Raw genomic sequence first — 118887 nt, 5'->3', positions numbered from 1 at the left:
ACTTTATATCAGTGCTAGCGATGGGCGAACGAGATAGCCGATGGATAGTAGGTTAGCTCCAGCTTCCGAGCTGTTTTTACTCTGCTAATCTTTTATAATAAAAAAAACCTGTAAGTCAACCGATTTTATTTTTTAAACAGTCAAAAAACACCCCTCCCTGGTTCAAATTACAGCAGCAGCGCTGGATGGCAGGGGGAGTGCAGTATATTTTGCTCAGCTTGGCAAACAGCAGCTTTGGGAGGGGATTTTTATAAGGAAAAAAGATGGGGGGGGGGCTCTAAAGCCTTTCTCACCTTGCACAGTGACACCAGTCCAAACTGGGACCCTTGTAGCCGCTGCAATGAAAACCTATGGGAAATCCAGTCACAGACCTCCAATTGTCTCGTCCCATTTGGGCCTGTAAACATTGATGGGAGCATATTAGTTGTAAACTAGTCGCATAGCAAGCTGCCGTATATTGAGTCAGATCATGTATTCTCATCTCAGTATCGTGGGACTCATCTAACTTACAGCTTCTCTGCAGAGTTTCAGCCAGGAATCCTTCCCACCTCTACCTGGAGATGTTGGGGAATGAACCTGGGAACCTTTTCCGTAGGACTGCCATACATCTGGAATTTCCTGGACATAGCCAAGATTCATCCGTCAAGAATGGCTTCTGGGTGGAATTTTCGAAAAGTGGCTAAAATGTCCAGGAAAACCTGGTCGTATGGCAGCCCATATCAGAGGTGTTGATTTTTGGGCAATAGGCAATATGGCAACCCGCTTTTGTGTGTGCAAAGCAGATTCTCTGTTGCCAATATATTTATTTCTAGTGCAGGAGGTGAGGGACCTGTGGCCCTGCAGATATCGTTGGACTACAACCCCTAGCACCCTTGAACATTGGTCACGCTGGCTGGGGTTGGTGGGAGTTGGTGTGTAACTTCCATTTGGTTTCCCCTCCTTTAGTGCTTCATAGAGAGGCCCTGAGCTTTCTCTAAAGACATAATCACTCAGAACCATCGCTTGACATTTAAGGGCTGGTGCCTTGCCATGAAAACTGCAATGCACACAGTAATAATTTCAGAAGAGAGGCCCGCTGGCTTTTGTAATATGTTGCATGGCAATAAGAAGCACCGTACTGTATACAGATCATAAATAAACTGTTGTCCAGCAACCTCATTTAAGGCTCTTTTCATAACTCTGTTGCTTTAGTTTTCAAGATTAATGATAACTCCAGCCTATCAATTTATTAACATCTGCTGCACATTTTCAAAGCTGTCCTTTCAACAAATTAGAAGCTTGAGATAAAGTTATTCCATGTTCTAAGCATTTAATTAAATCTTTAGTGCACATGCCCTGAGGTTTGGGTTCTGAGGCGTATGACATTTCCACCTTCCCCTTTTCGGTTCTAAAATTATAAAGTGGTTCCTCCCAAAGCCCAGAATACCTCCCTATTTTTCTAAAGTTTAAGCCACGCAGCATGGAGTGGAAACTTTTACAGCATTTACTGTAACTTCCTGCTCATCTCATCCCTATAAAGGTGCTGTGGATTATCTCAACAATGTCACAAAATGTACATCTATTATGGGTTACGAAAACAGACAAAGAAAAAATAGTGGCGAGAATACAGGGTGAAAAAGAAAATTACCTTCTATGTCACATTTCAGAAAACAAAAGAACTTTTACTGCTGTAATAAAAATGATTTAAAGCAAACACAAAGCTGTCCAATTATGGTTATGTAATTACAGTCTAATGGAATAAGTGCGCCAGGTTACAAGGGGAATCTTTCCAGCCATTCTTAATAGTGAATTTGAAGACTTGTTGCCTCTTCCTCTTCCTAAAATCAGTTGGGTAATAGTGTACTATGTCCCGATGCTAAGCTTAAGTCCCCACTGATTTCATTTGTGCCTTTGAGAAACACACATTCAGAGAGTGCTTCCAGGTGGGAGTTTCCTGTGGAATCGGTGCAGATTGTGCATGCAAGTTTGGGGCTTCTCATCAAAATGCCAGCCGATACTTTTTCAACATTTAATCTGAATTTCTCCTTCCTGTAGAAAATCTGATTAGTTAAAACAACCTATCTACACCATTACTGGTGTGGAAGCTTGTTAATGCATTTTCCTGGTACAGTGGTACCTTGGTTGTTGAACTTAATCCATTCTGGGAGTCGGTTCGACTGCCGGAACCGTTCGAAAACCAAGGCGCCGCTTCCGATGGCTGCAGGAACTTCCTGCACTCAATTGGAAGCTGTGGAAGTCATGTCGGACGTTTGGCTTCCAAAGAATGTTTGAAAACCACAGCACTTACTTCTGGGTTTTCAAAGTTTGGAAGCCAAAACGTACGAGTACCAAGGCTTTCGAGAACCAAGGTAAGACTATACACCATTTGTCATGTGGAACTCTCCCCACAGAGTCCGGCACCTTCATTATACAGCTTCTGGTGAATGCTGAAGGTGCACCTCTTTACAATGGTACCTCAGGTTACATATGCTTCAGGTTACATACGCTTCAGGTTACAGACTCCGCTAACCCAGAAATAGTACCTCAGGTTAAGAACTTTGCTTCAGGATGAGAACAGAAATCGTGCTCCAGCGCGCGGCAGCAGCAAGAGCTAAAGTGGTGCTTCAGGTTAAGAACAGTTTCAGGTTAAGAATGGAATTCTGGAACGAATTAAGTACTTAATCTGAGGTACCCACTGTACTTGGCTTTTGAGATGAGCCGTATATTTTTAGGACCCACTTTATTTCTGTGATTTAAACTGTTTTTAATACTGTGTTTTAATGTTGTAACCCACCCTGGGTTGGCATCCATCTGTCTTGTGAGACAATGAAGGAGTGTGCCTTTGGGGGAAGAAAGAATAAGAATAAAAGGAAGAAAAGAACAAGCAGAAGGAGGTCCGTCAGATGAACAAGTCTGTCACTCAGATGGTGGCCCTCAATTTCACAGCTCTCTCGATGTACCTCGCGACCTTCTCTGTTATCTGACTATCCGTATCAGATAAGAGAAAATACAGTGTAGTGTCTTGTGAACGGCCGGGGTTGGAGAGAATGAGTGGAGTAATAATCTCATTCCTTAGGTCTTTGTAAAGGGGGCAGGATAGGAGGACGTGGGACACTGTTTCCGTGTTACCATCTCCACATGGGCAGAGTCGTTTTTCAAATGGAGTCTTTTGGTAACGACCTTCGAGTACAGCAGAAGGAAGAACATCCCATCTAGCCAATGTAAAGGCACGTCTATATTTTGGGATGGTTAATTTAAACAAATATGAAGCTGGAGAGTCAAAATGGGAAGGGGGAAAGTAGGTATACCATGGGCACAGTTTCTTTAAGATAGTCAGGTTGTTTTGCCGTTCAATGTCTTTCAGGCGCTGGCCTATTAGACTCTTTGCTTTAATGAGGCCCATTGATAGTAGGGACTGCGAATGCAGACCGCATGTAAGGAGTTTTTGATGCACAGTTTTGAACCACTTGCTTTTGTGAGGGTCTTGCATTACTAGAGGCAGTAGACCGGGTGGATTTAGGTTAAGACGAAGCCAATAGTTGAGTGTTCTTTGCCAGGTCTGAGTTTCTACAGATGGAAGGCAGGCCTCGAGTCGTAATGCTGCGTTTGGAACACAGGAGGGGACGCCGAATATCTGCCTTAGGAATTTAGACTGAACAGTTTCAAGACTGGAGCAGTGGTTCCCCGTCCAGATTTGTGCCCCATACAGTAACTGCACCAGAGGTTTTGCTTGAAAAACTTCAAAGGCTGCTGGGATGTATCTGCCCCCCTTCGTGTAAAAGAAGCGGGACAGCATCTTAATACTTTGAGCTGCTTTTTCTTTGGCACATTTTTGATGGACATCCCAGGACCCGGTCGACTGGAAAACGATACCCAGATATTTGAAGGCTTTAACCTGTTCAATTGTCTGGTTATCCATCCTCCAGCTGTACTGTCTGTATTTCCTTGCAAAAACCATGATTTTGGTTTTCTGATAGTTTATTGCAAGGTCAAGCTGTTGGACAGTTGTAGCACCTACTGTGGCTGTAGAAACTGATGCAGGAGAGACATGTTTTGTTGCAGCTGGGGCAGAGGAAGGCGTCCAGTTGTGCGGCTCCAGATACACCCTGGCGTTTCTTCCCTCTGCTCTCCTTGCAGCAATCATTCCTCCTCTGGTCACTGCTGTGGATACACAACTTGAATGTGTGCTTCAGGCATTGTGATCATCTGCAAGGGATTCCCACACAGCAGGGTTAAGGTTGCCAGGCTTCATGTCTTGGTTGCAGACGTCTTTGTAACACAGACTTGATCTGCCAATTGGCCTGGTGCCAGCAGGCAACCCACTGTAGAGCACTTCCTTGGGGATGCTGCCGGATTCCATTATGTGGGCATGAGCAAGCCAGTGTAGATGTCACTGAGACAGGAGTGAGAACATGCTGGAACTTAGAATAAAGCATAGGTACTGTAAATATTGGGACGCTGGTGGCGCTGTGTGTTAAACCACAGAGCCTAGGACTTGCCGATCAGAAGGTTGGCGGTTCAAATCCCCGCGACAGGGTGAGCTCCCGTTGCTCGTTCCCTGCTCCTGCCCACCTAGCAGTTCGAAAGCATGTCAAAGTGCAAGTAGATAAATAGGTACCACTCTGGCGGGAAGGTAAACGGCGTTTCCGTGTGCTGCTCTGGTTCGCCAGAAGCGGCTTAGTCATGCTGGCCACATGACCCGAAAGCTGTACACGGCTCCCTTGGCCAATAAGCGAGATGAGCGTCGCAACCCCAGAGTCAGTCATGACTGGACCTAGTGGTCAGGGGTCCTTACTGTAAATATTATGTTTAAGATTATGATTATTGCATGTGGAGATGTTTTGGTGGGTGATTTCTATTGCCACGCCCCTACTTCTGTTTGCTCCCCACCTGAGCAGAAACTTGCCCATTTGGTTCCAGTAGCCCCACATTAAATTAAAGACTATTCCCACCAATTGTCACATGCTGATGGCACATCAAAATTTCAGTAACCCTTGGACAAGAATCGACCAAATATGGATTACTAGATGTCTGGCACCTAAGGTCAGAAAAGTGGAAATCTGCCCAAAGACCTGCTCCGACCATAACGCTTTGAAAATGGATTTGACATTACTACCAACTGGCTCCTTTCGATGGAAGATGAATGACAATTTATTCAGAGATCAGGAGATTGTTAAAAAGGCCCAAAAAGTTTTGAAAGACTATTTTGAAATAAATTTGAACACAACGGTGGAAAAAAGAACAATTTGGGACGCAAGCAAAGCTGTGATGAGAGGGTTCCTAATACAACAGAATGCTATCAAGAAAAGGAAACAAAATGAAAAGAAAGATAAGATTTTGGAAAAAATAAAAGAATTAGAAAAGAAGCTAAGAGGAAATCCGAAGTCGCAGCCGATTCTGAGAGAAATTAAACTCCATCAGGCGCAATATTCTAAACTGATAAATCAGGAAATAGAATGGAAGATTAAGTCAATGAAACAAAAAACGTTTGAATCGGCAAATAAATGTGGGAAACTGCTGGCCTGGCAGTTGAAGAAGAGACAAAAGTTGAATACAGTAACAAATTTAGAAATTGAAGGAAGAAATATTCAGAACCCTGTGGAAATTAGGAAATCTTTCCAGAAATATTTTAAGAAACTATATACTCAAGGGCCGCAAAATGAGGTTGAGATTGAACAATTTTTGAAGAAAAACAGTCTTAAAAAACTCACACAAGAAAATAGATCACTCCTGAACAGTCAAATAACACGACAGGAAATTGAACTTGCCATTCAGAACATGAAGCTGGGCAAATCTCCAGGACCAGATGGTCTGACCTCCAAGTATTATAAGACAATGAGTGACTATTTGATTCAACCTTTGATGGAGGTCAGCAATGAAATTCTGGAGGGAAAGAAGGCGCCGGAATCGTGGAAGGAAGCTTTTATCACGTTGATACCAAAATCAGAAACTGAAAAAACACAACTTAAGAACTACCGCCCCATCTCCCTTCTAAATGTGGATTATAAAATATTTGCTGATGTTTTAGCAGGCAGACTTAAAAGAGTTTTAAATGAAGTAATCCATAAAGACCAGGCCGGCTTTCTCCCAGGTAGACACATGTTTGCAAACACAAGGAACATTATTGACATCTTGGAACTTTTGCAAACAGATATAAACACCAAAGCAGTACTGATATTTATAGACGCGGAGAAGGCCTTTGACAACATTTCTTGGAAATTTATGAAGGGAAATCTAAAAGAAATGGGAGTGGGGCGGGGTTTTGAAAATGGGATTGATGCAATATATTCAGAACAAAAAGCTAAATTGATAGTTAACAATGTGGTAACAGAAGAATTTAAAATTGAAAAAGGAACACGACAAGGCTGCCCGATTTCCCCTCTGTTCTTTATCTCAGTTCTGGAGGTGCTCTTGAATTTGATTAGAGGGGACCGGCTGGTGCAGGGGATCCAGGTCGGAGCGAAACAATATAAACTAAAAGCTTTTGCAGATGACCTAGTATTGACATTGCAGGAGCCAGAATCTAGTACGAAAAGAGTATTACAACTGATACATGATTTTGGTCAGGTGGCAGGATTTAAGTTAAATAAACAAAAAACGAAGGTGCTAGGGAAAAACATGACAGATACAGAGTCAGAACGGTTTCAGAGAGAAACAGAATTATCGCTAGTGAAAAGGGTAAAATACCTAGGGGTTAACATAACAGCCAAAAATCTGAGTCTATTTAAAGATAATTATGAAAAATGTTGGTCGGAAATTAAGAGAGACTTGGAAAGTTGGGCAAAGCTGAAGCTTTCTTTGTTAGGCCGAATTGCTGCAATTAAGATGAATGTGCTGCCAAAGATGTTGTTTTTGTTTCAAACATTGCAAATTGTGGACAAAACAGAGTGTTTCCGGAGGTGGCAGAGAGATATTTCTAAATTTGTCTGGCAGGGCAAAAAGCCCAGAATTAAGTTTAAGATATTAACAGATGCGAAGGAAAGAGGGGGCTTTGCCCTGCCAGACTTAAGGTTGTATTATGAAGCCGCAGCTTTCTGCTGGCTAAAGGATTGGCTACTTCTTGAGGACACTGATGTGCTAGATCTCGAAGGTTACAACAATGCTTTTGGTTGGCATGCATATTTGTGGTATGATAAAGTTAAGATCAATAAGGCCTTTAAGAACCATATTGTCAGAAAAGCAGTGTTTAATGTCTGGACTAAATATAAAGACTTACTGGAAAATAAAACACCAAGGTGGCTTTCACCTTTGGAAGCTAAGGCCCGAAAAGGAACCAATATGGAAGCCTACTGGCCAAAATATTGGGAACTGTTAGAAAAAGACGGAGACAATTGGAAATTGCAGAGTATGGAGAAAATGAAGGACAAAGTGCGAGACTGGTTACACTACGCTCAGATTAAGGAAACTTTTAAAAGTGACAAAAAGTTAGGATTCCAGGTGGAGAAATCGAAGTTGGAAACAGAACTGTTAGAACCTAAGACCAAGGTACTTTCAAGAATGTATAACTTGCTGTTGAAATGGAATACACAAGACGAAATGGTTAAGTCGGCTATGATAAAATGGGCACAGGATATTGGGCATAATATTATGTTTGAGGATTGGGAAAGGTTGTGGACCACTGGGCTAAACTTTACTGCATGTAATGCCTTGAAAGAAAATGTAATGAAAATGATATACAGATGGTACATGACCCCAGTTAAACTTGCTAAAATATACCATTCGTCAGATAACAAATGTTGGAAATGTAAGGAAAATGAAGGAATATTCTACCACCTCTGGTGGACTTGCCCTAAGGTGAAGGCCTTCTGGGAAATGATATATAATGAGTTGAAAAAGGTATTTAAGTATACCTTCACCAAGAAACCAGAGGCCTTTCTTCTGGGCATTGTCGACCAGAAGGTGTTAAAGAAAGATAGAACATTCTTTATGTATGCGACAACAGCAGCAAGGATACTACTCGCTAAGAATTGGAAAACTCAAGATCTACCCACACTGGAAGAATGGCAGATGCAACTGATGGACTATATGCAACTGGCGGAGATGACTGGCAGAATCCGAGACCTGGGAGAAGAAAGGATGGAAGAAGATTGGAAGAAATTTAAGATTTATTTACAAAAATATTATGATTTATTGGAATGTTAAAAAAGATGCTTAGTTATAAATAATTGGCCATCACTAAAATAGATTAGGAACTGATGACAAGAGAGATTAAGAAAAACAAATTTGCAGGAGAACAATTTTACAGTAATTAAACAAGCGGTTTTAGAATTTGGAAATAAGATGATAATTTGCTGGACAAAATTTATTAATGATGCAAATGGGAGTGGGAGGCGTGAGGAAGTTCAAAGAGGATATGAAAATTTGTTAAACAAAGTAATATTGTTTATTGTTATTGGATGTTTTTTTCTTTTCTGTAAAAACCTTAATAAATATTTATAAAAAAACAACAACAAAATTTCAGTAACCAAGTATGAGGCAGCTATTCTCTCAAAATCTCCACACACTAAATGTGGGGGATAATATCAAGAGATTGTAATCACAATACATACATCAAACTTTAAAAAAATAATAATGCAGAGGTATTGCACAATACCTCTATCATAATTTTGGAATTTTGTTGCTGCTGCGTTTCGGGTGGAGGTTGTGGTCAGGTTGTTAATGGCTATGGGGACCTATTGGACATTAGTAATTTGCTGGAATATTGCCACCCACTACCACCAAATAAAAGAGCCGATTGATATGGCTAAATATGATGCTTGTGCAAAAGCTCATAATTCATTTCTTTAAAAACCCAATAGAAACTGATATTGTTCCCTCCCACATCAAATGTACATACCTTCATTTTGCCCATTGTGATGCATAGGAACTAAGATGGGGTTACATTTGCTCTGGTGACATTTTTCTTAAAAGATGCATGCACACACAGGTACAGAAATATCTGTACACACTTGCCAATCATGCGCACAGAATTACTCCTTTGTGATATGAAGATCCCATATGGAAGCTTCCTTACTGTTATTTCATTCTCTCTGTTCCTTGTAAGGAAGGGAAGCCAGGGAATAGCTCTGCACTAGTCATATTCATAAATGCACAATCCAGTCAAAGTCAAGCACTTTTTAAGTCCTGCTGATTTCAGTGCAACTTAACAGTCCTATTTAAATCACAACTTAAAAAGCAGGTACAGTGGTACCTTGGGTTACAGATGCTTCAGGTTACAGACGCTTCAGGTTACAGACTCCGCTAACCCAGAAATAGTACCTCGGGTTAAGAACTTTGCTTCAGGATGAGAACAGAAATCGTGCTTTGGCGGCGCAGCGGCAGCGGGAGGCCCCATTAGCTAAAGTGGTGTTTCAGGTTAAGAACAGTTTCAGGTTAAGAATGGTCCTCCAGAACGAATTAAGTTTTTAACCTAAGGTACCACTGAACCATTGAGAGCAACTGGACATATTAATGAGTGTGTCATTAGTAATGATGAATGAAAAATACTGATTCATTACATGCAATCCACATTCTGAAATAGGCTTCCATACCTAGGTCTTCTGGATCAGGTGTGCAAAAGTCTCTTGCATGAGGGTGGAGGGTTACATCCAGGAACTGACCTGTGCTGTGCCTGTCTTCCTGCCGTCATGGGGATTCTCACATGGCAGCCTCTGCACTTGTTTGCAAACCAGGCAAGTCGGAACTGTGGGCGTGGCAACATGTGTACAGTTTTTCACTTTGTTTGCTACTACTCCCTTCTTTTATCGATTGGCACAGATAGGCTTTCTCACCATCTGATTAAACTGCTGCCAAACGACAGAAAGTTCAAGCTAAGGGACAGATTAGATGCCCTGGCAGCAAACCTGCATGTTCAAACGTGGAACAATTCCAGTCATGTAGAAAGAAGTGCTGGAGTGTCAGTTTATGCAGCAGAGGGATGTGCAAGCAGTGACAGGTTCTCTTAGACACATGTAGAAAACCACAGATGAAACAGCAACATGATAAATTAAGGTGTATTGTTATTCAGCCCTGGATTCTGTCATAACATCTTTTGCTGCAATCCTACGTATACTTTTGTGGGAGCAGGCCCCATAGAAAACAGTGAGGCATCTGAGTGATTGTGCTTAGAACTGTCCTGTTAAACCAGTGAATGTGTGCTTTTATGTAATATTAGGACTACTTGAAGCTGAAAGTTAGTCCTGGGACACATAAGAATAACACCCTGCTGAAACTATGTATGTCTGGGTTTGAGAAGTCAGTGCTTGGATTGCATGTGAGCCAGATGTACTCTGCCTTCAGTTCCGTGATGAAGGAAAGGTGGGATTTAAATGCAGGAAAACAATTTGTTTTATTTACAATCATTGGTAGCTCACCCTCCCTATATAGTTCAGGCAGGGTAGGTAACAGCTATAATACAAGAATGTGATACATTCTTGTATTATACAAGAAACGTCTGCTTGGCAGTTTTCTGTGCTCCTGCTTGGTTGCTCTGACAGACTGCGCTAAAGGTGCACAACATCTTTACAAAGGAATGGCAGGTTGGGATGGAGGATGAATCTCTTTTTGTCTGCATTTTAACGAGAAACACCCTAATTTGCACTTCTGAACCAGAACATGAAGTGGAACACAACTATCTTTTGAAATTTACTCCTTTCTGAATTTTGCAAAACAGTTCTTCAGCTAGACAATATGCATGGATAAGGAATTTATTAGTGTGAAATTTGCACAAAACACACACACATCTTAGTGAAAACAACACAAAAAAGCTTCCTTGGAATTTGTTTTTAAAAATGCCAATTGCTGCAGAAATTGGAGAACTGAATGTAAGATTGGAAGAATGAGACTCTAAGAGAAACCGAAATTGACACATTCTTCCATCCCTAATGGCAGTGACCATTTCTTTCGCTGTGGCCTCATATCACTAGGAAAATGTCAGCCATGTCAAGGAGCAATACATTACTGTGTGTTTGAACTTCGCAATGCAGAGATCAGATGTGCTGCGTTAATGTGACTGGTCCCTTAAGTGCTGACATTTAGGTAAAACATACCACATTCTCCAAGACCTTAGTAATTTAGGCAAGTACCCTTGCCAGCCAGCCAATAACCTTTAAAATAGACAAAGCAGTAATTAAAGTAGAAAAATGCTACGTACTTGACCCCAGCCAAGCCTAAGCAAGAAGCTCTCACAGTTATTCTTCCAAATGCTTGAGCGCAGACTTTGTTCCATGGGTGTGGGACAACAGCTTTGGATGTTACAAAAAAGCAGTGACAGAGCAAGTGTGAGTGATTTGCACTTCCTGTTTTCATGTTTCCAGTATAATGTGCTGTCTTTAGGTTATGTACTGTTAAGGGCTCTGCCGATCAAAGGGCACACGAAAAAGGAGAGGAACCAAAAATGGGAACAAAGCAACAGGATGCAATTAAGAAACCTATATGTTTATTTATATATTTTTTAACACAGCCTTCCTCCAATGAGTTTAAAGTACACAAGGTTCTCCCCTGCCACTGCTATCTTCACAGCTGTTTTGTGAGGTAAATTATAGATTAAGGGATGGGGACTGGAATGAGGACAACTCTATGGCTGAATTGAGGACCTGAACCAGGTTCTACCATGTCTTAACTGGACACTGTAACTAATCACACTAGTTCTTCTAGTATAAAAATAAAATGAGTAAGAAACCTCACCCCCCACTTTATTCATTCCTTGTCCTAATGCTTATTCTCCTTGTACCCTCCTTCTTACCCAGTCTCCTACATTACTTTCCCCCCTCTATGCAGTACCTACACCTGCCCAACGGAAGCAAAAGAAACCTAATTTGCTATAATTTCAGCCATCCATCATGGAGTCCGCACTGAAGACAAGATTAAGAGGAATTGGGAAGATGTTGATTACTTTGAGCTTTGTGTTTCTGTACAACATATTTATTTTTTCATGCTGTCATTTCTAAATTCTGATTTTTTAAAAAAGAGTGTTGTGATCGTGACTGCTGTGATTCTTGAGCGCTGTCTTTTACTGCTGCAAGCTGTTTTACAGCATTTTATGGCCTATTGTAAATGTAAATTACGTTGGAAACTTTGAGTTGAAGGGCATTATTTAAGTGTTTCCGTTAAATTATATTATAAACCACCCTGTGATCCTCAGATAAAGGGTGGTATAAAAATTCAATAAATAAAAATAAAACCACAATGTGCTATGGGCTCAGAGCAATTCTGAAATTACTGGTCCCCAAACAGTGGCTTGGTATCAGTAGTGCATCATATTTCAGAAGAAAAGTCATGTTAGATAGACATAGCAACAACAATGAGTGATGCGGCCATTCATATTTTGGGGCATTAGCTTTCATAGGCTGCAGCCCTCTTTATCAAATGCAGGACCCTGAGACCTCAGACTGCTTATAGTCTTCCAGATTAGGGACAACAAATGAGTTGTTCCTGAATGGAGACAAAATTTCAGCAGAAATTTTACCAAACAACAGCAGAATCTTATGCATATCCAGTGGGACTTGCTTCTGGGTAAGGGAGTTTAGGATTGCAGACTAAGTAGAGCAATCTCAAGATATTTTGGTATCCAGTGCCAGTGGCGTAGCGTGGGGGGTGCAGGGGGGGCCGGCCGCACCGGGTGCAACATCTGGGGGTTAGGGTTAGGGGGTGCAAATCCACGGGTTAGGGGGCGCAAATTACTTGCCTTGCCCCGGGTGCTGACAACCCACGCTACGCCACTGTCCAGTGCAGACAATAGAAATGGAGTCCCCATAATAAATTGTATACATCTAGTTGCCAATCATGGGTGTAGCCAGGATTATTATTTTTGGGTGGGGGGAGGACTTTTTTTGTGAGCAGACTTTTGTTAGGGGGGGCAGAACTGATGTAATTGGTCGGTTAGTTAAGTATTTCTATTGTTTTACTGGGCTGCGGGGAGGGGCAGCTGCCCCCATGCCCCCCTTGGCTACGCCCATGTTGTCAATAGCATAATTTGATATGCTTCCTATTTGCATCCTTTTAAAAAAGGATAACATTAAAATGAATAGACAGGAATAATGCAGAAGAGTCAAATGTCTGTAGGGCTGCGAGATACAACCGAATAAGTTTGTATTAATAACTAAAGCATGTTATTTGGCATCCTTCAGCGGTGCTCAAAAGCTGTTGCAAGACAACTTCCATACTCTTATTTATTTATGAAGAGACGGTCATTTTTGTACAAAAAATTAAAAATTAGACAGACCTAAGACTTACAATCTAAAAGACACAATACAAAAGGGAAAAGGTATGAGGAGGGAAGAGGAAAACAAGCAAACACAGAACTTAGACGACACGGTTCCAGGAAAAGAGGAGCCAAAAGGTAGCTGGTCTGATTCATATTTCTCCTGTAGTAGCAAAGTACTCTAGAGGCGTTACTCAAAGGCAGTTGTAGCACCAGAAAAAGCAATGTAGGGAGACCAGGGCAACATATCTTACATGTTAGATTTCTGAATGAGAACAGTTACAGATAGGTAGCCGTGTTGGTCTGCCATAGTCAAAACAAAAAAAAATCCTTCCAGTAGCACCTTAAAGACCAACTAAATTAGTTCTTGGTATGAGCTTTCGTGTGCATGCACACTTCTTCAGATACCACTGAATCTGAAGAAGTGTGCATGCACACGAAAGCTCATACCAAGAACTAACTTAGTTGGTCTTTAAGGTGCTACTGGAAGGAATTTTTTTTAGTTTTGAATGAGAACATACATTGATGTTCCCATCCTAAAAATATTTCCTTAGAAGTACTGTACATCCTATTGGTTGTGTCCAGTGCTATTATTTCTAGAAAAGGAGATGCTGGAACTCACCATGAACGCCTCCCTCATTCTCTTAGAATGGCAATGGCGCCTACCTAAGAGGTGCCGAAACCCACCTGAGTGGTGCTGGAACTGAGTTCCGGCAAGTTCCGGCTGAGAAAAGAGTCTTGGTTGTGACAGAGTTGATTTTTAGGTGGGCTTATGATTGCAGCCTTATTTCAATCTCCCGTTATTAATTCAATGATCATGTGTAGGTGAAAACCTTATTTTCTTCATGTCACTGTGGGAGTCCAGCAATGGGCGGCTGGGGTGGGGTGGGGGTTTAAGAAGCAACTAGACTTGATGGGACATTTGCATCCCTGGCTCTCCCTTTGGCAACACCTGTGCACATGGCTGCTTCTCACAGTGCATAGTTAAACTACAGAGTTTGATGCCACAAGAAGTCAAGATGGCCACTAACTTGAATGACTCTAAAGGACAAATTAATGGAGGATAAGACTATCGGTGGCAACTACTCAATGTGACTATGCTGTACCTACACTTTCGGAGGCAGTATGCTTTTGAATACCAGTGTCTCAGGAAATCACAGGTGCGGGGAGTGCTGTTGTGCTCAGTTTTGGGCTGACCATAGGCATCTGGCTGACCATGGTGAGAATAATAATAATAATAATAATAATAATAATAATAATAATAATAATAATTTATACCCTGCCCATCTGGCTGGGTTTCCCCAGCCACTCTGGGCAGCTCCCAACAGAATATTAAAAACACGATAAAACATCAAACATTAAAAAATTCCCTAAACAGGGCAGGTTTCAGATGTCTTCTAAAAGTCAGATACAGTGGTGGACTTCCGGAGGCGGCGCGAAACAGCAATGGCGGTCCTCTTCGCGCTGTGAAGAGGGGCTCCGCGGAAAAGGGTCGTCCGCTACGGCAAAGCGGAGACCCGTTAAGAAAAACCACAGGTAGAGTGAGCCTGTGGTCGTGGGACTCGGCGGGCACCAAGAGCGACCTCGGAAACGAAGAAGGGACCCCGTAAGGGGCTCCGGAACGTGGAGGGGGTAGCGGTGCTGTGAGTTCATCGCTCTTTCCGCGGGAGTGAAGCCGCGCGGCTGCTGCTGATGAGCGCTGACCTTTCTTCCTTGAACATTCGATTGGAATCAACTTACTCGTGAGTAAGGTTTTTGAGATTTGGGACTCTAAATTTTTGAAATTTGGCTGAAAGCGGGAGACGTTAAAAAGGAAGTCCGTCTTCCGGCTCTGTTTAAACACCAAGCAAAGAGCTATAAATCTGAAGCGCTGAGAGGGACTTTTAAGAAGTTGGAGTACACCTTGCAAATTCGAATTAAAGTGCATGGAAAGTTAAGAAAAGTTGAGAATTTCTTTTTTACAAGAGGATATAGGCAGCAACCTCTTCCTTTCTCTTTTGTGTGGATTACAAAGTTTCAAAACAGCTCTCGGGCTGTCTGGATACAAAAATCATCAGACTGCGGTAACTGTATATAAGACTTTAAAGTTACTTTGGGGCTACCTTTGTGGTTACAAATAAGGAACTGTGCATGCACCACTGTAAAGAACACGTACTCTCTGCTAGTTTAAATGAACTTTTGAAGGTTCTACCCCTTGGTTTTCGGTTTTTCTCTAACTTTTGGAACTTTTTGGAACTTTTAAAGAGGGGAATTTAATGGTGGAAACTTTTCACCTTTTTTTTTCTCTTAACTTTTGGGGAGCTCCCCCTACTGGATTGTGGAATATATAGTCTCTGGGAACTGCAGGGTTTTTTGTAAAGCTTCTGCCTGGATGTTTACCTTTCGGTTTGTCTTTCCCATGGGATTTACAATTTGACCTTGCTACATGGACAGCTGTGGAATGAGTGGAGCCGCAAAAACAAGAGCTGCCAAAAAAGCAAAACAATCTGAGCTAATACAAACAACCTTGCCGGTGCAGCCTCGCAGATCATCAGTTCCAATAGTTACAGGTCTGCAAGAAGGAGAAATTAAACAGCCAGCTTTTCGGGACATGGCTGCAGGAGGACTAGATCCTGTATCTAAGGAAATTTTGGAACAGCTGGCAGCGTTAAATAAAAAGGCAGATGAGCAGGCCTCTAAGTTTGATCAGGTGACAGCCACAATCAACAAATTGACTGACCAAGTTTCTAAAAATTTAGAGGCCATTGGAAATTTGCAGGCAACAACAGCAGAAAATCGTAAATTAGCCGAAGAAGCAAATTTAAAGGCAGACCAAAATAAAAAGAGGATAGAGGAAGTAAGAGGAGAAGTAAGACCACTGAGCAGACAGCTTAATGAACAGCAAGCCTACCTGTCCATGGCAGAATTGAAAAACCGGGAAAGCAACCTTAGGATTAGGAATATACCAGAACTTGAGAAAGAAGATTTGATCAGCTACCTGACGGCAGAAATATCAAAGTTCTGGGGTATCGCAGAAGACAAGGACTTTAAAATTGTCACCGCCTTCAGGCTGGGAAGAGTAGCAAAGAAGGACAAACCAAGAGATTGCTTGGTCATTTTGAGATCTAAGCAAGAAAAAGATAACATACTCGGCCTTCATTTTAAAAATACATTGGTGATTCAGGGAAGAACTGCAGAAATCTTCAGAGACATTCCGAAACAGCTGTTGGATTTAAGAATTGCATATAAAGACCTCGCAAGCCTACTGAGAAACAACACAATCCCTTATAGGTGGGAATTCCCTCAAGGACTATCCTTTAGCATTAAAGGGAAAAAAGTGAGAATTAGATCAGCAGAAGACCAAGAAAAATTTTTGAACGACTACGGGGAGGACCTTCGGAAAGGAGTAGCAGGTGCCTGGCCACCACCTCCGCCTGGTGCAATACCTCCAGATCTTGACAGCAAGAAAGACACTCCTACTGGCTAACAATTTGATTCAAGATGTCTCTGCAGCTATTTAGTTGGAACATTCATGGTGCAAATTCCCCTGAGAAAAGGAAAAAGATTTTTCACATATTGAGAAAGGAACAATTGGACATCATATGCCTACAAGAAACACATGTGACTAGGCTCCATAGGAGAGTTTTAATTAACAAAAAATTAGGCCAAGAATTTGTTTTCTCAGACAAAGTTAAGAAAAGAGGAGTAGTGATTTATGCAAAAGAGAACCTAGCACCAAAGTTGATATTTAAAGATGAACAAGGAAGAATTTTGGCGATTGAAATCCAAACACAAGGAGAAAAATTTTTGATAGTAGGAGTATATGCACCAAATGAGGGGAAAGCGGAATTTTACAAAAAGCTACATGAGATAATGTTGGATCATATAGACTACACTAACATCATTTTGATGGGAGATATGAATGGAGTCGTCTCTACACATATGGATAAGTCACAAAACCAAAATTTGACTAAAGATGGCAGACTACCTAAATCTTTTTTTGAACTGACAGACAATATGGACTTGATCGACATTTGGAGGACCAAAAACCCACTAGGTAAAGAAGGGACTTTCTTTTCTGAGGCTCACCTATCATGGACAAGAATTGACCAAATTTGGATAACTAGAGGGCTGGCCCCTAAGACAAAAAAAATAGAGATCTGCCCTAAAACCTGCTCCGACCATAACGCATTGAAAATGGATCTGAGACTTGTGCCAGCTGGATCCTTCAGATGGAGAATGAATGACACTTTGTTCAGAGACCAGGAGATTGTGAAGAAGGCCCAAAAAACGTTGAAGGATTATTTTGAAATCAATATGAATACCCCGGTGGACAAGAGAACAATCTGGGACGCAAGCAAAGCTGTAATGAGGGGGTTTCTGATTCAACAAAATTCTATTAGGAAAAAACTCTGGAATGGGAAAAGAGACAAGATTTTAGAGAAGATACGAGAGGGTGAAAAAAGACTTAGACTTAACCCAAAGTCAAAAGAAGTGTTAAGAGAAATTAAGTTCCATCAAGCACAATATGCCAAATTGATAAACCAAGAAGTAGAATGGAAAATTAAACAAATGAAACAAAGATCTTTTGAATCAGCAAACAAATGTGGAAAATTATTAGCATGGCAGCTGAAAAAGAGACACAAATTGAATTCTATTACCAACTTGGAGGTTGATGGAGAAAGTATTCAGAAACCAGAAGAAATTAGAAAGTGTTTCCAGAGATACTTCAAAAAACTGTTTACTCAAGGTCCACAGGCGGAGGAGGAGATTATTCAATTTTTAAAAAGTAACGGATTGAAAAAATTATCCCAAGATAAACAAACAACCCTGAATTACAGAATAACACAGCAGGAAATAGAAAGTGCCATTCAGAACATGCAATTGGGGAAATCCCCAGGCCCAGATGGACTCACCTCCAAATATTACAAGGCTTTAAAAGATTATTTGATTCAACCATTAGTGGAGGTGTGTAACCAAATTATGGAGGGGAAGGGGGCTCCGGAATCGTGGAAAGAAGCATTCATCACTTTGATACCAAAATTGGAATCTGAAAAGACTCAACTCAAGAATTATCGTCCTATCTCACTCCTGAATGTGGATTACAAAATTTTTGCTGACATTCTGGCAAGTAGATTTAAAAAAGTTCTGAATGAAGTAATTCATAAAGACCAAGCAGGCTTTCTCCCTGGTAGACATCTGTCTGACAACACTAGGAACATTATAGATGTTCTGGAGCTATTACAGACAAATTTGAACACAAGAGCTGTATTAATTTTTATAGATGCAGAGAAGGCCTTTGACAATATATCTTGGAAATTTATGAAGAGAAATTTGGAAGGGATGGGAGTGGGAGGGGCGTTTCAAAATGGTATAGAAGCAATCTATTCAGAGCAAAAAGCTAAATTGATAGTGAATAATGTGGTGACAGAAGAGTTCAGAATTGAAAAAGGAACACGACAGGGGTGCCCCCTATCACCCCTGCTATTTATTTCGGTCCTGGAGGTACTGCTGAACTTGATTAGGAAGGATCGGGAGGTACAAGGAATACAGGTCGGAGGTAAACAATATAAGTTGAAGGCCTTTGCAGATGATTTGGTTTTAACACTACAGGAGCCAGAGTCTAGTACTAAAAGAGCTTTAGAATTAATTTATGAGTTTGGTCAGGTGGCAGGATTCAAGTTGAACAAACAAAAAACAAAGGTTTTGGCGAAAAATCTGACTTCTTTAGAAATAGATGAGTTTCAGAAAGAAACGGAGTTAAATGTGGCTAAAAAAGTGAAATACCTGGGGGTGAATTTGACCGGGAAAAATTTGAACTTATTCAAAGATAATTATGAAAAATGCTGGATTGAAATTAAAAAGGATTTAGAAATCTGGTCAAGACTAAAACTTACCTTGTCGGGAAGAATTGCAGCTGTAAAGATGAATGTATTGCCAAAGATGTTATTCTTGTTTCAAACCCTGCAGATCGTGGATAGAGTGGAGTGTTTTGGAAAGTGGCAGAAGGACATTACGAAATTTGTCTGGCAGGGCAAAAGGCCCCGGATAAAACTTAAAATACTAACAGATGCTAAAGAAAGAGGGGGGTTTGCCCTGCCGGACTTAAGGTTATACTATGAGGCAGCATCCTTCTGCTGGCTGAAGGATTGGTTTCTACTAGAAAACACTGATGTCCTAGATCTGGAAGGGTTTAACAATGCTTTTGGATGGCATGCATATTTGTGGTACGACAAGGTAAAGGTACATAAATTGTTCAAGAGCCATATTGTCAGGAAAGCTTTGTTTAATGTCTGGACTAGATACAAGGACTTATTTGAAAATAAGACACCGAGGTGGTTGTCACCAACGGAGGCGAAGACCACCAAAGTACTTAACATGGAGAGTGGTTGGGCTAAATATTGTGAGATAATAGAAAAAGTTGGAGATAATTGGAAGCTGCAGAGTTTAGAAAAAATAAAGGACAAGGTGCGAGACTGGTTTCTCTATGCCCAAATTCAAGAGATGTTTAAAAAAGATAAAAAGATTGGTTTCCAGGTGGAAAAATCAAAATTAGAGACAGAACTACTTGAACCTAAGACGAAAGTGCTCTCAAGAATGTATAACTTGCTGCTTAAATGGAATACACAAGATGAGTTAGTTAAATCAGCTATGATTAAATGGGCTCAAGACATTGGTTACAACATCATGTTTGAAGACTGGGAAAGGTTATGGAACACCGATATGAAATTCACGGCATGTAGTGCCTTGAAAGAAAACATTATGAAAATGATATATAGGTGGTACATGACCCCAGTCAAACTTGCAAAGATTTACCATTTGTCTGATAAAAGGTGTTGGAAGTGTAAGGAAGCTGAAGGAACGTTCTTTCACCTCTGGTGGACATGCCCGAAGGTGAAGGCATTCTGGGAAATGGTTTATAATGAGTTGAAAAAGGTATTTAAGTATACCTTTACTAAGAAACCAGAGGCCTTTCTCCTGGGCATTGTGGGCCAGAGAGTGACAAAGAAGGATAGAACTTTCTTTTTATATGCAACTACAGCAGCAAGAATTCTATTGGCTAAATATTGGAAGGTACAGGAGCTACCCACGCTGGAAGAGTGGCATACGCAGCTGATGGACTATATGGAACTGGCCGAAATGACTGGCAGAATCCGAGACCTGGGAGAAGAGGCAGTGGAAGAGGACTGGAAAAAATTTAAGGACTATTTACAAAAACATTATAAGTTATGTGAATGTTGAGAATTTGTTAAGTTTTTAGACAACAAGCTTCAGATCTCAAATTTTTGATATTGCTGAATTTAAGTTCTGATGATGAAATGACTAAAGTCTAGGGTAAAGTTTCTATATTGAGGACTGTTGGAATTGTGAACTAACAATATTTCCCCTAAACCTAATATACAATTGAGGAAAGTACAAAACACAGGAAACAAGGTATTAATTTGCTGTAACTTTATTTTATTGAAAAAGATGCAGGGGATGGAAGATGTGGGGAAGTCCAGTAGATCATGAAAAATTGTTTTGTAAAGTAAGATTTCTTTTTTGCTTATAACCTTTTTCCTTTTCTTTCTGTAAAACTGCCTTTGTTGAATAACTGACGATGTATCTGACCTTGGAAAAAAGCAAATAAAAACATTATTATAAAAAAAAAATAAAAGTCAGATACAGTGGTACCTCAGGTTACATATGCTTCAGGTTACATACGCTTCAGGTTACAGACTCCGCTAACCCAGAAATAGTGCTTCAGGTTAAGAACTTTGCTTCAGGATGAGAACAGAAATCATGCTCCGGCGGCGCAGCCGCAGCAGGAGGCCCCATTAGCTAAAGTGTGCTTCAGGTTAAGAACAGTTTCAGGTTAAGAACGGACCTTCGGAACGAATTAAGTACTTAACCCGAGGTACCACTGTAGTTGTTTATTTCCTTGACAACTGATGGGAGGGTGTTCCACAGGGCAGGTGCCACTACCAAGAAGGCCCTCTGCCTGGTTCCCTGTAACCTCACTTTTCGAAGTGAGGGAACCGGTAGAAGGCCCTCGGAGCTGGACTTTAGTGTCTGGGCTGAACGATGGGGGTGGACACGCTCCTTTAGGTATACTGGGCCAAGGCCATTTAGGGCTTTAAAGGTCAGCACCAACACTTTGAATTGTGCTTGGAAACCTACTGGGAGCCAATGTAGGTCTTTCAGGACTGGTTTTATATGGTCTCGGCAGCCACTCCCAGTCAGGATGCTGGACTAGATGGGCCCTTGGCCAGATGCAGCAGGACTCTTCTTATGCTTGGTCTGGGTCCTGTGTATAAAAATACACTTCAGGCCTCAAGACTTGGGTTAATCTTGCCAGAGCACATTCCCAAAGGACCGTTTCCCCTTTTCAGTGAGCAAAGTCAAGGCCGCACCTCCCTGCACGAAATTAAGACTGAAAAAGGAAACGGGCTCCAGGGAGCGTTTGGTGGGGGGAAGCAATGCATGCACGCTCCTACGTGGGCACATTGCATTATTATTGCCTGGCGGGTGGCTTTGAATGGAGACCCCGGCTGCAAAGCTGCAGCAGCCCCAGCTTGGGATCTCGTTCTGCCAAAAGGAGCTGAAAAGGTTTTTAAATAGCTGCAGCAAGTTATACATAGTAAGAGCGAGCGAGGGGTGGAAAAACGGATGCTGTATCTTTAACCCACAACGGCTGGAGCAGATTTTGTTCTGAGCTAGTTAACAATGGAAACTTTTTTTTTAAAGTGTTTCCCTCCATCGGTCCTGCCAAGCACCAGAGAGAGAGAAAAAAAATGAAAAGAAACTTGTTCCGCTGAGTTCAACCCCAGACAGGCTCACAACTTCCTTCCTGCTTTCCGACCCCCTCCCCTCCCTACTCTCTCTCTCTCTCTCTCTCTCTCTCCCTCCCTCCCTCCCTCTCTCTCCCGCACATTCAACAAACGTTGAAGAAGCAGCCAATGACAAGGGCGGTGTTGCAAAAGTCGAGCGCTGAGCACGGCGGCAGATCGGCCAACAAAACAAAAGTTCTCGATTCTGCCGACCGAACCATTCACTCGCTCTTTTTGCAGCTCGGCTGCGGGAAGAGAGAGGAGGGGCAGTGAACGGACGCCGAAAAAAGCTGCGATCTGACTGTTGGAAATAATTTCTGGGGGGTTTGGAAGCCTGCGCGCCTTGATGCTAGGAGATGTGAACTAAAGGTGCAACAGTCTCTCTGCGGAACAGGTAAGGCCAACCTCTCCTATTTCGCTCTGTGCATACCGACACCCCCCCAGCTCGGCCGAGGGGATCGCTCCTTTCGCAGACCCTGTAGGAGCAGAAGAGATTTTTAGGCTGAGTGCGCGGGCGGGCAACGGCGCACACATTTCACAATGGCTATTTCTCAAGAGGTTGCCGAACTGCGCTCTGCTCAACTGGCAATGGGGCTCCGAGTCCTTGCAGGTTCTTTTGCCCGGGGGAGCCTCCGACAAGCTGCCTTTTCCGGGCAAGATCCGCTTGGAGTACAAAACCCCCAAAAGTTATGCGGAGACTTCCAGAGAAGCGAATTGTATCCGTTACGATGAGAGGCGGTTCAGCCAACGGAGTTAAATCTGCGATGGGGGTGGAGGGCGTTGAGATGCTGATCTGCAATTACTCACCTTTGTTTGTTTGTTTGGGTAGACATCGCCAACATTTGTTTGCCCTGTGTAGCGTGACGGTAAGGCATCCATCACGGGGTTTAGACTGCGCATAAACACACATGGCCACGTCCAGCATGTTTACCCAATATCTAATGCACATCGCCTCCTTTCCTCTCCTTCGGCATTTGGACGCACTCAGAGTTTCCATAAAGGGAGCTGTAATTTTAATGAGCCGTTCAGGTAGCACAGAGAGCCAGCTAGTACGCCACGGTTGACTCCTGCCCCCCCCCCCCATAGATGCAACACTGGAGAAAAGTGTGCCTTGTACTTAATCGAGTCACCAGAGGTATTTGCAGAAACAGTGTATGCAAGAATTCTGCAAAGTAAGGTATATGTAAACACAGAGATGCACAGGGAGTCCCCACAGGAGTGCATTCAGGTCCACAGCTGTGGGTTTTGTTTTGCTATACAAGCGTCGTTTTACATGGAGTTGCTTGGAAATGTGGAATTGCAAGAAAAGTGCTTAAAAGCAGAATTGCAAATATGCATACATTATGTATAAAAGCAGAGCCACAAGGCATGTCATTTGCAGTGTTCTGAGAAGCCATAGGCAACAAGGGGAGGGGGAGAGGTAGCATATGTGCATAGCAATGTCAAGAAAAAAGCAGGGAACATAAGCATAGCCTTGGTCCAGAGGGTTACACAATCCTAAGAACAAACTCATGCTAATATGTGTAGCTATGCACAGCGGGTTTAGTAAAGCAATTAATTGTGCTCACAAAAGCAGTACTGCTAATACTAAACATGGCGCTCAGCTTTAGGAGTCCATATCTAGTTTAGTTGTGATATTTGGGGGACTTGAACAAGCCACTTTTAACCTTAGAAATCTTGTAGCAACAACATGGGCTTTGCCTTCCTTGCGAGGGTGGAGTTAGAATGCAAGGAATCACAAGTGGGGGGAGTGCTCTGGCAGAAAGGTCCAGCTTGTGAGATTTCCTTTGGCATCTGGCTGGCCATGATGAGAACAGAATGCTGGACTAAGTGGGCGTTTGACTGATCCTTCAGGGCCCTTCTTACGTCATTATGATTTGCAGCTACGGAGTGTTAAAAAATAGTGCGAAAACTTAAAATTCACCAGCCAGGTTGCTCACTGGGACAAGATGGTTTAAGCTAGCGGTTTTCAACCAGGGTGCTGTGGAATCCAGCAGTGCCTTGAATGATGTTCAGGGATGCCGCAGGCAACACTTGCCTCTGTCCTTCCTTCCTTCCTTCCTTCCTTCCTTCCTTGATGCCTTCTTGCATCTCTGCCTCCCAAAGACTTGTACAGCTGTTGGTTGCAGCAGCCCTGGCTACAAGCTCCACAGGCAAATTGGTGCCTCTGGGGCTCATCAGGGAGTGCTGGTTGCTGGGAGCTGAGACGGCCTCAGAGTAAGCAAGCAAGCAGCCCAGCCAGCCAGTCCTCCAGCCCTTGCTGTTGGGAATGGACAGACAAGTCCTAGGCCCCTGTGTGGCAGTGTGAGGAGGCATCTCTCTTTGGGGTGGGGCAGCTCAGAGACCAGGGGCAGCAGCAGCGACTGCCCGAAGGACTCTCAAGGAAAGGAGGCTAAGTGAGCACTCCACAAGGGAGGGTATTCAATAAAGGGTGAGAGGCCGCCAGCTCTGCAAACAAGGGGTGACATAATCTGGCTCCTGAGCTCCACAAGGGTGCCGCAGAAAGAACATAGTTGGTCAAGGGAGCCGTGGACTCAAAAAAGTTGAAAATCTCTGGTTTAAGCATATAACACCAAAAGTGGTCCAGTTGCACTGGCTGACCATTAGTTTCCAGGTCGAATTCAAAGTGCTGGCTTTGACCTACAAATCCTTAAATAGCTCAGGACTTCGATATGTTTAGAGCCACCTCTTCACATATGAACTGATCCGGACCCTGCTATCATCATATGAGGCCCTTCTTTGTGTGCTTCCTCTGTGACAGGTCTGGAGGGTGGCCACACAAGAATAGGCCTTTTCTGTGGTGGCTTACCACTTGTGGTATGCTCTCCTCAATAGGCCTTCCTGGTGCCTGCGTTACAGTGCCAGGCAAAAACATTCATCTTCTCCTAGGCCTTTGGTTAATTGAACAATCTATGGCCTTTTAAACTGGGGAGGGAGGTATTGTTTTTGTTTGTTATTATGGTGTGTATTTCTGTGTTTTATATTTTAATCCGCCCTGTGATCCTTGAATGAAGGGCAGTGTAGAAATTCAATTAATTAATTAATTAATTAATTCATAACAATCATAATATTGTTGCAATTTCCAGCGTTTTGTGGCACTTGAAATGAACAAATTTATTGTGGGTTTTGGGGAAGAGTCCACTTAATCAGTTACGTAAAGTGTCGCTCTTGGGACTAAACTAGACAAGGCAAAGGAGATCTATGAATAGGAACTCCTACATTTTTTTTTTAATGCTATTAATAGCTGTGGGGTGGGGGAAAGGAATTCCGATCTGGACCTCAGTGATGAGGGAGAGGATGTGAGCCCTTTCGCCTGTGCAATTTTCCTGATTAAAATTGCTTCTCCAGCTGTTATTAGCACCATGTGGCAAAGCATACAGGTATTGGTGAAGAACTGGGAAAACAATGCAAAGGGATAGGATTAAATACTCTTCTATCACCATAATTCAGATTATATTTGCCCATGGCTGCTTTTTAAAACCATAGCCACTCTAGTCCATAGTTCTCTCTAGGTTGTGCCTTCAGAGGGTGGAAATGTACAGTGCCCACCAAGGCTAACACTTTTGTGCATTTGATGCAGGGCACTTGAACCACTAAAGATTGTGCCACAATAAATGTGTTGATCTTTAAGGTGATACAAGGCTCACTGTTGATAACATTAACTCTTGACTATTTACAGGGTGGGACATATATGTTCAGGGACCAGAAGCCTATAGTGTAACACCACACAGGGATAAGATGTTCTTTTTACTGATGACCACTAGCATCATAATAATCTTCAAAGGTTTGCACTGAAAGATGAGAGAAATTCCACCATCTTAATGATTCTTTAGCCACTTTGTTTTTAAATACAAAAGGAAGTGCATCAAGGAATAACAATTCTGTTTTAGATTATCTTGAACAGGCATCACAAAAATTGGTGCACACAGCAACACTGCCCTAGAATACTTCAATCGCATGTGCTTATTGAAATATATAGGGATCAATAATAATAGTCACATCTTTTCCTCTAATGTAGGGATAGAGGCATTTGGCCAAGTGGCACTGGTATGGGATTCTGGTAACTGCATTTGCAGCCAAACCCTATGCATATTTACTAAGGAGTGATTCCCATGAAATTCAGTGGGGTTTATTCTCAGAAAAGTGTGTAAGACTAGATTCCCTCCATGAAGTAACTTCACTCAGGTTTCAGCATGCTGTCCAGCATCTCACAAATTCAGAATAGTAAACTACTGAGCAAAGCTATGTAGCAACTACAAATGTGCTTAGGTGCAGTGGTACATAGTAGCATGGTTTGGTAACTCTCATCTAAAATTTGTGTCTTATGAGATCTTGTAAGTAAAGGTAAAGGTAAAGGGACCCCTGACCTTTAGGTCTAGTTGTGACTGACTCTGGGGTTGCGGCGCTCATCTTGCTTTATTGGCTGAGGGAGCTGGTGTACAGCTTCCGCGTCATGTGGCCAGCATGACTAAGCCGCTTCTGGCGAACCAGAGCAGCACACGGAAACGCCGTTTACCTTCCCGCCGGAGCGGTACCTATTTATCTACTTGCACTTTGACGTGCTTTCAAACTGCTAGGTTGGCAGGAGCAGGGACCAAGCAACGGGAGCTCACCCTGTCGCCGGGATTCGAACCGCTGACCTTCTGATCAGCAAGTCCTAGGCTCTGTGCCACCCGCGTCCCATCTTGTAAGCAGACAGATGCAAAAACCAAATGCTTATTCATGCAGCCAGGCACATAAAATTGCCTCTTAGAAGTTTTATTTACAGTTAAGCAGCATACAAATTTTGTAAAATAAATAAATAGGCAGCTGAATTCACAGAGGTAGTCACAATGTAAAAGACATTAAATGCACACAATAAAGGTCTGCATCACACAACTTATCATTGCTGAATCGGGACTAGAGCAAACCACACAAATGCGTATAAGACTTAAAAGCTGTAAGTGTTTCTATGCCCAAAGATTTAGTGGCATTATAAGTTACAAACACAACAGTACACCCATACATAATAATATATGCACCCGTACCAACTCTGGTATAGGAGGAAGTAACTGTGTATTGTGTGACCCTACACATATTTAGTCATAAATAAATCCCAGTAAATTCAGTTGGTGCTTATTCTCACAAAAGTTCCTAGGACTGCAACCTTGGATAGGTCATTTATACATGAAGTAACTCTGCCTAGGTTTCAGCAAGTTGCCCACAAATTCAAAGCATATGCCAAGGTATATAGCAACTGACAGTGTGCACAGGTACAGTATAAGGTAGTATGGTATAAAATAAAGGAATGGTGTGAAGTAGGATAGCTTACATCCAAAGAGACATGTCAGTAGCTCTATTTCCCTCAGTCTTGTCATGCGTTTTGTCTTTACAGCTCAATTTTCCACTTCAAGTAGGCCTTCACACAGTTAGCCCCATGGCCATGGGCAGCTGCCCCCAATCAAGTAAATAATAAAAAATGCTTAACTAACTGACCAATTGTGTCACCGGTAGCTTGGTTCGCCCCCCCCCTATAAATCCTGCCCTCTTAACATAAATCCTGACTACGCCCATGATTAGGCCCATTAGATTTGTGAGTCTCTTGGCATCCCCACCCCAGTCTCTCAGTCCTACATCTAGGGCTGCCCATTACACATTCCCCCACAGCTTTTGCCTCCAAGTCTAAGACTTTTATTTGCCCCACTGTGCCCCAATCTTTTTGATCTCTTCTAATAGCATCCTCCCTGGACTGCCCTGCTCTTGGGGGGGGGGGCTATTGGGTTGCTTTTTTAATTTTTTATTATGTATTTTGTGTTTTTATATCTTGATTTTATTCTGTGTACTGCCTGGTCCAGAGGCACTCGTGTAGGCAGATCTCACTTCTCCCAATATGCCTGTGACTGCTTACTTTAGGGAAAGTTACTCATCCAGCCGATATAAGTGCTTCCTTTCCTTTCCATTCTATTCCATTCCATTATTTATATATCCCCGAGGCTGTGCCATGGCATTGAAATCAGAGGGGCTATGATTTTGGACTAGTATGGTCTCTGTAGGTACGGTTTAATATTGGGTTTAATGGATGAAATGCTGGATTTGACCACTGTACGGTATGTTCATGGGTTTCCCCTCTCCGCCTTACATTAAATACAGTGAGGCGGTGGGTAGGAAATAATGGGTCGGTTGTTCGCCGTTGAGGGTTTTTGGTTTTTTCCCCCAGTCGGATTTGAAATAAGGTTCCGTTTGATATCTCCGCTGTCTGTGGAAAGGCACATTAAATTGAGTCCTGGTTTGTCGTGCGGGCATTTAAACGCTCTCCATAGTTTTAAGAGGAGAGCCTGAGCCGCAGCTACTCCCTCACGGCCGCCAGCCCGGCCCATGATCCGCGAGCTTCGCCGCCATTGGCCGAGCCGCGCACGTCGCGGCCAATCAGGGCGCGCGGCTAAAGACGCCTCGGTTTTCCCGCGCTCACTGTCCCTCTTCTCTCTCCCTCTCTCCTCAGTTGTTTATGGAGCGGCGGGCCGGGGCCAGCACACCGCCTCTGCGCTTCTTGGGCTGCTCCCTGGGCGATGCTGCAGCCGCCGCCACTACTACTGCCGCCGCCACCGCCGGCCCTGAGAGGACGTGGGCTGCTCGGCAGAGGCTGACCTGGGAGGAGGAGAAGGTGGCGGAGGAGGAGGAGGAAGAAGCGGACCCTTTACTATGGCCGTGTCCTGCTATACGCTCAACAGCCTAGTGGTCATGAAGAGCGGCGAGGAAGACGAGGAGAAGGGCGGCTGCGGAGGCGGCAGGAGCAAGACGCCGCCCGTCACGCGCAGGCAGGTGCTGCCTGCTCTGGTCCCGGGAACCGAGAGGCACAGCAGCTACTGCCCGCTGCCCGGGCGCTCCAGCGCTCCAGCCGCCACCCCAGCTTTTCTGTTCCCGCCGGCGGAGCCGCTGCAGCAGCAGGCAGGGGGCGAGGAGGAGGCTGCGCCCCGCGGGCCCCGCCGCCGGCTTAGCAGCCCCAGCTGGGCGAGCCCCCCTGGCCGCTCGCCTTCGCCCGGCTTGGAAGAGGCGCGCAGGACGGCGCGGCTCCTGCAGCGGCAGAACGTGCAAGTGACTCAGAAAGTGGGGCTCTTCGAGGCGCACATCCAGGCGCAGAGCTCCGCGGGCGCCTTCCTCCTCAAGAGTCCCGGCGCGGGCAGGAGGAGGAGGTCGCCTTCGCCCAGCCCGGCTCGGGGCGCGCAAGTGCTTGGACGCGCACCAGAGGCGGGGTCGAAGCAACGGGAGGAGGAGGAGGCGACCGTCGAGGGGCCGGAGAGCCCCCTGGCCCGGCTAGAGAACGCGGCGAGGACGCCGGAGCAGGAGGCGGAGAAGAGAGAGACGGGCTCTCCGGTTGCGCAAGGCGCGATGGAGACGGAGAACGGACCCCTTCTCAGAGCCCAGCGCCCGGAGGAGGAGATGGGCGGCAGGAGAACTGGAGCGCAGGAGTCCGAAGAGTTGGAGAGCAAGTCGCCTCCGGCGCGCGTCTCCGAGGAGAAGGAGAAAGGGGACCCCTCGCCAAAGGCGCACCCTTGGGGCGCGAGGGACAGGGCGAATGGGGCTTCCAGGACGCAGGAGGAGAGGAGGCCGGGGTCCGGTGGGGGGCAGGACTTGGAGAAGAGAAGCGGCTCCTCTGAATGCCAGGACTCCAGAGATGTGGTGACCGCGAGGAGATGTCAAGGGGCGACGGGCAACGGGAGGCAGCTCCTGGAAGACGATGCGCGGCGTGCCCGGGGGCCGCCCAAGGTGAGCGGGTCCTCCAAGGCTCCAGATTTCTTAGAAGGCGCGCAGGGGAGGAGCGGCTTTCGTGGAGGGCAGGGCTCCGACGCGACGGAGAAGCCCCTTGGAGAGCCGCTCCCGGCAGGAGACCCGCCTTGTGTTGCCAAGACTGACGGCGAGGAGGGTAGCAGCAGCAGCAGCTGCTTGCTAGTTGCGGAGTGCTCGGCGAAGAAGCTGCCGCCGGCACCCGAGCCTTCCCCAGACATTATGGCTGAAGCTAACGGAGCTGGGCTGCAAGAGCAGCAGCATCCTGGGGGGCAGCAGCCTCTGCCTGGGACCTCGGCAGCCCTAGAGCAGCAGGAGCAGGGAAAGCCCCTGATGGAAGCTGAGAGTTGCTGCGGAGGAGGAAGCAGCATCCCTGCTGTCATAGTGACTGACCTGGGTGCTCAGGAGGAGGAAGAGGCAGGAGGAAGCCCCCGAAAGAACATGCCTGCCAGGAAGTTGTCTTCCTCCTCAGCCTCTTCCACTGGCTTTTCCTCATCCTGGGAAGAGTCTGAGGAAGACATCTCCAGCGATCCCGAGAGATCCTTGGACCAGAGCCCAGCCTTCCTGCAAACCCTGGATAAACCAAGAGTGGTAAGTTCTGAGCAAAGCAAGTGTCAGACAATAAGAGAGATTACCAGCAGGTTTCTCAATAGCTTGCCTCTGCAGGTGATGGGCGAGACGTCTCCTCTGCCCGTTTCGGAAGGGAATCCTCTTAAAGAGGAATAAGTTGTTCACTCACTTTTCAATCTGTTTCTGTTCTGGTGCTTATGATCGCTTTACTTTTACTTTTGCCTTCCCTTAATATTTCGTGTGTTTGGCTCATTCCATCAAATTTCATTCTGCTAAGAGTGAAATGAGATAACCCGCATCTTCACGCTAAGGAGTCACACAACTGATGTTTCCATTAGGTGTGTTCATCATTATGTTGTGCGGGAAATCTGGAAAATGGAAACAGAGTTCGGTGGGGGAAAGGAACCAGAACAGGGTGGTAACACCTCATCTTGAGGGTAAATCCAGGGGTGCCAGGGGTGCAATGGGCACCAGGGCTTCTTGTGGTATGACAGAGACCACCATACACTCAGAGTGGTTTGATTTAAACAAAGGTGATTTAAATTGTTTGAATTGTTAAGGAAAAAGAACAAATTAAAATGATTGATTTAAATGCAGTTTCTTATTTTGAAATTCCTGTAAATTTGCACAGGCATGCTTACTAACTGGTTACTATAATAATTTAAATGTATTAGCTTTTAATTAAATAGAGCCTTTAAGCATAGCTGAGTCAAGAGACACATTTCTCTTTGGCACTCTCTTTACACATTCAAGAATATTAAACAACATCTCTTACTTGATGGCTAAGTAAGAGTATATTTATTTGGAAGGAAGCCCCACTGAAGAAAGTGGAACTTCTGAAAAAATATTGCACAGAATTTCACTTTGAAGTATTGAGACCATAAGGGCTATTATCTATTGAGCAAAATAGTGTTTATTAATGTGATTGAGAGAAATGTCCATGGCATTTGGTTAGTAGGCTCATAAATATTCATAACATGAGAACTGAACATATTGCAGAACTCAGGAAGTTGAAGGGTTTAATTAGGAGTACATGATCACCCATATGGGCTCTGTGGATGATCCTGGCAGTATACAAGATGGCATCTTTTGGATCCTAGTACCAGTGACGGCTTGCTAGACTCTGGGTCCAGGAGGAAATCAGCAATAATAAATTCAATACATGCTTCCCTTGTGTCATTTATAATGCTTAGCATTATAACTGAAATAGTTTCACCCAGTGCTATTTTTTACACAAACCTTTCATTAACTCTGTTTGATAGATGGCCATAATTAGGTTTTAAGATATTTTAAGATACTTTAACATGTTTGTTTATATAGGAGAGACAACTATAATTAATTACTTCTGAAATAAAAAAACCCCTATTGTTTGAATGTTCAAAAATAGGATTTTCATTTAAAAAGACATACACACCTTCCATTTAAATCTCCCCAGCACACACAGGACACTTACTTCAGTATGATCAAATTAGTTTCATATGAATCCCACAACAGTGACTGTAGTTGTTGACTGGAAACGGGGTGTTGGTGGGGATGCATTTTTTTTGCACCCGTCCTGATGGTTTTCAGATTCTTGTGGGCCTCTGAGTCCAAGTGTCCAGCTGCCCATAATTGAATTCCATATGGATTTTCAACCTAAGATGAGGGCAGAAAGTCATCTCATAGTGGGAAAAATAGTTCGGGGCATTTGTTAGAGCTGAGAGAGCTTCAGCTGTTAACACTTGTCCCAGATGATTAGGAAAAAATCATTATTTGTCATCTTCTTCAAAACCCAAATTTGCTAGCTTGCCAGACTCTTCTGTTTCATTGCTAAGACCCCTTCAGCTGTTATTAATCAGGAATGCTTCATGCTTTTATTCTCAAGTAAAAGACAAAGCAAGTACCATGCTCCCTCTGTCTGACTTAGCTATTTGCACAGAAGTCATAGCCACTCATAACCTGAAAATTGTTTGACTATAAGAGAAGTTCCAGACAGACTTCAAGAAGTATCTGAAAGGGAGAAAATAATGTTTTTGACACATTTACCTAACTGAACTAATGTCTTCATCTTCAAAGGGCAACATCCACAAGCTTAGCAAATGTATGGTAGTCTGTTGATTATAATGATTCTATTATAATATTTTAGCAAACCTATCATTTAACTATATTAAATCATACTCGTGTCCATTTTTATAGACATGCATAAGATGAGCAGGTTGTTAATAAAACATTATTATTATTATTATTATTATTATTATTATTATTATTATTATTGTTATTGTTATTATTGTTATTATTATTTAAACTTAGTAGTTGCTTGTCACCCAAACAGTCCCCAAGTGAATTACATTTTAAAAAAATACATAAATACATTATATCATAGAAAAGGTGGGGGAATCATATAACACATTCATATTCCATACAACATTTTGGAAAAAAGGAAAAAACTAAAACCGCCCGCTTCCCATAACAGTGATGGAAAACATTGGCAACACCTTAGCAATAAACAAACAAACAAACAAAAATCCCATCCACCAGCATAAAAAAATTAAAGCTCAACATGGACCAAAAACCTAGTCCAAAAATCATTCATGTCAACATTGTGATTTTTAAATCTACCCACTGTACCCAGAATTCTAGGGTCAAGGCCAGCTGCTGTATGTCAGTGCAGGGTGGGTCCTCCAGGAATGGTCTTCATCAAGTTTCTTGATCATTGTCAATTGAGGCTCAGGTGGCCCCTGTGTCTAGGAGTGCCTTTTATCGGCACTGACAGGTACGTTACCAATGGCCATTCCTGAACAGGGATAACCTGACTACTGTAGTTCATGCATTGGTAACCTCAAGACTGGACTATTGCAGTGTGCTCCATATGGTGCTGCCTTTGGTAGCCTCTGTTGGTCCAGAAGCTTCAAGTAGTGCAGAATGCTGCGGCTAGACTAGTGACAGGCATACATGATACCAATGTTAAAAGGCCCATACTACTTTCCCATCCACTACTGAGCCAGGTTCAAGATTCTTCTACTAGTGTAGAATAACTTAGATGCTGGATACCTTAACAATTACATCACCCTTCACACCCCAAGTCAATCACTGAGATTGTTGGGGAGAGCAGTGTTAGTGGTTTCCCATGGATCAGAAGCACGAATCGTATAGATGAGCAATTGGGCCTTCAGTGTTGTGGAACTCCCTCCTACAAGAAGTTAGACAGGGACCGTCTCTGCTGAGTTTCAGATACCTAGCCAAGATTTTTATTTCAAGAGGCCATTGCACCCTGAATGCTTCTTAGATGTTTTTCTTTGTCTTAAAAAATATTTTAGATTTTTAACTTCTGGTGGTTTAAGTTATGCTTTAAATTTTGTATGTTGTATATTTTATTGTTGTAAGCCCCTTTGGGACCTAGATGGTGAAAAGGCGGGATATAGTTTCTTAAATAAAATAGATATAAACAAAATATCAATGGAAAATAGACAGTTTAGTGTTGGTGTGATGCAAAGGAGCAAATGGCAATAATTGTTAGGCTCATGACCTCCTAGGTTAAAGACCAACAACTGTATTGTGGTGCAAGATTTCATGGGCTAAAGCCCACTTCGTTAGAGCAGACTTCAGTATGTGACAGCTCATAACAAAATATGTTTGTTAATTATTAAGGGGCCACAATACTTGTTTTTGTTGCAACTAATTTTACTGTAATTTACCTCTTAGCTTAGCTGCAGTTGTTGGGTAGTAAATTGCCTAATATGTGCTTATTGTAAAATATGAATACATGCTGTGTGAGATTTCTCCAAATATTGAGGAAAGATTCCCCTGGACCCCCTTGATCTTGTCAAGTGTTGGGATAATTTCAGAAATGCATTGTGGCACAATAACTTTTGTGTGTGGGAATTATAGCAGCATTAAGGTATTCAACTCTCTTCCTTTCTTCGTGCTTTAAGTATTGGTCCAGCCACATTGTGCAAGATTGGCTGATTATCTGATATTTTTCTGATAAACAACAAAGACTAACTGCCAGTACTTGAACAACAGCAAGAAGAAGGCTATCTTTTTATCAGTGTCAGAAGGTAGGATTTCTCACCCTTATATTCTGGGCAAGGCAAGGACATAAGGAAGATTAGTCTAGTAAAATGGTAAAGGTAAAGGACCCCTGACAGTTAAGTCCAGTCGCAGACGACTCTGGGGTTGCGGCACTCATCTCGTTTTACAGGCTGAGGGAGCTGGCGTTTGTCCGCAGACAGTTTTTCCGGGTCATGTCGCCAGCACGACTAAGCCACTTCTGGTGCAACAGAACACCAAAACCAGAGCAACGCATGGAAACACCATTTACCTTCCCGCCGGAGCAGTACCTGTTTATTTACTTGCACTTTTTGGCGTGCTTTCAAACTGCTAGGTTGGCAGGAGCTGGGACAGAGCAACGGGGCTCACACTGTCACAGGGATTCGAACCACCAACCTTCTGATCGGCAAGCCCAAGAGGCTCAGTGGTTTAGACCACAGCGCCACCCGTGTCCCTATTAGTGTAGTACCTTGACTATTTTGTCCTTAGAGAGTGGGACCCCCCCCCCCCTTATGGTGCATGGGATGGGCAGAGAGATTGTTGGTAAGGAGACACTGGGAAGGGGCAAGTTAACACTAGGAAGTAAGCTGGTTTGCAGGGTTCCTTCGTTCAAGAACAAGGTTTCACTAGATTAACCCACCTCATCTAGCATCTTCTTCAGCTTCCTGATTAGTCAAAAGAGCAGCAGGACTCATTCATGAAATAAATAATTCACGGGCATCTTGACCTTGATCCTGCCCATTGAAAATGTATAAGGGAGTGAGTATCTGAATACAGGTAACTTGCAACTTAAGCACGTTTAACATGTGTTATTTCAGTTGTACATGGTTCACAGCTAGCCAGTTGAAATCACAGAAATCGAATGTATGGAAAGTGAAGAGCTTAAAAGTTATCTTTGTTCAGGGTTTTCCCAGCCTGGAAAGAGCTTTTAATAAGCTCTCTGCCTTGCTTGGGCTGCTGCTGGTAAGACGTGCCAGCTCCGAAAGGTAGGACTGCTCATGTGGAGACAGTTTTGTGTCCTCCAGGGGGTGGTTTGAGTATACACATTTTTGCGTATATGCAGCACCCTGAGAGCATAACCCCCACATATGGGGCAAGTTACCTGTATGTGCAAATGCAATTCTGCGGGCCTCTCCTGTGACAGTCTGAATGCAAGTGTGGGCACATATTTATTGGCATATGCATGTACACACACACACACACACTTTATGAGCTCTCTTAATGTTAGATTTTGTTGAAGTGAGTGCAACAGGAGAGAAATCATAAAATCTGACTGCAAGCCAAACTGACAATATATGACAAAATGCATCTTGAGCATACAGCTCTGTATACAATTGACAGCAAACAATGTTTCAGTAGTTCAAACCTGGCAGCCCAAATGCAGCCTATTAATTCCATGTAATCCTGCTACCTTGAATGACCAAACTGACCCCAACCTTACAATATGTTCTGCCACCTCCAGGGACCTTGTGCATTCCCAATAGTTCTGAAGTTGCAAACATGTCTTATTGTGTTATTTCCAAAGGGAACATACATATATTTAATACAGCACTTCTGTCCTGAAAGGGCCTTTATGTAACTTGAAACCTTACCATCACGGTCTGCTTGTAATCTAGTTAAGTATCTGCTTCAGCTAACTTCGTGCATCTTGATCCTGAAAGGTTGAAGACATGGCAGCATGAACAACATTCGCAAAGCAGCAACCTATTTTTTATCAGTTTCCGGCTTGTGGCTCGGAAGTTTGTTGCCAGCCTTTTAACAACTCTTTTGTCAAAATGTGTTTATATTTTATTTTATTCTGTGAGATATTTTAGTCTACTAAAACTTTGGAAATCACACTGCTCTCCATTCTAACCCTGGAGGAAAATTTGTTTGTTATTCTACTTTGGGTTAGGCTACTACCTACACAGAAGAGGTGGTGATATGCATTAGGAAAATACCTTTCTGGGATGTACACTTAAGTGCTCAGTCAACAGAAGGCTCGCTCTGACCTTTTTCTGAGGCCGTACACTGCCTGATTAAGGAACCTTTCAGGAACATCCGGTTGTCTATACTAACTCCTGGATGTTCTCTGTGGGGAAGACCTTGTGTTGACATTTCAACACAGTATCACCTAAAGCTATTTTGTTTTCCACAGCACCAAGTGTCTTAGCTAGGCAAGTATCTCGGATAAAAGGCGATGCATGGTTGATCTTCCTGCCCCCAACTTTAGCTTGATATCCTCAAGCCCTGAAGAAGATGCCATTTTTGCTGCTGTACTGTGAGAGACAATACATGATTAAATCAGTCTAGTATTTCGTAGCCACCTCTGAAGTTGTTCAGCCCAACCCTACTCGTATACAAACTGGTATGCAGCTCCTACGTTACTCCTGCATAACAATCCTGTAGCGTCGACTGTAGTTATTCTCATTTTGTTGAAATGGAGAAGGAACACAGGAGGCTGTCTTATGCTGAATCAGTCCATTGGCCCTTCAAGTTTAGCATTGTCTACACTGGCTGGCAGTGGCTTTCCACAAGGTTTCAGACAGGGGATATTCCTGGCCCCTCCTTGGAGATGCCAGGGATTTAACCTGAAGCTATTTGCATGGAAGGGAAACCTGTTGAGCTCAAATGTTTGTGTTGCACACCGCTTTGTTTCAATAGGGAAGCAGTCTAGAGATCTAAAAGTGGGTGGAAGGATACACAAACGGCAATCCAGCATTGTGGAAAGTCACAGCGTCATCTTGTTGTGGAAACTTGAAATATGCTCCAAAGCACATAAGCATAGGAAAGGGCATGTTGTAACAGTTATTCCAAAGGAAGAGGAGGCGAATCAGAGTGATGAGCTTGACATGTTTGACAGGCTTGGCTGCTTATACCGTCTGGCCAGAGTGTGGGGCTTTACTAAATCTGTGTTTTGCAAGTTGGAGAGGAATATATTCAGCTCCAAAAGGATGGAGGACAGAGTGATCCATGAATGTAATACATCAGTGGTGTTGCTTAGTGCAATTGTCTGGAGGAAGCCCTTGAGGCTAACTACATGGTGTACCTGTCATGCATGAGTCATCATAAATGTGTTCTAATATTATAATGTTGTATGCCCAGGCATGGAGAACCCTTTTAGAGCCAAAGGCCCCATTACTCCTCTGGAACACTGTCAGGGTTACATTCCAGAACCACAAAGAATCAACAGAGAGAGACAGAATCACACATGTTAACCCTTTGCTCCACCCAGCCTTTCCACCCTGCTCAGCTGTCTCTGGATCAGGCACTTCCAAATTCCTCGAATTATCAATTGTACCACATTAGTTGCCAACACTGGAAGTTAATTCCTATTATATGGTGCTTTATGAATATCTGTTCCATCTTTTCTAGGTATTGTAGGAAAGCTCACTTCTATTTCATTGCTATAAGACCTGATCGGATTGTTATTGTTTCTTTAGCTTTTTGCATTTCTGCTGCTTTTTGCCTTGTAGCATTGAATCCAGTTCTCATCCCCTTACTGATTAGATGTTTTATGTTTTGTGGAGGCTGCCATGTTATAGGCAGTGACACAGCAAACATTATATGGAGTAGGGCTCGGACAACAATGCAGATTTATGGTGATGAAGGTAATAGGTTTTTTATTTAGTTAGCATGTATTTTTTTTACCTTGCTCGTCAGCTGAAAAGCTTGCAGATCAAGAAAAAGAAAACAAGATCATCCCTGGCCTTGGAGTTACGATTTAAAAGGCATGACACTAAAAGAACAAGGGGTTCAGAGGGAGGAAAAAGCAAACTGAGTCACTAGTTCTGAAGTTCTGAGGATGACTAATTTAGATGGAAACAGTTCAGGTAGTCTGATGGAAGAACAACTATTGCTAGGTGATAGATGAGGGAGAAAAAGAACCAAAGGCAGCTGGTGACTCCTCAGCAGAGCCGATGAAATAGCTCTGCTTCTCACCCCTCCCTCTTCTGCAGCCTCTTCTTGGGGCACAGGCATTAGATTCACAAGGTACTAAGTTCTATTTGGTGTATTGTAAGCATTCCTGTGCACTAGAAGTTGGGGTTCACCCTATAAAGTCGATTGCCTGTAGGTTCAGGACAGAGAAGTACTTTTTCTACATAGCACATGGTTAGACAAATGATGGAACTCCCTGGCACAAGATATGTTGATGTAGTGTAGCTTAGAGCAAGCAGTAGGCAAGGAGAATAGGCCTATCTATCTATCCATCCATAGCTGTTGCCTATTACAGCTAAGGGCGAAGTCTCTCATGTTCAGAGGCCGTGCATATCTGAGCACAGGGTGTCCAGGACAAGCAGAAAATGACCATCCCTTTAATGCCCTGCTTACAACCCTGCAGAAGTATCTTCCTAGGCTATGTTGGAGACAGAATTCTGGACTATATGAGCCCTTGGTCTTACCCAGCAAGGCCGCTCTTGTGTTCCCATCCCACGCAAAATGGAATTTGCAGAATGTAGTGTCCCTGTGAGAATATCAGCTTTCATTTTTTGTGGGGGAAAAGAGAGCAGATTTTTCACTTCACACAGCTGCAGCATTTGATAAGGTATGGACACTGTCTGCTGAAGGCTTATGGCATGTCTAAAGCTATTAATATAGCCGAAAACAGTGCCCAAGGAATTCTTACAAAACAGTGAAAGAGGTAGTGTGCTTCAGGGAAAGTTTTCTGTTGAATGAGAACAATTATAGATATCATGGCCCTTCTATGAAAAACTTTCCCTGAGGCACACTGCCTCTTTCAGTGTTTTTGCAAGTACTCCTTGTGCACTGTTTTCAGCTACATTAGTAGCTTTAGACATGCCATAAGCCTTCAGCAGACAGTGTCCATACCTTATTAAATGCTACAGCTGTGTGAAGTGAAAAATGTGCTCTCTTTCCCCCCCCCTTTCCAAAAATGAAAACTTACTTATTTTGATGACCAGGGCTTTTTTTTCAGCCGGCACTGGCTGGAACATAGTTCCAGAACCTCTCAGGTGGGCACAATTGCCATTCTTAAGAGAGCGAGGGAGGCGTTCATGGTGAGTTCCTGCACCTCTTTTTTCCTGAAAAATAGCACTGATGATGACGATAATTTATATCCTACCTTTCCCTTCCCCCTAACAATATAACATTCTAATGGTAACTTTGTAAAATCAATTTGAAAAATGCAACGAAACAGCAATGACAAGATTATCAAAACAAAAATGGACAGTGCATCATATTATAAATTAAGACACTGGAGTTGGCATAATACCATGAAGCTAATTAAAGGGGCCATCTTAAGATTCAGTTATTTTTACAGATCAACTGTCGAATAATGAGGAACATTTCAGTTTGGATTAAAATTCTCACACCTGGGACTTTTATTCCCAAGTCTTCTGCTTATAGTTGTTCTCTTGAGTTTATCCATGTCAACCAAACATATCCTCAAGTCATTAATAAGCTGCATTCTAAATAGCATATGATACAAATTGCCCTTTATTTTTTCCCTGTGGTGCTATTTGGTTTCATTGGTGTTGGCATAGCGATATTATCACTTCACCCATATACAGGTCTTATCCTTCTTGGAGGATTGGAACTCATTTGGCACATAGAAATAGTTTAAAGCAGACATTGGAATAAAAAATCTATGCTCCAGGATTTGGTATCGTGAACTTCCTTCAGCTTTCATGCGAGAGCAATAAATACAAATTCTGTATTTGGCAAAGAGTTTTGAATGCTTAGGTTGCTTGCTTTTTTTGAAGAGCAGGTTACCACTGGCCTGGTCTTTGCTAATTTTTGCAATTTGTTTGCCTGACACTTTCCAGCCAGAGGAAAGTGCCACCAAAATCATTTGGAGTTGCTCCTGCCCTGAAACAGGTCAGTCCTTGATGGTTGAGCAATACTTTATTGTGGCCCCAAATGTAAGATAATTGCTACAGCACTTTAATCCTCCATTCTCTCTCATTGCTAGCAGATTCCTGCTATGAAAGCTTTATTGGGGCTCTGTATCTGTGGCTTCCAGAGCATCCCAGCAGCTGGGGAATGTGGAACTATTTGCTAGGCATTCAAAACATTTCATGAAAGTGAAGGCCTTCTAGCTGGAAATGCCATGTGATATGCAAGCTGCTGTTAAGATTTACTGTTCCAGCATCTCCTTTGCTAAGTGCAGATAACTGTGAAAGGCTTTTAGCACTCATGTGCAACAATCAATAATGGCAACCTGCACGCACCACCTGCAGTGTTTCTGGGAGAGCTGGCTATTCCCCACTAAACTCCTGATCTTCCTGGGCTGAGTAGCAAAGGCTTAAGGGGGATTCAAAGTGTATTCAGCTAAACACATTTAGAAGGCTCCTCATGATCAGGACCCCTGATAACTCAGTGAGGGATCCCAGTGGCGTAGCGTGGGGGTTGCAGGGGGGCCGGCCGCACCGGGCGCAACATCTGGGGGTTAGGGGGCGCAAATCCACGGGTTAGGGGGCGCAAATTACTTGCCTTGCCCCGGGTGCTGACAACCCACGCTACGCCACTGAGGGATCCTGCATGGAGCACACAGGAATATTGGGGTGGGGCTTGGATGCTCAGCCCCCAAACTCTTCAAGTTGCCATTTGGTTTCAGACATCTGCGTCTCCACATGCAATGCAAGGATCCTAAGATCGCTGCCTGCTTTTAAGTGCAAGCCTCTATTAACATTAGCAAAACAGCATGACTGTTTGGGAAGCCAGTGTATAAGAGTGTGTAATGTTTGCTAGCTATTGAAAGCGAAAGCTTATTCATTCCTTTGACTGGCAGTGACTGTGAAATAAAGTTGAAGTGAGCTTTGTTTATATATGACACGTTGTAGCCAAGTGCAAGTCAGACCCTTTGCTTCTGTTTTTCCTGTTCTACGAAGCCAAAGAACCAACACACACACCCGCCATTAATTTGCCATATTTTTTTAAAAAAACATTTTTTCTCTGGGTGCAATTGTATTTGAGTAATGAGAAGTGAGAGAAACTCCGTTTGTGGGAGATATGTCTTGTGAAAGAGTAATGCTAGAACTGAGATTATTCCAGACACTCTTGGGTGACTGGGACTGTGTGTTCTTGGTCCAGTTCAGCAGCAGCTTTCAGGATCAGGAAACAGAGTTAGTGATTGTGGCACAGATGGGGTAGTTTCACATTATTAACCATAAGTTGGGTGCAGACCAGGTTTCTTGAAATTAATGAATCCTAAATGTTTTATTTAGGTAAAGTAAAGGGACCGGACCCCTGACCATTAGGTCCAGTCGTGGCCAACTCTGGGGTTGTGGCGCTCATCTCAATTTATTGGCCGAGGGAGCCGGTGTACAGCCAGCATGACTAAGCCGCTTCTGGCAAACCAGAGCAGCGCACGGAAACTCCGTTTACCTTCCCACCACATTGGTACCTATTTATCTACTTGCACTGGCATGCTTTCGAACTGCTAGATTGGCAGGAGCAGGGAACGAGCAACGGAAGCTCACCCCGTTGTGGGGATTCGAACTGCTGACCTTTTGATCGGCAAGTCCTAGGCTCTGTGGTTTAACCCACAGCGCCACCCGCGTCCCTTCACAGATGGGGTAAGGTAAAGGTAAAGGTACCCCTGCCCGTACGGGCCAGTCTTGACAGACTCTGGGGTTGTGCGCCCATCTCACTTAAGAGGCCAGGGGCCAGCGCTGTCCGGAGACACTTCCGGGTCATGTGGCCAGTGTGACAGAGCTGCATCTGGCGAGCCAGAGCCGCACACGGAAACGCCGTTTACCTTCCCGCTGGTAAGCGGTCCCTATTTATCTACTTGCACCCGGAGGTGCTTTCGAACTGCTAGGTTGGCAGGCGCTGGGACCGAGCAGCAGGAGCGCACCCCGCCGCAGGGATTCGAACCGCCGACCTTTCGATCGGCAAGTCCTAGGCGCTGAGGCTTTAACCCACAGCGCCACCTGCGTCCCACACAGATGGGGTAGTTTCATGTTATTTACCACAGGTTGGGTGCAGACCAGGTTTCTTGAAATTAATGAATCCTAAATGTTTTATTTAGGGTATCTTAAACAATATGGAGCTTAGTATATGTTGCCTTCTGAGCCTAGGGAAGCTGAGCTTGGCTTCAAGATAAGGGTTTGCAAACCTTTTGTCATGCAAGTTTGGGAGAATGGTGGGGCAGGCTGTCATAGCAATCTAGATCATATGGGGGGAGATACCAGAATAAAAATAGGAGAAAAAATGCATATGCCCCCAGAATTGGGTTAGAGGACATATCCAGAATATTTCCTTGAAGACTTTGGAGGGAAGGTTCAGAAAAGGGATCGGCAGGAGGCTGGGTAGAAGCAAGAGTGAAACATGTCTGTATGCTTGTGCGTTTACTGATGCAGTTTTCCAGCCTGAGCATTCAAATCAATGCACACAGAAATATTTTAAAATAACATAAAATTCCATTATAATAGCAGACTGCTAGAACCACTTAACAGCAAATTAAAACAACGGTTGTCAGCAAAAAGAAAAAAAAAGTTTCAGAAATTCCCAAAGAGTAAATCAACACTTACCATTAAAGGTTTTAGAGAATAAAAGTGCACTGAGCTGCTGATGAAAGCTGTACGAAAGGAATTCTTGTTGCAAAAGGTTCCAGAGGGAGGGAACCACAGCCAAAAAAGCTGTTCATGAGTCAGGTGCTGCCCGTTTAACTCTGAAATCATAAGAAAATGCTGAGGATAAGCAACGAACAGCATCTATTTCTCTTGGCTGTTCGGTTTGAAGACAGCCAATGCTAGAGGAGGTTGCCAACCTGCCAACCTTTTAAAGCCTGTGTAGTGCATTTAGAAGGGACGCGGGTGGTGCTGTGGGTTAAACCACAGAGCCTAGGACTTGCTGATCAGAAGGTCGGCGGTTCGAATCCCCATGGCGGGGTGAGCTCCCGTTGCTCGGTCCCTGCTCCTGCCAACCTAGCAGTTCAAAAGCATATCAAAGAGCAAGTAGATAAATAGGTACCACTCCAGTGGGAAGGTAAACGACGTTTCCGTGTGCTGCTCTGGTTTGCCAGAAGCGGCTTAGTCATGCTCGCCACATGACCCGGAAGCTGTATGCCGGCCCCCTAGGCCAATGAAGCAAGATGAGTGCTGCAACCCCAGAGTTGGTCACAACTGGACCTAATGGTCAGGGGTCCCTTTACCTTTACCTAGTGTATTTGGATTGTTGTGTGAGCATCTCCTCTGGCCACTTATTTTTAACATATCTTTATATAGTGCCATAAGTGTACATTGCTCTGTACACAATTCAGATAAGGAATTCTACCCCAAAGAGCATACAGTCTAAAACAATGGAAATGGTTTAACTTCCCTGGATCAAACACCCTATCCCTGAATGACACACACACAGAGAGAGTGGATGCAAACAGTTTGCTTTTCCAAGAGATCTGCTTCCAGTAGAAAGAGAGAGTTATTCAGTATACCCCCCCTTCTCAACAAAATAAGGGCTGCAACTGTCTCTCCTCAAAAGCTCTGCTGTGTCAAGGCAAGACTTTTGTGGTCTGCAAAAAAGTGACAGCAGATTGATTGGGGCAGGCAGACTGCTGTCCAGCTCAGTAAAAGTAGCCAAAGGAAGAGAGTCCACATTTTCCTCCCATCGAAAAGTCTTGAACCCGCTCACCTTAATGGCCTGGCAGAATTTTAGGACCTGATAGATGACAGCCGAGGCAGCTAACAAAAGAAGGACAGAAAGGAGATTGAAAACCCAATAGTGAGCTACAAATGTACTTACAGTCACAGAGGCATATGAGAGAAGATGTCATAAGGATGTCAGCCAGTGGGGACCATTTTTCAATTTCCACTATTGCTAGGCTAACTATAAAGTATATGCAGCGTTCCTTAATCCGGCACTCTTCAGATGTGTTGGATTCCCAGCTCCCATCAGCTCCAGCAGCAGGGCCAGTGAGCAAGGATAGTGAAAGGTGCAGCTCAAAACCTCTGGAGGGCACCAGATTGGGGAAGTTTGGGCCTGCCTCTGCTTCCTGCCTCTCTACTCCAGATAAAAATAACGTTTTGAAATAAGGTTGTGGTGATATATCCCAGAAGGAGCCCAGTGCAACTTTGAGGATGGGGGCCTTTCTCTGATTTGTAACCTCTGTATTTTTTTAAATGGTCATCAATGTGTATCTCGGGGAAAATGGAGTTGGAGGAAGCTCTGACTGACTGAGAGAAGACTTCCTAAGTTTGCATTTTGAAAACACATCTAGGGTGGTGGCTCAGTATAAAGGGTGGAACTCATTTGGGTCAGGATGTTGATCTTTGGCAGCCAGTGTTTCCATTCATAATGTGCATTGTTGTTATGCCCCTGAAAAAGAGTTATCTCTTTCTAAATTACCGTTTTAATGCCCCCCCCCCAACATTTTAAAGTAAGTAACACAAGTTGCTAGGAATTCATTAAAGGAAACACCATAAAGAAAACATTTCTTTAAAATAGAGACCAGCTGTTATTAGTTGGCAACCTAGAAACTTCAGAGAATTAAAATACACAGTAGCTGAAATTACAATCTCAATCTTTCTTTTGTACACTAGAATAAGTGAAGACATAAAACACCACTGAGCACTGGTGCCATAATTTCCATGCCTGCCAGTTTGCTATCTTGTTTTAGAACAGGTTTATGTTCTAAATGTTTAGTGAAAACATTAGCTCAGTACTAATGTTTAGTCATTGTGTGGCAGTGAAGTCACACTCTTGATTATCTTGGCACCTGGATGTGCTATAAAATGCCACAGTGGCCTAACTCAGCCTTGCATAATTCTCAAAGTTCATGTTTATGTTCTGGTGGCTGAATACATCTAGTTATTCTCACTAGTTTTAGATGGATGGAGCCCAAACAAGATTCCACACACACGTGTTAGAATTCAGCAGTCGCTGTGGGGAAGTTAACTGTTTTCTGGAAATTACTTTGTAAGCCTTTGCCTTCCTGTAGGAGAGCCAACATGTTGAGGGTGAGATGTTAAAAGGAAGGCCCAAACATTACCAAAACCACACCATGAAAAATATAGTTAACTATGACATCGCAACAGGCCCAATATATTTTTGCTGCCTGAGGTAAATGTGAAGATGCCCCCCTCCCATTCAGTGTAGAACAGAGACCAGCAACTGAGTCTTACTTCAACACTAGTGAGGGAATGGTGGCTTCCGCTCCACCTGAGGGTAGTAGGTTGGCTTAGGGAGTGGTGGACAGACCACATGGCTGGAAATCTGTTGACCAGCGTCTTGCTTTTGCTCCCTGCCACTTCAGCATCTGCCGCCTGAGTCGGCCACCTCACTCTGCCTAACAGTAGGGCCAGCTCTGCTTGATTGCCATGAACACAAGTGCAGTAGCACCCTGCCTGCCATCCGCCATCTCATTAAAGCCAATTACTACAGCATATATCAGGTGCAGTAATGAATGTGTAGGCCACTGGCTGTGATTGCTTCATGTTGGCAGAAATGCCCATAAACGTCAGCTATAAAGCTGAGCCTTCAGAGTGGATGCAAGCTAACAGGGCCTTGTGGGAGCAGTGCATAAAACGGTTCACGGCTAATGTGAAAATCTGGCTGTGTAGAGGTTTCTGCATTTCTTCAAAGAATACTAGGAAAAATCCAAAACAATTACAGATGTGTGCATTTTAGTGGGGTTGGCACAGGGTCCTTTGGGACAGTGCCCATAACAAGTGGTGTGTTTATGCTTCCTTGCCACCGCAATAGTTTTTGTAACTTAAAAAAGCACATAACATGTAGATGAATACATATGTCCACATATGTAGCCAGCTGTGTTAAGAACAACCCACCCTCCCAGCATGTGTGATGAGACCTCTCCATCTCAGCGAGATCCTACCCAGGAAGAAATTTCTATCAGTGCAGCAGAATTGCCTTGGACACCCTTCCTTTTTTAAAGCTCTTTGAATTTGTTGCACTCTAGAAACAGGAATCAGCCTTATACCGATCATGAGATTGGTCTACCTTGCTCAGTGTTGTGGCGCTCTCTCCAGCGTTTCATACAGGCATCTTCCCTGATTCTACCTGGAGATGCAGAGAATTTAATAGGAAGTGCATGCTCCACTACTCAGAATGTGCACAAGTCCTCTAACTTAAAGAAGAAGAGGCTACCTCCATCATGCCTGCAGAGAAGCTGCTTTCCCATTTATTATGGCCTATAATGCTTCTGATGATAACCAGGAGAATAAAACACTGTTTGTTAGTTGGAAAGGCTCTGATCAACATTTGCAAAATAGGAACTAAAGTAAAGTTTGGTCATGTTGTGGTATTTACTAACTGTTGTGCTTGGAGTCAAATGCTTACATTTTAAATGGGTTAATTTCAGTGGCAGCTGGTTCCTATAAAAGCTAATGGGGTAAAGAAAGAGACCCTGTTCTCTGCTCAGTAACTCCTTGCCTGGACAAAGGATGTGTGCAAATGAGTTCATAACTGCTCATTATGGAATCAGTGCAGTTCACTCAGGCAGGGGTTGGTTGTTGTTGGGTTTCTTTGCAGTGCCCATCAATATGCCGCCATCCCCATTTGGCTTGGATTTACCTTTTCCATTTAACATTTGATAAGTTAAAAAGACCCCTGTCCAGAACCACCAAACCTGTTCTTTGCAAAGCTATGCACAATTGCCATGCCACCACACTAAACAAAATGGTTGGTTTTGGTTGCCAAAAACGTCTTGAAAATTTTGTGTGCCCCAATATAACTATTGCTTGAACACAGCCAATGTAGCAGCCATCCCCACAATCACAAGGGAAGACTCCTCCTATAGCAACACATTACTCTGCTGACACGGTGCTGAGTCTTCCAGTCAGTTTGATAAGTGCCAGCAGCCTTGAGGAAAGGGACACATTCCTTCTGCAGTTCTCTGTTTACCCTCTTGCAAGCGCTCTGTGATGCTGTCGGGCAGTTTCTTTCTCCTTCAGTTCTGCTTGTCCCCCCATTCACAGCTGGTGACTTTTTGCCATATTAAGAAATTGCCCTGTGAATTGGGTGTCTTGTTTTCTGGAAACGGAACACCACTGAGATAGCGTAAGAAGCAATTTTACTGCATGGTTGTATTGCTCCAAAATGGTTATGTACATCATAAGAAAATGTCTTCCTGTTCTAGCAAGTGCAGCTTGTTTGACAAGTTGCAAATGGAAATCCATGATCTATCATTGTGATTCAGACACGCTCCTGCCACCTATGCAAATATATAACTACCACTTACTAATAGTAACAGCTGGTTAAGTTTCAGTTGTACTTTCTATAGTTTATCATTGCCAGAAGATTTTTTTTTGGTAAGGGGGGCAATGAATAAACTTATTAGGCTGCTTTCTTCTTCCATGAAGCCGTAATAGCACAATTTATACAATAGTTTCTATAGGGCACATTGGCAGAAGTGCTTGACCCTATGGAACTGGGAAGGCAAAGAAAAAAGGGAAGCTATGCTTTCCTGGACATCCAGAAACTAAAAAGCTAAGTCTGCAATCCTTTTGGTATGCTTTGTGCTGCGGGATTTTCTTAAGTTACAGTGTGGTGTTATTGTACCCGTAGGCTACTCATATTAAATGTTTTTCCAATTTTAGCAGCATTCTTTCCAGGCTCAACTACATTTGTTTTTATCTTCTCTATGGCAATTGATGACCTCAGTCTGAAAATGCCTAATTCCGTAGGATTTCTTGTTATGTATTTCTTCCACATCTGGAGCTGAATCAGGGCTGCTTAATCCAATGACATGTTGTAGCATTTTATGCTCTCTGTAATAAATCTCAGATTCAAAGAGTCAGCAGCGTTTACAGATTGCAAGTAATAATTTTAAACAGTCTTTAATGATAATACAGAAAGGAGCTTGAATAACGATTCTCCTTCCCGTCCCATCAGAGCCTACCAGTAGGAAACCAAACAGGGGGAGATAAATGATAAGATAAACAATCTGATCCTTTAATAATTTCACATGGAAAATCAAACAGCAATTTGGCATGGAAATGGAACAAGAAACAATAACCATGACTTTAGAAGGGATTACAAGAGAAGTCTGCAAATAATAAGTAAGATATATAAATGAAGAGGAGTCTCGTGTTGCTTCAACACCAGCACCTTTTACTGCTGAAGCGTTGCTTTTCCTCAGTTGGGAGCAGAATATCTATATATATCTATATGAGAGAAAATTAGTAAAACTAATTTTAGTAATTAATTAGTAAAGCTAACATCAAGCTCTTGGGAGTGAACCAAATTGAATTTAGTAGGACTTACCTCTGAGAGGAAACACTTAGGGTTGCTTTGTAAGAGGAACTGTTCAAAGGGCAATTAGCAGGCTATTCCACAGTAATCCTACTCCTGACCTTAACAGGAAGCAATAAAAGGACAGAAAATGCAAGAAGGAAGCTTTAACTTAAAGATACAGGAGCCCTTTGCCTTGTTACGCTGTGTAGGTTTGTGCTCCCATTTTTAAAATGTCAAAAGAAGGCCTGGAAAATACATGAGGAAAACTCACAAAACCCTGGCTTGCAGTGGGCAATAATAAAACCATATTAAATAACCTGAAGTTAGTCCTGTTGGATTCTATGAGTTTTATTCCCAGCTAAGTGGTGTTATGATTGCAGTCCAAGCTGCTTCTGAAAGCAACTTTTTTTTTTTACAGAAATGTATGCAGAACCATATGAAATGTTGTCTCAGTCTGTAACTGTATGTACAGGTGTCTATGAGAAAGCCCCAGTTTAGACTGTGGGACTTACTCTGGAGTGAATATCCATGGGTTTGGGCTTCTTTTGATTTATTTCAGCCCAGGTGGTCCTTTTTTGCCATTCCAAAGGCCTGTGCACTCAACATCAACTGCGGATAATGATTTCAAAGCAAGTTTAACAGATTCTAAAATGAAACAACTTTTTTAAAAGCCAATGGAGAGCCAGTGTGGTGTAGTGGTTAAGAGCGGTAGTCTTGTAATCTGGGAAACCGGGTTCGAGTCTCCGCTCCTCCACATGCAGCTGCTGGGTGACCTTGGGCCAGTCACACTTCTGTGAAGTCTCTCAGCCCCACTCACCTCACAGAGTGTTTGTTGTGGGGGAGGAAGGGAAAGGAGAATGTTAGCTGCTTTGAGACTCCTGAAGGGGAGTGAAAGGCGGGATATCAAATCCAAACTCTTCTTCTTCTTCTCTTCTTCAAATGAAAAAATACAGTAGTTTAAACAACTCCAATGCTTTCACGCTTTGTCCAGAATGTTGCAGCTAGTATTAGATTTGGCGATCTGTTGCCACACCATTACGTGTCAGATTTTGTAAGCATGTCACACGTTTGCCTGTGTGCTTGCTGAAATCTTATCATGTGTATGCCAGTGCAAAAGGGGAAAAGTTTGGCATTCTTCTTAAGCTTTCATGTCAACACCCCAATATAGGAACCAAAGTGAATCCTTTCGTCAACATCTGAAAAGGATGTTCGTGGTTAAAAACAACAACAGACCTGTCAGTGCTTGCTCTAAATATTTGACATAGCAGCCTTTCTGTGCAGTATGCTGGAACCAGGCATAGTACAGCTTCCCCTTTGCATATATATGATCCTGTTGTGTAATTGGAGAAATAGTCATAGGCACAGAGACAAGTTGTACTTCACCAGATGATTGACATATTGTATATACGTTGATTTTTCAAGCAGAAACGGTACCCTTTTCTTAGAAATTGCTGGACAGAAGCAGTGGAAAGGACTCCCTCGGGAGGTTGTGGACTCTCCTTCATTGGAGGTTTTGAAGCAGAGGTTGGATGCCCATCTGCAATGGATGCTTCAATTGAGATTCCAGCATTGCAGCGGGCTGGACTAGATGACCCTCAGAATCCTTTCCAACTCTACGGTTCTGTAATTCTATGATTCTATTGGAGGCAGAAAGTGGTAGGTTGGCAGTTCAGGTTCAGTACTTTCGGGTCAGAATGGATTTACCATGTGCCTGTTATAGCCCTGAGCTTATTTTTATAATCTAAAAGCTCCTGCTGTTTGAGATGGTCTATGTGCACATATAAGGTCCTTTTAGCATCTGTCTCTCTCTGTATGTAGATAGATAGATAGATGATAGATAGATAGATAGATAGATAGATAGATAGATAGATGATAGATAGATAGATAGATAGATAGATAGATAGATAGACAGGCATAAGAAAGTGTTAAGTTGTGGGTGAACATATCAGACGACACAGTGATTCTTCAAACAGCTCTTGTTTATTCACAGGCCAGAACAGAACTGAACTGAAGGGTTCAGCCAGCCTGCTTATATAGAGCTCCACTAGAACGCAACAGTAACCATTTTCTGTAACTATCCAATCACTGAACGTCACTTTCAATCCCTTATTTGCATATGTGGACCTGAGTGAAAACTATCTACAGTATCCCCCTGCTGGCCCAGGGTGAGAACTTCAGTACATAACAGAAAGGCCACTGGAAAAGGCAGTAAATTTCTGGCCTACTGGCAGGGTTTGTCTGGCACCTGTTCTCTCTTCCCTCCCTGCTGAAATTGGTCTTGAAAGAAAAGTGTGTGTGTGTTGTGTCCCGAGCAGTTTTTCCAGTTTGCAAAGGTGCCCACAGGACCAATAAGGTTGTCAACCTTTAAGATGCAACATAAAAGGCTGTTCAGTGCATACCTCTGATCTAATGCCATCCTGATATTATTTAGAAGACATCTGAAGGAAGCCCTGTTTAGGGAAGTTTTTAATGTTTGATGTTTTATTGTGTTTTTAATATTCTGTTGGAAGCTGCCCAGAGTGGCTGGGGAGGCCCGGCCAGATGGGTGTGGTATAAGCAATAAATTATTATTAAATTATTATTACTGAAGGGCTACAGCTTAAACTGAGGACAACAAAGCTTGACTACCATTGAAACTGAATCACGTTGTGGCATGAAGTAATAAATAGTTGTGGATGCGGGGTGTTGGATGACTTGAACAGCTCCTTATGAAGTGGAACTACACATGTACATTTAGAGAAAATAATTGCCCTAACTCACAGCAGCCAGACATCAGTTTTGGAAATCTGCAGGAAGGTCTGAATTTTGCATGTGGCCAGGAGGCAAGCCATTCATTCCTTCAGACACTAACAGTAGGGCTATTCAACTGATTTGCTAGATGGACATTCAATACCAGGCAGTGAGCTAGTGCTTTGTCATAACTTGAGCAAACAACATACTTTCCAGTTACAGAGAGGGAGGAAGAGAGGGAGAGGAAATTGAAAGTATTTGCTGTTCTGTTCAGCTTCGCTGAGGACCTGTTCCAACATACAGATTTGTATCCATGGGTGGCTTTTTGGATTGACTCCTATGGAAAGACTTGTGGAAAATGTTACAGAATGTAGCTTGTCCAAAAAGTGTTCCCTTGAGATGCATCTAACTTAACTTAAGAATCAGACTCAACAGGCTTATCCTTGAACTAATTAGAATTGGCCTGAAAGTGTTTCTTGACACCTATTTGTCCTCCTCATGCCTTGGAACAGTATGGAATGGAATTAAAATATAATTAAAATTATATGCTAAGTGGCCTTTTATGGAAATTAAGAATTTTGTTGATTGAGAAGGAGAGACAGGACATACACATATTAAGCAGATTTTGCTTTGCTCTTTCAGGGCCCAGGGAGGAAACAGGTGACAAAAAAAGTAGAGCCCAACGATGAACAAAACAAACTTTGCCTTCCTGTTTGCTCACTTGAAGGGGAGGGTTGGCCATATCATCTAGGCTCTGGTGATAACTATATGGGGGGGGGGGGAAATTACAGAGCATTTTCTCAATGAAACATGGTGAGAGGTTCATAACTAAGGAAAATATAGGAGGGCTTGGACAGACTGGCTATGCTTTATGTGTTTGTTTCCCCTCACCAAAAGAATCCTGCTGTGAGGGAAAAGAATTCCAAAATTACTACAGTGGTACCTCGGGTTACAGACGCTTTAGGTTACAGACTCTGCTAACCCAGAAATAGTACCTGAGGTTAAGAACTTTGCTTCAGGATGAGAACAAAATTGTGCGACGGCAGCAGCGAGAGGCCCCATTAGCTAAAGTGGTATCTCAGGTTAAGAACAGTTTCAGGTTAAGAATGGACCTCCAAAACGAATTAAGTTCTTAACCCAAGATACCACTGCTTTTTAAAATAAAGAGTCAGTGGGAGACCAGCTCTGTTTATATTACCTCTGATTAAGGTTATAAAACAGGAAAACACTGTCCTTGGGGCTACTACCCAGTGCCTCTTTCTGGGAGTAGATGATAAGATATTTGCAGAAGTCCTAATCTTGAGACTAAACAGCTAGCATGATGACCTATGAAGACCAAGTGGCAATTAATTTTTAAAGGCAATATTAGACTTGGAAAGCTCTGGAAAACCACTATAGGGTAGGATTATGAATAGTTGGTAGAGCATGAGTCTCTTAATCTCTGGGTCATGGGTTTGAGCCTCACATTGGGCAAAAGATTCCTGCATTGCAGGTGGTAGGACTAGATGACCCTTGTGGTCCCTTCCAACTGTGCCATTCTATGGATTTCAGGCAGGGGTCTTCCCTAGGCCTATCCAAGACCTCCCGCATAAAAACCATGTACTCTGCCTATGAAGCTACAGCCCTTCTAGTCATCTGACTCTTTCATCCCAATGTAACCACTCTTCTGCATCCTTCACTTCTGCTTTCAGTAGCACTGCCACAGGCTAAACTTGCCATGTGAACCTAATGAACTCAGCACCAATTGACCTTTGGAAATTACTTGGTCTGTGCTGAGTTCAGCACACGTTGTCTGCAGTTGCCCAACAAAACAAAACACCGGTCACACCAAGACATTAAGAGGTCCTAGAGTTCATTAGTTTTGAAGATACTGAGCATAGAGCAAGGTATATACTGTATTTTTTGCTCTATAAGACTCACTTTTTCCCTCCTAAAAAGTAAGGGGAAATGTGTGTGTGTCTTATGGAGCGAATGAAGCTGCGCAGCTATCCCAGAAACCAGAACAGCAAGAGGGATTGCTGCTTTCATTGTGTAGCGATCCCTCTTGCTGTTCTGGCTTCTGAGATTCAGAATATTTTTTTTCTTGTTTTCCTCCTCCAAAAACTAGGTGCGTCTTGTGGTCTGGTGCGTCTTATAGAGCGAAAAATATGGTAGGTCTTCTTTTCAACCAGCCTACGACAAAGAGTGGAAGCCCTGTGCAGGTGTCTCCGTTACAGCCTACTGTGTCACTCTGCAGCCTGGTAGCATTCATTGCAGGCAGTAGGATCCTATAATACTCCTTCCAATGTGATCCTGAATATGTTTTCCCAGAAATAAATCCTGTTTTGCCCAATGATGTTACTCCCAAGTTGGCATGTGTAGAATGGAATTTAAGGTTGCCACCCATTGGATACACTTTTACTGAAATGCAAAACGCTGTGCTAGCAGCTTCATAAAATGCGAAACACTTGATTAAATAGCTCAGATATGATTCTGAATTATAACGACTGATGATGCTGATCCGGAATAGATAGTGTTTTCCTAAGAGCCAGAGAGAGATGTGCACACATATAGCACTGCCTACAACAAATTGTAGTTCGAAAGCACACCAAAAAAAGTAGATAAATAGGTACCGCTCCAGCGGAAAGGTAAACGGCTGTTTCTGTGTGCTGCTCTGGTTTGCCAGAAGCGGCTTAGTCTTGTTGGCCACATGACCTGGAAGCTGTCTGCGGACAAACGCCGGCTCCCTCGGCCAGTAAAGCACGATGAGCGCTGCAAACCCCAGAGTCGTCCGTGACTGGACTTAACCGTCAGGGGTCCTTTACCTTTACAACAAATCGAATTAGCACATTTAGAACATTTGCTTGCTATAATTAACTGGATAAATAATATTACGCAATAATATCAATAATATTTTCCATGGTAGATTTTCCACGCTAGATTTCCATGCTAGTAGTAGTCACATATTTTAATCTGGAAAGTGTCTGGATTGGGGCCAGGGTCCCCACCACTAGACTTCCTGCTGTGGTCTCAGACCAAAGGGGAAGGGCCACCACCCATCCTTTTGCTCCTCGTGAATTGCTTTCCAATAGTCCTTGGAGCTACAGGGGAAACCTCTTTGGCCTCTTGCCCTTGCACTCATGCAGTTGTCTGTCATGAGCATGCCACACATGCTCATGACAGACAACCTCATGGAGAGAAAGGGCAGGCTGTGCAAACATGTGTAATGATGGAATCTACATGTTTGCACAGTGGAAATGAACCACAACAATGCACATATTGAGTACTCTAGTCTGGATCTGGCAATCCCTTTGCCTCGCTGCAGTTCAGGTTGTGGGTATGTTCTGGTATGCCTCCCAAATTCATGTGCAGGCATAATTTTAAGGACATAAATAAAAACAGTCTCTCTAAGATATTTCTGTCTTTCTAAAAAAAGCTTTGAATTCATTCGTAATTGCTCCTCTTGTTTCTGGAACAGGAAGTAGTTTAAGAAACCATCTAGCATGACACTTAGTGGGAAAACATGGTTTCAGGGCATTTCAAAACAACATAGCCGTAGTATGATATTTCAAAATTACTGCACTTTCAAGTATACGGCCCAAAGATTGACTTTTTGGGGGGAGAGGGTTGTCTTATGCTGTCTAGCGTAGAGCACCTTTTGTAGTGATGAACTCAGCAACTCCAGAAGTCAGCCCCTGCTTTTACACTTCTGGTGCTCAGAAACAGTAGAGCTACAGGATGGAGAAAAGACTTATTGTTAATGGGAGACAAGGGATCCCAGTGGGGTGATTGGAGTGGGGAGAGGTGAGGATGGGTGAGCAGCAGCCCTTCTGCGTGTCAAATTGAGGTCAGAGTGTAACTTAAAATATTGAAGAGGCTGAGCCCGGGACTTGAGCATCCTAATTCTTTCTGGGACTAAGAGTTCTGGTGAAGAGTTCTGAATAAAGGAAAGCACTTGGAACTTGGCTAGCTATTGTATCCCAGAAGCAAAGATCCATGATGCCGTAGTGGCAGAACGGTGGGATGCTCTCTCTTTTTGCAATGAGAAAGGAACAAAATTTCTGTTGCTGGGATCTTCCTTAAGCGTACAGGAAAATGGTTTGAGGCACTTACCTCTCTCCACGATTTACAGGCTTGTTTTTAGTTCCATTCCAGAGAGGCTACTTTGCTTCAGAGGAAAGGACCACACCTTATTGTCAAAACAGCACACAATACAAATAGAAAGCAGCCAGGTGAAAATTCAGATAATAATCAGCCTCCAGACTTTTAACAAGCCGCAGTGAATAAAGCTGCTTTTCCAAGGCTCTGAAGCGTTGGCCATGACAGTTACTTCCACAAGCTCAGGACCTTACATACCCAGTAGCTCACTGTGTTGTGTGCCAGAGTTCTTCTTTGAAGTTAGCTAAAACAATCAGCGGGACGCAGGTGGCGCTGTGGGTTAAAGCCTCAGCGCCTAGGACTTGCCGATCGAAAGGTCGGCGGTTCGAATCCCTGCGGCGGGGTGCGCTCCCGCTGCTCGGTCCCAGCGCCTGCCAACCTAGCAGTTCGAAAGCACCTCCGGGTGCAAGTAGATAAATAGGGACTGCTTACCAGCGGGAAGGTAAACAGCGTTTCCGTGTGCAGCTCTGGCTCGCCAGATGCAGCTTGTCACGCTGGCCACGTGACCCGGAAGTGTCTCCGGACAGCGCTGGCCCCTGGCCTCTTGAGTGAGATGGGCGCACAACCCCAGAGTCTGGCAAGACTGGCCCGTACGGGCAGGGGTACCTTTACCTTTACCTTTTTAAAACAATCAGAGGCACACTCCACGCCAACGCAGAGCAGGGCTTTCAGTGTGACTGCCCTTGTTCTGTGGCACAGCATCCCTGCTGTGGACAGGCACCTAATATTTGTCCTTTGCAGAAACAATTGAAGACATTTCAGTTCCGTCAGCTTTTTCAGCGGGATGAAAAGGTCTCTCTAAAGGAGATGTTTATTTTGCACCGTTAAAAAAACCTACCTTTAGTTGTTTTGCTGTTTTGTACAGGTGCTGCTATTGTATGTTTGTAAATTGCCTTTGAAAGGTGATTCATAAATAAATAAATAAAATAAATAAGGTGTTAAGAGAAGAAAGGGGTGGGTGGGGAAGAATCTGCTTTTGGGGGCTGCACAACACAGCTCAAAAGACAAGAGGCTCATAGCAGGCTTCCTCTGTTAATAACTGTGGAAGTTAATAGAGGCCAAGGCATTCCTTATGGGGAAAAAAACCCCTGCAGGCCTTTCTTGCAGCCCTGTCAGTTCCTCAGATATGCTTTCCTCCAATTTTGAGAACTGGGGTGCTATGGAATACAGTCACAAAGTTCCCTTGTGGACCAAGAGTCTTATTGAGTTCAGAAACTTTATTTGCGGGAGGGGAGTCTGAAAGGTGTACTTTGCAGCCCCTCCGAACAAGTATAGGACGGCTTGATGTGAGTATAGCTGGCCTGATATGACTTGACCATTTCCGTGTCTCTGCCAAATACATTTTGGTCTGAACAGAAGCAGCCCGCCGTGCTTGTGCTTCAATTGAGCAACGGCATTTTTCTTACAATCACTTCTTTTTCCTGCTTAGTCACTTGTCCTTACAAGCTCCCTTGCTGCGTTGCAATGTGAGAAAGCATCACACCCAGTCCCGTGCTCCAACTTGGATGTCTCTGTCTACATTTATAATGGTTTGAAAACAGGATTGTGTTCTGAAGTCTTGTGTGACAAAACCCCTGGTTTTAAAGCTACCTTAAGGAATGAGTGGTATTGTGAAATGAAGGAGTGCCAACACATTATCGGTGTTTGATCGAAGAGGGATTTCCGGCATTTTCTGATTCCGCATTAGCACTTCTTGTGGTTGGGAATAGTCTAAAAGAACACCATGTTAGCAAACTACCAGCCTTTAAATTTCCATTCATCACATGGTACATGTGCATACCGGGTGGGGGGCGGGGGGGGGAGAGGAAGATGGAGCGTGCGGCATGTGGGTAGGTGCACAAGATTATAGCTGAAGGAAGGGAAGTGTGTGGGTGCGTTTGGTTTGGAGCAAGTGTGCATGCTCGGTTGGCCCCTTTGAATGTGTGGGTGTACATTTAAGTCAGTGTGCTAGTAAAAGGTTTGGATAGCAAAGAATGAGAAGAAAACCGAGAGGGAGGTGAGGACTGTCCAGGAATTTAGCATTTATTACAATGATTTGTGTTGTGTTCATCTGCAAAGTCACTTCTGGTGCTCAGAAAGTAGAAAGTCAAAAGTTTAGAACTTCTGATTAAACCTCTTTGGCAAATGAACAGCTGCTGTAAACAAAAGCAGTTCTTGCCCTGGTGGGGTAGTCCAGGTGGATCATGGCTGAAGAAAAAGTGAGGTTGTGATTGCGCCAGAGACAGAGAGAGAGAACACTCACTGAAAAGACAAAGGAAGAAAGACAAATTCAAGGAATGACAAGGACAAATAAGGTATAGGGAAGATAGAATATAGGATGAAAAACTGAAATATGGTTCTCCATGGAACAAGAACAGAAGAAACATCAGTAGACAAAAGGTGAAGCAAGATTATAAAACTTTTAAAAAGCTTCGTAAAACTAGTGTTCTAGTACATCTCTTTGCTGGGCATCATCTAGTATGCATTCATTGCATCTTATTTTTAGAAAGTTGACATACACAAATATTTTCATAATATTTCCCTGATTTCCATATGAAAATATCTGAGAAGGGAAGACCAATCTGGTGAGTGTTTGCATATGGTACCTGCCTTGACCCACCTTGACCTCATTGTGTGATTTGGATTTATAAAAGGTTAAGTCACTTGCAATGTTGTAAAGTTATCCCTTAGGTCCAGTGGTATTTATTGCACGGCAGCTTGGGCTTCCAGAGAGTACTAAGGTTCTTTTTCTGGACGGTTGCACAGGGTCTGCAGAAGAAGTGTTTTCAAGTGGATGAAAAACAGCTGTTGAGGAAGCTCTTGAGCTGGGATGGCATGTGTGTATTGAGCCACCCTCCCAGGTGAGGGTCGCCACATCAGTTTATATCTCAGGATTTGCCTGCACACCCTCACAGCTTTTCAAAACATATGTTAAGAGTGTTCCGGGCATAACATTATCAGTTGCCTTCTGTTAATGAAAACACCCCTGAAACAGAAGTTGCAGCTCCTTGTTGAGATCTCTCATTGGCCATGGACCTTTCCTTAAGCATTTGCAATGGAACCTAAGCATGCTTGGAACTGTGGGAAATGTAGTTCTCGTGGTTCCCAACATTCCTGAATGATGATATGTGCACATTTGAGGACACCGAGAATCATGGGAGCTATGATTCTGATTCTACATGGATCTGAGAACCCCATGTTTGAACCCCGCATTGTCAGACTGCACCGGTCATTAATGACCATCAAGCTGTACCAAGTAATTTCCCCCAGTCTGCTTTCCCTGGCCTCACTCCTAGCACTGACCCCTTCTGTTCCATTCATCTTGCATTTATAGTCCAGCTTCAGTAAATGTAACACTACTAATATATACACTATTAAAATCTCTGTTGATTTTCTCTGGGAACAGCCTGCTTTTCATTTAAAGTTCATGGTACGGTAAAGCGGTACCATGGTTCTTTTATAAGGAATTTTAATTAAATGCCAACCATTAAATGGAGAAAATGCATTTGCAAACACTTTCAGTCTAGCATTACTGTGGGCATAGATCATGAAGCTTTTCACTCTTCAGTGCCTCACTTATTATATAAGTGGAAAATGATTCGTTTCAGATGTAGGAGCTATGATCTTGCCAATTCCATATAATGTGCTGGTTCAGCTATGTGCAATATATTATTCTCAAGTTAATTCTTTTTTTCCAACTTACCTCATTCTCTCACTCTTCATTTCCTCTACTTTTAAGAGCTTTCACACTGGGAAGTCAATAGCATTAAATAATTTCTTCTGTGCATTGACTACATTTAGTGACTCCATTTGAGGGAGGATCAAGGATAGAGTTCTTCTATCTTACAGTGTTTGCAAATTCCTCCTCACTAATAAAGATGTTCCTAGCAAATTTTACTATAATGCATTAGCTTACGGTACTTGGTGTGTGCATCTGGCTGAGGCACCGATCACACTATTCTATGCATATTTACTTGGGAGTAATCCGCTGTGTACAATGGGGCTAACTTCCAAGTAAGTGTGCATTGAGTTTATCTGGTTATTATTGCACCCTGCCCAAAACCTCTGCCAAACAGGGAGAGTCCACCATGAATACTTGTGCAGGAAGAATATAGAGATGATACAGAGGTCTATCCAGATTGGTGGATGGGAACAATGCATCTTTGAGGGCAGGATGGTGGTGTGTACACCAGGATCTTTTCCCCTAGGCTGACACCACATTAGATGTATAGTGTGAAACTGCCCCACCTTAATTAAACCACAGAAAACCTGCCTTGTTTGAAGAGGGGAAATGGAACGCCAGTGCACTCTCAACTAATACACATGATCCTTAGTGCTATTTTTGTGTCTTTTCAGGAGATGTGGTTTTCATGTGTGAAACTGGCCGTTTTTTGGTGGACACCATTCTATCAGCCTCTTTATTTTTTAAAAAAATAGCCCTAAATATTAGCACTCCGGCAATGTCTTCTTTAAAAATATTAAAATAATAGTGCTTAAACTGAAGAGTGTTATCCTGCTAATTAAATAAATGATTAGAAAACGGGGGTTTTTCCATTTAAAAAATAGCTATTTTTTCCCAATCTAAAAACTTGTTGATTGATTTCAGTGAGTCTACCCTCAGTATGATTTATTCGGGTCCAAACCAACACTTTTTTTGCAGCTAATAATAATAATAATAATTAAAAAAACTCATCATGTCAGTTATTAGACAACTGTGGCTGCAACAAGTAAGCACTATAGCAAAAATGGAAAAAAACAACAACAAACCAATAGGAACATGGGAAGCTGCCTTATACCAAGTCAAACCATTGGTCCATCTACCTCAGTATTGTCTACACGGACTGGCAGCATTTTTCCAGGATTTCACGTAGGAGCCTCTCCCAACCTGACCTGGAGATGCCTGGGATTGAACTTGCAACCTTCTGCTTGCAAGGCACACACTCTGCCACTGAGGTAGGCCCCCCCCCCAAAAAAAAATGATTCCCCGACCAGGCAGTGAGCACAGCAGATCCTAACCATTAGAGCACCAAAGAGAAGAATTGAAATAGATTATTTAAAGAATGGCTGCTCAGGTTACTTATACCTTCTCTGTCTATACAGCTATGTCAATCCCACTAGAGTAGACAGAACGCTGACAATATAATGCCCTCACTAGTGCAAGAAGCTAGTTTCATTTCCTCTTGCAGTTTACAGGCAGAAGAGAGTAGCCATGATCTGGAAGCACCTCTAGTGAGTTTGTGCTGAGGTGACATTTGAACTTTCCTTGGGACTTTCCTTCCTTTACACCTCACATTCTTGACTGCTGCACACTTGACTCATTAGCATGGAAGGAATTGAGGTTGTGATTACTTTTCTTCCTTTTTTAAAAATTAAAAAATAATAATCCCAAACTGTCAGAATGACTCAAACTTGAAATCTCCAGTCAACTGTTTTAATTGCAGTTTCTATCTCAGGAGCAGCTCAACAGGAAATGTTGACCTGGGACTGGTCACACTCACATGGGCCATTGCTACTACTGAGTGTTAGTTGTTTTTGCCTGCTGATTTTGACTAATCATCAGCCTGACATTCTAACAAAGCTGAACTGAGTGGCAGCAGTAAGAAACGATGGGGCTTTTAAAAACCAGTAGATTGGTTTCACGTATATGACTAACTTGATGTTAAAAACAAAGAAAGAAAGAGCTTGGCTGGTGGGAATGGCTGCATAGGATTACTTTTAAAGGTCAGAGAGAAGGAAAGTTGTAGTCAAAGGTCATGTGAGTAAAAGCACGGGTCAGTGGCAACAATTTGTAATTTCAATTCTGTATATAGCTTTCTCATGCCAAGATAACCCGTTTCAAAAGCTTTGCTGCATTATTCCTCCTGAACAGCTTGTTCCTGTTGAAGGTCAAATGTTGTTATCTCTTAAATGCAAAGGAACGTTGAGAGCTGCCTTATACCATGCCCGAGTAACTGTCCATCTAGCCTAGCATTGTCTACTCTGACTCGCAGCAGCTCTCTAGGGTGGGAACTGGGAGCCTTTGGCCCTCCAGATGTTGCTGGACTCCAGCTCCAGCCAGCAGGACCAATGGTCAGGGATGATGAGAGTTGTAGTTCCAACATCTGGAGAACCACTGGTTCTTGAAAAATGCTGCAGGGTCTCAGGTAGAGATGTTATCTGCTACTCTGTTTTAAAACAAACAGACAAACACCTGGAGAAGTCGGGGATTGAACCTCAGAGTTCCTGCATGCAAAGCACTGCACTAAGCTGTGGATCCTGTAATCAAATGTGAACTTTCCATACTTTTTTTTTTTTTGCATTTGTCCTGCCACTTCCTCGAGTGTCATACATGAATCTCCTACTCTCTCCTCACAGTAACTCTGTGAAATAGGTTAGATTGAGAGCTAGTGAGCGGCCTACGATCACCCAAAAGCCCTGTGGCTGAGCAAGGATTTGAACTTTGGTCTCCCCAGTCTGTGACCCATGCAATAGCTAGCACATCACAGGAGCGCTGATAGCAACCAAGCTCCTTAATTCTTGTTATAATTCACAGTAGAATGTAGATTCTTATCCTATGTAACAAAAGCAAATGTGTGAGGGGGGATAGGAAACCAAGTGTTCATGAGGCCTTAATTTTATATCAGAACCATCCGGCATCACAGCTGGCAGATAGGAGAGCATTAGGACAGAAGCAATAGATGGGTTAGACCTGACTTAGAGGCTTTAGAAGATATGATAAGAAGTGTGTTTATCTGGAGGAAGATAGTTTGCTTTTCTGTTATAAATTTTCCATTGGAGCAGGCCCAGGATTTCAGTTTCTCAATTAGGGGCTGTTCAGTTGCCATTGTACTGTTCCTTCTTGGCACCCACATTTCTGGTTTCCGTTTTCATGGAATGTACCACTGCCATTCATCACTGTGGAGTTTGGGGGCCGTCTTCCATCCTAACGTACTTAACATGTAGCCCAGACTTGTAAAATGTGTCCTGATAGCTGTAGAAATTAAACTGAGTCGGATGTTTACTGCGGAAGGTGCAGGATCTTTATCCTGTTTAATATGGAAGAAAACTGTTCCTCCCAGCCAGAAATCTGAAGGTATGAAAGCAGTGCTGAACTGGCTTATCCTCTGCACATGAACATGGTGTCGGTATTCCAGCAGGTGTAATCTCTCAAAATCCAGAGGTAGAAAGGAAAAGGAGAGCGAGAAAAGGTTAATTTGCCATATCCATGATCATCAAAACAGCTGTGTTGTGCCACGAATTACTTGAAATTACAGATCCTGGCCTTACATCACCCATGTGGTGTCTAGTTTGGCCCCTAAGGGAAGCAAGTGTTGTGCTACCATATAATGCCTGCGAGGGAGCATTTCCACCGCTTTGCATACATGGGAGGTGATTTCCTCTTACGAAAGAAAAGCCAGGGATGCACCGTGTGTTTCCTTTTTCTGGTGGCAGCCAGCCAAGCCAAACACGTCAACACAGATAAAGCCATTTTTATGCAATCCCCCTAGCAATGGCATACGTTACGGGTTTCCTTTTCAGATTTGCATTAGTCTCGAAGCTCTTTGAACTGACCCAAATTGCAAGCAAGGAAGCCTCCTACCCACACGGTTAACTGTAAGCGGCATGAAGAGGAGGGGAAGGGCATTAGAAAACCAAAAGTGGATGTTGTTTTTCTGCGGCTGCACATGCTTTTGCTGAGTAGTTTCTCTTTGAATAGAGAACAACATAAGGATCTGTACAGGTAGCAGCAGGAGAATTAGAAATCTGCATGTGCACAAATGACACACAGTCTTGCATGAATGCCTATGGACAGTATATTAAGATGCAACCTCTGTTTTTGTCAGGGAGCATGTGTGCATTATCCATTATGTGAAAATGGCATTTATGTGCCCAGTTTTCATTTGACCTTTGCAGAAATGCGTCAGGTCAGGCTTTGTTGGATTGTCAAAATTATGCTCCCGTTCACTCGTATATAAGTGTAGCAATTGAATGGTGGGATATTCAGGACAGACAGGGAAGTGCTTCTTTCAAAAGCGCATAATTGAAATATGACAGTACGACAAGATGTGGTGATGTCCTTCATCTTAGATGGCTTTAAAAGGTAGTTTAACAGAGTAATGGAGGATAAAATGGTAATTGGTCATGTCATGATTGTTATATGTTCCTACCATGATCAGAAGCAGAGGGGGTGCAACAGGGAGAGGGGGCTGTTGTCCCGCACCCCACCCTGGGCCTGCTTCTGGGCTTCCCATAAGCATCTGGTTGGTTACAGTGGGAAATAGGAGTCTGGACCTGATAAGGCTAATCCAGCAGGGCTCTTCTTATCTTCTTAACTGAATGCATGGAGTGTGGACCTGGGCCACACCTGCTAGCCTTTCCTTTGACTTGCCTGTGTTCAAGATTCCTGCTTGCACAGAGTCTCTGTGTGTTCACTCATCCATGATGCACATAGTTTCTGTTCACACAGTTTCCTTGCATTTGTAGGAGCATGACCCCAATTGCCTTTCCATGTGCTCATTTAGACAGTCATTTTGTTCCATAGTACAATGCAAACCCAGGATTCAAACCACCCCACTTGGGTGATTTGATTTCATAATCACTCACAAACATCTGACTCATGGATGCCTTGTGGAATGTACCAACGTCTTGAATATAAATTTTGCAACTGGGTAGTTGTATTTATTCTAAGGATGCACCCCCAGGTGAACTTACATGGAAGTAAGTTGCAAAATCAAGGGGTACATATATTTATTTAGGATTGTTGAGCTACTGTGGATCCAAGCTTATAAATTACCATATTTTTCCATCTATAAGCCCCCTATTTTGGGGGACTCAGATTTAAGAAAATGGGGGAGATGTATCCGTGTATAAGACACCCCCTAATTTTTGACATTATTCTTTAGGGGGGGAAACCTAGTCTTATACACGGATAAATACGGTATTTTATTTTCTGCAACTGCATAATAGATGGAAACATGAAGGAAATGGTTTGTGCTTTACTGAAAAACACTGTTTCATTGTGTTCTTCTCACAATGGCGAAATTCAAAGAAGACAGTACTGAAAAAACATGGAATTGTGCTGTGATAGTTTATCTGTACCAAGCTAGACCAATGCCAAACATCTGTTAGCTGTTTATAGTCTTTAAAAGTTTTTTCTTACCATTAAAAGCCTATTGTAGTTTTCACAGATTGTTTTCCTTTGTTCTTTGAAGTTCCATTATAAGAAGACAAAGCATTAACCATCAGAGAAGTGCTTCTCCATGCCTTTTATCTTTTTCATGTGTGGTAGCCCAAATATTTATAATGGGCAACCCACATCCCTTGGTGCAACTCCACCAATTTGCTACTACCGTATTAGGAACGTATGAAGATGCCTTACACTAAACTGCTGATGACTGAAGATGAACCCATTGCTCCTTTTTCATGGTTTTATGTTGAACAACTCAGTTGTAATCACTCGTGCCAGTGTGCCTGTCAGGGAACTGCCATCAGTGCCAGAGGGAGAGAGCAAAAGCCAGAGGGATTCCAGAGAGCGTCCAGGGATCGGGAGGAGCAGCCCATCTTCTGGGGAAGAGAATCAGCGTAGCACCAGTGGAGAAGGGGGGCAGATGGGGGAAGCGGCGAGGCTGTCCCATGACTCCTTGCCTGGGACCAGCGGGGAGAGTAGGGGTCCTCCGCTGCCCACGCCCTCCTTGCGAAGAAGGCTTTCGCGCAGAGATAGTAGGAGGAGACTAGGCGTCAAAGAGCTTCTTTGCTGGAAGAAGTTTAAGAAACGCCCACTGACGGATTCTGCCAGTGATTGAGTCAGCCACGGGTGAGTGGCTGTCTGGACCCAAAAGGTTCACTTAGGCAGCGCAGCCAGGTGTTTGCACCCAGCCGGGGAGATAAGCACCAGCTTACGCACGAGCAACCCCTAGAACCATTACAGCGCCTCTGACTGGTATGTTGTTGCTAAAGTTCCAGTATAATGTCATGCTTTGTGAGGTGGCAGTGGCACAGCTACTGATATGCCCTCCAAAGCTGGTTGTAAGGTCAGGCTAAAAGGAGGAAGAGTGTTCTTCTTGAACCAGCCCACTGCTTTTCGCTTCCCGGGAAATTTTCTCTTGTATCAAAAGGCATCCAGTAATCTGAAGACGTCACGTAATCAAAACAAAAGCAGTTTTCTAACCAAATGTCACTTTGCTCTGTGATAACACGCTCTTTTGAGTTCTTTTATTGTCCAGAGAATGTTCAGAAACATAATTACACTAGCGTCTGTTGGATAAATGTCTCTATTTAGTTTGGGACTTTCTCCAGATGTTTGCAAGGTTTCATCATCCCCTTGCTGCTGTCAGCAGTCTCCATATCTTCGGCATTTCACCATATCATTTGTACAACTTTAAGCTTGTTGCTTTCGTCCAGAAAGAGAGGGAAGGATTCGATTTGAAATGGAGCAACTAGTTTACAGGAACCAACTGCTAACTGGTACAGCATGTGCTGTGAAGTGAAGTAATAGTTCCAACTTGGCACAGGTTGGAGTGACAGAGGTGACTAAGCAGCAGAACTGATGAGTCGCAGTAACCAATCGCCTTCCAGCAGATGTGAGAAACCTTCACGAAAGCCTGGATAGATTGCTACTCAAGAAGCCCAAAACTTGCACTGCATTTTGTGCACTGCTTCTTGAAGTGTTAATAGAAGAGAGGGGGCAACGTGGAGCTGGCAGTGTTTTCCCCAGGGTGTGCATTATATTCTGGGCAGAGAAAAAGACTGTCCACGAAGGCTGCATGGCAGTGCCAGAGGCGCCAAGGTGGAACAGCAGCAATGGACAGAAGCAATCCCCAAGAGGCATTTTATCCAAGGTAAGGGAGTTATCCTCAGTTACTGGGCATTGTAAGTCCTGACCAGCACCCGAGACAGATATATGAATGGGGTAAATGGCAACATGTGACAAAAAGGGCTTTGAATAGAAAAGGACAACACTCAAAAAAGAGGATGCTGCCTGGGTTTGAAAATGTTCTGAGCACCTGACAGCACCCACTTTCATTAAGAAGTTTTTCCACTATGTGGTGTCCATTCCTCAGTGCAAGCTTGTTTTCTCAGGCAAACCATGTGTGCAATAAAATCTGTAATATGAAAGACTTTCCAACTGGTTATAAGTTTTAGTATAGAGCGCAAAGTTGTTTGTAATAAGGACGTATTGCGGTGTGCGAATGAACCATGTGCTTTCAAGCTGATGGTGAAAGTAAAGTTTTTTTCAGTGGTAAGAGAGGATTCAAGTTCGCTTAGACTCTATTCTGTGCTATAATTAGTGAAGATATTTCCGAAGCTATGACTCTCACAATCACCTTAAAAATATAATTTAACTGTGAGCCTCTGCGGTACTGTGTGAAGAACAGCCCTGCAGCTACTTTTTCTGTGACTGCTAATTTTTTAGCATTTGCACTGTTGTCAGATTTAGGTATTGGGCAGACATCATCGGCTGCGGAAAGATTTGACTTTAAGCTTCTGGCATCAAAGTAGAATATATATTTTTGATATTTTTTTTCTTGATTATGTTTGAGATTAGCAACCCAGTCCTATGAACTGCCTTGTCAGTGAATACATGCTATAAATTATTTCGTTATTTACTCATTAAATTTGCGTACCATACCACCCTTTGCGTACTACCCTTCACCCGAAGATTTCGGGGCAATTCACAGCATCAAAATACAAAATAAAAACACAAAACACACAATAAGGTCACAAGCAGCAAGGTGGGCTGTAGCTGCTGCAGAGCCACACTGCCAGAACTGGGCAGCTAGGTATGATCACATTGGGCTTGGGTTCTGGAGACATCACACGTAACCCTCTGCTCTTCCATTTGACTTTGGTACTGCAAGCTATATTGGCACAGCTGCATGCATTTGAGGACCTGTCTGCAGATTGGGTCATCCTAAAAATGACAATCTTGGAGTCACTTGATCAAAAGTTGAAGAGATGTTGATTCAGTGACCTCTTTAACACCCTCTCTTTCACTCTGGGAGAAATAACCATGTAGACAATAACAGGCTGAGGTGAGTTAGGCCAAGTGACCTGTGGTGGTGGAGTACACAGTTCTGCAGAGAAAAACATCAGGTGAGAAATAATGGGTGCAGGTGTACCTTCTTCCATTCCTCTGTTGGTTTACCTGCTCACCCTCCTCCTCCAGCATGTGGTGTAAAAAGCAGAACTCCAGTCCTGCCCCACACCAGATAGGGGAGGAAATCAAGAATATAGGAAGCCCAATTGACAATCATTCTGCAGCCCTAAAGGAGATCAGTTACACCAGGGTAATGGCTAAAAGTTAACTGGCAAAGCTGCAGTTTATGTTATTTGTTGTTGTTGTTTAGTTGTTTAGTCGTGTCCGACTCTTCGTGACCCCATGGACCAGAGCACGCCAGGCACTCCTGTCTTCCACTGCCTCCCACAGTTTGGTCAGACTCATGTTTGTAGCTTCAAGAACACTGGCCAACCATCTCACCCTCTGTCATCCCCTTCTCCTTGTGCCCTCAATGTTTCCCAGCATCAGGGTCTTTTCCAGGGAGTCTTCTCTTCTCATGAGGTGGCCAAAGTATTGGAGCCTCAGCTTCAGGATCTGTCCTTCCAGTGAGCACTCAGGGCTGATTTCCTTAAGAATAGATAGGTTTGATCTTCTTGCAGTCCATGGGACTCTCACAGTACACATACTGGTGGTAAATAATTTATTCTTTTTAAAATCTGTATACTGTGTGTGTGTGTGTAGTAAGTTTGATTATTACTTTTTGTATTGGAGAAAGATAGTCCTAACACTGGCTGGCTGCAATTGTGTGAGAATGATGATAACTCTTTTTTTTACTTCATTCACAGTAGCATCAATCTAAAACTCCCGTTAATGTAAGACAGATTGTAGTGTGATGATTTGGGGGGTGGGGAGAATGTGAGGAAGATATCCACATTATGTGTACCTCTAACATACATTGTACTGTTGGCTTGTATGGCTACAATCAGATCTGAATTGTTCTTAATGTGAATACGCATCATTTTTCACAGGCTTGGTTCCCATTCTTTTCATGCTATCCCAGAACCACATGAGCAAAGAAGGCACAATGCATCTCAGTACAGAGCAGAACATGGTGTACAGTTTATTTCCTATCCAGTTTTGCCTTTTCCCTGTGTGAACCTCACCTTCTGCATTACTCCTTTGCTAAAGACAGATTTTTGCAGTGCAGTTAGGCTATAAGTGCTTGCTGAGCACTGGACACTGTGTGTGGTTTACAGAGACCAAATACTTTAAAAGAACGTAACAAATTATAGAAAAAATTCTGTGCATGCGTATTCTAAAGCAGCTTGAGGGCAGGGGAGAGATTACAGCTATAGACAATTGCTTTACTTGGCACCATGAAACTCATCTCGACATTTTTCTTCAAATGGACCTCGCTGACCACTGTTTATAGATGAGGGAGTTGTTCTGCTCACCGCAGTCGTGAATCTACTGCTTCACTAGTCGTGCTTCTGGAACTTTTCAGTGCAGAAGGAGAGGTGTAGAGGGTCCCACCCAATACAGCAGCGAAGCAAATGATTAGGACTGGGCGGTAACTGTTTTGCCACATAGTCATATACTGCCATCTAGGCACCACAACATGGCGGTATATCACAATGTTGGAAAGGAGCCCATGTCAAAGCAGTGGCAGACGAGGCAGGCCCATCCACTGCCTTGAAACGAGCGGGGTGGGGCGAGTGGCCTGCTTCTCCCGCTCGCACTTTCCGCCACTCGTCCCAAGGCGGTGGCAACAGAGGCAGTATCCACTGTTGCCTTGAGATAGGCAAGGGAGACTGGAGAGTCTCAGCTGATGGGTGGGCAGACGGGCTTCTTTGAGCCTTCTCGCCCCCCCCCCCCGGCTGAGCAAGCCCCACATCCCACTGGTGTGTGTGTGTGCCAGAGGGGCTTGTTGAAGCAAAGGGAAGAATAAGCTGTATCACACCTCACCGATGTAGCTTGTTTCTCCCTCTGCACCAGTATGAAGGCAGATCGCGGGTGAAACTGGCACCACTCCTGAGTTCCTCTGCCTCCAGCGCCAGCTGCAGTTTGTTTCTCTCTCTGCTGGGCGCTGGAGGTAGAGGGACTCAGGAGGTAGTGGTTTCCCCAGCAATATACCGCTGTTTGAAGCCGTCATCGCGATCAGCCCCTAATACCGGTCCTGGGCAATATATGGATATATTGCCCAGGCCTAGTTACGATGTCTATCAAAGTGGAATTGGCAAAATGCAAAGCATAGGCACAGGGCAGTTTCCTGCTGGTGATGGAATGATGCTGCATTGGTTTGCATTGAGAGATTTTTGGGCAATGATCAGACATGGTAGATAAAACTCTGCCCCCCTCCATACCCCATTTATGGATACCCAGGAGTTTCTTCCATAGAAAAGACAGTGAATAATAAACAGGCTTCTAAAAACTTGCTGACATGTCCAGAAGGAGGCCATAACACTTCTACTAATGAAGTCCCCAGGAATCACTGCTGTATGAAACTGCCTTCTTAAGCTCCTTTTTACCTAGGAGTCTGGAAAATCTGTTTCCAGTACTGCAGTCTCATGCTGACCTGGTTACAATGTGGAATTCAATTCTCCCTATAAAAGGGTAAACAACTGGGACACTGGCAAGGTTCGTGATAATGTTGAAAGCAAGCCATGCTGTAACAATTGGCTCCCATGCTTCTGGCAGAGCCAGTAAGGGAAGGCTTCTTAGAATACGAGTAAAGGCACCCTGCTTGGATCCAAGGGCAGGAGACCTATGACGATCACTAGGCATGGTTGACAAACATGGCGCAAATTAATCTTGGCTAGGAATGCAGCAGCAGATGGTTCTCTGCTTAAGTGAATTGAACTTGCTTTAGTTTAGGATTCTTGACAGCAGCTTCGCAACGTAACATCACCACTGTTGGAAGTACTTTGTGACATTTGTGTATAGCCAGATGTTCTAGAAATACGGAGTACATGCCTCGTTTACTCGTTGAAGGCCTGAGGGCTAGAAGATGCCTTTTGTGTCTGGAAGATGCAACCTGCAAGAGCTTGAGCTGCTACAACATCTGCCTTTCAGTGGGTTAACTTTAATTATTGCTTAACAACCGCCCCCATCAGTACATTTTCAACATAAACATTCCCAGTGCAAATTAGTATGAAATATGATAATGATCTAATTCTTTTAGCTTTATTGTGCTTTGCCTGGAAGGACACTGGCTACTGATGGCAATGAGCTGAAACCTAACACTTTGGGCTTTTTCCTCCATTTGTGGGATGTGGCCGTCTCTCTTTGAAAGTCAGTGTAAGATGTTCTGAACTACTTTTCTGGTGTTTCTAACAGTTTGGGAAATGTGATAGTTTGTGCCTTGTGGCTCCTGTCTTCCTAATCACAAATTAACACGTTGGATGTACTGTTCTAAAATGAAGATTTTCAGTTAGTACCTTCAGCAAAATGTCTCAGTTTTATTTCCCTGTTCTCCTGATGAGGAATGAATTAACTGGGGTATGCAAGGTGAAAATGGACTGCTTTTGCCTTGCATGCTTCAGACATTCTGGGAGATAGAGCTGGGCCTAATAATGGTTCACTTTTGTTCACGATACTGCAGACTGGTAAAAAACCAAAGATCAAGTTCAGGAAGGTCAGGACCACTCCAGACCTTGCAAATTTCTACCGTCTGAGTACTTCTGCAACCTTATCCTCATTTCCTCCTCTGTGCACAGTCTTGAATCATAGTCATGCTGAGCAGCACTTTCTTCATACAGTGTTCCAGGGCTTATATTGCCTGAAAGGCTCAAATTCTTATTTAGAAAGTTTATTCCCAGATGCTTGTGGGCTGGTATGGTTACTCAACAGAGAGGAGAAGGCATTCTGCACATAATCAGAGGCATTTTTCATTATGTTGCATTTCTTGGAGCTGAGCTATGTGTTTCCAAAACAGATGAGGCAAAGAGCTGAGCCTGAACTAAAATTAAACATTGCTTTCAGCATGAACTTAATTGTGCTTGCAATCTTTCATCTACCAATAACCTTAGCTAATTGCATGCAACAGAAGTGGCCCTGAGCTGCTATTGTGAAATAAGCCCCATATAAATTGAGCATGCCCATAACGATGTACAGAACTGCTCATCAAGTGTTCTGCTTGATACTATTTTATAAAACATAAAATTCTAACATTTTCTTTCTAATACTGTAGTTACATCTTGGTTTTGCTGTAAAAATATCTATGTTTAATGCCCCCAATGTATCAGGTGCTAGGGGAGGGGTAGAACCTCTCTTGGGAGACACGACTTGCTCCTTCTGGGGTAGTTTGTCCACTTTTGGTCCCCACTCTGCACTCAGCTGTTACCTGTGGCCCTTAGTAGCTGCCAGCATACAACAGCAGCCACACCCTGAGAAATGGGCTTTGATTGACCAGCTAAACCAGGTGAGGCTAGCCAATGGGTCTCAAACCCTTGGTGAGTTAGGGACTTCTTCTGCATGTGAAGATAGGCTCTGATGGATTGAATGGACAAGACCAGTAGTGGGTTCGACGGTCAAGAAGGCTGGTACTGCATGTGCTTTAGAGGGAAATATGGGGCAGGTGAGGCTTGTCAACCTGGGAAGGTAGCCCATCTAAGGGAAGGAAAATTCTGATCCTAAATCTCTGCTGCCTATACTCATTCGTGAGAAAGGCTTTGGGAGTAAACCTGAAAAATCCACACCTGCTGCCTTGCGGGACATCTTAGCCCTTGAAAGAGCTAAGGAGTAAACCCCAAACAAATGTGGAGTTGAGTCCCTAAGATGGTAGGATGGCTTCTCGAACGCCTCCTTCCGGCAACTCATGCAACCAAGCTGGTGCCAAATTGCTCTGCTTTCCTCTGGACTAGATCAGTGAGGCTGAGAGGAGGGTCTTGTCATCTGGGCAACCCAGGACCTCCATGCACACAGCCCAAACTTGTGCTCCGAGGAGGTCACTTCAGTACTGCCAACGCAGCAAAAACAGCTCAGGAGGCAGCAGTTGCAAGTTACCAGTCTCTGCAGACACTGTGATTCTCCAGCAGTTTGACTTCATCCCCAGAGGCACACTCCATTGACTCTTGAGACAAGCAAATGCCAACAAACACCACAGCTGATTAACATAACAACCCAGGAAACTCTTCAGCCTCCTCACTACTTCTCACTCGGGTCCATGTTACCTAAGGGATCACCTTGCCCCATATATCCCTGTTTGGCAACTGTGCTCCTCAGATGAGGAACTCCTGAGAGTACCGCATGTCCCAGAGGGTACTTAAGCTGTACAGTGGTACCTCTAGTTATGAACTTAATTTGTTCTGGAGGTCTGTTCTTAACCTGAAACTGTTCTTAACTAGAGGTGTGCTTTCGCTAATGGGGCCTCTTGCTGCTGCTGTGCCGCTGGCACACGATTTCCGTTCTTTTCCTGGGGCAAGTTTTCAACTTGAGGTAACTCTTTGAGGTTAGCGGAGTTTGTAACCTGAAGCGTTTGTAACCTGAGGCGTTTGTAACTCGAGGTACCACTGTACTAGAAACAAGGCTTTTCGAATGGCAGATCCATCCAGCCTTCTTAGGTTTTCTCTGAGGTGTGGCCCAGTCATTTATGGAATATCAAGTGTGCACCTGTAGAAATTGTTTTATTGTTTTTACAGTTTGTAGGAATGGTTTTGTCATTTTAACATGTACACTACTTTGATGACTTTAGGTTGTGAAGCCATTTATAAATTTGTAAAATAAAAAATAATTAAAAAATCAAGTACAGTGGTACCTCGGATTACATACGCGTCAGGCTACATACTCCCCTAACCCAGAAATATTACCTCGCGTTAAGAACTTTGCGTCAGGATGAGAACAGAAATTGTGCCGTGGCGGCGCAGCGGCAGCAGGAGGCCCCGTTAGCTAAAGTAGTGCTTCAGGTTAAGAACAGTTTCAGGTGAAGAACAGACCTCCGGAACGAATTAAGTACTTAACGCGAGGTACCACTGTATTTAATGACTATTGTATTTCTGAAAGTCATACTGAAGTGTAGCTTTCCATTGTAGTCTCTGAAGTGACAAAATGGGTGATTTGCTTCCAGGTGTCTGATTGTTGGAGTTAACTTGCAAATAAACTTACACCAGTTTCAGTTGCAAATGTATGCCGTCAGTTCATTTGTGTATATTGATTTATTCATCTGTAGAAGGCAAATGCTTTAGTGGATTAGCAGTGGTCCCTGTGGGCCTTTACTAAGGCTGCTTCAACTGCCTAAAAATGATATATACTGTTCCATGACAAGCTGACTCTTTTTCTACTGGAAATACATTGGTGGATGTGTTGATATTGTAGCATGAAAAATCTAGGAAGTCTAAAGCAAATGAAAAGTACATTTTGTTGAAACAGGTAGCTGTGAAAATACAGGTAACTCACAACTTAAAAGGACCCCTGATCATTAGGTCCAGTCATGGCCGACTCTGGGGTTGTGGCGTTCATCTCGCTTTATTGGCCGAGGGAGCCGGTGTACAGCTTCCGGGTCATGTGGCCAGCATGACTAAGCCGCTTCTGGTGAACCAGAGCAGAGAGTGGAAACGCCGTTTACCTTCCCACTGGAGTGGTACCTATTTATCTACTTGCACTTTGACATGCTTTCGAACTGCTAGGCTGGCAGGAGCAGGGACCGAGCAACGGGAGCTCACCCCGTCGCGGGGATTCGAACCACCGACCTTTTGATCAGCAAGTCCTAGGCTCTGTGGTTCAACCCACAGCGCCACCCGCATCCCTAACTCACAACTTACATGCATTTAACTTGTGCACATTCAGTTTTACGTACTTGGCAATTAAAAAATAATAAATGAAAAGGGAATGTGAGGTTCCAGGAAAATTGACTTTGGCAATCCCACCTGCTATTGAATCCAATGTGTTTTGACTGTATGAACCTTTATCACAAGGACAAATTACAAAGTGAGGAATATGCAGCAAGCAAGAGAGAATGTCATGTTTGAAGTGCTGACTTCCAAAGAAGTGACCTGGCTGAATAAATGCAGTATTCAATTCAACCATTTCTATTCCATCCCTTTACTTAAACAGCCCCCAGTCCCCGGCCCCCTTTCTGACATTGGCATGTACTTCTGATTACTGGGGGCAGGGCATATCTACATTGTGCCATGCTTGGGAGCTTCCCACTGATAGTGGGGTGGAGGCCAGTGAGGGAAGAACCGACCCTTTGTCTGAGTCAGTAAGACAATCCTCATAACATTGTGGTTGTAGCTAAAGGATTTTATTTGGAGAGAGAGGCACTGTTGCCTGCTTTACAATTCCTAAGCAATATTGCCTACTCTTTAATAGGAATATTTGTAATTCATATTGCTGCAGTAGTATTTATAATTCAAATACCTCTTGCTATAATCTCTCTCCATTCAGAAGATATACATCCTATCTTACAGGTATATTAGCAGCCGGACAGGGGAAGGCTTTCTGGCCTTAGTGTTTACACAGCTGGACAAACAGCATATTCAAATCTGTGTTTTGGGGGAAAGCTATGCAAATGTAGCTTTTAATTTCCAGCTTTTAAAAATGTACTGCTTTACATATGAGAGGCAGAACATCATTTCCTCTGCAGATCTTCACTCAAATTTCCAAGTATGTCTGGGCATTCAGAACCACATATTAATTTTAATACATGAGTTGCGTGGATGCCGTGCATTTTGATGTAGACACCATTTGCCCTCGTCCCAGATGTGAACAGCTGTTGAAGGAAGTGTATTGTGCATGACTCCAAAGGGACTTGCTACTTTACTTCCTCCTCTCCCACCTGTCAGAAGGGAACTTCTTAAGTTTTACTGAGTTCTGGCGAGCTATACTGGACCAGTCCTTATAAAATGGAAGAACTTGAGTTCTTTCGTCCAAACCCGGATTGTAACATTCCTTGTTTTATCTATACACAATGCAAGCCAAACATGCTTTAGAATCTAAGAACCGTATTTTTTGCTCTATAAGACTCACTTTTTCCCTCCTAAAAAGTAAGGGGAAATGTGTGTGCGTCTTATGGAGCGAATGCAGGCTGCGCAGCTATCCCAGAAGCCAGAACAGCAAGAGGGATTGCTGCTTTCACTGCACAGCGATCCCTCTTGCTGTTCTGGCTTCTGAGATTCAGAATATTTTTTTTCGTGTTTTCCTCCTACAAAAACTAGGTGCGTCTTGTGGTCTGGTGCATCTTATTGAGCGAAAAATACGGTATGTCCTCAAAATGTTCCCCCTCCCCCCCCCCAAAATGCTGATCACATTTTTCTAGGGACAGGTGGCAACTCTACCCTCATCCCTTGTGAGCTCCACACTAGGAGAACTTGTACTTCTGAAATCCCAACAATATGTTTTCCTTCTGCTTCTGTTAACACTGGAGTTAATAGTATGACTCCCATCGTTCCACTTACTACACATTCGGAAACAGAAGTTGGGTACAACGCAACAAGTGCATTGTCTGTCGCGCTGTGCCCACAAGTCATACTCATAAGCTTAAATTCATGTGATCAGGCAGCTAATGCCCTGCAGGGCTTTTGTAATCTCTTGCTGATCTCTATAGAGAGCTAACTTGTTTGAGGGACTCCTCCTGTTCAGGCTAGCTAGCTTGACTGAGGACAATGTAATGGAAAAATGTAGAAACGGGGCCTGCCTGGACGTCATGCGGTAGCTTAGCAACTGGTCACTGCACAGAACTTCTTAATAGGCAAGTTTGCCTGTCAGTTTTTGCACAGGCCTGATGGTGCGATTTCGTGTCCCCCTCGAAAGATGCCGGAGAACAGGGAAATACCAGGGCTTCCTGATGTCGCTGTGGCTAGCTCTGTGCCAGTAGAGGATCACTTTACAAGCTATGCCAAGAATTTAACTGGCTTTTCAAACAAAGCAGAAAATGTTCAACAGCCGATTGTTGGTGCAGGGGTTAAGCCTCTTTAAAAAAACAACAACCGGCAGTAGCATTTCCTGTTGCTAGCTTAACAATGCAGATGAAGAGTTGTTTAAATTGTTTTGTAGTAAATCTCCAGTAACAGGAAGCTGGAAACAATTGGGGAGTTCAGTAGTTTGTGACTTTCTATTTTTGTAAAAACAGACATCTCCACATACAATGCTTTGACCGTAACTGCAGAGTTGCTTGCATTTGACATCCATCTTTAGCTCCCTTTTGAAAGAAAGAGTGTAGAATTCAGATTCCTTTCATTCTGATTTTCTAGTGGATAAAGTGCTTAGCCTCACAAAAATGAGAGACTAAGATGAGACAGTGACTGGTGAGCAGAGCTTCATGGCCAAATAGACATTTCAGCATCTTTTTTCCACACCCAAACTTGATGCTGTGTCCATTACACCATGCAACCCATCCCATTCTTATCCTGCTACCATAATCCATAGACAATATAGTGACCAGTGAAGTATAGTGTCCAGATCAAGGGACAATAGTCCTGTTCTATTCTGCCTTGGTCAGACCACACCTGGAGTACTGTGGCCAGTTGTGGACACCACAATTTAAGAAGGATATTGAGAAGCTAGAACATGTGCAACGAAGGGTGACCAAGATGACCAAGCCTTATGACCAACAGTTGAGGGAGTTATGTTAAACCTGAATAAGAGGAGACTGAGAGGAGATATAATTAGCCATCTTCAAATATCGAAAGGTCTGCCACATGGAAGGTGGAGCAAGCTGGTTTTCTCCTGCTCCAGTGGGTGGGACTCGTGTCAGTGGATTCATGTTACAAGAAAAGAGATTCCAACTCAACATCAGGAAGAACCTTCTGTTGGTAAGAGCTGTTTGATGGTGGAACAGTCCCCCTCAGATAATGGTGGACTCTCCTTCCTTGGTCGTTTTTAAGCTGAGGTTGGATGACCACCTGTTTTAGTTGAGATTGCAGAAGTTGGGCTAGATCGCCCTTGGGGTCCCTTCCAACAGTTTTATGATTCACTAATAACTGAGCAGTCATATGCTGGACTTTCCAAAATACTGCCCCAATAAAGCTATGAGGGCATAATGCAGACAGGATGTTTTCTGTAAGTAGCTAAGACCTAAGACTGTATCCTTTTGATAATCATCTTCCTCCATATGTCTTCACAAATGTACAGCCTTAGTATGATAGAAAGGAATTGCTCCACTACTTGGAAAGTGCCATGTCACTACATGCAGACACATTGCTCTCTTTCCATTTGCCCAAGTTACGCTGCATCAGGTTGGCAGGTTACATATGGAAGCATTAAAAAGTTTTAAGAACTCTCCACAAGTAGAAAATAACATAGCAGGAAAGAGGCTCAGATGGGCCTTTCCTCCTGGTGAGCTGTCTTTCAGCTTTTAATGAGGTGAATTTATTATCATTATTAATAGTGATTAGATGGGGGAACATTAAGAAATTTAACTGGCTACCTGCTGCATGTTTAAATTGACCAAAAATGGAAGTGAGGCTCAGATGTTCTGTTGTGCTTTTGATGTATTAGTCTATTAGGAGAACTGTGTTCATATATTTGTTCAGCTATAAAGCTCTCTTGGTAGGTTTGGGCAAGTCATTGTTTCTCAGCAATAACCTACCTCACAGGGTTGCTGAGATGATAAAATGGGAAAATTCCATGTTACTTTCCTTAAACTCTGTAGCGGAAGGCCCAGATACTAATGGATAAATAAATAACAATGGGTACACCCTACGCAGAATAATAGATTGTGCAAGAATGGTTCCTGGACTGTTATCTCAGCATTGTTTTGCGACTCTGCAGGCATCTGCACGTCTTTTGAATGCTTTTCTATTATTAATGCTAAAACATTCCACTTTCCTGTTTCCAGTGACTGTTTCCTCTCTAGGTTAGAGAATAATTTCTTTACCACATCTAATGGGTCGGCATAAGATTTACTAAAGCTGAAAAATGTACTCTTGTCCCCCTTGTAAATGCCTTGGGGGAGATCCTGAATATACAAAAGTGTAAATGATTTCCTTGTTTCAGATTTACAACATGAACAGCTTCATATTTTTAAAACTACAATTTCCAGTTGTATGCAAAAACATTTAGTTCCCCCCCCAATATTTTGGGTAGATATTTGGCATATGATGACTTCCCAGAAGTCTTGATTAAGACTCCAGAAATCAAATCAAATTGCTTTCTGCTGAGGATTTCTGAACATGATTTGTTTACTTTCAAGAGATGGATGACTCAAAGGGGCAAAGTAAAGGCAGCTTTCCTTGTTATGGATTTACCATACAACCATACTGTGTGCCTGCACCTAGGTGTTTCATAATTAGCTGTGGTTTCTCAGCTTACCATCCATGTAGATATACATGGGAGCTACTACTGATATGACTTGAGCATAATTTGTTGGTGGTGGTGATGATATGCTCCTAGACCTAGCATTACATCTGGATGCTCAAATGGCATCTGTTGCCAGGACTGTCTTTAGCTAGCTTTGGTTTGCCAGCTCTGTCTTCTCCTACAGTACAGGTGGAAAACATAGGGCCTTTCATGTTGTTGTACTAAGACTCCCATCGTCCCTGACCATTGGCCATGTTGGCTGGGGCTGATGGGGGTTGTAGTCTGACAACATCTGGAGAGCACCATGTTGACTACCCTTGTCCTAAGATGGTCTGACCACAATTATACATCAACTGGACAACTGGCTATAAATGTGGCACCCTGGCTGTTGGCCAGGACTAACTTCTACCTTCACTTCATTCCAGTTCCAAAGGAATTTTATTGTGTGTCACTTAGCTTTTCAGCCACAATATAAGGTACTGGTTCTGATACATTAAGCCCTAAAAATATAGGATGAAGTTAACCCAAGGAGTGCGCAGAAATGAGAGCACCACATCTGAGTCCCACCTGTAGGCAAGCTTGTGGTTTTGAATCAGGCCAAAAGATGGGATATACACTGATGAATAATAGCTTCTTTTGTTTTTACTTGAGTTCTTCTGTATGTAAAGTTAACTAGAAATATTCCATGCAAGTCATAGTTCTGTCAGTTCTCCTAAGACAACTTGCACCACTTCTGAAACAGAAATGTTTTAACTTCTCTTGTGCTATTGTGATCAACTGAGCAGGAACTTTCTATTACAATACTGGTTCTATTTGCACCACATTATGGGTAGGGTTGCAAGATTTTTGTTCCTCTTTTCTGTACACTAGTGTAAAGCTTGTTAGAACAACTTTGTTTCATACTTGATGGGCTGTTCCTAAACCAGGGAGTCTGTGAAAGCTTGTTAGTGCACAGCCAATGATAGTTCAGTGCCAAAAGGGACTGATATAATAGGGTGGAATTCAGGATTGCGTTTTTCCAGTAGTTCTGTGTGCAAGCATTGCAACTTGCTAGATGGAATGAGCCCTTCTCTCCTCCCCTGCTGTTCTGGGGTTTCTCCTGGTACCCCTTTGAGCCAATTTGGGGGCACACAGGGAGAGGAGAGCGAGGAAAGCTTTTTAAAAAAACGCTCATTAGAGTTTGACACTTTGCAACATGGCATAGAATCATAGAACTGTAGAGTTGGAATGAACCCTGAGTGTCATCTAATTCAACTCCTTGCAATGCAGGAATCTCAGCTAGATTATACATGGGGGGGGGGGAGATTGCGCTGTCTTCCATGCAACAGCCCTTTAGATATTTGAAGATGCCTATCATGTCTAGGGGACGCAGGTGGCGCTGTGGGTTAAAGCCTCAGCGCCTAGGACTTGCCGATCGAAAGGTCGGCGGTTCGAATCCCTGCGGCGGGGTGCGCTCCCGCTGCTCGGTCCCAGCGCCTGCCAACCTAGCAGTTCGAAAGCACCTCCGGGTGCAAGTAGATAAATAGGGACCGCTTACCAGCGGGAAGGTAAACGGCGTTTCCGTGTGCGGCTCTGGCTCGCCAGATGCAGCTTTGTCATGCTGGCCACGTGACCCGGAAGTGTCTTCGGACAGTGCTGGCCCCTGGCCTCTTAAGTGAGATGGGCGCACAACCCCAGAGTCTGTCAAGACTGGCCCGTATGGGCAGGGGTACCTTTACCTTTTTATCATGTCTAGATGCAGCCTAGATAAGAAGCAGCCTAGAATAGCATTAGTTATTTTTGCTGCTGCACCACAGAACCCTGCAGCACCCCTCTTGTCACTTTTTTGCAGGATGACAAGGAACCATTAATGAGCACTCTGGGGTTGGTCAGTCAACCAGCTACAAATCCACCTAACAGTTATCTTGTCCAGTCCACATTTTACCAGCTTCACAAGTATATCATAGTGGACTTTGACAAAAGCCTTACTGAAATAAAGATACACTATGTCCACAGCATTCCCCTGATCCATCAAGCTTTTAAATCTATCAAAAAAGGAAATATTGTAGCATGTGGAACATATGATAGGATCAGGGTTTGGCACTGGACTGATTTTGTGTTGCTTTTTTTTTTTTTAAGCAAGCACATAAGGTCATCAGCAGAGAGACTTGCTCTGTCTCATGGCCGATGTAGCAGGTGGGACAGAATCAAATTGTGTCACCTATGCTTTAATGTCTATAAGAAGCTGCAATAAGAGATTGTCCGTACATTTGAGATTTGATGTGATTAATATAATAAAATCCACCTTTCTGTTTTTTTTAGCAAAGCAGCTGGCAGCAGCTGTATCTTTTGTGAATTAGTAACTGGAGCTTGTGGTTGGATAGATGTGCCTTAACAAGTTTAACTTTAATCCAGGCAAGATGGAAATGATTATAGTTGTGGCTAGAGATTCTGGAACCATGCAATCTGCTTGCAGTAGAAGGTGTGTTTTTGCATTACTCTTATCGTAGCAGGTATGCAGCTTAAGTGCCCTCTTGAATCCACTGCAGTATTTGGAGAAGTGTGTGACAGCAATGGCCAGAAATTATTTTTCATTATATGTTATATCTAACATCAGCTGTGTCCCTTTGTGGAGAACCCAGACCTCCACAGCATCTTTGTGACCTCATGGACTATATGAGGACTTCCTTTGAATGTTGGCTTGTAGCTGTGGCCAGTAAAGAATGCTGGCTGGTTTGTTCTGAGAGTATTTGAAAGCAAGAATATATTAGTTTTGTGTTGATACAGTGGTTCCTCGGGTTAAGAACTTAATTCGTTCTGGAGGTCCATTCTTAACCTGAAACTGTTCTTAACTAGAGGTGTACTTTCGCTAATGGGGTCTCTTGCTACTGTTCCGCCGCTGGCACACGATTTCTGTTCTCATCCTGGGGCAAAGTTCTCAACTTGAGGTACTATTTCTGGGTTAGCGGAGTCTGCTGGCTGGAGCTGATGGGAGCTGGGAATCGAAAACATCTGGAGAGTACCACCGGATTAAGGAACACTGCATATACAGTGGTACCTCGGGTTAAGTACTTAATTCGTTCCGGAGGTCCGTTCTTAACCTGAAACTGTTCTTAACCTGAAGCACCACTTTAGCTAATGGGGCCTCCTGCTGCTGCTGCGCCACCGGAACACGATTTCTGTTCTCATCCTGAAGCAAAGTTCTTAACCCGAGGTACTATTTCTGGGTTAGCGGAGTCTGTAACCTGAAGCGTCTGTGATCCGAGGTACCACTGTACTGGGGTCCTCTTGAGGTGCTTCTCCTTACCTTTTCAAAGGCTGTTAGATTAGTACTAGGTCACCATCTTTAAAGACCATTTCTTCCTCTTATGAGTCTAGTTGCCTGTAAAACCTTGAGAGCCTTCTTCAGAGTATTCTTCTTTAGGAGGATGAACTGCCAATGATAAGGATAAGTAGTGCAACCGCTGGTTTTCTGTGCGTCCTCCAGCCAGCCCCAGAGTTCAACTCTAGTTGTAGGTACTTTTGGATACTGTGTTTTTTTATATGGATTGGAGAAAGAGTGGCAGAGAGGTTGCTTAATGGGGGTTTAGAGCGTGCTCTCCACTTAACGTGATATTTGCTTATGCACGTAGGGGCCCAGAACACTACTGCTGCATAAATGGGGAGTCGCTTGTATTTACACATGGTACCTGCAGCAAAACTCTGAGATGGATGCTAAGAGAGAGATGTTTGTGCACCCTTCCACTGTGTTTATATACAAAAATGTTGTATAAGTCTTTCAACTCATGATCTGGATGGAAATGAAGAAAATAAATGGGGTTCTCTTCCCTTGTCCATATACAGCAGGGATGGGCAACCTGTGGTCCTCCAGAGGCTGATGGGAAACGCAAGAGGGATGGCAGGAGCTGTAGACCAGCAATATCTGGAGCTAGATCCCTGTTAGAAGCTCAGCAGACAATCTGTTTGACTTAACAGAAGCTCCAGTGGCCATGACGAGCTCTTTAGCACACTTACCAGCATTTGCAGTTTCCATTCCTGAAGTTTGCAAAACAATAAAACTTCAAATAGCACTTTAAATCATTAAAGTGCTGTCCAAACACTAACGTAGCTAATGTCAAATATAAACCACAGGGAATTAAAAGGCCTTGAAAGGAATTAAAAGGTCAAGGTTGCTCAGCAGTACTTGGTTTTAAGAGTCTCTTTTATTTGTAAAAAAATTAATACAGACATATTTCTAAAACCGGTTGTTATAATCTGTATGGGTACGTACTGAGAAGTGTTTTGGAACTGTTCTTTCTGGGGGAATGTGAGAGAGCAAACACTGATACTCCTTGAATTATTTAAAATATAAACTCTTAAAATACTAATTGACTTTTACAGCGGAGACAGTATCAGTTTCACAAGTCTGTAGCTTAGTTCAAGATATAAGTCAGTAAAGTGGAATGCCTCAGTTTTAAGACCGGATAGGCTATTAGCTGCACAAAAGTTATTGCTCGCACTAAAATGTAGAATCTCCTTTGTTACTAATGTAGTACCTAGTGCAAATCTGAAAACATAACCATTTGAAATAAAGACCCACATAATTAGAAAGGTAATGCATATGAATTATGGTGCTGGAGGAGACCCTTGAGAGTCCCATGGACTGCAAGAAGATCAAACCTATCCATTCTTAAGGAAATCAGCCCTGAGTGCTCACTGGAAGGACAGATCCTGAAGCTGAGGCTCCAATACTTTGGCCACCTCATGAGAAGAGAAGACTCTCTGGAAAAGACGCTGATGTTGAGAAAGATTGAAGACACAAGGAGAAGGGGACAACAGAGGACTAGATGGTTGGACAGTGTTCTCGAAGCTACTAACATGTGTTTGACCAGACTGTGGGAGGCAGTGGAAGACAGGAGTGCCTGACGTGCTCTGGTCCATGGGGTCACGAAGAGTCGGACACAACTAAACGACTAAACAACAACAATATCCCAATTGCTATGCATTATCTCAAATTAACCCAAAAATGTGACTCAGTACTTTGGAGGTGGTAGAATGTGCAAACTTCTGACTTTTTAAATAGGCTAGAATTAGGTGTTGCTAGATTACAAATCCCATTATCCTAACTATGGGCAGGCTGGCTGGGGCTGATGGGGTTTGGGAGTCCCAACAACACCTGAAAGGCATTGGACAAATTCAAGATCCTTGTTAGATTAGCCCCTTTTCACTGGGTAAGGGGGGTGGCGCATACATGACAGAAGTGGCACAACCCCACACACTTCTTCTGTACAGTGGTACCTTGGGTTAAGTACTTAATTCGTTCTGGAAGTCCGTTCTTAACCTGAAAGTGTTCTTAACCTGAAGCACCACTTTAGCTAATGGGACCTCCTGCTGCTGCCGCGCCGCCAGAGCACGATTTCTGTTCTCATCCTGAAGCAAAGTTTTTAACCCGAGGTACTATTTCTGGGTTAGCGGAGTCTGTAACCTGAAGCGTATGTAACCCAAGGTACCATTGTACCTGTAGATCAGCTTTTATTTTATGGAAGCCTGCTAGGAAGAGCTGAGTGGATCCCATATATTATATAAGATGTACAAGAGCTCCCTGTTTACACACACACACACACACACACACACACACAGAGAGAGAGAGAGAGAGAGAGAGAGAGAGAGAGAGAGAGAGAGAGAGAAGCATGCTGTCTGTGTTTAAATATTTGGCAGAAAGTATAGTGGTACACTTGCACTCTTTCCCTGCATCCCTTGTACACATAAATCTTGCGTGAACCTGAAGGATAGCTCAGTTGGTAGAGCATGAGGCTCTCAATCTCAGGGTTGTGGGTTTGAGCCCTGTGTTGGGTGAAAGATTCCTGCACTGCAGAGGGTTGGACCAGATGATCCTCATGGTCCCTTCCAATTCTATGAAATTTTTGGGTGCATCATTTGTCACTTTCTGCTACTCCCCTTTACACACCCACTACTTCCTCGGTGCTTTCGTTTATTTTCTGTCGGTCATTTTAACTATTTCTGGTGCCTTCCTGAATGGGGGAGCATGGTTATAAATATCGACACACACGCGCGCGTGCACACACACACACACACACACACACACGTATATAACTTTCTTTTGATCATCCCAGAAAACTCCACAAGCAAACCACATTAAAAATTTCTGTAGCACTTGTTGCAACAATCCAAAAAAGTGTCTGCTGAGAATTTGCAATTGCTTTCTTTTCTCTTCCGGCCAGACTCCTAACCAGAAAACTACCCAAGCAAATTTATAATTGCCTGTGTGTTTTTGAGCATTTCCTGGGTTGGATTTTTATTTTTTTGAAAATTATACAAAGCGTGCATACAACTGCCTCCGCACATGCGCTGTTGGTACTTAATTGGCATAGCAGAGTCAGCAGGTAGAGATTTTTGCACATGGAGACAGTCCTTATCACCTACTAATGCCTTCAGATCAAGGAGCTGTTAGGTGGCTTTAAAAGAGAATTGGACAAATTCATGGAGGAGAAGATTGTCAGAGGTTGCAGCTGGAGGCAGTAATGGTTCCATATACCAGTTGCCGGAGACCGCAGGTGGGGAGAATGTTCTTGTGTTCAGATCCTGCCTGTGGGTTTCCCACAAGCATCTGGTTGGCTACTATGAGAACAGGATGCTGAACTAAATGGTCCAGTGGTCCAGCAGGCTCTTCTTATGTTCTTCAGTCATCTTCTCTTGCAGGAGCAAGGCCAGGTGAAAGAACCAGCAAGTTAAGTCGGACACATCACATCTTATGAGCTTGTAAAGCATCCTTATCTGTGTGGATTTAACTTCAGTCCAGGCTTTATGGCTTGCGGCTGCATGTTTTCACCAGCTGGAAGTAGCTTTGGAGGGTGGTGGAGGAATGGCAGCATAGGGCATAGTTATGCTTGCTTTTCCTGTCCCTCAAAGGCATATGTGAGATGCAAGTGAGGTGCTAAAATTCCACCTCCCTTCCCTCTTGCCCCCCCTTTTTTACAAGGAAATGTGTGCCAGGAGGTGAACTTTTGAAGCCTTGGCATCTTGTTCAGTCCTGGCAGTTCGGACAGCTGTGAGGCCTTTCTGCTGTGTTGAAGGAAAGATTGTGGGTTGCTCCACAGCACGGTCAAATTCATCCTGACGCTTGAAGTCCATATGGTGGTGGTTCTTCTTCTCTTTGGTATGGGGACTCCCAGACATCGGGTAACTGTGTGTGCATACTGGCACACATGGACTGATTGTTAGGGCTGCCCCCAAGACATTTTACTGCTTGGGGCAAGGCAGCAAATCCATCTCATGTCCCGCAATCAGCCGCTTGAAGTGCTCACTCAGATGAAAAATAGGACTGGACTTGCTGGTTGTGTTATCATTTACCAAAATCTTCTAAGTTTCATTTTGGAAAGCTAGAGCAGAGCTTTCTTTCCTGATTTATGGAGGAATGATGGCTAGTCTGGGGCCCAAAATTGGGACAATGGAAAAACAAAACTTTGCTGTAAGAGAGCAATTGTCAACTGGAGCTCACACCCTTGGGGTCATGTACCACTTGGGTTGAAGCCTCTGTAAGGGCTATTCTGTATGTGCCAGAATGAGAGCATTCCTAAGGACTGGAGCCAGGCTTGAAGCTGTGCTTCCAGCAATGAGCTGTTCAGCCAGATGTTTCTACCTGCCAAGGCTTGTTAATGGGCAGAGTAGTCTGCTGTTCCATGTCCTTAGCCAATAAACAAAACTTATTGCTTGGCAGGGAAGGGAAGATGTTTTGCTTTTTTAATTTTTTGGGGGGGAGAAAGAGGATGCTATCATTGCAGAAACCTCAACTCATTCCTAAAAAGCCCCCACCTTCATTAATAAGCATGGAATGGTCTTGCTCCTCACCCCCCCCCCCCATTCGCAATGACTGCTGGCACCATGTCGTCTCACAAAAAATAGGTCAACTCATTTCTAGGCAAACATTCTGTCTCCTCCTTTAGGACTCTCTTGGATGCTCTTAGATCTCTTCGCTTTACACAATAGGGCAAAGTGTTTGCACAGCAAATTGCTGCTTCCAACCTTAGAGGTTCATATATCATGGCCGACAAATAGAACTTTTTGATAGCTTACAAAGTTATGGGCTCTCTGTAAATTCTTCTGGAAAGACAAGGAGAAATGAGGTGTTACCTCTATCAGGCAGGCACAATATTTCTTTCATAGGGCTTTTGAATGAAAGGTTCTTCTTGTATAAATTGTAAAATGAAACGGGGGGGGGGGGAACCATTCAAAATTTGGCTACATTTTGCCCTTTCAAAAGACACCAGTTGAGCGAGTGATGAGTCCTTGTTTTAATCTAACAAATGAAGCTCTTGAGGACAATGGGCTGATGTAGGGCTTTTTTCCTCTGAGAACTAATGGCCCCCTAAAGCTTCCATAGCCATGATTGACTGTAAATGTCCATGGTGAATTCCCAAGCACACTGCTCCCTTATGTATGAACTTAACCTCTCTGTAATAGAGAATTGCTTCCTTGTGGCTTTCCAGCATAGCTGAAGATGACATGAGAAGCTCAGCCGCAACATAAGGAGATTATAGCATTACAAGAGAAGCAAGTCATAAACTCCTTGGAGCTGTTCCAGGAACAAAACTAGCTAATTTGGGATCCCCAAATCCAAGCAAAAATTCAGAAGGGAGAAAGTTCATAAGCTTCCTTGTTTATGAATGAGGAACACACAGGGATAGCAAACGTGTGTTATAGTTCACAATCTTGCTGCATTGATTTGGTTGAAATGCACAGTTCCCTTTTATAGGGATGCGATAGATGAATTCTGCATGAAGCCGCAGTAGCCCAACAGCTTCATGATGGAGGGCTGTATGAAAGGCTGACCTAGAGGCTCCCTCCAGGTGTCTTTTTTTAATGTGCATTCATGATCATTTGCAATTATGATGGTATCGGGGTAGCTGCACATGGCCCTGTATTCAACAGTGTTTTGCACCTGTGGTGGACACGCAGCCATTTCCAGTCAGAGTGTGTGCCCCATGCTGTCCTGCTGAAATCCTGCATGCTTTTTTATGCCACAGACGTTCCATGGGGGGAGGGGTCATCTGCCCTGCTTTTGTTGAATTCGATACAAGAGCACCCCTCCAGAGAGCAATAATTGGCGAAGTGTTGCAGAACAACTAATAAAGCAGAATGGTGTGTGGATAGTCCAGTATAAATACACTACTAATGCACTATTATTGCATCAATGACATGTTGCAGAATGCACCTGCAAAAAAATGCCCAGGGTAGGATTCAACTAATGAGTCACATCGGTGCAAGCCTGTACAAAATGATTTATCTCCTTCTCCCTACCTCCCCATGCCCCCGAAATTGGTTCGGGGTGTCAGGAAAATTCCCAGAACCCCCAGAAGAGTGCACAGGTAGAGGAGAAGGGGGATTGTTCTGTCTGACAAGCTGAAATGCCTTACACGGATGCAACAATCAGAAAAGCATGACACTGAATTCTTCCCCTGGAGGCAGCCCTTAAGAACTCAGACTTAAGAAAACCCAGCACAATTCGTTGGTTGGTGAAGCAAAACACCCTATTCTTGCTAGAGAACTGTGTCAACTGCCATGTAAGCCTGAGCCTTGAAGAAGCAAAAGTTTCATCCTATTGTTGTTCATAATATCCCCCGATGGAAAGCCCCTAAGTTCAAAATCCATTAAGATCTGGTCTTTTCTTTTGAGGAAACTTGATAGCCACTCATTGAATTTGGCCCTGTTTGATAATATGGGTGTACCCTTTTGGCTCATCGCAACCATTATATAAAAGTCGACCTTTCTTATGTGCAGGCCACTGCCTTAAAAATCCTTCAGTGTGGCAGCAGCATATGCTGAAATGTTAACATTTAAGGACTCCTTATCTGTACATTGCCCAATTGTGTGCGCACAATGCCGCTGTTCCCAGGGAATGAGCTCTGGTGTGCATATGTCACACACAATTGGGCGACACACAGATAAGAAATCCTTAAATGTTACTCTTCCACACGTAGTTCTGCCGTGGGAAAGAGTTTTTCAGTGTCCTGCACACAAAGATCCCATTCATCCCCCACCCCCATCTTTTAACACATGGTTTGTAGAGTTTCCCAACATAGGTATCACTAGGACTCTTAACTCATCAATGGGGCATTACTAACTTCGAAGGGGAAGGGCTGGTTTTGCTAGGAGTCTGCTTACAATATTGTTTAGGAAACGGACCGTGATGGTTTGTGTACTATCCTTGACGTAGCTTTGCTTCATTTCAGTCTGGCTTTGAAGTGCTTCAAGGTTTTCTCTTGCTATATGATTGCTAACCACCGAGGAAACAAAACCTTGGCTCCAGAACAGTTACTGCTCTGGCAGTCACTTTTATCCTGGGACTGAGTGACTTATGTTTGTGTTTTCGTAGGAGGATTCCTCTGCTGGGCAAGTTGAGTCCTATTGATGTGAAGCCCAAATTCCCTTGGAGACTCTCCTTTGAGATTTTTTATTTTTTTTACATCAGTCAAAGCAAAGGGCTGCTTAAATAACAAAACAAAAAAAAGCAAAAGGGGAATCCAACTGTGCTCTCTGCCAGCATAGAACAAAAGAGCCAAAGTACAGTGCTCCTGGCAGTCTTCTTGGAAACACACATGTTGGTCTAGGCAGATGCCTTCAGAAACATTTGACAGCAATTTGGCAAGGCTGCAACCTTTGACTAAACCTGGACTTGGTAGAGGGAAAGGAGAGGCTGCTGACAAGTTGCCAGTTTGGTTCTGTAAAAGAACCCCATTGCTAGGCTGATCTCCCCTGGTCCTGCCACCGCTACTCCTAAATGTTTACGTGCACATTTCAGGTGGTCCCATGTACACAAGGACCGGGAGACTGCAAGGGCCTGTGGAAGGTTGTGGCACATGCATAGCTAATGCCCTTTGATTCAAGATTGTTTGCTCCTAGAGTCTAAATGGCTTGGGTTCTGAAGTAAGTTCACTTAAGAAAGCTCACAGAAGGAGAAAATAGCCTGGCCTCTTCTCCCTCCTTTGCTCCAAACAGCCCCTTCTGAATAATGTGGGCTGATGGAGAAGAATATAGTTGCCCAGAATTGGGCAAATGTTGGGTGATTCTCCTCTTCTTTGCCAAGAGCACTCCAAATTGTTGTGCGGAGTCTCATTATTCAAGGGAGACGCTTTTCGAGGGGCACAGGTGGTTGCGGCAGAAGGAGAGGAGATGGAAAACTTGTCAGCATCGCCCTTGAGCCAGTGTACCAACTGGACTCATGCACTACAGCCCCGACTGGGCTAGGCGAGCTGGGTAGCACTGCCAGAGTCCTCCTTTGACACAGGAACAGGTGACAGTGCTGCGGACTCACAGCTTGGAGCTGAGAGCACCGGATTTACTTTCTCTGTAATGCAGTCGTTGCGCAGCAGCGTTTTGCAGAGTCTTGCAGAGTATAAACCACTCGGAGAGCAGCTCTGTAAAATATCTTCCTTCTTTATTCTATTACTACAGCTATCATACAAAACTATATACAGAGCTAAATATTCTGAGTGCCTGCAGCAGCAATCTTATCTCTAAATAATATCTCTTGCACTCTCTCTCCGGCTCACTGACTGACTCTCTCACACACAGAGATTCACTCACATGACTAATTAAGTAGAGAGCAATAGATTGCTCCTCCTCTCTGTAGAGTCAGCAAAGACCTCAGGAGATGGTCAGGAGATTCTTGGGTATGGGAGGGGTGAAATCTCCTCATCCTCCCCCATTTCATCCGACCATTCAAGAATCTTTAACATAACTGCAATTTGCAGGTATCTCTCTCCCCCTTATCTAAGACACTTTATCATATCATTAAACAGTTACTTCAACCACTCTGTGTCTATTAGGAAAAGAGTTAAAGCATAAATCTCAACCTGTAGTTCACACAAAATACACACTGTGAATACACAAATGAATAAGCAGCTTCTGGAAAAATCTTCATACACATTTCTTCCTCAAATACAAATTTACATTTCTAATTAGGCAGATTTGAACAAACCATTTTCAGTACTTAAACACATGCTTTCCTTCAATTGTCAGGTAAGTTAATAAATGCAGCGTTTTGTGTCACTACTCTCAGCACACTTCATGCTAGGTTTAAAAACCCCACCAGAGTTGCATGTGACCGCAGCCTTTGCAAACTCTTCAGAAAACCTTTTCGGTGGTACCCCCTTGGTTGTTCTCTCAGATCTGCGCAAAACTCTTTGATCCTCTTGTTCTGGTGCTTCCTCCTCTTCAGGAGAATGGGGAGCTAAAGTATATGAAGCTGCTAAGTCTGAATCAGCGTCAGACTCACCTGAGGCTTTTGGGCTCTGATAATCTGTGCCATCACCTGGATCTACATTGGCATCAGAATTATCAATCACATCAGACCTTGCCTCCCTTTTAACTTTCTTTGCCCCTTTTGCACCATCACCACAAATGGGATGGCACTGAAAAACACCAACTCTGTCCCATTGTGGATTGTCGTCAATGCTCCTGGTCAGCCTTATGGTTTTCGTGTCTGTGATCAGGACACGATAAGACCCTTTCTCATATCCTAGGAAAATACCATGTTCTCCACGCTTACTCTGTCACCCTGCGAGGTGTGCACCCAAACCTCCGAACCAAAAATTTTAAAGTGCTTCACACATGGCTTCCTTCCGTGAAGCATCTCATATGGGGTGCAATTTATACTAGACTGGTACCTCCTGTTATACACGTGACAGAAAAACGAAAGAGCTTCGGCCCAAAACGGATTGGGCAGCCCCGAATCATGCAACAGTGTTCTGATTCCTTGCTGCAGGGTCTGGTTCAATCTCTCACACAAACCATTCTGCCAGGGCGATCTGGGCGTGGCAGTCCTATGCTCAATACCCTGTTCAGAAAGAAAAGCCTCAAACTCCTCTGAACAAAACTCTCCACCCCTGTCAGTGAAAAAACAATGTACATTCTCATTATGTACATTCCTGAGCCATTTACAAAACTGACGAAACTTAGTAAAGGCTTCAGACTTTTTCTGCAGCATATAGACCCATGCATATTTAGAGTACGAGTCTATCAAAACCATGAAAAACCTTGAATTGCCTCTAGAGAGCGCTAGAGGCCCCACTAAGTCTGCATGAATGACTTCGTATGGTTTCTTGGCCTCTCTCCCAGACTCTGTACCTTTGGGAGCTTGCCTTGCCTTACTCTCAGCACAAGAAACACATTTCATGTGGTAGGGACACTCTTTCAGCTTCATACCCTGAACCATGTCAGGCATTTTTGCCACAGCCTGGAAATTCAAATGACCATAAATGCGGTGGTAATGATGAATACATTGGTCATGCAACTTCTCATTCTTATCAACAGACAAATTGCAACACTCTTTCTTAGTTGCTTCTGCAGTACCTGTACCTGAAACAAAAGGCAATTGATACAGACCATTTACACATTTTGCATATAGAATGAGCTTGCCATCTCGACGAATTTCACAGCGAGATTTAGCAAACACCACCTTAAAACCCTGATAATCAAGCTGGGAAACGCTCAATAAATTGTCCTGAATTTCAGGCGCATACAGGACATTCCTAATTGTTGTATTCAGGCTCTTTAAGAACACAGTTCCTTTAGCCTCACTCGTGAGAACTGTCCCATCTGCTTGATGAATTACTTTCTCTTGCTTCTCAAGCTGAACAAAGAGATCCTTATCTTTGGCTACGTGGTTGGTACAGCCAGAGTCGATCACGAAGAAACTCCGCCCACGTTGATTGCAGCAGCGAGAGAGCAAAACTTTTGAAGTAGCAGGTGCTTGGGGATTTCGTCCTCCTCCCCCTCTGCCTCTGAAGTTTCCCTTCTTCTTTGAAGATTTCTTGCAGCACTGGAAACTCAAATGGCCTTGTGCTCCACATGAAAAGCACCGCTTTAACTTTAGTGCTTTAACAGCAGCAGTTTCACTTTCGCCTTCCCCTGCTGAAAACTCAGGCACACTTTCAGGCACATTTTTAGCAGAACAATCCCGGCTTTCTTTAACAGCCTGTCTGCGATCCCACTCATTCAAGAGCACGCTAGACACATAATCTTCTGTTAGCCGGTCAGAAGGCATTGTAGAAATCTGGGCAGCTACTCCATCATAAGACTCATCTAGGCTATTTATCATCAGCATTGCAAACACAGCCTCTGAAATAGCCAGGTCCCGCTGAACAAGGTCCTGTCTGAGACGCTTTAACTGAGATAGATGGCTAGGCAAATCACCACCTTTCTGCAACTGTAACCTGCACAGCTTCTTGAAGAAAATCACACTGGAACCAGCATTTTGTCTCAGATGCATGTCTCTCAACTTATGCCAAACAGCTTGTGCAGTCTCTTGACCCTCTAAGTTCACCAGCAAGTGGTCTGAAACACTCAAAACAATTGTCCCTCGGGCTTTCATATCTGCAGCATGCCACTCAGCCCAATCATCATCATCTTTATCTGGAGGGTCATCTTCTATGGTGTGAAATAGCTTTTCCCTCTGTAAAAGCGCTTTCATTTTAACTTGCCAAACTGCATAGTTTTCAGGCGTGAGGAGGGGAAAAGATAGAGCCATCTGGCCAGAATGTGCACAGGCCATGTCTGCTATTACTTAGAGCAAGACACTTCCCTCGTGCAAACACAGATAAAGCCTTGGACTTCTTCAGCCACTCTCTCTCCCACTCAGAGCGCAATTAACAGGCAAACAGGGAAGCTATCTTCTTTCTTTTGGCAGTCAGCAACATACCTCAAGCAGCAGCAACAGCAACAGCGGCAGCTTGAGAACTCTGCTCCAACACAGCTCTGCTTCTAGGCACCACAAATCAGTCCAGCATGCAGCCTCCGTTCCGCCGTCCAGCGATCAGCAACAGACACCTTGGCAACTGGGACGACTGGGATGACTGGAACAACGACTGGTCAGACGACTGGGCCCATAACCGATGTCAGCATCGCCCTTGAGCCAGTGTACCAACTGGACTCATGCACTACAGCCCCGACTGGGCTAGGCGAGCTGGGTAGCACTGCCAGAGTCCTCCTTTGACACAGGAACAGGTGACAGTGCTGCGGACTCACAGCTTGGAGCTGAGAGCACCGGATTTACTTTCTCTGTAATGCAGTCGTTGCGCAGCAGCGTTTTGCAGAGTCTTGCAGAGTATAAACCACTCGGAGAGCAGCTCTGTAAAATATCTTCCTTCTTTATTCTATTACTACAGCTATCATACAAAACTATATACAGAGCTAAATATTCTGAGTGCCTGCAGCAGCAATCTTATCTCTAAATAATATCTCTTGCACTCTCTCTCCGGCTCACTGACTGACTCTCTCACACACAGAGATTCACTCACATGACTAATTAAGTAGAGAGCAATAGATTGCTCCTCCTCTCTGTAGAGTCAGCAAAGACCTCAGGAGATGGTCAGGAGATTCTTGGGTATGGGAGGGGTGAAATCTCCTCAAAACTTTCCTTCTGTAAACTTTGCTAACTTGGTACCTGACCCTACGTAGTTGGTTGGTTTTTTTAAAAAAAACTTTGAATAACTGTGGGACCGACTTCCAAGTAAGTATTAATAGGATTGAACTATGCAAGTCGCTCCAGAGATTAAATTAAAACCAGGGAAACCTGTGGAGGGTTCTTCTTCTCTGTCCTCTGCAATGTGGCCAAAAAAAGGAGATAAAATTGAGTTTCTTCCCATCTCTTTCTCACTCACACAGCAACAAGGTAGGGAGCGAATGAACTATGCAGATGCCGAAAGAGCAACATCCACAGGAAGAATGCATGCTTTTGATTGGCTTAGGCTGGGCTGTCATAGGCCTGAAAATGTATAAATATGGTTGTGAGTGACAGGAGAAAGACTGAACTGTGGCTCTGGAGGGTTTGTGGGGGACAGAATCATAGCAGGGCTACATTCCACTTTGCCCATAAGAGGAGACTCCCCTGAAGCAAGCTTTACACCCAGATAAGTCTGTACAGTATAGGATTGCAATCTTAATTTCCAGTTATTACCGTCCCATGATTTCATACTTGTAACCTTTAACTCAACATCTCTGTTTAAAAGAGGTGGGGGGGGGTTTTGGGGGGGAGAAATCTGCCCTTTTACTCTTCATCTTGCTAAAATTAGGACAGAAAAAGCTAATCAGTTAAAAATATCTTGGGTATGCACCTTTTATGGTTGCAAGAACCGTTACACACCACCTAAAATTAATTGCAACTTTTGTTAATATTAAGACTGTCTAGTTTCTTTTTAAATATATGTTTTGTTGCAAATATAACAGAAAGAAAAAAGAAAGAAACGACGTCAGCTCACACTAACAGTAAGAATAATCCATCAATCCTAATTCAAACATGCAGAGTCCATATGTCCAAATAGATATCCAGAAGAGATTGATTGATGATTACAAGATATATGTTCAAATGTAGCAAGGGCAGTAAGATGTTCAGCCTCTTGAGAAATGAATGGTGGGTATTTTTTTATCCTTCCAAGTTTGAACTATATGTCTCTTTCATTGTCTATCTGATAGTCGTCACCCCCAATCACAGGAGTATAATTTAAAACTTTATTTTATTTTATTCCTGTTTTCTCTTACCAAGGAAATGCTTTTTTCTCCCTGTCCAATATCACTCGAAATGGGGAAATCCAATGAAGGTGATATTGAAAGATTCAAGACAGATAAAAGAAAGTACTTCTTCATGCAGCACATAGACCTATTCTGCCTCTCCCCACCCCACCTTACCCCAAATTGGGCTCATGTGCACACATGAGAGACACACTTAATCAAAGGTGAAATTGTTACCATTGTGGGTAGTACTTCCTCTGGTCAAAGTGACATTCGTGTACTCAGAACTAATGGCAAAAGCAGATGTCTTTCTCAGGAGAACAAAAATAGGTTCTTGGATTCAGGGACATGGCAAAAACAAATGTCAGATACAAAAGGGCAGAGAATTTCTCAAGGGCGTATGCACAGTAATTCAGTTCTTGCCTGAAGAGGAAGAGGTGAACACTCTTCAGTGTCCCTCCCCCCTTCTTGTATTAATAGGACGGTGTCCTTTTCTTTTTGAAGCAAGCTGTTCGTTCTCTCTCTCTCTCTCTCATCTCTGTAAATTCACACAGGAACAGGAAGTTGAATGAGTGTGTACGTATATAACAAATTTGTGAACGACTGACCATCTGTATATAGCTTCAGAGGTGGGGCACACAACAGATGATTGGTCAATCCTTGGATTATTTAGCTGCTTATTGTAACATAGACTTAGTTTCCTGCCTCAGCTTGTTCTTCACCAGTGTTTCCCCTTTCACATTTAACCACTGTCTCTAGGTCAGATATTACTGGGATTACAGTTTGCGTGAACTATACTTAATTGTTTTTCACCCTTTCTAGAGCAAGTCATGGCGGAAGATCAAGAACATGGTGCACTGGTCTCCTTTCGTCATGTCCTTCAAGAAGAAATATCCCTGGATCCAGCTAGCAGGGCACGCAGGTACAGAAGATTTAGGTTGTGCTGTGTAATCTCAAAGGGAAACTCCCGCCTGATAAAGAGAAAGTGTTTCGGAAGTCTCTTGGTGGATTAAGATAATTAGCTACCTTAATGCAAATTGTTTCTGGAAATTGAAACATAAGTGCTTGCGCTAGTTCGTTTCATGGGGGTGGCTTGAGCCAAATGCTAAGGTGTGTAAAAACCTCGGGAAATCTATGGCACCTGTAATAGATGGCCCAAGGATTAATGCTAATGTCTGAGCCACAGAAAAAGGGCACATAACTTCTGCCATCAAAATCCTCTGATGTCCTCACCAAAGCAAGTCTTTGCTCTGAAACAAACAGTGTTTGAAATCTGTTGGGATCCAGTCCAGGCCAACACTCTTCTCTTATTCAGAATAGCCTGACTATATATCCCTGGCAGATGGTTGTCAACCTTGCCTTGAAAACCCTCAAGGAGGCTTATTCCATTGTTGAGTTGGCCTTAGAATGGAGAAATTCACCTAGAGTTTTAACCTAGGAACCAGACTTCGCTGCTGTTTTCCAGGCTTTCCAGTTGCCTAGCCTTTCAGCCTGATGTTTAAGGGTACACTAAAGATAACCTGAAAGTTTTCCATTATGTATTAGCACTCCCTTGCGTATCTGAGCATCTTCTAGCACCTCACCCTTTTGAACATGTGCACATGCATGTGCCCCTGAATGATCTGGAGTTGCTAACTAGGATCTTCTTTGAAGTAAACATGACTGTGTTGTGCCTGGAAATACTATTTGATGCCACTGCACTTAACCATTTTCTTAGAGGCAGGGAACAAGCCTGTGTGAAACCTTTTCCGTACCCAGTGGAAAACTCAGTGTTATCCTTTGCTTTTTGTTCTGTCTCTCAGGTAGCTTCAAAGCTGCAGCTAATGGGAGGATACTGAAGAAGCACTGCGAGTCTGAACAGCGCTGCTTGGACCGCTTGATGAATGATGTCCTTAGGCCGTATGTTCCTGCCTACCATGGGGACATAGTGAAGGATGGGGAGCGTTACAATCAGATGGAAGATCTCCTGGCTGACTTTGACTCTCCCTGTGTCATGGATTGCAAGATGGGAGTCAGGTCAGTTTTCCTTGGTAGCTGCCTCTTCCCCAGCTTCATCCAGTAACAACAGAAGCATGATTTCATCTTGCAGTGTCCAATGCCTTTCTGCTCCCCCACGGGAGGCAGGAAAATGCTGAGCATGAGGTCATCATGCCACACATTTCTGTTACTGCATTTACTTGGAAGATGGCGGCAGCCACACATCTCCAGAATACCTAGCTAGGCTCTAAGGGTGAAGCCTTTTTTCCAGCCATTTGGATGGATGGATTTAAGGTAGCAAGAAAGGCTGGTTTTAAATTGCTGTATCACTTTGAAACCAACCCCCCCTACTTCATATTTTCCCTAAAAAATGGTGCAGATCTGACCACTAAGCCAAGCTTAGCACCGATATAGGCAAGACTGTTCCAATGCATTTTGCCGTCTGAGGGCAGATCAGCTTAGGGCACCCTGTCTCCGCACCAAGTCAAAGTGCACGATGCCGCGATATTGTTTTGGCATTTGAGGCAGAAAATCCCACAAGTACCTCTCCTGCTAGTTGTCAGTAAAAATACAAAAGTAATAAATGAAATAACTTTCCCTAATGGCAGGACTTGCTCTGTCTGATAGGCCTTTTGGCTCAGAAGTGAATATAGTAATAAAGATGTCCTTAGAAGACCATACTTTTCAGTTGAATAGTGTTATGTGGGTAAGCTGTAAATTGGAAGCAGAGGGTGAATACTGTGCAGTCCTCACCCAAGGTTATTTAAACCAGGTTGGCTGTGGGAATTCCTGATAAGCTGGGCTATATCGTGTCTGTCAGGTTATTTTCATAAGCTAAAATGTATACTTCTGCCATTCAGTCTCAAATTCTTCCTGAACATTACCATGACAAAATGCAAAAGGGGTCTCATTATTATTATTATTATTGAAAAAAATTAATTTAAGTGTCGGAGATTAAAATGAAAGTCTTGATGTTTACCTGTGAAGAAAATGTCTTCGGTGAGCCGCATAGCTGGATAAACTTTAGCTGAAGTGGCAATTTAGATACTGAGCCACCCTCTTCCCAGCCCCCTTTCCAGGATAAAGAAATCCACTGTCCGGTGTCATCGTGAGTTTACTCGTTGTGAGGAAAAATGCCGTTTGCTCTGTTTGGCTTGGAATCTGTTTGCGCTGAGGGAAAGCAAAGTTCAAATTAACTGCATGAACAAATGGAAAAACATTCTAAGCTGGGTTAACGAGTACTTTCCCCCCAAAAAAGTACATCCTTGTTCAAGGAGATAGCGGAGGATTTTTGCCTCGCAGTTTGTTTGACCTAGAAGCAACTTGTAGGTCTGGTATACAAGAGTACTTCGAAACTGGTGGCAACTGTACAGAAACTTGAACTCTTTTTGAGAACCCTTGGCCGACTAATTCAAATTCAAACTGGAGCCAAAATTCTTCATTAATGGTACAAAGGATACCTTTTCAATACACAAACAGCAGCAAAGAGTCGGACAAGATTATTATGGCAGGAAATGCGTGACGCGAGAGGCAATAGTAATAATAATAATAATAATAATAATAATAATAATAATAATAATAATAATATACCACCCATCTGTCTGGGTTGCCCCAGCCACTTTGGACAACTTCTAACAAATATAAAAACATAATAAAACATCAAACATTAAAAACTTCCCTATACAGAGCTGCCTTCACATGCATGCAATTCTCCATCCAGACAGATATGAGGCAGTATTACTGGTCAAGGACAGAGTCTAGCAGTTGAGAGCATGGAGTCAATGAGGGGTGTGACCTGGAGAAGGGAAGGGCCTAGGAGAGTCCCCAGGATTAGATTGAGAGGCTCCCTATCCAATCCATGACATAAGATTTCACGGACTAAGGTCTACTTCAGTTTATGCCAAATTTCAGTGACTTGGTATATTGTGGAGGGAAGAGGGGATGATCTGGAACTGGAGATTACACCTGTTGGTGATAACTCTGGCTAGTATTCAGAGGAATATAGCCTCTCGTTATATATACCGAATAAGCCCTGTTGTGTGGCATGTGGAATGCTGAGAAGAACCGAGTCAGCTTTGGAATTTTATTTCAAATATCGGTTGCTGGGTTTTTAACATAAATGGTCACAAATTGCTCGGCTGAGTGTTCGTTTTCTCAGTTTTCTCAGATATTAAAAAACCCAACAGAACAACTATGCAACAAGGCAGGTTTATCTCTACTAAGAAGCAGATGTGTTACGTAAGATTAGTTTTGAGGAACTGATCAAAGACTTTGCAATTAGAAAAAGCAGGAAAGTTTTTTTTCAAATATAAGGTGAATACAAAGTGAAGGATAACGTGAAGTATACAAAAAACCCACCACATTATTTTCTATCTTATTGCAGGTTTTGTTTCATTTCAAAAAATGCCATTTTATTTTATGGTTCATTGTTGTTTATATTTTAAATTAGATATATACATGGAGGCACCCAAAAACCTGTGTGCTTAGGGTCTTAATCCAGCCCTGCCCACCACACTCGCCTCTCTGGCTTGTATGAAACATTTGGAATATGGTTTTATATCTGACACTCCTCTTGTTTGGAAGGCCTACAGGCAACCGTTCGGCCTTCCCCTTCTTCCGAGACACAAAACCTGCTGCAAAGTGCTTAGTAACTTTCATAGCTGGGAGCAGATTTGCATTAAAGTCTGGATATGCGTTTGGCTCCCAAATTTACTGACTACAAATCTGTAGTCAGCCTTATCTCTACTAAGTCAGCAGACGTTATTGGAGCCAGGAACTTAACATTTAGGCTTGTTTGGGGCAGCAAAAAAGTAACTTGAGGAAGTGCTGCAGGGTGACTGGCATAAATTTTGCTGACCCAGGAGTGCCCCGGCCTGTGCCATTTAAAGCAGCTGTTACTAATAGAAAGCAGAGACCTCTAGTGGGCAGATGGGGAAGACATGCTTAGGAAAAGTGTCTTTTCTGAATCCTTGTCCCCCATCACAAATGGAATTAAAAATCAGTAGGATCCCTGCATTTGACGAAGGCAATGGATGCACAGAGCGGCTCACTCAATACTTTCATCATCATAATGGGGGGTGGTGATCAATATTAATACTGCCAAATTAATGCCCTCTGAGTGATTCACAATTCCAGGTGTCCCTTATATCTGGAAAGGATGCTGAATTGCAAACTGCTCATGAGAACTACCCACCTGTATAATTTATGGCCTTCTCGTGCAATTATTTTATCCTTTCATGGTTGTTTGAAAGAGAAGGCTGTGATCTTTATTCATGGTCACCTTCCATAAATGTTGTTAAATACAAGTGTTTGGTTTCCAGAATATAAAGTGTTTGAGCAGTGCACTAGATCAGCCTTTGGCCTGATCCAGGGCAGAGACTGCTCTTAAGTTCTTAGCTCAAATCGACACATGCATTTCCATTCTAGGTATTGCTCTTTTTAGGGTGTTTTGCCCTAGTTAGTTGCAAGTTTCTACCACTGTGTCTTGGTAGGAGATTAACTAGCAGCACATGGAAGGTTTCTGACCTCGCTTTCAGGTTTCTGGAAATCCTAGAGGATCAAAATATGAGGGAGGCCGAAAACTTGCCCCCCCCCCCCCAGTTGGCTGTGATAGATAAGTTTCCGAAGATGGTGAGAGTAACACTTAATGTCCTCTCTGCAGAACCTACTTGGAGGAAGAACTAACAAAGGCCAGGAAGAAGCCAAGCCTACGGAAGGACATGTATCAAAAGATGATTGAAGTGGATCCGGAGGCTCCGACTGAGGAGGAGAACGCCCAGCGTGCCGTAACCAAGCCCCGATACATGCAGTGGAGGGAAACAATAAGTTCTACAGCGACTCTCGGATTCAGGATTGAAGGAATCAAGGTGAGGGTTTCGAATCTATCCGGTGTATAACAGAGATGGAATATTTCCTGAGAAAGGTACTTGCCGGGAGTTCTGCCTTTGTCAATAGAGTTCCCGATATACTGCAACTGAATATGCAGTTGAACTAGATGTTTAAGCAGTTTTGCCGAGTGCATTGTAATGAAGTTCTAGTTCCACCAAGGTCAAACGAGTTATTTCACCGTCAAACTGAAATGGCAGTCTTTGAATGTGTGTTGTAGAGAGTTCATGGGAGGTCTCTTGTAGAAGAAAGAGCTGTGAGTCAGGTTTTCGTACACTGAATAGAGATATACTTTAAATATATAAAGTGGTATATAAATTAAATTTAAAATGAAAATCCTGTAATCCCTTTATTGAGACATAACCCTTTTTCCTCCCTCTGTATAAACAACATAAGTAGATACAGATAGGTGAACAAAGATCGAAGGCGCTTGCCATAGTTCCTGCTGCCTGCCATCCCTGGGATTTTAATTCCTATCAGCCAATATATAAACATTATGGATGCATGGAGCTTTGCCACGTTGGTTTATGTAAGGTTGCAAAGTTATTCTTTAGGCAGGTTTCTTTGCCGATGGAAGTGAGCAAACTTGTGAACAGAAGAAGCAGAAGGTTGTGTGCCAGCTGAAAAAAAGAAAAGAAAAAGCCTTAAGAAGTTCTGTTTGGATGCAAGTGGCTAGTTCTGTTTTGAGGCTCGGCTTTCCTGTAGCCTCTAGCCCTGCAGCATTCCCCGGATATCCTGAGCAGTTATGGGAGCTTGGTGATGCATGGCTCACCCCATGGCTGGAGGCCGCAGGCCTTACCACACTCTCACAGCTGCTTGGATATCTGGGGAAGCAGGAGAAATGAATTGGAATGGAAACATAGCACCCTTTTGCGACTTTCAGCTGAGTCCGTGGCTGGAGGCTTCAGATACCAGCTCTCAACACAGCTAGGCTGCCAGACAGGAAGTCTTAAAGCAGCCACAAAGCAGTAAATAGCTGTCTGATTCCACACTGCACAAGTTGTTGTTTTTTTTAAAAAAGATGTTGTTAAATTGTCCCCTGGCACTACAGTGTGCATTCATGGAAGTCAGATTCTGAACAGGTGCTGAAATGAGAACCATGGGTGCAAAAGGGTGCTGTGTCTTCATTCCATCTGGATCTAAACAAACCACACGGACTTGCTCAAATTAGTACTTGAATTGTGCTGGCTTATAGAATTGTAGGGTTGGGAAAGGTCCCCAAGGGACATTAGTCCAAACCTCTGCAATGCAGAAATCACAGCTAAAGATTCCAACCTCTGCTTAGAAACCTTCCAAGGTAGTCCATTCTGCTTTGAATTACCGTAGTCTCCTCATTGCAGAATACTAAAAGATGTGGGCTAATTTATATGTTTAGAGGTGTTTGCAAACCCTGTGGATTTCAAGGAGTTTGGTTAGTAGTGCTGGGAAAGGTTCATGCCTGAGATGAATTGATCATCAGCCTCTGTATAGCACAGAGGTTTATACTTGCAAACCATTTCACATGTTGGCATGTGGGACAAAGGGCTGGACTTGGCAATGCAGATCCCTTCCTGTAATTTCCACAGCTGAAGAAAGAATATTGTATTGTGTTCAAAAGCTGCAAATACCCCTAACCCCCCCCCCCAAATAAAACCATTCTCAAGTCTTCTCTGGACAGTCTGCAAGTCATTCAACCCCCACTCCATGGCTGTTATTTAAACGATGGCCATCTTGTACCTTTGCCCTGTTGTAGGTTATTCCGCATCCTGTTTAATGAACAGCAAAGCTGTCTGTTGACACAAATGCATTCTTCTGAGTAATAGCCTTGGATTTCGTCATTGCTTTTTGCAGAAGGAAGATGGCACCGTGAACAGGGATTTCAAGAAGACCAGGACAAAGGAACAAGTCATGGAGGCCTTCAGAGAATTTACGAAAGGAAATCGTAACGTTCTGGTGAGTCGCTGCAGCTGGTTTCCTTATTAGTTTAATACCCCAGGTTTCTTTAATATCCGCAGCTACATGCTAATGTGAAACCTGCTCTCTTTCCTCGGCAGTTTATGTTATGCACCAAGAAGATGCGCAATATCTTAACTAGTTCAGATTCTTAGTTAAGCTGGTCCAAATCCTGCCTGTAATGGAGCACTGAAAATGGGATTCCTTGAATGCTAGGGAAGTAGAAAGTTTTTGTTTTTTATGAGGCCCACCTATCCAGGCCTACACCCTTGACAGCTTCATCTTCTTTACTAAGCACTTTGATGAAGGAAAGAGTCCTGGACTGGCTGTGGGTCATGTCAGGGGAAACAAGCAAGAACTGTTGTCCTTCTCTGTCTGTCTGTCTGTCTGTCTGTCTGTCTGTCTGTCTGTCTGTCTCTCGCACTCTCACATACACACAAAGTTTAAACAGAAAGTTGGAAGTTTATGGTGCCTGGTTGGCAGCACAAGTGGGTCTATGAGTGTGGTAGTGACCATTGCCAGATTTATGTATCAGCTAAACAAACTAGGGACCCACTCTCTTGGGGGGGCCCAAAAAATTAAAGGGGAAAAAACCTGGATGTATATTTCCAAAATATAAGATAAAAAACAAATCAAATAAAATCTACATACAGCAACAGTGTTTTGTGTTGTGCAATTATTTCACTATTAATATACTTCTTCTTAATTGTATTTCACTATTAATATACTTTTTCTTAATTGTATTTGAGTTAACAATTATTTTGATAAAATAAATATTTTGTTATGTGCAAATGGCTTTGGATACCTATTAGGTCCATAAATTACCATATAGCATATATTCAACACAAAAAAGCAGCAAGAATTTGTTGTTGACAAAGGACAGCTGGACATATAAAGAGCCCTGTTACCTTCAGTAGCTTAGGGCCTCATCAAACCTAAATCTGGCCCTGGTAGTGACCCATTCTTAGTGGCTTTCCTGACAGCTGAAGGCATCTTTCCTTCAAGGCATAATGGAGAGAGCTCCAATGTTCAAACATGGTTACAAAACCTCTTCTATTTCACTACAAGGGACAAGCAAACTACAATCCTGCTGCTCTCCCTCAATCTGCCTACTGCTTTTTGGTCCAGAGGTGTGCACCTGCTGTAACATTTGTCAAATCTTCCTCCATGGTGGTGGCTGGAGCTTGAACAGAAGCCTGTCAGGGGACAAGGAAAGATTGATAGGTGTATCAATCTCACATAATTTTAGGCCACATGGGATTACTCATAAATTTCTAGTTACAAATGAAATGCAAGTACCCTCTGCAAACTGAAAAGATCACAAATATATGCAGGAGGAGGCCTTTTAGCTTGCAGTGAGCAACCCTGCACCATTACTGAATCCTGGAACAATGCTGTTGCTGAGGGAGGAGGAAAGGTGGGTGCATCTTGTGATTTGAGGAAAATGGCAACCCTTCCAAGTAAACTGTAGAGTTTTGTATACCTGGAAACTGCGCTGAAGCTCCCCACCTCTTTATTTCCTGGAAGCCAAGGGCTGGGAATCCCATCACCTCTCCTAAAGAGTTGATCCCGCACACACACCCAACCCTGTTGCTTGGTGAAATAGCTCTAAATATTTTGCACCATGTCGCCCTGGTGGGTGACCTGACGCCAGGAAGTGGCAGGAACCCTGTTGGCTTCCTTTGACCTCGTCAGTAGATTTCAGTATTGTTGAGCATCGTGTCCGTCTGGGTTGTCATGCCAGGAACGGACCAGGAAAGTCCAGGATAATGGTGGTGCCAGTCCTTTCTGAAGGGAGAGACCCAGAGAGTGGAGCCAGAGGACTTTTGATTAGCCTTTGGAGTGTCTCATCTTGTTCTGATTTTAACAGCTACATGAAACCAGTGGGAAAAGTTGTATGAAGGTTTGAACTAAGTGCCTTCAATATGCAGGTGATGTACAGCTCCACCTCTCTCTCTCAACCTCCTATTAGATGAGAATGAATGCATCTTTGCATTTCCTCTGCAAACCACCCAGTTGGGCAAGTGAGCTCAATTTTAGATCCCACCACGTACAGTCTCAGACGAGCATCTCTGAACCTGGCTCTTTACCCATAGCAGGTTTGCAGAGATAGTTTACAATGGATGGTAGTTAATGGGGGCTTCTTCTGGAGCCAATGAAGAAAGCTGCTGCGTTGCTCACTGCCGAGCCGTTCTGCTATGTGAATCATTTTGCTTGCAGTCCGGAAAGGTCTGAAAAAAAATTAAAAGTGAAATGGTTCTTGTGACCGTGACTCCTTACGTCGTGGTTGGGGGAACCTGTGACACACCAGCTAGTTGCTCCCATCAGCCCCAGCCAGCGTGGCCAGTGGTCAGAGAAAAGGAACATCTGGAGAGCCCCCTGGTCTTCAGTCTTGGGTGACCAACCTGTAACGCAGGCAGGAGAGATTGCCACATTTGTGGGAAGGTGCAGGGTAGTGTCTGGGTCTGCCTGCCCTCCTGCTTGCCTTTTTAATCCTGCCCTGTAGCCTCAGCCACTTCCAAAAGAGGGTGCACGTGTATATGCTGAAGCACAATAGTATTCCACTGTTTGCAGACCCAAGACCCACCTTCAATGCAAAACAAGCATTTGGAGACTCTCTTAATATTTAAGCATGTGTTGGTAAGGTGGCAGTGCTGCTGTTGTGGCCCATCTCAGATCAGGCCGGGACCCAGTAGCTGAACACCAGTGCTGTATTTCATGATAGCATGCCATTTTGCTGGTTCTGGACCCTGCTTGTGTTTTACTTTACTTTTTTCTTTTTTTACTGCTACAGCCTTGAAAACTTTTCACCTCCCCACCCAGCTGCTCATATAGATATATCGATATAATTTTAACATCATTTTCAACAATCATTTAACACAATTTCATATCTTATACAATTTGACTTCCATCAATCACATCTGAAAATTTTCCAGTCTTTTTCACTTAATTTACATTTATTAATTTCACTATTACTTTTCATTATCTTAACTAATAACTCTCTTCATAATCTTCCTTGCAATATTTCATATATTCCTCCTTACAAAACTTCTTGTAATCCTACTAGCGTAATCTGTTGATTACAATTGCTTTTCAAATAATTCACATATTTATTCGGGTCCTCTGAGAATATCTGATCCCACAGGTTTCGAATCCTTCCTGTCATCTTATCTAATTCTGCATAGTCCATTAATTTCATCTGCCATTCTTCTTTTGTCAGTAATTCTTCTTGTTTCCATTACTGGGCCCCAGCTGCTCTTATTCAGCCAGTTACTGAGAAGGGCAAAGGAACAGGGGCAAAACTGGCAGCGGTGTAAAGCGCTGGGAAGTCTGTGCTGGCTGCTTGGAAGTGCAGCTCACCCAGCTTGCAGTCCTCATACAGGAGCGGTTATTTGGCTTACAGGCAGAGTGTGTGTGTGTGTGTGTGTGTGTGTGTGTGTGTGTGCGCAAAACAAATTGCAACTCCTTCCGTTCAAACTATGTGAGGAATGTGCAGCCTCTTGCTAAGCAAGGTCAACGCTCAGAGACTGGGTGCTTCAGAAGTATTTTCAAAGCTCTTAAAAATGTTCTTTTCTTGCCACTACAGAACGGCTACCTTAACCGGTTGAAGGGAATCCGTGATACCTTGGAATTGTCACCATTCTTCAGGGGCCACGAGGTAAAAACTAAACCGCCTTTCTATGATCTCTTTTTTTAAAAAGGTTAGAACTCTGGTCAAAGCTAAGTTCGGTTTACCTAAACAAGTTAGCGGACTAGAATCTTTCCACAAGCTTTGGAATTGCATCACTATTTGATATTCAATAATTTGATGTTCATGGGGGGTGGGGTGGCAAACTACATGGGGACCATAGTGCAGGGGGAACATACTGCAGCCCTGATCAGAACCACCCCTACCCAACCCCCTGGTATTCACACTAAGTAGAATGCTCCCAGTGTGAATAGCAAGTGCAGGGCCCCCAATTTTGATCAGGGCTGGGGTTGAAGGGAGGAAACCCCCCCTCTCACCCCCCATTATATTCCCAATCTGGCTTGCCCACCCCCACCCCGGCTGCCATTTATGTGATGAAAAGTCCTGTGTGTCATTTGGTCCTGAAAGTCTGAATAAATGTGAGAAGTGACCAGGTTCTCTCCCTGACTAAGGACAGAAAGAGAGGGGATTTCGCCCCCAGTGCATTTGGGGAGCTTCTTATCCCTGGAGATTCAGGCCTTTCAGTTTTAGGCTGGCACTGGGTGGCAGAACTTATTTAACTTTCCTAAAACTGCTGCTTGGAATTGAATTTTTAACTGGGTTTGTGACTTGGGAGAGCGGATATTCAACAACTGCTTTTTTTTTTAATTGGCAAAGAGAGTTTCTACTCCTCTCACATTGCATGTTTTAACTTCCCCGTGACCTTGAGAGCTAGCAACCTTGTTTTCATATAACCCAAGAGTGCTATGGACACAGCAGGCCCAACACCATAGAATGCCAAGTTTTGCCTTTAGACCAAAGCCGGCCCAGCCATGAAGCAGGGGGAGGCAGCTGCCTCAGGTGGCAGAAACAGAAGAGGTGGCGCTGCCTCAAGCGCCCCACTGCCACCTCGGAAGCAAACCACATAAAAACTAGGTGCATCTTATGGAGCGAAAACTACGGTTTTCTGATCCACCCCACCAGACTAGTGAGGCTAGGTGAGGGCTCCTTTCGCTAAGCCTGGGTGGGAAGGGAGCTTTGGAAACTGCTTCTCCATTGTGGCGGTGGCAGGCGGTGTTTTGCCTCAGGTGCCAAAATGTATTGGGCGAATGCTGACCACTTGCCTTCGAATCCTGTGTGATGATCCCCTTTTTATTTTTTCCTGTCGCAGGTAATTGGGAGTTCCCTCCTCTTCATCCACGACAAGAAAGAACAGGCCAAAGTCTGGATGATTGACTTTGGGAAAACCACCCCACTGCCAGAGGGAGAGGTCCTCCAGCACAACGTGCCCTGGATAGAAGGGAATCGGGAGGACGGCTATCTTTGGGGGCTGGAGAACCTCATCGAGATCCTAATGGAGTTGTCTCAGAGTGAAGACCTTCATTAAAGTCCAGCTCTGCCACTACTCAGAAGCCAGCCCCTCAAACTGACTTTCTGAACTGCACTACAAGACACTTTCTGCCCACCCTCTCCTTCCCAGCTCTAAAAGTTAGAAGCTCCTTTTATTTAAGGTGTAAATATGCAGTTATATATTTGCCAGAACAAATGCTGGATGTGAAGCCAAGCTTGGGACGATGGAAGTGCATACCAATATTGACTTTTTAGTCTTTAGCAGTTAAGGATAGTTCCCCCTTCGGTAGTTCTTATGCAATCTGTGTTTAACCAGTTAGGGTTTGTACAGTTCTCATACACCTCCGTTGAATTAAGACAGTGCCCTAGTCTTGCTTAAATTCTATCTACCGGTAGCTCAAAGCTGCAGAGCGAAGGAGAGACTGAGTTGTAATTATCTGCTGCCCTCTTGTGTCCAAAGTTAGTACATTACTTGGGCTGCTGATTTTAAAGGCAGTTTGCTGGGATTATCGGTGCTCTTTCCTCCTGAGAAGTTTCGGAGTCTTTGGAATCAAGAACTTAACAAGAACGTCCTTGGAGAAATATAACTGGTATTTTGAACAGCGGCCTTTTAACATGTACTAACCTCAGTGTAGTTAATCAGCATACAGGAGCTTGTTGGAATAATTTAATATCAAATCTACTTTTCAATACAGTCAAGCAATTTCTTGCTGGCATACGGCAGCTGCGCAATTGCCAAGTAGTTAGTTGAATGAATAGCAAAGCTCTGTCTGCTCCTGACATTTGATAGTGCATCCATTTGTCTACTGTGGTTGGGTTTGGACTGCTGGCGAGAAAAGTTCTGATCCCTTGCTCTAAGCCAGGGGCTCTAACCCCCACCAGGGGTTCCTGAACTGCGACCCCCATAATCCCTGAGCATTGGCTGTGGTGGCTGGGGGCTGATGGGAGTCCACAGTTTTCCTGCTTTTGCCAAGACTTTAGTTGTCTTGGAGTGACCTAGTAACCTGTCAGATGAAGTGCTGGCTTGCAAAGGGCTATACCTGCCGTTCAGGTTTCTCTTTGTTAACACTGCAGACCCTTCTAAAGTGGCAAGCAATGTCTCAGGTGTGTTCTTGCAAAACATTCCAGTACTCACATCTCAAAGGGCGGCATTTACTGATGTCAGGAGGTGAGGACAGTACATTTGCTTTTTTCCCCCTCTAGGAATTCACGAGTGCTGCAGAAACCTTGAGAAGGGGGACTGTTCAGTTGAGGTCACAGACTTTCCAGAGTTGTTTTTTTCTGGATGGTGTCAATACCGACAAATCCTTAAACCTTTCCATGTTCACGATGCATCCCAGATGCTTCCAGAACCCGTTGCTTCCATTCTTCCCAGTAGTCATGTGGCAACCCTGTTTGCCCTTGCAATGCGCTGGCTGCAGTTTCTTATCTCGAGTTGGTTCTAATGCTGCAACAAGTGTGTGTGTTTTGCAGGATGGTGTTTTGCCCTTTGGCTCCTTTTTCAAGGATGCAAACTCCTCGGGGGATTCCTTCATTTGTATCTCATTAGGCCCCTATCTGTCAACCTTCAGTGCTGTTGTAAATAGTTGCTTTGTTTGGCTGCTTTTCCCCTTCAGGTTTCCTTTGGTGTTTAATAATAGCCTGTGTGGAAGTGCCTTATGGACTACTTTCTGTTCCATTAGTGTCATGGAAAAGTGGTTTGTTTTTTTAAAAAGTTCTATTTATTGCCTTTCCTTTTTTTAGTTGCCTAGAACACTAAGTCTTAATGCATGGAATCTTTTAAATAATAATGCTAAGTTTTCAAAACATATTTTTTTCCATGTCTGTGGAGGGCAGGGAGCGAGTCCTTGAAGCAGTGTAAGTTTATACCATTTTTAAACTTGTATTTAGCTTTTAAATTGCTTCTATTATATATACATTTTTATTTTTTTAAGCCTGTTTGTAAAACAAGATTCCTTGCTTTGTGGCTTTCAAAGAAGTGAATTGTTTCTCCAGATGTCTCTTAAGGCCCCCCTGGAGACTGGAACTCTTGCTGTGAGGTAGTTCTCCCAACACATATTTCTCCCGGATTAGCGATGACACGAAGAACTTGCCGAGTTATAAAACTCCACCTATGCACAGTGCCTGTAAGTCAAATAACTCAAAATAAAGGCATACAAAATGGCTGCTGTTGTGATTCTCTGTCATTGTCCTAAGAGCCAAAGAGACTGAGTTAAATGGAAAATTGGCATGAGGAGATCTGATCCTGAAAAATGTGGCAGGTGGAAGCTTCACGAAGAAACCAGGACTAGTGTTTTGGCTGTGCAAGACGAGTTAAAGCCATAACCTCTTGAGACAGGGGGGGAGAACCTTTGTTTTACCCCAAGGACCACATTCTCTTGTGGGCAACCTTCCACAATGTAGGGGACGCTTTCCAGATTCAAAAGTGGGCATAGCAATGGATGTAGCTCTTAGCAAGGCACATTATTGTCGCTTGAGGACACATTCCAGACAGGCAAGGAGGTGGAGGAGCAGCTCTAGTAAATGGCATGACCTGGGGAGGTCCTCGGCCTGTGGGGAGTGCCAAGGGCCAATGACAGAGCCTCGGAGGGCCACACTGGACCCCCAGGCCTGAGGTTCCCCACCCCGGTCTCATTTTCAGAGATGTTTAAATAATACATTTTCTTTATCTGGAGCAGTTTCAGATGCAGCACTACATTGGGGAGGGAGAGGCTGTTAAAGAGCAATTGATCTCCCCTTTGTATTCCCTGTATTTTCCTGTTGCAGCTCACCAAGTAGAGAAACATGTGGACTGTTCCTTCCTCAGAAGCTAATGCATTCCCCTTAGAGGGAACATGACATGTTGTTTCTGTTGAATGTAATTGAGTCAATTTCATGCTCTTTCTCTGCCTTACCCTGTCTAGGATATATCTGAAATTACTTTTACCAGTGCAAGCCTTTCTTCAGAAGTAATTCAAACTGTGTTGCATGCTGCACACAACATTTCATCAAGGTTTCTCAACTGAAATACAGTCGTACTTTGGTTTTTGAACAGCTTAGTTCTTGAACATTTCAGCTCCCGAACGCTGCAAACCTGGAAGTGAGTGTTCCGGTTTGCAAACTATTTTTGGAAGCTGAATGTCTGATGGGGCTTCCGATTGGCTGCAGGAGCTTCCTACAGGCAGCCAGAAGCCGCGCGTTGGTTTCCAAACATTTTGGAAGTCGAACAGAATTCCGGAACGGATTCTGTTCAACTTCGAAGGTACAACTGTATGTGCCTTGCTTATTCTTATTTATTAAATTTATATACCGTCCTTTGTCCACAGGTTCTCAGGGTGGTTCACAAACTAAAAATACAATATAAAAACACTAAATATATGATTAAAAACAAGAATAAACAAATCCACCCCCAAAAAAAGTTTAAAGGGGGTATGAGATGCTAATCAGCCAAAGGCTGAAAAGGAACATTTTCTCCTGGTGCCAAAAGGTGTACAATGAAGGCACCAGGCAAACCTCCCTGGGGAGAACATTGCACAAATGGGGAGCCACTGCAGAAAAGGCCCGTTCTTGTGTTGCCACCCTCCAGAAGCTCACGCTGAGGAAGCACACAAAGAAGGGCCTCAGGATGATCTCAGGGTCTGGGTTCTCCCTCTCTAAGCTGATAGCCCAGAAATTGCTAAGACTGCCTAAGAAACTGTTAACAAGACAGGTGAGCAGCCTTGTCTACACATGCAGCAGCAGCAGGAGAAGGTAGTAATAGTGTTGCCACTTCTCAGAAGATTGGAAAGGGAAGTTTAACGGAGCAACAATGAGGAGAAAGAGGATAAGGACTGGCGGGATCTGGAGTCAACAGTAGGCCCCTTGCTGGGTGGTGGGCCTTGACAAGTGCCTGAGGGTACCAACTCCTGACTCTGGTCCTGGCTGCACCTGTTAGACACCCCCAACCCCCTTAGTTAAGATTTGAGAGTTATCTCAGCGTTCTAATTATGACAGGGAGGGACCAGGCAGTAAAGATCACACATTTTGAAGTCTCTCTCTAGCTCTGTGGTGCTAGCTGATGCCCTGTGGTACTTACAGCAGCCAAGAGGTGGCAGCACTTGGCTAGCCGCTTGCTTGCTGCTGTTCTTAATTCCTTCTCTCTTGCTCACTGATGTGAAATTTGCTTGGGATGTCAAATGCAACTCCTATACCGAATCAATTGCACTCCTCTGACGGGACTGAGGCAGTTCCACAAACAAGAGCCCAAAGATTAGGAACACAGTAGCCATTTTTTCCATTCTTGAGAAATGATTTCTATTTCTTTTCATACGGACCGTTTCCCCTTTCATTGCCAAATGCAGATTTCTTTTGTATTCCGTCCTTGCAGGCTGAGAAGGGGTGCTTTGTGCAGAATTTGGTTCAGAAATTATCTCGGGAGGGGAAGGCTAAGAAGGCGGGACCTCCAAAATAGCCCAGTGAGGATGCTCTGGGGTCACAGAATGCTGGCTGATGAGTGAGCCTAGACTGCATGTCAATGGGCCTGTGGCTGTATCCCACATTTTCCCCTGAGGCGGAAACCTAGATTTCCCCACCCTACTCCAACACAACCGCCAAGCCACTGATGCATTACACTGTTTAGTTTTTGGAAAGGTTCTTCCAAGCCTCCTTTGAGCCAGCCCACTTCTGCAGTCAAACATCTGTCTCCTTGCAGGACTTGGTGTGGGAACCCATAAGGCTTTGGGCTGTTTGTTGCTATAACGTTTCTATTTTAAGAGTTTCCTTGGTGTGACGTACACAGGGGTTAAGTCAACTTGACTTGAAATGCTAGAAGCACAGCAGACCCTAGAAAGCTGAATTGGAGAAAATAGAACAGAGTTAAGCTTTATGTTGGGTGACAGCCTGGACAAGTTTTTTGACCTAAACTATTGCAGCTCTCTGGATTACAGGTGGAAGCACATTTGACTCTGTCCTCTTGCAGACCTGGGCCACACCATGCATTGAAAACACACTTGCACCACTTTTAGCAGTCATAGCTTCCCCCCTAAGAATTCTGGGAACTGTAGTTTGTTAAGTTTGCTGAACGTTTTACTGGAAACCTGACCCATATTTTGATTGTATTGTGTACTGATTAATCTCCCTGGGTCAGAGAGCTTTTTGTTGTTGTTCCACAGCTGTGCCTTGCAAGAATTAAATTTTACCCACTGAATTGGATCTTATCAGTTGCACAGAAAAATCTGGAGAGAAGTTTTGCTTAACCAAGCTTCAATTCGGCGAGTAAGATCAGATTTTCTCGAGGCACAACAGCGGTATAGCGAGAAACAGAACAACAACCTCACTCATCTGTCAAACTTGACCGGCCAGTGCTGAATGCCTCTGGATTCTGTTCACCATCCCTTAGTTAGAGATCCTAACATCATGAGCAAGGGAGATGGTTATGGTAGCCAGGCCATCTTGTGAATACCTCTTATTTCCTATAATTTATATTCAGAATATATAAAGAACAAAGGAAGGTAGCAGATCCAAAGTCTAATGTAAGTCTCTGACAATGTTTCAAGTGTGGCAACATGTTTATTTGCTCAGTTGAAGCTCTGGTGCTATTTGGTCTATTTTTAAACTTCAGTTCTGACGAGACCTTTTGGGGGGAAACAAAGGAGCTTCGCAGAAGAGAGAGAAGAGAACAAAAGTGGTGGCTCAAATGTAGTCATTAGGTTATGAAACTGTTTTCCCTACATCTAAGCACAGAGGAAGGTGGTAGCACAATACATGCCAAGATGGCTCTGTCAGGTTGGTAAAACACACAATTGTGGTAAATAAGGCTTTTCTCTTAGTAATTTAAGGTTGTAAGGAGTGATACCTAGACTCAGTGAATTGCCACCTTCTCCCTTTAATCTGACTGTGGCCCACGTTCAATTTAGGCAACACACTTGCGGATCTTGAAGCCTGCATCATGCCCTCCCTCTGCTCCATTCTATGCTTTGCTGAGTTTACGGGCTGGATAAATGGTTTAAACCCAGAAATTTCATATTCACACATCATTTGAGGAATTCCCTGCCAATTACACCTCTGCTCAACATCATTTAACAGCCCAATTGTTTAAATTGTTCCTTGGTCTCTACAGCCACAGCAGCAGGTGCTATAACTCTCCTTCACCCCCAAAGGCACACTCCTCCATTGTCTGCTGAGACAGACGGATGCCAATCAGAGTGTCCTGAACCCCTGGCTTACCTGGCAGCAAGTCAGTATGTCAAGCCCCCAGTCCAGGGTCAATTCACTCATCCTAAATCCAATCCAAAGCCCAGTTCCACAGAGATGCTACAGCATTCAGACTGAGGTCCCTCAACATGGGCAGTTGAGCAGACACAGCCCCTCCCTTCTTCTGCCCTTTTATACTCTGCATGCTGATTGCAGCATCTGGGCTTGATGAGGCAGGTGACCCTCACCTGTTCAAAGCCTACTCGGGCTGAGGAATCACCTGCCTCCTCCCAGAGCTAGTGAGCCCCACCTGCCCAGCTAGAGAGCCCTTGCCCCTCTAGCTACTCTCTATGCCTCAGAGCCCACTGTGTGCATGGAGACGGGTGCCTCTCTGGCTCTGGTGATGGGTCCAGATCTCCTGTTCCTCTGCACTGACTCTCATCCCCTCACCATCCTCTGTCACCCTGTGAGTGACTTTCTACGCCCCCAACCTCTCCTCCATCTCCAGCTTGCCCCAGTGCGTACCATCTACATCTACAATCCTCTTCTTCCTCTCTATTGTCCTGCTAGTTCATGCCATTGGGCATGCAGCTTTTAAGTGTAGACCACGCCTGGAAAAAGCGGAGGAAAGGTAAATGTGGATAAGCCTTTGTGGTGGTGGTAAATATCTACTCTGCTGAAGCAGTAAATGGAAACGAGATAGAATCTCATTTGCTTGCCAAGTTCTCTCTATGGTAAAATGTGAGCTTGAGGAAGAGAGAGAAGCATAGATTGCTGCTAAGTGTCAAGCGATGCTTGTAGCCTCCTGCATGCTCCACTTCAGGGAATTCTGGTGTTAAGACTTTCAGGGAGGTTGGGGAACTGGCCAGGCAAGTTGTTTTGAAGATGGAGACCAGATGGTCACTCGAGTGCCCCTGGTGAGCATTTCAAAGGGATGAACTGGGTTGCATAGCTGCATCTGAGCGAGAAACAACAAAAAGGGCATGAAGCAGGCCGGAGAGTTGCTTTTGATGAGTGCTCCAGAAGCTGGGTGCTGCTGCTGCTGCTGCAAGAGCGGAGGACAGAGCCATGACTTGCTCTGTGCTAGATCCAAACCTGTGACAAATGAAGAAGCACAACCTTCTTGTGAGCCTCTCCAGCCTATGCCCAGGTTGCATATAAAGGTAAAGGGACCTCTGACCAGTCGTGGCCGACTCTGGGGTTGCGGCGCTCATCTCGCTTTATTGGCCGAGGGAGCCGGTGTACAGCTTCTGGGTCATGTGGCCAGCATGACTAAGCCGCTTCTGGCGAACCAGAGCAGCACACGGAAACACCGTTTACCTTCCCGCTGGAGCAGTACCTATTTATCTACTTGCCCTTTGACGTGCTTTCGAACTGCTAGGTTGGCAGGAGCAGAGATCGAGCAACGGGAGCTCACCCCGTCGCAGGGATTCGAACCGCCGACCTTCTAATCGGCAAGACCTAGGCTCTGTGGTTTAACCCACAGCACCACCCGTGTCCCAGGTTGCATATACGTACATGTAAATAAACCCAGTGTATCCTAAAGACACCACAGTCTCTGCTGACCATCTGTCCAAGCCTTGGGGAAGCATGTCAAACCCCAGGAGACTTTCATTGCTCATAGATTGGAGTAGCATGTAACAAAAGACTTCATTGCTTGCATTGGTTTTTTAAAATTTGCCTAATGCCAACTCTTTGTGAATATCGCATTAAGGACAAATGAGAAAGCACGGTGATGGGGCAGCATTATGAAGCCTGTGACTGAGGAAGCAGAGGAGGCTTTTCTCTCTTTCTTTCTGTGTGTGTGTGTGTGTGTGTGTGTTGCGTTGCTCAAAGGGTGCACTTACTAAGTGGCTAATTCTGCTTCCACTCAGTAAGCCCCTGCCATGCAATATGCTCTCACTCCCCAGAGATGAATCACGGCTGTACAATGTGCCACAGACAAAGAACACTTCCTGAATAGGGAACGGCGTTGTGCGCTGCTAATAAATTGAATTAGGCCCAAAAAGTGACACAAGGAGAGCAGTAATCCCTCCCTCTCTGCCCCCCCCCCAGCCTCCTGCCTTTCCACAGGCAGCCCTCATCTCGCTCACAGAGGGAATGTGGCTGCGATTTCATTCAGGCTCAGCACGTCTTCACCAGCTTGTCTTAGCTCTGTCAGGTCAGATTACACCAGAAGCGAACGATGCCTCCATTTGCTTCTTGGTGTGGACGCTTCACATGCGTGGCAGTGATTGATGGGAGAGGGTGCCAGTCGGAAGGAAGGGGTCCACAAAGGGCACACAAGGGGGCGGGAGCGTTCGGTGCGCCGAAATGCGGAGTGGCAGCTTCGAGGCTGCTTTGCGTCACTTTTCCCTACATGGTGATCAATCTCCATTCAGAAACAAAACCTGAGATCGGGGCTTAATGAGAGTCTCTTTCCTGACAAGCCTCCTGTCACAGCTTCGTGGCAGGAAGAAAGGCAACAGGCATTGCTTTGTGGCAGTTCTGAAACCACAGGGGCTTTCGCCAGAATAATGGGCCCCTCCAGATTGGTGTGGGTTATTTTTGCAGGTATATTCTGGAGCACGTCATTGACACAACAACAGTGCCCTGGTGGTGGACTTGTTCTGCTTTATTAGTTGTTCTGCCAAGGCTCCCTGATGTTGCTGTATTATTGCTATCAGGATGGGAGGAAGCACTCTCGCACTAGAGCAAAACAAACGTGGGCAAAAAATAAAAAATAAACTGGAAGATTTGTGGTACAAAATGTTACATTTGTGAATGCTGCCAAGGGGTAGCCAATGTGGTGCTTGTTTATAAGTGAACATTTTCTGTTGAAATGGGCCCAAGTAATGGTTAAAAAGCCATTTTTAAATTTGATGGCTGGCAGGTCAAGAGTCTCTCGGCTTCAGTTCGCCAACAAATGGAAACGTTAGATGGGCTACTTTTCGCACAAAAGTTTTAAAAGGAGGGTTGGTAACAAACTGTGCACCAGGCTAAGAAAACAAGGAATGCTGTTGTTGGCAACTCTGCATGCATCATTAGTAAATGCAAAAGAAAAGAAAAGGAAAAGGAAAGGAAAGAAAGCCTCCGGTACACTGTAGGAGAAACAAAATAAACTGAGTTAAATTCCAGCTTATTAATTTTAGAGCTGATAAAAAGCACGCTCCTTTGTAAAATGGCAGCCAGATCTAATTTGCTAAGCTTCCAATGTTCTCTTGCAAAAACATTCCCCCATGACGTTCTTTTTAATAAACCCTCCGTGTTTGGTTTCAAAGAGGGGAAGAGGCAGAAAGCCAATATCTTTGTAGATGTTACAGGGCACAACAGTGGGAGACTTTACAAGGAAGCTGGAAGCCGGGAGAATTGTACTTGCTTACTAAAATTAGTGTCTGCTGAGGTTCATAGCTCAATTTTTTTTTTTAGTGTATAAAAGAAGACATAAAAGCACCTAGAGAGTATCAGCCATGAATGCAAAACTTTTCATTTCACTTCCTTGCATTAAGTTTGAGCAATCAAAGTCCTCTCAGTTCTGCCTTTTTCTAGGGTCAGGCCCTCCTGCTAATGCCTTTCTTTTCCTGCTGATCCTTTTCTGTTTGAGCGCCACAAATTTCTTAACTAATACTTGAGCTTTTCTAAATGATGCCAATAATTGCTAAAGACACACACACACAAAACCACACACCAGAGTGGTGGTGGGGAATGGAATCAACATTATTATTCTACTTCTTGATTCAGTACAGCCCTAAAATATGGGTTAATTGCATTCTGATTTAACCTGATTACCAAAAAGATCTGTAAATAGAGCATACTCCAAAATGGGGTGATGCAAAAGCCCTGCGCTGACCTTTGTGTACCATGAATGCTAGCACTGGAGAAGCAGAACTGTATCTGCTGGACATACCCCTCTTCACATGTTCAGCAGAACATCGCCAGAAAGCCTATACAGTGGTACCTTGGTTTACAAACTTAATCTGTTCTGGAAGTCCGTTCTTAAACTAAAACAGTTCTTAAACCAAGGCACACCTTCCCTAATGAGGCCTCCCACCGCCGGTGCCCTTCCACCGTTCGGATTCAGTTCTTAGATTGAGGTAAAGTTCTCAAACCAGGACACTATTTCCGCTTTTGCGGAGTTTGTAAACCAAATCGTTCTTAAACTGGACTGTTCTTAAACCAAGGTACCACTGTACTATATATGTGCATTAAAAGATATTGCTTTGAACAGCTATAGGCTCTGTGCTGAAATTTTGCTGAATGCATATGGGCAGCTCCAGTAGGTGTGATCCCACCCTTCCAGTGTGTGTGTGTGTGTGTGTGTTTAATGTTCACATCCAAGACCAAGACCCACAAGTGATTAAGGTATTTCTAGCCCAAACAGAACACTGAATCTGGGGCACAAAATGCCAGACACAATTATTAGTAGTATAGTCTGAGCATGGAACATTTGCCAGTGGTGGACTTGGGTATTATGGTGCCTTGTGTGAGCCCAAAATTTGACGTCCTCATGCTGCCTTCTCAAAAATGGGTAAGGAGGGCTGGCCGGCTATGGGAAGGCGGCATGAGGGATCTGGCGCACGCACACAAACATACACATGCACACTCTTTTTATCCTTTTTGCAAATTAGTGCATTCATTAACCTTTGCCCATGCAGCAAAAGATGTCTCATGTCACATCTGATTTTACAAATCAAAACAGTTCTACGCAGTCATAAAAATGGTACATTAGCTGCCAAGCACATAAAAAAGAAGACGATATAATGCCATATGGCAGTTAAAAGAGGCAGGCTGTGGCATTTGTGTGTGAGTGCAGGACTGCAGCAGGGAGACATTAACAACATAATATAACTAGGCAGAGCTCAATAAATGTCACTCCTGCTGCTAATAACTGTTCCATTTTAACAAACATGGCACATAGCTGGAGAAAGAACCCCTCCATTGCGATGCCTGGCATAGTTCAATT

The 118887-nt window shown here is 43.7% G+C and overlaps 1 protein-coding gene across 1 annotated transcript; it reads left to right on the top strand.

The window, feature by feature from the left end:
* The first annotated feature begins 22007 nt into the window (after positions 1–22007).
* Positions 22008–109960, top strand: ITPKB (inositol-trisphosphate 3-kinase B). The gene is made up of 8 exons (XM_081903880.1): positions 22008–22342; positions 28427–30300; positions 95807–95906; positions 96787–97000; positions 100623–100827; positions 102677–102778; positions 106365–106436; positions 107617–109960. The coding sequence occupies exons 2-8, from the start codon at positions 28627–28629 to the stop codon at positions 107830–107832; spliced, it is 2583 nt and encodes an 860-aa protein (XP_081760006.1). The 5' UTR covers positions 22008–22342; positions 28427–28626; the 3' UTR covers positions 107833–109960.
* Positions 109961–118887: the final 8927 nt, after the last annotated feature.

The sequence above is a fragment of the Podarcis melisellensis genome, assembly GCF_964234715.1.
Source record: "Podarcis melisellensis genome assembly, chromosome: 3".
Taxonomy (NCBI): Eukaryota; Metazoa; Chordata; class Lepidosauria; order Squamata; family Lacertidae; genus Podarcis; species Podarcis melisellensis.
This window is presented reverse-complemented; position numbering and strand designations above follow the sequence as displayed.

Excerpts from the sequence above, each read along its gene's own strand:
- ITPKB (XM_081903880.1), top strand. The coding sequence starts at position 28,627 with ATGGCCGTGTCCTGCTATACGCTCAACAGCCTAGTGGTCATGAAGAGC. Across the intron at positions 97,001-100,622 it reads GATTGCAAGATGGGAGTCAG|AACCTACTTGGAGGAAGAAC; the intron begins GTCAGTTTTCCT and ends TCCTCTCTGCAG. Across the intron at positions 106,437-107,616 it reads CATTCTTCAGGGGCCACGAG|GTAATTGGGAGTTCCCTCCT; the intron begins GTAAAAACTAAA and ends TTCCTGTCGCAG.